Source organism: Lactuca virosa, chromosome 9 (genome assembly GCF_052849685.1).
Source record: "Lactuca virosa cultivar CGN04683 chromosome 9, Lactuca_virosa_CGN04683_v6, whole genome shotgun sequence".
Taxonomy (NCBI): domain Eukaryota; kingdom Viridiplantae; phylum Streptophyta; class Magnoliopsida; order Asterales; family Asteraceae; genus Lactuca; species Lactuca virosa.
Genome location: NC_136434.1, coordinates 131,348,416 through 131,492,594, shown reverse-complemented (window position 1 = coordinate 131,492,594; position 144,179 = coordinate 131,348,416).

Here is a 144,179-nt window from a genome sequence, read left to right as displayed (position 1 = left end):
TCGTTTATCAATAAACTTATCAATATCAACTATCATAAGTATCTTTATTACTTCGAAAAGTTTCATGTAAATTCTATTACAAAAATTCTTAGAATTCTGAACATAAAGTTTTCTAAACCAAGGTCGGCAACAGACCTTAAACTTTCTCAAATATTAGCAATATAGGTATGAAACCTAAAGCATGCTATATTTACTTATCATTTAGCACTTAATAGAATATAAGGCATATCTCCTCTTAATATTCTAGTGCTTACCCCATTAGGTATTCAATCTAAAATATACCAGATACATATTCTATCATCTTCACTTAACAATTCATGTTTAAATCTAGAAATTCTCAAAATTCCTAGTTCATATATACTAATTCTCTAAAAATTTTGAAGTAACTTAATATCTTAGAATACTAGGGTTTATCACTACCCAATACCCCACTTAAGTGTTTCCTATGGTTTGTATCCATATATTTACAATGATTCAGTTCATATATTGAACTTCCAATAGTTTAAGTCTAAATACCAATCCATGGAATTTAGTTCACTTAAACCACTGCTCTGATACCATGATTGAAAGAACCCCTTTTTATACTTTCATATTTCTGAAAGACCCAAACTTTCATACTTGACAATATAGTTATTCCAAAACATGCTACATGCATTTTTATAAAATAATATTTTTACATTGATAAAGTCATTACAAAAGATTGGATACAAACCGACTATGTTTTAATATTTTACATAACTACCCAGGATATTGTAATTTTATACAAACATAAACTGAAGTACAAAAGTACTATTACATACTATTCTAAGTCTTCCAAGTATACTGGGTGCTTATTGCCTTCATTATGTTAAAACATTGGGAGGGGTAAGCGATAACGCTTAGTGAGTTCAATAATAGATACAATATAACGTTATGCCATATATATATATATATATACGAATATGGCAGAAGCAAATAGGAACAAAGAACAACAAAGGCATAATGTGATAAGCTTTCCCTAACAATTATTGATTTGATTCAAATATATACAATCATTGAGACATAACAATTTCCGTACGTGATATATATATCAATAACGCTTTAGCCCAAATGGCACAGAAGACATACAACTTCGGACTAACCTTTTGGTAGATTTCAGGTTTTCACGCCCTGTCTAACCCTTTTTGCCAATACCATAGAATAGAAATCATTCTCTTACGGAGACATGTTCTACATGGCCAGAGGCTACATACCAGTACCAATATGAATCTAAGTCCTTTCACTGATCACATGGTCAAAGGTATTACTTTGCTATTAAACGTAGCGAATAAAAATTAACACGGGAAAATACTCAGGAATATCATTTTACCGAAGCCAAAGTGATGCCTATGTCATACACTTCATGGTCAACGGTTCATACCAATACCCAAGTGATGCCTATGTCATACACTTCAAGTCAGAGGTACAGCCTTGCTATAAAAATAGCGGAAACAACAACTCGAGATGATAACATGGAAAAGCACATAGCACATATAACACATAACATATAATTGTTCCTATATATTAAAATCACCGTGAAATAACCGGGGGTCAAAATAGTAATTTGGGCAGCACTTCGGCTCTAAATATGACTTTCGTCGTTGAAAACCGGGAATTTTCTTGAAAACCAGGCCCTGCGAGGGTTGGGCTTCGAAACCGAAAAGATAAATTTTCCGGGTCATCGGGCACCTCGGGGCGTGTTTCGGGCGTTAAAATTGATACCGGGGCTTCGGGGGAAGTCGAAATGGCTTAAAATAAAGTTTAGGGGTGAAAAAGGGGCAAAAATAAATCTTTACCCGAGAAGTCTCGTACCTCCCTTATATAGGGTGCGAGACCGAGCTTCGGATCCGAGAAGTGATGAGTCCGCGGACACGCGGCGTCAGGAGGCGAAGGCACGCGGCAGGCTGCGAGGCCTCGGTTCGGACAGATGGCGAGACAGGGGTTCGGCTCGGATAGCTGGAGGCCTCTTAGTGGACCGGACTTCGGTCCAGTGGGGAAAAAGGGTGACGACTTCGGACCAATCAGCGGTTGCCACGCGAGGCTACGGTCCAATCAAAAGATGCCACGTGGAGGCTGCATGCGAAGGGTGACGTGGCAGCACTATTCATGCGAAATTTCTCGAAAATTGTGCCAAATCTTGTAAAATCCAAAACTTTCTCATACGGGCTCCGTTTTTGACGTTCTTTATATGCACGCGTAGAGAAAATTATGCTCTACAACTTTCGTTTAGACTTCGTCGGAAATTTTTGACTTTATTTTTATATTATTATTTTTAACAGACCGGGACTGGTAAATCCGTTAAAAATTCATAACTTCTTCATCCGACGTCCGTTTTCGTCAGACTTTTTCCCGTTGTACCACTAATGATGAGACATTTGATTCTCGTTTAGGTTGTGTCGGTTAAAAATCACTCGATCTAAAATTCGATTTTTTAGCTGTCTATTGTTAAGCTGAAACTTGTAAAAATCATAACTTCCTCATACGAAGTCAGATTTTGGCGTTCTTTTTATCAAAATTCTCGGTTTAATGAATACTATGACTTCCATTTAGATCACTAAGGCTAAAAAGTAGTTTATCAAAAACTCACTTTTTACGTAATTCGGCACCGTGTCGGATTGGTCATAACTTCTTCGTTATAACTCGGATTTCGACGAGGTTTTCGCCAACATGTTTCTAACGAGATTATCTACAACTTTCAATAATAAAATTTTACTTATTTCAAATTTTATATTTTCGCTAAATTTCACTATTTAGCTTTTAATTTGAATCTCATAAGACTTCCAATAATTTATGAGTGATTCTAAACATAGTTTTACTTCATTTCAAGTAAAAACTATCTGTTAGAACTCAACACTCAATTTCACATAATATTTCATAACATTATTAACTTTTCAAATTACATAACACGATTTTAAAACCTGTATGTTACACCTCCCCCTTGACGACTAAGTGAAACCCTAACCAGTCTAGATCTGTTCTTGAGTGTTGTGATGCTAAAAGTGCTTTGTTGGTGCATTATTTGAATAGATTCGAGGAGCTAGCGGATTGGAACGAAGAGAAGCTTGTGGATCTAGTATCCACATCATCTTGGCACCATTGTGAAGGTAATAAGTCGTTACCTTGACTTCCTTCTAGCTAGATCTATCCATGCTTAAGATTAGGGCCATTTTAGCATGTTGGTGATTCATTTCGAGTATTGGGCATGATCTGAAGTTGCAACTTTAGATCTTGGCTCATCTTGGTCCTTTAGCAAGATAATGCCTTCTTCTCACCTAGAACCTCTTCTTTAGCTTGATTTTGGCCCTTAGCACCTTGCATGCACATAAAGTTTGCAACTTTACATAGGAAGTATGCCCTAGGAGCTTAGATTTGCAATATGGAGCTTTGGGTGGTTTAAAAACATCTGAATGGAGAATGGACTGAAGGGACGCGACGAGTTGCATAGCTAACTCGGTGAGTCCGATGAAGATTATCCGTTGAGGGTTTTCCGCATGAACTCAACGAATCAGCAAGACCACTCGACGAGTCAGTTAGGGTTTTCCCGACATTTGGACACGCATGAACTCAACAAGTTGCCTGGGAACTCGACGAGTCAACTAGGATCTTCACGATTTCTCGAGTTATGGAAGGACTCGATGAGTCAATGAGTTGCACTCGACGAGTTGGGTCAACATAGACTGTTGACCTTAACCGTTGACTTTGACTTTGACCAAGGGTTGACCAGTTTGACTTCTGCGGTTATTTTGGTAAAGTGGGAATTTATGGAATTGGATCATTGATTGGTGTAGGTGTTGGTGTTGGAGTTGTATTTGGAGGAGGTTGATACTATCAGCCCGAGCTACTTGAGAGGTGAGTTGTCATCACTATACTAATAGGGTCGAAGGCACCAATGTCGGCCCTTTTCAGATTTGTATCCGGGTTATTGCATGATATGCTTATTGATTTACATCCTGGTAGTTAGGATGCTGATATGCTTAGTGACATGGTTAGGTCGGTATCCTGGTATATAGGATGATGCTATGTTAGTAACCGGTTAGGTCTGTCTCCTGGTTATAGGATGTTGCTATGATTAGTGATCTGTTAGATCGGTTTGACTGTTATATATGCTAGCGTATGATATTTATGTGCACATGCTTGTTTTATTGGGGGTTGGGTTGAGGAAGACCTGCTTTGTGCTGAAGGCCAACATACCCAGGGCGGTTAGGATAAACTACAGACCCGGGAGGGTATGCTAGTCAGACCGAAGGCCCGACTAGCGGTCTGGATAGGATGTAGGCCCTGCCAGGCGGTCCAGACGTGCCGAAGGCTCGTAGAGCGGTCCAGATAGACTGAAGGCCTGTGAGGTGGTCCAGTCAGGCTGAAGGCTCATTATGCATGTTGTTTCATTATATTATATGATTATGATTGTATGGCGTTGTTATTTTGGGGAAACTCACTAAGCTTCAGGCTTACAATTATTGATATTGTTTCAGGTACTTCTGATGATCGAGGGAAGGCAAAGGCGTGATCGTGCACGTCCTTATGTTTTTACTATTGATTCTGGGAAACTCTGACATTAAAGCATTTTGAAAACATGTTTGTAATATTTATTGGTTTTTGAAATGACTTAAAAAGTTTTAAATTGGCTTGAAATTTATGGATGTTACAGTAAGATCCAATACTTATTCTTCTAATCAAGTACCTATGAAGTAGGTAGCAACTCTTGTTATTTTCATCTCCATGAAAATCAACCAATCCATTCATATTAGTCTTACCTCATAGCTGCTCCCACAACTATGAACGACTATTAACATTTAGAATAACCAAAGTTATTCAAGTGTTAGACATGCTAATATATAACACACTAATTATTTAATGAATGAATACATCCAATATATCAACTTATTTTAATATATGTTTCTTGTACTGATCCTATATCCAAATACTAAATTTCAATCAAATACATCCACTTAGGAAAAACATGGTCCTATAGCACCAACTTGACTTTCATGCTTTAGCTAATGAAGGAACTTTGTTAGGTAGATTTGACAAACCTGATTTATATAAACTTTGCGAACACATCCATATAAAGTTTTTTTTATATATAACTCATATATAGAGAAAACCATTGAGAATGTATTAGATGCTTAAATATGATTTATATACCAATACTTGTGTAATGGGATTACTCATAGTCATAATGAACTAAACATGTAAGTATCTTCATATCTGGTTCCCCGAACAACAATGTACTCTAAATTGGATGTGTAACTGTAATTAAAATCTACATGGAAGTACTATCCATGTAACTTTCTCTTGATTCATAATGAGGACATGCACGATTGTGACTGAGAATCGTCTTAATCTATTTGTGTTTAACTCGCCATGCTATAGGCATACGATTTTTATGGCCTTTATGCATAATCATGACATATATGACTAATCTAATTTGCAACAACATATTAAACACAATCATATTATCTATTTCAAAATATTATGCTAGGATTTTTAGGAATGCTCAAAATCATTCATTGCGGTATTTGAAAAGATAACTATGTTAGATTTTATAATCTTAAGCTTTTTAAGATTCTTGACAATTAATGAAAAGTTACTTAATCTTTAAAGTTTCAATGATCTATCTATATAGATCTTTATTCTCTGAATTAGTATGTCAATCAAGTACAAAACTAGCAATGTTATTGCACTCCCACTAGCTTTATAGAAACACAAGACCCATCTTGATTCATAATTAAATTACACTATGTAATTATCTTATAAGAAATTATAATCTTACTTTGAGATGTTATCTTAAATCTAAAAATATTTTTATTCATGTATGTTTTCTCCTTTGAAAACTCACTTACTCTTTATATTCTTAGTATATCGAAGAAGATTAATCAACTCCATACTTGATAATCATACACGAATGCATCTCTATATGTTCTATTAGTTTCTGATAAACTATTAAACATATTTGAGAACAGTTGAAAAAACTTGAGAGTTCCAACCTATGATGCGTTTAGTTTACGGTTCTTTAGCCCTTAAGGTTCAATATTTCTACCATTTAGAAAAATATATTTCTTAGAATATGTGTTCTAGAATGGTTAAGCTTATTGTCTAACACAAGCTTCATAACTATACCTTTTAGATAAAGATAAACGATTACATCCTTATTCTAACAAAAGTACTTAATACGCTTGTTTGGTTGGAAACATATATATTCAATATATATTTGTTGAAGTAAGCATAATTCCAAATATTTATAAAGTAAATATTTCCTTTTTGTTTAAAAAACATTATATAACATATTGCATGGTCTATGTTTTCTCCTATTCAAAAATGTGTAATATCGACATTCAACTAGTGGCCAGGTGATGCTATCCTACTAGTGAATACGAAGGATACATTGAACATCAGATGACAAATCTTAGCAACTAGGTGATCCTATGCCATAAGAATCTGTACAAATGACGAGTGAGTATTTTTATCGGAATGAGTCATGAATCGATTCCACAACTCCTAAGATGTTCCAAGAAGACTTCGTTTACGAAAATCATTTTCATCATCACAATGAAAGGTTAATGATGGTCTCATTAATTGGTATTTTAATCTTCACTATGAAACAAATTGAGCAAATCATAGTTTCAATAATGACGAATAAACGTCATCAGTGAAGTTGATTAAGCATCTATCACCAAATCTATTCATGGACTGAAAAGATTAGGTACATCACTTATGTATAATCCTTTGTCAAGCCTTTTGTTCATTAACTACAAACAGATAAAGAAGGCTGTGAATAATCTTTACATATAAATAGGATTCACATACATCAAATGAATCAAGCTCATTTTCCTTCAAAAGTTTCATCCTTTTGAAGTTTGTATATGTGTTTCATATTTATATAGTCATGATGACTATGACATAGATAAGTTTGAATTAAATATATGTCACACCCCCAAATCAGAACAGCGAAAACGTTCGGGGGCAGATGACATCATGTACAGTATCATAACAATTGCGTAATAGTACATAAAGCAAACACAAACATCATAAATATAATTTAAAAGGTTACATTGTTGCATGAGTTACATGTTTCCAAATAAATTACAATATGATGACAAAATTAGTTTTTAACTGACGCTTTAGCGTTACGTCCTCAAAATCCAGTGGTTACCTGTTTTACTGGTTCCTTGAGAATACAAGTTGTTTTGAAGAAGTGTCAACAATTAAGTTGGTGAGTTCATAAGAATTTGTATGAGTAATTGTAAACCTTTCCGTGTAAAGTAATCGTGTTTATTTCCAGAAAATCCGATATTTTCCATAAAATGAATTGTAAGTCGTTTGTTCGTGAAATGATAGTGTTTGTTCCATAAAATCCAATATTTTCTATAAAATAAATGGTAGTCTTAAATGCTCCAAGACCGATATGTATAAGTATTTTCCATACTTAAAATAGTGTATGTAGTTTTATACGTATATAAAACCATTTAAGTGTTTGTTAGCCCCGTAAACCAAAAGGTGTTGTTAATAACCAATGTGAAATTTTTATAACCATGCTAGCGACTAGTTGACCTGTAACGACGTTCTTCAGGCGTCGGGATGTTATGACATTTATCACCCCAGACTTGCCGGTCTAACTGTAGCTAACAGTTTAGGAGCGGGATTGTCAGTCCCGTATAGATCTATACACAAGTGTCACGCTCTCCCTGCAGGAGACTCTGGTTATAATACATGACTTTTGTTGGTACTTAGATAAGTACTTGAAGACGTGTCTCACAAATTTATTCATTAAAAGGTTTACGTCAAAATGAAATGAAAATCCTTTTTCTTGTAAATGTATGTATTACCTTTTCGTAGCATAAAAATAATTATATTTTTATATAATTATTTGCTTGTCCCAAAAGGGTAAAATAGCGTGAATATTCCACAAACTATACCTATTATAGTTTGTATGTTCCGTCGAAATGAAAACCTATGCGTTTTTGCAACTTTTGTGTGTAAAGGTTTATAATATTGATAGTAACATTATTTTACGCATTTAACATTTTCACGTAAAATTGTATATAAAATATAAGAATACATAAGAAATGATTTGTATATTTACACATGTATTCTTGTGTTTTACTTGTATTCCCCCCCCCCCCCTAAAACATAGAAAAATCTTGAAAAATATGGGGGCATGAACTCACCTTGACGGTGTTCTTGGTTAGATAACAAGGTGACGATGATCTTCGAGTTTAGAATACATGACGATAGTCATAATCCTAATAGTTTTAAACACGTATTAATGTGTGAGGATATGTAACTAGAAAAACAAGTGTTGCATAAACACTAGGTTTATGAAGTGTACTTACCAAAATCCTAGAGAATAACTTTTGTAGCTGAAGTTTCTTGGGGATTGTTATGAAGTTGATTTTGAAAGGAAAAATGGGTTTGAGTTTTGAGAGAGTATGAGGTGAAGTTTGTTTACTGTGAAAGGAGGGCTGAATGTTTCCTAATTCGTGACTTATATAGGAAGGAAAATATAGGATTATGAGGTGACCTTTACCTTGGTATGTGTAATCTATCACATTGGGAAGCTAACAACCAATCAAGTGGCAACACAAGTGGGCCAAATTGGGTGATTTTGGCCTAAGCATGACCGAAATCACCTTGATTTCGGTTTGTCATCACCCAAGAATGGGTGATTTCGGTCCAAGGGGTACACATTTGAGATTTCGGCTTTACCAAAACCTAAAACCTATTGAACTTTGATTCCCAAAACCGAAAACCACATGATCCTAGATTCCTAAAACTGAAAACCCTAAGGTTATAGATTCCAAATACCGAAATCTCAATTGTACTGTATTTATTTATGGTTTTAGACTTACCCTTTTGACTTATGTTGACTTATATTAACTTAAATCAACATGTGTTTCAATATACACATATTTATTAACCTCAGAAACATGCCCTCATGTCTATAGGTGATACAATGCAACAAAGTTAAGGTGTGGTTTCACTCATACATGATACATCTTTTGACTAGGTTCGACTACAAGTTTGGTTAGTTGCCACATCATCCCCCCGTTAGAGGGAATTTCTTCTCGAAATTTGAACTTTGAGTGGGACTTCAAGTGTTGGGGAAAAGATGTGGGTACTTTTGTTGCATCTGATCTTCTCATTCCTAGGTGAATTCACGTCCTCGCTTGGCGTTCCAGCGGACCATCACTATGGGTATACAGCTCTGTTTCGTTCTCTGGATGTGGGTACTTTTGTTTCTCTATTTCGTCGGACGGACATTTCTTTAGATTGGACACGTGGAAGGTAGGGTGTACGTTATTAAGTTCTTGTGGTAGCCGAAGCTTATAAGCTACCGGGCCGATTCTAGCGAGGATTTCGAAAGGTCGGATGTACCTTGGATTCAGTTTTCCACGCTTCCCAAAGCGTATCATTCCCCTCCAAGTTGAGACTTTCAACAGCACACGGTCACCCACCTGGAATTCCAAGGGTTTGCATCGCTTATCTGCGGTGCTCTTTTATCGATCTCGAGATGCTTTCAGTCTTTCCCGAATTTGGACGATCTTCTCTGTTGTCTCCCTTGTGATCTCAGGGCTGGTTAGAGTCTTGTCAGGAACTTTCCCCTTTGCTAGTTGCATGTCACCCACTTCATCCCAGCAAAGAGGTGATCTGCACTTGCGGCCATAGAGGGCTTTGAATGGAGCAACTTCGATGCTAGCATGATAGCTATTGTTGTAGGAGAACTCGATGAATGGTAAATGGGTATCCCAAGCTTTACCAAAGTCTATCACGCAAGCTCTCAACATATCCTCCAATGTTTAGATTGTTTTTTCGCTCTGCCCGTCGGTCTGTAGGTGGTAGGCCGTACTCATGTCCAACCTAGTTCCTAGGGATTTTTGTAGTGACTTCCAGAACCATGAGTTGAATCTACTATCCCAGTCGGAGATAATGGATATTGGCACTCCATGTATTCCCACGATCTCTTTAATTTAGGTTCTCGTTAGTTTCTCCATCTTGTCCGTCTCTTTATTGGTAGGAAGTGTGTGCATTTGGTTAACCTTTCAACGATCACCCATATGGTGTCAAGTCCACTCGTTGTCTTAGGTAACATGGTTATGAAGTCCATGGTTATCCGTTCCCACTTCCACTCTGGTATTTCTGGTTATTGCAGCAAACCTGAGGGCTTTTGGTATTCTACCTTGACCTTGTCACAAGTCAGGCACTTGCCCACATAGGTAGCGATTTCGGCTTTCATGTTCGGCCACCAATAAAGTTTCATGAGGTCCATGTACATCTTGTCTGAATCGGGGTGAACGGAGTATCGAGTCTTGTGAGCCTCGTTCATGACAACATCTCTGAATCCACTGAACTTCGGTGTCCAAATCCGATCCATGAGATAACGAACTCCGTCACTCTTGACTTCTAGATTTTCATCCATTCCTCTTAAGGATTCACCAGCGAGATTTTCGGGTTTCAAGGCTTCTAGCTGAGCCTCTTTGATCTGCGTGGATAGGTGTGAATGGATAGTCATGGTTAATGATTTTACTTGGCGGCCCGAGTATTCCTTTCGGCTGAGCGCATCTGCTACTACATTGGCCTTTTCGGGATGATAACAAATTTTGCATTCGTAGTCGTTTGTAGTTCTACTCATCGTCTTTGTCTCATGTCGAGCTCTTTTTGGTTGAGGATCTGCTGGAGGCTTTTATGGTCTGTGAAGATTATGCACTTCGTACCATAAAGGTAATGCCTCCATATCTTCAGGGCAAATACTACTGCTCCCAGTTCGAGGTCATGTGTTGTGTAGTTGACCTCCTGTATCTTCAGCTTCCTTGAGGCGTAGGCAATGACCTTTCCACGTTGCATAAGTACACAACCTAGCCCTTGTTTGGACACATCGTAGTAGACCACAAAATCTTCTGTTCCTTCTAGAAGAGATAGGATCGGTGCATTGCATAGGGTTTCCTTTAGCGTTTAGAAAGCATCATGTTGCTTCTCCTCCCAGTTGAAGGTTACACCTTTCTAAGTCAAGGCAGTGAGGGGTTTAGCGATCTTGGAGAAGTTTTGTATGAACCTTCTGTTGGATTAGTGTCTACGCCCGTAATTATATTTGGTATGTACTTGACCCGGTTATGCATGGTCCTTTTGGGTTGCCTTCACCAAAGCAACTTGACAAGGTAATTTGATATGAGAGAGAGGATATTATGGTTTATTAATATATTATAAGAATAATATATTAAAGGAGAAATCATATTTATTTAATTAGTATTAGTCATAAATTAATTAGGAATTAATTTGGTGACTAAAAGAGATTAATTAAATAAAGGGGCATAAACTGTCAAATGTGTGATAGTTGAGTTTTGGGCTGGGAAACCTAATGGACTAAGGGGGAACGAAATTATGATGAAGGATCATCATATTTTCGTCCAAGGGCCTTATTCCAGAAGGTTCCTTGGGCTACTTGGTGGCTAAGGTATCCATTAGGGTTTAGACTGAAACCCTAGCAGCCTGCACTATAAATAAGACCCTAAGGCTCCAATTTTCGGCCACTTGCTTTCAAGAGAAACCCTAGGGCCGAAAATTAGCATCCTCCCTCCTCTCTCAAAGTTGCCTTCTTGCTTGAGGTGTTTGTGATCCATTAGAGGAGTTACAAATGTGACTCTAAGCTCAAGAGAAGAAGAAGAAAAGAAGATCTAAGCCAATCTTTGAAGAGGTAAACATCTAGATCTGATGTATTAAGTTAATTTTCGAATTATGTATGCTAGATTAGGGTTTGCAAGTCTTGGATTCAATGCATGTACAATAGAGAAACCTAGATCCAAGCATTAGGGTTTGTATGAGCACATAGGATTGTTCTTATGCTTAAAACCCATCACCTTCGGTAGTAGCCAGCAAGGCCTAAGAATTGACGGATTTCTGTAGGTGTTCTTGGTATTGCCCAGCTTTCAGTTGCCTTGATCTTGGAGGGATCCACATGTATTCCTTCCTTACTGACCACGTGACCGAGAAAGTCCACTTTCCTTATCCAGAAATCACATTTCGAGAACTTCGCATATAACTTCTCCATCCTTAATGTCTCTAATACTTGTCGAAGGTGCTGACTATGCTCTTCTTCACTTCACGAATAGGCCAGAATGTCCTCGATGAATACAATCACGAACTTGTCTAAGTAAGGCCGACATACGCGGTTCATTAGGTCCATGAACACCACAGGTGCATTTGTTAATCCGAAGGGCATAACTACAAATTCGTAGTGTCTGTAGCGAGTCTTGAATGCAATTTTTGGAACATCTTCATCCTGGACTCGTAGTTTTAGATGGTAAGTTTACTCAGCTCCCGGTAGTCGATGCACATTCGGAATGATCCATCCTTCTTCTTTACAAACAGGATCGGTGCTCCCCACGGCGAGAAGCTTGGTATAATGAATCCTTTGGTTAGTAGTTTGTTCAGCTGGATGGACAACTCCTGCATTTCTCCTGGTGCTAGCCGGTATGAGGATTTGGCTACAGGGGTGGCTCCAGGAATTAAGTCGATTCAGAATTCGACTTGTCGCGCAAGTGGTACTCCTGGAAGGTCTTCTAGGAATACATCAGGAAAGTTACAAACTTCGGGAATATCTTTGATGTCTTTCACCTCCTGTTTCTTATCTACCACATGAGCTAGAAAGGCATGGTATTCCTTGCATAGATACTTTTGGGCTTTGACGCGTGAGATGATTTGTAGCTTTGCGCCGGGTTTGTCGCCATAAATGACGAGGGTTTCGTTACTTGGCAGATTAAGGTGAACAGCCTTTTCGTAGCACATGATATCGGCGTGGTAAAGACTTAACTAATCCATGCCAATAATGACATCAAAGCTTCTTATAGTGATCGAAATTAGATCAATTTTGAAGGAATGTTTGTTTAGTTTTAGAGTGCATCCTATGTACATATCCTTAGTGCTTTCTGTTTTACCGTTTGCCATTTCTATTGTGAACATGTCGTTGAGTGATTGTGGTTTTTGATTAGGTATGTGTTTAAATTTGTGGCTTACGAAACTCCTCTCCTCTCCACTATCAAAAAGTATACATGCATATGAGTTATTGAGGAGGAACGTACCGGTAACCACCATGGGGTCTTCAACTGCTTCTTCATGCCTTATGGCCAACACTCTTCCCACACCACCGGTATTAGTGTTTCCCGCCTTTGGGTACTCTCTTTTGAAATGCCCGGTCTCTCCACAGTCGTAGTCGGCTCGGCTTACCCGATATTGGCGGCTTGGGTAATTTGTTGGGCTTGCGCCTTTCAGAAACGGGTTGTATGCCCCTTTTGTTGCAATTATTGCAGTGCATTTCCCGACAAGCGCCTGTATATTGGAAGTTGCACTTGTTGCATTTTGTTAAGTTCCCGGCATATTGTCTCAATGACGATGGAGCGGTAGGGGTGGTGGCAGCGTGAACAACAACAATTTGTTGTTTCTTGGTGGGGTCCTGTGTTGGCTGGTTCTTCTTTTTGTTCCAGAACTTTCTTTTATTGTCGCCCCTTTTCGTTTGTTCGAGGACGGGGGCCATGATACCTTGGCGGACTCCGTGATCTATGAGTCTCTGGGCTAAGCGTTTGGCACTATCGAAAGTAATCGGGTTTAAAGCTAACACATTCCCTTGAATCTGGGGTGATAGTCCCCAGATGTATCTTTCCACCTTTTTACTCTCCGGAGTGACCATCCTGGGACACAATACGGTTAGGTCACTGAATCTGACAGTATAGGCTGCGATGTCAGAGCCTGTCATTTTGAGGTTCCACAGCTCTTGTTCCAGCTTTTTCACTTTGCCCCTTGCGCAATACTCTTCCAGCATTAAAGTCTTCAAGTTCTCCTAGCTCATCGAATTAGTCACTGGGAGGGTCAATGACTTGACATGGCCGTTCCACCATGTAAGGGCCCTGTCATAGAACGTGCAAGCTACAAATTTGACTTTGCTTGCTTCGGGGCATGCACAAATTTCAAAGACTGATTCAGTTTTCTCGAACCATTTCATTAGAGTGATGACACCTCCGCTTCCATTGAAGGATTTGGGTTTGCCATTAGTGAAGTCTTTGTAGGAACATTCCCTTGTGTGTCCCTTACTATCTCCCTGGTTAAAATTTGTAGTACCATTTCCTGCCCCACTGGTAGCATTGATGTTGATTTGTGACATGGCAGCCGCCACGACGCCCATTATAGCAGCCTGGAAAATGGCAAGGTCGAATTGTGGAGGTGGTGGCGGTGGTGGTGGTGCTGTTTGTTGGATAAGGTGTCTAAGACCATAACTATTTCTGGTATGTACTTGACCCGACCCGGCATGGTCCATTTGGGTTGCATGGCATCATGCATTTGGATAGACTAAATGAGAGAAATAACACTTGTGGTTTATTAATATATATTATAAGTTCTAATATATTAATAGTATTATTTAATTAGTATTGATCAAGAATTAATTTGGAATTAATTAAGTGATCAAAAGATTACTAATTAAATATATGGGTTGATTATGTAAATCATCCATAACTTGTATAGTGGGCTAAAAGGCTCCATGGATTAACAAGTTGGGTTAAACCCATTGGATGCTCCATGGGAGTTACAAACCCATGGGTCAAGGAAATGAAGAGTCATGTCACATTAGGGTTTACATGGTGTAACCCTAGATGTGACACACTATATAAAGAACATGTTGCTCACCAAAATTGGCAACACACTAAGAACAAGAGAGGGCAAGCCGATTTATACAAGTGTTATACATTCTCAAAGTCATTCCAAGAGCATTTGGTGTTGTGTGAAGCATTTGAGGCATCACACTTGGGGTGCTAGGCTATCAAGGTTTTCAAGGAATCATAACAACTACAAGGTATGTAATTCTAGCCATCTTTTATGATTAAAGTTCCCCATGCATGCTAGATAGGTTTATGAACCTTGGAAAAAGTATTTTGCATGTATTTTAGACAAACATAGATCCAAGGTTTTCTAGGGTTGCATGTACACTTAGGAGTGTTAGGATTGCTCAAAACCCATCCGTGGTATCAGACCCTAGGCTTGTTTGTTGATACTTGATGCAAAATAGTGAAAAAAATCGTTTTTCTTGCTGTCTGCATGATGAACTCGCCGAGTCCATGGGGGGACTCGCAGAGTTCATGACCAAACTCATCCTACTCGTCGAGTAGGTTCGTGCACTCGACGAGTAGGAGCCTCAGAATGCAGATTTTCGACTTTTGCTGCTGGAAATGGACTAGAAACGTTACCCTAAACTGTTTTGGTGTTATTAAACTTGTTTTAGATGGTGTAATGATTGTTCTAATCCATTTACAATGGCTAATATCAAAATTACATGATTATATGTGTTCATATGTTCTTGAAATTTTGATATGATTATTCATGTTCTTATGAGTTCTTGATAGCTCATAGGAATTACTTGATTAATGCTGAATTCATGATCTCTATGTGTTTTAATGGAGTCCATAACTTGTCCTCAAGTTATGGATAACCAAAAGCCTCTTTGTTTTAAAGCCATTAAAAGAACACATAAGTTACAAAAATGAAGAGTCTTCATTTTAATAACTCATAAGTTATGAATTGGAAAGGTTTTGTAAAGTTACAAAACTTGCCCTCAAGTTTTGGAACATGTAAAGTCATCTAATAAACTTTAGTTCCAACCCCTAGAATTTTAAAAGTTAAAATTCAACCCTTATACTTTATAATATTATAAGTTTAATAAATAATATATATATATATATATATATATATATATATATATATATATATATATATATATATATATATATATATATATATATATATATATATATATATGTATAAGATCAAGTCGTTTTACCGTTGGTAGACCTCATTCACGAAGCCGGTCTATAAGGGGGGTATAAGGTTTTTTCCTATAAAATGGCAGCTTAAAGGGTGTCCACTCTCACCCACCGCTTCCTTGACTGGTGGAGGGTCGTTAGCCGAACAGGTAGGACAATGACTTAAAAATTCTCATTAAAAGTATAATGATTATTATAAAGTAACTAAATGTTTTATAAATTCCCAATCTTAGTTACTTTAGGAAAATGTGAATAAGGTGCTAACCCATGAAATTACACTTTGCACTTTGATTAAGTTGTTAGTGGAGCGTGTGTGGTTAACCGGCACACTAAATTGGACTTAACAAGGTAGGCAAAGGGTGACTTAAGGTTTTTCATAGGTCGGTGAAGCGCGTGTGGTTAACCGGCATATCGATTAAGTGAAACACATTAAGGGTACCAAGTAATTTGCATGGTTACTTCACACCTTGTTTTGTGATCCTCGGTATCCCAGTCACAAAACATGAAGGGCACACTCGAGATTGAAACATGCCATTGAAAAGTTCAAAGAATCTCAAAAGAATCTAGGAGTTTCTAAAACCAAATAAAACCTAATGATTTATAAATTTCGTTTTCATGGTGGAAATTGGTGAATCGTCTTTCACCTACCTTTCAAATATGTTTTAGCTTAGATTACGGCATCCCTCTTCTAAGTTATAATATATTGTGATTGGATCCCAACCTTAATATTACATTTGGGTGTTTTATTAAGGACTATCTTTATATCTAAACTAAACTTGTCTTTTCTTCTTTTCAGATGTCTTCCAACAATGGTACTCCTGGCTCAAACCCTACTGGCTGCTTCTCTCTCATGAACCTTTGTGGGAGAGTCATCTTTGATGGATCCAACTTTACTGATTGGATCAAAAACATCAGGATGGTCACTCGATACGAGAACAAGGAATATGTTCTCGACAAGGAGCTTAAGGTACCCAAGCCAACTGCTACTCCTAAGGAGTTTGCTGAATATGAGGCACATGAAAGATATGCTACCAAAGTGGCATGCATCATGATGGCCACTATGACAGCCGAGCTCCAGAAGTCCTATGAGGACTACTATCCTTTTGAGATGCACCAGGATTTGATGGACCGCTACCATCAGAGTGCTCGTCAAGAGCGATATGAAATATATCCTCTATGATCACAACCCGAATGAAGGATGGTGAACCCATCACAAGCCACATGCAGAAAATGCAAAGGTATGTGGATCGTTTGATGAAGCTGAATGTGAACTTCCCAGAGGAGTTGGCAATAGATATCATTTTGCACTCCTTACCTTCGTGTTATGATCAATTCCGCATGACATACCACATGAAAAAGGAGGAAGTTACACTTAGCAAACTTCAAGGACTCCTAAAGACCGCTGAATCAGGTCTCAAAGGTAAGTCGGTTGTGACCACTCCTACTACTACTCCAAACTCAGCACCTGTCCTGGCAATCGGGAAAGGTAGAGGGAAGAAGAGAAAGAACCCTTCAAAGGGTACCAAGGGTAAGACCCTTGATGGCTCCTCTTCAAGCGGAACCAAGAAAGGTTTCGTTACACCTTCTTCTGATCCCAAAGAGGCTGAATGCTTCTATTGCCACGAAAAGGCGCACTGGAAGTGGAACTGCCCAAAGTACCAGCAAGATTTAAAGGATAGGAAAGTAAAACCCAACCATGCAGGTATTTACACTATATTATCTAATAACTCACCCTATTCTAACTCTTGGGTCCTTGATACCGGTTGTGGTATTCATATTTGTTCTGATTTGCAGGGACTAAGAAGAAGTGAGATTGTGGAGCATGGAAAGATAAACTTGATCATGGGGAATAGGAAAGTTTCACCTGTCACCAAGATTGGAGTTTATACTTTGTTGCTAAGTAGTGGGTTTACTTTAGATTTGAATAAATGTTGTTATTCGCCTGAAATGGCAACAAATGTTATTTCCTTTCATGCTTTGTACAAACAAGGTTTTACCTTTTCTTTTGATAATGAAGTTGGTGGAATAAATGCTTTCTTTAATAATGTGTTTTATTTTAAAGCATTACCTTGTGATGGTGTGTATGAAGCTGTGTCTGTTGTAGATAATTTAGGAAATAATGTGTTGTGTATTGATTCTACTAATGATAATAACTTGGATAAAGCATCATTATGGCATTGTCGTCTTGGACATGTAAGCAAGAAACGCATAGGCCAACTCCAAAAGGATGGAGTCTTGGAATCATTTGACCTAAAGTCAGATGATAGTTGTGAATCATGCTTACTTGGAAAAATGACAAAGTCACCCTTCACAGGTTCCTGTGCTAGGGGTGAAGGTTTGTTGGATCTAGTGCACACGGATGTGTGTGGACCCTTCAAAACTGCCACAAAGGATGCTAATCGTTATTATGTGACTTTTACAGATGATTATAGTAGATATGGATATGTCTACCTAATCAAGCATAAGTCAGAGACTTTCGAAAGGTTTAAAGAGTTTAAACAGGAATTCGAGAATCAATTGGGCTGGAACATTAAGATGTTTCGATCCGATCGTGGTGGTGAGTATCTTAGTACAGAGTTCCTCGACTATCTTAGGGAATGCGGGGTTGTCTCACAATTGACACCTCCCAGGACACCACAGTTGAATGGTGTAGATGAGAGGCGTAATCAAACCTTGTTGGACATGGTTCGTTCCATGATGAGTCGAGCTTCGCTACCAATCTCATTCTAGGGGTATGCCTTAGAGACTGCCGCCCATATCCTTAATCTGGTCCCTACAAAGAAGGTTGCCAAAACACCTCACGAGATGTGGACTGGAAAAGTTCCTAGTCTAGCCCATATCAAGATTTGGGGTTGCGAAGCTTTCGTGATACACGAGACTCACGACAAGCTCGAACCTCGAAGTGAGAGGTGTATTTCATCGGCTACCCACAAAAATCATTTGGTTACCTCTTCTACAGACCCAGTGAGAATGTGGTCTTTGTAGCAAGGAGGGGTGTCTTTCGAGAGAGAGAGAGAGAGAGAGAGTTCATAAGCCAAGGAAACAGTGGGAGGCAAATTGACCTTGAAGAAATTCAAGAGTCAAGTGATGAAGGAACCTCAAACCCTATCAGTCAACCTGAGGAGGAAACTCCTGACAAGTCTGTACCTCTAAGGCGTTCCACAAGGGTTAGGAATGCACCTGAGCACTACTATGCTTTCCATATTACTGCGGAAGGTGAGACACTTATCAGTAATGAGACACTGGTAAGTCTAGATGAACCTAACAACTATGCGGAAGCCATGGCAGGCCCCGAGTCTGCCAAATGGAAAGAGGCAATAGACAGCGAGATACAGTCCATGTATGACAATCAAGTTTGGAACTTGGTTGACAATGTACCAGGTCGTAAGACAGTTGGGTGCAAGTGGATCTTCAAGAAGAAGACCGACATGGATGGTAATATATACACTTATAACGCGCGACTGGTTGCAAAGGGCTTTTCTCAAACTCGAGGAGTTGATTATGATGAGACCTTTTCACCAGTAGCCAATATTAAGTCTATTAGGTTGTTGTTAGCCATTGCTGCATTTCATGACTATGAAATATGGCAAATGGATGTCAAAACTGCTTTCCTTAATGGAAAGTCGGCTGAGGATGTTTACATGTGTCAGCCAGATGGTTTTGTCAATACAGAATACCCTAATAGAGTCTGTAAGCTTGAGAAATCCATTTATGGATTAAAGCAAGCACCTCGCAGATGGAATCTTTGCTTTGATGAGAAAGTCAAAGAGTTTGGCTTTTCGAGGAGTGAAGATGAATCTTGTGTATATGTCAAGGCTAGTGGGAGTATAGTTAGCCTTTTGGTATTGTATGTGGATGACATACTACTCATAGGAAATGACATCCCAACCTTGAAGGAAGTGAAGTCCTGGCTTGGGAAGTGTTTTGCTATGAAAGACCTAGGAGAAGCTGCCTATATTCTAGGGATAAGGATTCTGAGAGACCAGAGTAAAAGACTAATTGGACTTAGTCAAACTACATACTTGGATAAGGTGCTGAAGAGGTTTAGCATGCATGATTCCAAGAAAGGAGAGTTACCCATCCAGAGTAACGTTAGATTGAGTAAGACTCAGAGCCCGAGCACCGAGGTTGAGATAGCAGAAATGAGTCAAGTACCTTATGCTTCTGCAGTAGGCTCGATCATGTATGTTATGTTGGGTCAAAATTATGGTTTATACTTTGCTTTTCTGAGCAATTGTCTTTTTATGTAATATTTTATGATTTTACGGTCAGGTTTACGGCCAGGTGGGTGTTTACGGCCGTAAACAGGTTTACGGCCGTAAACCCTGTTTACGACCCAATGGGTGTTTACGGCTGTAACCCCATTTACGGCCGTAAACCCATTTATGGCCCATATTCCCCAAGTATATATATATAGGTGTTAGGTGGTTGAGGAGGGAATGATGAACATAGAAAGAGTGTACGGAATAGAGAGAAAAGAGAGTGTGTGTTAGTGTTTGTGAATCTTGTATCCGGATCTTCATTTATATCAACACATACAAGATTCATATTAATTCTTCTTCTCCTTCTCTTCTATTTGATCTGACATCATCCAATTGATTGAGATTCCGCACCATCAATTGGATCTGATTGATACACAAGCATATTTTAGGGACTTACAATTGGTATCAGAGCTTGGATTGTATCAGTCAATTTCGTCAGATCTGGAGCATATTTGATCTTATTTTTGAAAGATTCTTGCGTTTTTTAGATAGATCTCTGAAATTTAGGGGGGGTTTGTTCTTCGCGTTTTTCATAAAAACGAGTTTTTGATCGAGTTTTGGAGCAAAAAGGGGAAAAAATCATTGTTTTTTGTCGTAACCAGCGAGGGGGTGGCGACGTGTACGGCCAGCAGCTAGGGTTTCCGAGGAGTTTACGGCCGGAGTCGGAGTTTACGGCCGGAAACGGTTTACGGTCCGAGGCCTCGGAGTTTACGGTCCTCGGTGGTTTACGGCTCAGCAACGTTTACGGCCTCGTCCTCGCATCGCTTCTCAGCCTCGCATAGGATCCGAAGTTCGCAGCAGCATCTTCCTTCGCATATTAAAAAAGGAGAAACGGATTTGGGAGTGTCGGGGATCGAACCTGCGACCTCTAGTTCATCACCAACACGCCTTAACCAACTCAGCTAGGCTACCTGTTGATACATCCCTTCGTTTTTTAATTCAAAAGGCGTTCCTCTCTCGGTTCCAGTTTCGCAAAATTCACACTTTTAGCCCAAAATTTAAAATCTTTTATTTTAAAATTCCATTTTCAACCAAAATTTTAGTTTTTAAATTTTGACTTTTATTTTTGATTTTTTACTTAAATTTTTTACTTTGACTTTTAAAGTTTGACCTTTGACTTTAAACTTTGACTTTCTCATTTAACTTTTAAATTTTCAAATTTAGCTTTTCGGTTTGACTTTTAAGTTTGACTTTTGAGTTTGATTTTTTTTTAAAATTTGACTTTTAAGGTTGACTTTTGAGGTTTATAGTCAAAGGACATTTTTAAATTTAAGTTTGACTTTTGAGTTTGATTTTGGCTTCTAGTTGTGCTTTTAATGGCTTTTGAGGTCTACGAAGACATGAAAGAGAGTCAGGATATGTTAAGACATAAATTCAACATGTTCGATTATATCCCTGGAGAAACCGTGGAAGCTCAGTTGCAGCGATTTACTACACTTACTACTGAGATGAGTATAGCTGGGATCTTCTTGACTAAATCTGAGATAAACAAAAAGCTACTGAATGCACTTCCAAAGTCGTGGGATATGAATGTGGCTGTCATCAAGAAGACAAAAGATCTCAATCGTCTTATTCTTGCTGATATAATTGAAGAACTTGACGCTTTGAATTGTCGAAAAACAGTGAGTTCCGCAAACCTTCCGGCCAATGAAGTTTCATGTTCTCAATCATGTGAAGTTTCATGTTCTCAATCATGTGAAGCTACGATTAAACTTCTTCGTGAACATAATGATTTGCTAAAAAGGGAAGTTGAGGACCTGAGATATGAAGGTTATCAACTCAGGAAAGGACAGAAACCCCTAAAGGCCCAGTTAGAAACAAAAATAAAGGACTTTAGGAAGCTTCAGGAAGAATTCAACAACAAGTGTGAAAATTATGACTATATTAAGAGACAACTTGATGTTGTAACCGAAGAACTTGACGCTTTGAAAATTAAGTGTGGAAAAACAGATGTTAGTTTCAAAAATTATACTGCGTCAAGTAAGACAGTCGAGTCCTTATTTAAAACCCAATTAAAATTCAAAGATAATCAAAACAAGGGTCTAGGGTATGATAGTGTTCCTCCACCTTTCAATCATAACTACACATCCATCCCTACGACACAGGAAGAAATTGACAGGGAGGCACATCTTCAATATGGAAAACCAGCTGGATTTGTGTCAGGAGGTATTCAGGTTGAAAATTCTAATGCTTCTACTTCATGTGCAGGTAAAGTAGCAGAAGATGAGAACAAGGAGAAAACCATTGAACAAACCAACATCTCCTTGAACTCTGAGTCTGTTGCTTCGAACTCAGCTGCTTCCGATCAACCTGCTGTTGAGAAATACAGGCCACCAATTCCAGTGAAACAAAGTGCCTGTTGTAATTGTGCTTGTGGGAAAAATAAGAGACAAGGCAAGGATACGCCACCAGGGGCAGGAAGAAACAATTTCCCAGTGAAGAAAAAGACTTGTTTTCACTGTGGAACACCTGGTCACATTGCCCGAAACTGTCCAAATCGCGCATACGTTCCCTACTACGCACAAGGATGGCAAAACGCGCCAAGAGGGAGATACTTCAAAAGAAACCCCTCAAGATCACGTTCAGACAATGGTGACTGGAACGTGCAGAAGGCCAAGAATCCACATCCCAAGGGCAAGAAGGGAATGTCAGCCAAGAAGCCCAATCCAAGAGATGCTCTAGTGAAACAAAGACCGGTTAGGTCAAAGTCATCTCAACGGCCGACATCAAGTTCAAAATCAAGTACCGAGCCGCCCATCAGATCGAAAAAGAAATGGGTTAAACCCAACTACAAATGGGTTCCAAAGGCTCACTCTCCTAAATCTTCTAACGATTCTAATATTTCTACATCTTCTGTTTGTGATAAGCAGGACATGTCATGGGAGAGAGTACTATGCAAGGATAACAAAGGTCAATCCAGTTTCAAAATGGACTGGGTTCCAAAGACCAACTAATCCCGCTCTGTGTCGGAGCAGCTATAGAGGCATATCATCAGACTTTGGTTTGTTGGTAGTGGCTGTTCCAGGAACATGATAGGGGACATCTCTCAACTGTACAACACTCAGAACATTATTTGAGAGTATGTGTCCTTTGCGGGAAGGGAATAAAGGAAGGGATCACTCATGGGGTTAGTGCTTAACGATGTGAAGAATTTTTGGATCTGTTCTGAGATTACGTGTGCTGTTCTCAGACCTTCTGGATGCAAATTCAATCGGTGACTTACGGTTTGAGTTTTCTTCTTTATACTCTTGAGTTTTTCTTATGCTGATTCGCTTCAAAGACAAATTTTTGTTTTAGGATAGTTTAAATTTGCGCATTTACTTTCGTTTCTCTCCTATGCACATATTTAGGGGGAGAAATAAAAACAAAACAAAAATCAGAAAAGTTTAAAATATCCAAAAACATTAGAAAATCAGAAAATCCAAAAATATGTTGGTTATGAAATGAGTTTGAGGGAGATGTTTTGGGAAGTGATATAATCATGTGATAACAGGCAATCTGAATCTGTGTAAGGGACAGAATCTGAATTGTCTAGGCTCTGTGTTCGATGCGCTGGTAGGCACGAGAGATTAAAATGGACTTGACTAGGCATTAATGAACTTAAGGAATCTAGAGACTTGAAAAATCTTGACCTAGATAGATCCATTTAGCCTGACAATACAACGCCCAGATAGGTTGAGCAGGGAGATATATATGATAATCCACCGGTCACATTAAATTAATCTGTATCTAGAACTGTGGTTTAACGCTTCCTCAATGTATGGAATTTGTCCTTAATTCTGGTATTGATGGGGCGACTGGGGAATTTCGATAAAGTAGGTCTGTAGGAAATTACTTTCTTTCTTTCTTTTTGTTAGTCATATGTTGCCTCCTCTGCGTGATTGAAATACATCCGACCTGGACTGTAACATATGCAAATCTATTTCTCTGCATCTTCTATCTATGCAATTCTTCCTGTCTGTTAGTTATATGTTGTCTCCTTTGCGTGATTGAAATACATCCGACCTGGTACACAACATATGCACCATTCTACTTCTCAATCCCTCTAAATCTGGTTAGTCATATGTTTCACCCTCTGCGAGATTGGAAGAGATCTGACCTGGGTGTATAGCATATGCATTCTAAATCTGACTTCTCTCATAATAATTGTCTGCTCACCTAAAGTAAGGAGTACTTTGGAAGTTCCTGATTATTGGGGTATGTTAGGAAGAGGGAAACATGTTCTAGTACATTTAAAATTAAACAATCACTAGGTTGTCTGTAGATCTCGCTGCTCAATTTAGGTGGACAACAATATCTTTGGTCGTCGTCAGCTGAATGGTCCTTAAGGAATATTATCTAGGAACTTAGGATCACATTGTCTTGTAACTAATAGTATGTCCTAATTTTGTCACAATCTCTTGTGTTTAAGTGGACCACAATACCGGCGATTGACCAGATCTATTCATGAAGGGAGAGGTACTGATAAACGGATAAAGGTTGTCTAAAAACTTTGATCCCAAATCACTCTTAAAGTTGGATATCATTTTTATTTTTGTTAAATTTGTTCATAGTTTTCTTCTAATTTAAATATTAGGGGATAATTAAAAATTTTCAAAACCAAACAAAAATTAAAAAAAAAATTAAAAAAAAATAATATTAATAATAATAACTAAAATTAAAAATATTTCTGTTTTATTTCTTTTTCAGAAAATATGAAAAACCCAAAAATATTGTGTGCTAAATTTTCTTTTAGTTTTGTTTTGTCTTGAAAAGTGAATTCAGGTGAAGATGAAACTCATGGAGTTTGTGTCGAAGATTTCTGAGCCAAGGCTTCATCCGTGATCATCAAATAATTCTCATTCGAAGGAGCAAGAAATGAAGATTATTCTTTTAACATTCAATCTTTCAACCCCAAAAGCAAGGTGAAGGTGAAATTGAAGATTATGTGACGGATTGCATTGAAGCCTCCTCAATCAGTCTACTGCTATCTTGAACCTGCTGAAGTGATCCAGAAGATTTGTTCTCTCTGATGTTCTCTCTGAAGATTCTCAAGCTGAAAGCTATCTTTCAAGAATCAGTACAAGAAGCCTCCTCACCCAATGTGCGTTCAATGTCAAATTTTGAAGAAAAGCCCAACTGCTCAAGATGAAGTCATTCATTGAAGATTCATCAAGTTCATCTTGAAGTTGTGAAGAATTTGAAGATTAATGCTAAAGCCAAGCTCTCGATGAAGATTGACAAGAAAAGCCAGCTACTTTTTAGGGGGAGCTTGTTGGTTCAATTAAGAAAAGAAAGCTATAAACCAAGGGGGAGATTGTTGGGTCAAAATTATGGTTTATACTTTGCTTTTCTGAGCAATTGTATTTTTATGTAATATTTTATGAGTTTACGGTCAGGTTTACGGCCAGGTGGGTGTTTACGGCCGTAAACCCTGTTTACGGCCCAATGGGTGTTTACGGCCGTAAACCCATTTACGGCCGTAAACCCATTTATGGCCCATATTCCCCAAGTATATATATAGGTGTTAGGTGGTTGAGGAGGGAATGATGAACAGAGAAATAGTGTACGGAATAGAGAGAAAAGAGAGTGTGTGTTAGTGTGTGTGAATCTTGTATCCGGATCTTCATTTATATCAATACATACAAGATTCATATTAATTCTTCTTCTCCTTCTCTTCTATTTCATCTGACATCATCCAATTGATTGGGATTCCGCACCATCAATTGGATCTGATTGATACACAAGCATATTTTAGGGACTTACACTATGACCTGCAATCGTCCTGATGTAGCCTTTGCTTTGAGCATGGTTAGCAGGTATCATGGGAACCCTGGTAAGGCTCACTGGACTACGGTAAAGAACATTCTCAAGTACCTGCGGAAGACTAAGGACTGGGTCCTTACCCTTGGTGGGAGTGATGACTTGAGAGTTATAGGGTATAGTGATGCTAGCTTCCAGAATGATAGGGATAATTTCCGCTCTCATTCGGGTTGGGTCTTTACCTTAAACGGAGGAGCAATATCTTGGAAAAGTTCCAAGCAGGATACAGTGGCTGATTCAACTTGCGAATCAGAGTATATAGCGTCAAGCGAGGCAGCAAAGGAGGCGATATGGCTAAAGAACTTCATTGGAGACCTTGGAGTTGTACTAGCTATAAAGGAGCCCATAGAGATTTTTTGTGATAGTGAAAGTGATGTTGCCTTAGCAAAGGAAACAAGGGATCACGGGAGATCCAGACACATTGACAGAAAATATAATTTCATCAGACATCGAATAGAAGAAGGACTCCTCGTGGCAAAGAGGGTATCACCGGATGAGAACCCGGCAGATCCCCTCACGAAAGGACTGGGTAGGGTTAAGCATCTCCAACATGCAAGGAGCATAGGGCTAAAGGATGATATTAGTTTTAGTAGTTAGATAACTTTGAAATTTGTAAAGTGTAATTGACATTTGATGATGAATAAAAGTTGTGTTTATTTATGAGTAAAGTGTTGCTATCTTTTGTCAATCGTTTACTATTATTTCTTTTGCATGTTTTGACTTCTAGAATATTTATGTTGTGTTTACATACTATTCAAATTATCCACAGTCGGTCATATGTTGGAAGTAGATATGAAGTAAGACTGTCATGAGTTGGTTGTAGAGGTCTAAGATGTTGGACATGGCCTCAACACTCATGGGTGCTCATAAGTTCTGAGTATTGGATTCAACCCACGCTCGCTGGTATCACTTCATGGAATTTATCTCGAGTGATCGCGAGACGGTAATATCATATAAGTCTTCAACCTAGAGATATGACTTGTTGACTATGAGTTTGTTATGCATTGATCGTTCAAAAACGCATTGGTAACTCGATGTTATAAAACGTACCATTGTGTGTGATTTAACAAGTAGTAGAACAAGCATATGAGTCGAAGTTTATCTGTTCCTTCTTGGATTAGAAGCAATATCTGGGCCCCTCGATGATTTTGTTTTGACCTAGGTATCGGGCCCGGTCAGAACTAAGTTGATGTGTTCAATTAAGTTCTATGTCAAACAAATCGGAAATCAAGAAACAAACTGCTGGACAAAAGTAAGACATTGTTCCATGTATTTTTCCGGCTGATATCTAGAACAGAGGATTATATGATCACTTATCTTAAATGGCGTATCATCATCTTCTCAGTTCCGAGAAACCTTGAAAAGAGCTACGATTGCTGATCGGTTCCTGAAGTCATACTTGCAGTTATAGTTATTAGACTTATCCAAGTGGGAGACTGTTGGATAAGGTGTCTAAGTCCATAACTATTTCTGGTATGTACTTGACCCAACCCGGCATGGTCCATTTGGGTTGCATGGCATCATGTATTTGGATAGACTAAATGAGAGAAATAACACTTGTGGTTTATTAATATATATTATAAGTTCTAATATATTAATAGTATTATTTAATTAGTATTGATCAAGAATTAATTTGGAATTAATTAAGTGATCAAAAGATTACTAATTAAATATATGGGTTGATTATGTAAATCATCCATAACTTGTATAGTGGGCTAAAAGGCTCCATGGATTAACAAGTTGGGTTAAACCCATTGGATGCTCCATGGGAGTTACAAACCCATGGGTCAAGGAAATGAAGAGTCATGTCACATTAGGGTTTACATGGTGTAACCCTAGATGTGACACACTATATAAAGAACATGTTGCTCACCAAAATTTGCAACACACTAAGAACAAGAGAGGGCAAGCCGATTTATACAAGTGTTGTACATTCTCAAAGTCATTCCAAGAGCATTTGGTGTTGTGTGAAGCATTTGAGGCATCACACTTGGGGTGCTAGGCTATCAAGGTTTTCAAGGAATCATAACAACTACAAGGTATGTAATTATAGCCATCTTTTATGATTAAAGTTCCCCATGCATGCTAGATAGGTTTATGAACCTTGGAAAAAGTATTTTGCATGTATTTTAGACAAACATAGATCCAAGGTTTTCTAGGGTTGCATGTACACTTAGGAGTGTTAGGATTGCTCAAAACCCATCACTGTTGTGGTGTTGTTTTTGTGCCTGTTTGACTTCTGTGGCGGCATACTTCTGCCACAAAGTTCAAATATGAATGATGATAAGTCTTCCATAGTGGTTACAAGTCAGATGTCTTGGAACTAGATTATATAAGTTCTATATGTATTGTGTTCAGACTTTAAAGTATTTGCAAACAATTCATAATAGAAGTCTATGTAAAATAAACTTATAAATTTTAATAGTGACTGTTCGAATGAAAATTTGTGCCTTGATCCATACCAGGTCCTTCTAAAATCACTTGGTGTATACAAATTATATATAATTAAGATTGAATAGACCGTCGAATAAGCGAGTCTACCCTAAGCCCACAACCAAACAAGGAATAGGACTTAAAGCAGACTTACCAATCCTAAGTCTATAGGATCTTAATTATATACGACTCTGACGTATACATTAAGCAATCATAGATTTACCATGAGTAAAACACTTGTACAAACAATGTTATGAAACTTGTGGTAACACTCCCAATGAAATAAAATGCATGTCAATTTCATTGATATAATTTAGTACATAGTGTTTTTGGAAAATTTGACCTGGATGCAGGTGTACATTACATCAATGCAAGGGAATTTTTTGTCAGCATCACGAACCCTCGAATAGTGTAGTCACTTAATCGTAGGGTCAAATCTAAATATAGAGAAAATAGTAGCACCAACGCCTACTCGTAAACCTAGTCTATATCAAAATGTGAGTAGTGTACACACCAATCGCGGCGGGTGTTGCTCTGGGGGCCATGAAATGAAGTCATGAAATTTTGCATTGCCCAGGACTCTGCTCTAGATTCTGCCACTTGGCGTTCTGCTTCTATCACACGTCCTTCTAATGCGGCTTGATGTTCTCAAAACTTTCTAACCTCGGATCGGGCTGCGGTCACTTCTTCCTGAAGAGCCTCGGTGTGGTTCCTGGTCTGATCATGGTCTTTGTCCAAGCGACGAAGGCGAACTGCGGTGACTTCGGTGGTGGCGCCAATTTCCATGATGTGGTTGGCGGATTCCCTTGCTTGTTCACCATGGCGAGAGATGTGACGAACTATGATAGGGAGAGCCCTGTCTGCTAAGCCCCCACTGTCGAGGTTGTAGAAACCTCATTCCATACCATAGGGTGGGCGCTCGCCTGTTGCTGGCTCCATTTTTTCAAATCTACCGCCCATCGAGGCGTCGGGCCCTGAAAGTTCTGTCTGGGGGCGGGGTTTCGGACAACCTGGGGTGGATTGTAGACCTCTGGTTCCAATTTGGTGTCATCCTGATCCTCCTCCTCGTCTTATTCCTCCGAATCATCTTCGGGGTATTCCTCCATCATTTACTCAGGATCCTCCTCGGGATCCTCTTCGATCCAACCACCATTCCCTTGGTTAGGGAAATAGGGGTCTCCTGGCATATGAAATCCTGCCATTTCGTCTGTGTGAGAATAGGGATATGAGAAATATATGAAAAACTTAAGTTGTAATATTTTTGAGGGAAAAATAAATTTTTAATAGAAATATTTCTTTTTAATAAAATTGTGGCCCATACCGGGTCCTCCTATAATTACTTAGTGTATAGATGTTGTATATAATCAAGATTCAATTGACCGTCGAATAAGTAGCTCCACTCTAAGCCCACAACCAAACAAGGAACATGATTTAAAGTGGAATCACAAATCCTAAGTCTATAGAATCTTAATTATACATAACCTTAACGTATGCACCTTGCAATTATAGACCTACCAGTAAGGGTCTTTAGTTTTTATGTGAAGGATTTGATTTATTCTGGTGAGAAGGTTACTTACGACTACTAGTTTTAATATCGTGGCCTAAACGTTATTGTTACGGTTCTTATAGTATCATAAAATACTCCTATAGTATTTTAACTTTTATGTTTGGTTCTAGGGTTTCTTGGTATGAGAGGTTGGTAATTTTTAGACTTGTCGTTCATTACGACCATTCCTCGGCATACGTTGGTCACATCCCGGATAAATATAGTTGACCAAGCTATATTCATCCCCGATCTGATTACATACCCCGAGGCCTACTCATAGTTTTCAACTCATCTCAATACTTTTTGTTTTGTTACTGTTAAGATACCGAACTAGTGAGTATGATTGTACTTATACTTTTATAAAAATATAATAATATTTTAAAGTATACTTGTACGGAAATGTTACGTCAGAGAGTTTTAGTCCCATTGTATTCATAGTTTGTATATCTTACGTGGTTTGATATACTTAGTTCACTATAAACAATGCTCTGATACCAATCTATAAAACCCCCAAACCAGAACGGCGGAAATGTTCGGGGGCAGATGACGTCATGTACAGTATCATAACAGTTGAGTAATATTAAAGAAAGCAAACACAAGCATCATAAATATAATTTAAATGGTTACATTGTTGCATGACTTACATGTTTCCAAATATATTACAATATGTTGACAAAATGAGTTTTTAACTGACGCCTTAGCATTCCGTCCTCAAAAGATGGTTGTTACATGTTTTACTGGTTCCCTGAGAATACAATTTACTTTAAAAAAGTGTCAAGAATTAAGTTGGTGAGTTCATAAGAATTTATATGAGTAATTGTAAACCTTTCCCTGTAAAGTAAACGTGTTTATTTCCAGAAAATCCGATATTTTCCATAAAATGAATTGTAAGCCGTTCATGAAATGATAGTTTTTGTTCTAGAAAATCCAATATTTTTTATAAAATGAATTGTATTCTTAAATGCTCCAACACCGATATGTATAAGTATTTTCCATACTTAAAATAGTGTATGTAGTTTTATACGTATAGAAAACCATTTAAGTGTTTGTTAGCCCCATAAACCAAAATGTGTTGTTAATAACCCATGTGAAATTTTTATAACCATGCTAGCGACTAGTTGGCCTGTGACGACGTTCTTTAGGCGTCGGGATGTTATGAAATTTATCACCCCAGACCTGCCGGTCTAACTGTATCTAACAATTTAGGTGCGGGATTGTTAGTCCCGTATAGGTCTATACACAATTGTCACACTCTCCCTCCAGGAGACTCTGGTTATAATACAAGACTTTTGTTGGTACTTACATAAGTACTTGAAGACGTGTCTCACAAATTTATTCATTAATAGGTTTACGTCAAAATGAAATGAAAATCTTTTTTCTTTTAAATGTATGTATTACCTTTTCGTAGCGTAAAAATAATTATATTTTTATATAATTATTTTTTTGTCCCAAAAGGGTGAAATAGCATGAATATTCCACAAACTATACCTATTATAGTTTGTATGTTCCGTCGAAATGAAAACCTTTGCGTTTTAGCAACTTTTGTGTGTAAAGGTTTATAATATTGATAGTAACGTTATTTTACGTATTTAACATTTTCACGTAAAAGTGTATATAAAATATAATAAAACATAAGAAATAATTTGTATATTTACACAAGTATTCTTGTGTTTTACTTGTATTCCCCCCCCCCCCCCCCCCCTAAAACATAGAAAAATATTGAAAAATATGGGGATATGAACTCACCTTGACTGTGTTCTTGGTTAGATAATGAGGTGACGGTGATCTTTGAGTTTAGAATACGTGACGGTAGTCGTAATCCTAATAGTTTTAAACACATATTAATGTGTGAGGATATGTAACTAGTAAAACAAGTGTTGCATAAACACTAGGTTTATGAAATGTACTTACCAAAATCCTAGAGAATAACTTTTGTAGCAGAAGTCTCCTGGGGATTGTTATGAACTTGAGTTGGAAAAGAAAAATGGGTTTGAGTATTGAGAGAGTATGAGGTGAAGTTTGTTTACTGTGAAAGGAGGGTTGAATGTTTCCTAATTCGTCACTTATATAGGAAGGAAAACATTGGATTATGAGGTGACATTTACCTTGGTATGTGTAATCTATCACATTGGGAAGCTAACAACCAATCAAGTGGCAACACAAGTGGGCCAAATTGGGTGATTTCGACCTAAGCATGACCGAAATCACCTTAATTTTGGTTTTTCATCACACAAGAATGGGTGATTTCTGTCCAAGGGGTACACATTTGAGATTTCGGCCTTACCAAAACTGAAAACCCCATTGAACTTTGATTCCCAAAACCAAAATCCATATGATCCTAGATTCCTAAAACCGGAAACCCTAATGTTCTAGATTCTAAATACAGAAATCTCCATTGTAGGGTATATATTTATGGTTTTAGACTTACCCTTTTGACTTATGTTGACTTATATTAACTTTAATCAACATGGGTTTCAATATAAACATATTTATTAATTTATAAAACATGACCTCATGGCTATAGGTGATACAATGCAACAAAGTTAAGGTGTGGTTTCACTCATACATGGTACATCTTTTGACTTGGTTCGACTCCAAGTTTGCAAGTTGTCACAATATCATTTGATTTTATCGGTATTATCTTTAGAAATATTAATTTAAGAAAACTTATAGATTTACATCATAAATAGCATTTTGAAAAACATATTCTTAACACATAATACATCGTTTTGAAAACATGAATGTAAACATTCATTAAACGATAAGTAAATATAGAGTTATTCATAAATTTAAACTATTACATGTTCCTATAAGAGTAGATACAAAACATCTATTGTTCAAATAAGTATAACAACACTTGTTATATCTTCAACATGAAATACCATTTGTGTATAATGAGTTGATTATTTCTTCCAAAACATTAGCATAAAATATCAATTATTAGTGTCACATGCAGTATAAAATACTCTGGTGAATGATGGAAAAATAAGTTGTTCTATCGTATAGGTATCTTAAGTCTTGGACGTGCAAGACTTCGTTAACTTGATGAGATAAGAAGACCAGTCCCTCTTTTAGTGTCCAGTTTCTTCACTATAGAAACAACACTAATCATTTTGGTCATTTCATGATTTCTGGGTTTATGTTGTATTTCCCTTAACCAAACTATATGTCTATTAGAGTACACAATCTCTTGGACTTCCTTTATTCAATGGTTGAACATGCTTGAAGCACGTTCTTCTATTCTGATTGAATATCCGCTTTACTTGATGAGACATCTGATATGTTTCATAATTATCCAAGACTTTATGCAAATCAAAGAAAATTATTCAAGTATGATGTGAGACAAATCAACATCATCACAATAATTCTTCCATCAAAGCATCATGATCAAACCGGCTTATTTGCAGAGGTTGTTCAGGTATGGGATCTTTCAATATGTATAATTTCTATTAATCCTTAAGAAAGAATCTCAATGTGCTATACCAGTTATAAAAATTATAACCATCCAATATTACTATCTCGTGAAACTCAACAAGAGAGATTTTACAGGGCGTAAAAGTATTAGCAGTTATTTACAGAATTTAACAAAATTTCATTTAGTATTTGTAATATTAAGTCTTTAAAAATTAATACATTTTTTGTTTCTAAAATATTAAGTTATTAAAGTCGAGGATCTAAGTAACGAAACAAGTAAATGGTTAGGTGACATTTATCCTATCCATTTAATCAAACTCGGTAGGTCGTCATTACCAATTGTAAAAATATGCAATTCCTAGATAATGGGATCCCAAACAACTTTTTCTTAGCTTGGCATATTTGATCTCATCTATGCCTCAAACCCCTATTGTATAGGTGACCTTTATCGTACAAGATTATGATCAAGTTTTCCTACTTGAAACAAGTTGTAGCATTGCATCTAAATAGTGAGTAGGTGAGCCTTATCTCACTAGAAAATAAAAAACCACCCCGAAGATCAGAAGTCAATCATAGTGGTTAGGTGACCCATCACCCACTAAGACCATACGACCGTTGTCCGAGTATACTTCAAAAGCATGACAATGACTTGCATTTAAAAAAAGGTTTTATACATATGTTATACAACTATAGTTATAAAAACATGGTTTCATGAATATTGCATGCATCCAACAATTCATGTACCCTTTTGTAAAAATCATATCACTTGTTATAAGGTTCTTTAGGTTCCAAATAAAACTTCATTTTATTTACCATTAGCCGCTATAAATTATAAACTAAAATCCGATATTTAAAGTTTAGTCGTAGAACGTTTTAAGAACCGGTTATCGTCTTTTATTAACATTTCATTTTATCCTAAAGATTTGTAGTTTTGGATGATTTCTAAAATCAAAATTTTAAACTTCATTTTAATAATCAAAATCTCTTGACTTTATAAATTTATAGAATAAAACTCAATCTATTTTATAAAATCAATTTTACACATCTTGTGGTAAAAGTCTAAAAGTCACATTTTGATAAACAAAAACTTGGATCATGACACTTATGCTTTAAATCTCATTGGTCATGCATAAACCAAAATACCAACATGTTGTGTTAAGCTTAAAAACTAATATCTTATATTAAGTTTCAAACTAAAAATAATCACCAGTATTATTATTTAACGTTATAATGCTATAAATTGATTTTTTTAGTATTTTAAATAAAAACTCTTACTTATTATAAAGACATGAAGTTTAGATAATGTTTAAACACATTTTAAACTATTTCAAGAATTTTAAAGTTGGTTATTTAAAAGTTTTACTACAAAACAATTCTTAACAAATACTCGATTTTACCATTGAAAATGTTTTTAGTAAATAGTCATTTATAAACATCTTATGTTACCTTTTTAGTATTTATTTATCGAAAAGAAAAAGAAACTTGCAATGTCGTCAACGAGAAGTGAAAATGTGAAATATTGAATCATTGATGGTGATTAACAAATTATATATTATATTGCTCTTGGACTTTATACTCGGTGAGTCCTTGACACCTCGATTCACTTTAGGGGCGCGACTCCTCGAATTCAAATTGATTGCCAGCTTCCCTCCTTCGATTTAGGGAATTAGGCATGTGTTCCATTTAGTCATATATCTCTTTCTTCATTCTTAACCTCTTGTGTTGAAAATAATTAACGGACTACTGATTTTGACATAAATATAGTATGCACACCTATAAGAGTTAGTAAAAAGTTGATGCCCCCTAGCCCGTATTTTCCTTAGGCAATGCCCTAGCTACCCTTGGGCCGACCCTAAATGTAAGAGACAATGTACACGCTAAACGTCAACCAAAAACACTAACATACACCTAACAACTTAACACATTAACTATCTTGGTAAGTTAACTATAGTTAAGTAACTAAACTACGATTAGGTTACTAATATGCCCCCTCAAGATGATGTTGCATATGTTTTCAAGTGACATCTTGGACATAAGTGGTAAAAACTTTCATCATGGTAGATGTTTAGTAAACAAATTAGCAAGTTGAAAATTGTTTCTGAATTTGTAGTAGTTTAATAGTACGATCGATAATTTTATCTCGAATAAAATGACAACCAAGTTCTATGTGTGTTAGTTCTCTCGTGAAAGGTGGAGTTGGAAGCAAGCTGAATGATCGAATTATTATCTAAAAAGATTATTTTTGGACCATGATCAATAACTCCAAATTCCTTGAGTAATCGTTGTTTCCACATAATTTAACATGTAACAACAAAGGTAGCTTTATATTCAACTTCAGTTCAGGATCGGGACACAACAGATTGCTTCTAGGACTTCCAAGATATAAGAGAGTCTCCGAAGAATATATAAAAACTAGTTGTAGACATGCTCGTGTCTTTACAACTTGCACAATCAGAACCACTAAAGGCCTAAAGTTGTAGAGAAGTATGGGTTGATAGAGAAAATATTCACCATGACGAGACTTTAAGTAACATAACAAATGTGTAGCAGCTTGCATATGAACATGAGGTTTCGTAACGTATTGGATAAGACGATGGACAAAATAAGTGATATCTGGTCTTGTTATTATAAACACATAGTAAATGACCGATCAACCTTCTAAATTCCAATTGATCTTCCAATAATTCTCCTTCAAAATTGGATGACTTATACTTTTGACCATTGAAAGTTTTGTTGGTTTTGCTCCAATTAAGCCCATTTCTTCTAAAACTTGCAAGTATACTATCATTGGGAAAGAAAAATTCCACTCGAAGATTTGGCTATTTTAAACCCAAAAAATGTCATAATTCTGCCAAGTCAGAAAGCTAATATTCTTGCTTAACAGTTGTCTTGAAGCACAAATGTTATCCAAAGAATCCCACCAATGATGATACTATCAACATATACAAGAAGTGCCACATATGTTGGTTTTTGTCCTTTGCAGAACAAATAATAATCAGCTTTGGACTGCTTATCACCCACATAAAGAAAGAATTCTGAAAACTTTACATATTATTATCTTGAGGCTCGATGAAGACCAAAAAGAGACTTTTGAAGATTACAAACCAACAAAGTTTTGGATGAATTCTTGATGAGTTTTGATAACAAAAATTAAAGAGTGTTTTCCATAAAACCGCAACGAAACCTTTAAAAATAACAATATAATTTTCGAGTATTTTACAAAACAAAACCACCAAGGATGAATTTATAGATGTTAGATTGTTATTAAAACCAACCATATTGTGTTTTAGAATGACAACCTTTGGATCCTTTGAACCCACTTTGTATTGGGGTTTTGATAAAGATAGAAAGATCAAAGAAGATGATATTATCTACAAGTATCCACCATTAAGAATAAGTCACTTGGAATGCAAGTTCCCATCTTGTAAATTTTGTTCTTTAAGCGCTTAATATCTTAGCAAAATAAGCATTAAAGGAAGACAAAATGTATGCACCAAAACTTGCAACAATTTTCAAAAGAAAGCAATAGGAAGAAAGGTAGAGATACCTATGATTTTGGTGAAGAAAAGAAGGAGAAGAAGAGAGTTGTCACTAGCCAAAAACAAGCTCCATGCACTCTCTTATATAGTCCATGAAAAGCAAAAGTAACCCCATATAATAATGTAAAGTATTCACTTTACTTTAAGGGCATGGGATCCAAAGGAGGAAGGTTGACAAACAAACTCCCATGCTTGTCTAATTTTCGCCAATGGTGTAGGAAAGCAGACAAAATTGTTTGTCTAGCTTCTTTAACCATAAAAAGTAACCAGCTAGTTAATGTAAGTTTAGCCAAACTGTCGAAAACTTTGTACCTGACTTATGAAATCATACCATATGATATAATAACTAGTTTGTCTTCTCTTTAATTATTATTTTTCCAAGAAAACAATAATTTTTCCAAAATTAAATACAGGATTTGATATTATTTATTAATAATCATATAAATAATAAATATACAAAATGTGTCAACTTGATAAAGGTGTGACCATATAAGATCGTATGATATTAGCAATATCACTCAATAATGATTCTTGAGCATATAGATCCAACAATTTCCCACATGCACAAGATTGATTACAAACTGGCATACACAGTAGCTGGCATCTAGCAACACACGACTGCCCCTAACAAAATATGATGGGTGTCATGCCATCAACAACTAATTCTAGGAACTTAAAGCTATAATTGTTACTAACGGTGTCGTATTAGTTATTCTTTTGTCTCAAACATCACGTTTAACATGAGATATGGATCGCAATTAGTCTCATTTAGTGTTTAAGTTTTAGTAAGTTCTTAGATGCCTAACTCTAAACGAATAAGTGGAACAAATCTCATCTTGAATAGATACTCCCATCATGTTATTCATGTCCTACCTAACGATGGCCCTTATGAATTCCTTTTATGGAAAATCTTTAAACCATGTCTAGCCATCAAAATTCCTACCCTCAAGTCTTAATAATTTATCTAATGTTGAAGAATACAAAGATACTATCTTTTATTAAACATCACTTTGGACTAAGATCCATAAAGTGATTTTGATTCGGGTAATGTCCAATCCTTATTCTCCTAATCAAGTACCTATGAATTAGGTAACAACTCTTGCTATTTTCATCTCCATGAAAATCAACCAATACATTCATATTAGTATTACCTCATAGATGTTGCCACAACTATGAACGACTATTAACATTTAGAATAACCAAAGTTATTTAAGTATTAGACATACTAATATAGAACACAAAAATTACTTAATGAAAGAATACATCCAATATATCAACTCATTTTAATATATGTTTCTTGTACTATTCCAATATCCAAAAACTAAATTTCAATCAAATACATCAAGTTAGGAAAACAATGGTCATATAGCAACAAATTGACTTTCATGATTTAGCTAATGAAGGAATTTTGTTAAGTAGATTTGACAAACCTGATTTGTATAAACTTTGCGAATACCTCCATTTTAATTTTTACATATATAACTTATATATCGAGAAAACTATTGGGAATGTATTAGATACTTAAATATGAATTAGATACCAATACTTGTGTAATAGTATTACTCATAGTCATAATGAACTAAATATGTAAATATCTTCATATGTGGTTCCCCGAACAACAATGTACTCTAAATTTGATGTGTAACTTTAATTAAATCTACATAGAACTACTATCCATGTAACTTTCTCTTCGTTCATAATGAGGACATGCATGATTGTGACTGAGAATCGTCTTAATCTATTGGTATTTAACTCACCATGCTCTCGGCATATGATTTTTCTTGCCTGAATGCATAATCGTGACATATATGATTAATCTAATTTGCAACAACATACTGAACACAATCATATTATCTATTTCAAAATATTATGCTACAATTTTTAGGAGTGCTCAAAATCGTGCAATGCGATATTTGAAAAGATAACTCTCTCAGATTCTATAATCTTAATCTCTTTAAGATTCTTCACAATTAATGAAATTTTACTTAATCTTTTAAGCTGCCATGATCTATCTATATAGATATTTATTCCTTGAATTAGTATGTCTATCACGTACAAGACTGGGAATGTTATTGCATTCCTACTAGTTTTGAGCCATCTTGATTCATAATTAAATTACACCATGTAGTTATCTTATAAGAAAGTAGAATCTTACTTTGAGATGTTATCTTAAATCTAAAAAGATTTTTATTCATGTATGTTTTCTCCTTAGAAAACTCACTTACTCTTTATATTCTTAATATATCGAAGATGATGAATCAAGCCCATATTGATAATTATACATGAAAATTATATTCTGATCAACTATTGAATAGATTTGATAACAATTGAAAGAACTTGAGAGTTCAAAACTATGATCTGTTTAGTTTACGGTTCTTTAGCTCTTAGGGTTTCATATTACTCCCACTTAGAAAAAGAATTTTCTTAGTATATGTCTTCTGGAATAGTTAAGCTTGTTGTCTAACACAAGCTACAGAACTCTATACCTTTTAGATAAAGATAAACCATTACATCCTTATTCTAATGAAAGTACTTAATATGCTTTTTTGGTTGGAAACATATCTATCTATATCTATCTATATATCTTATAAAGCTAGCATTTTTCCTTGAACCTCATGCATTTGAAACTCCCAAGACTATATAGAAGCATTTTTGCTCAAACCACATTCATTTGAAACCCCCATCTTTTAACTAATACAACACAAAAGTCTTCTTAATAATTATTTAAGACTCTAGGGTTTTATAATTTATATTATGATTAATAAGCACTTAATGAAACGTTTAATATAAAAGGATCAATCTTTTGGGTAGACGTGCATACAAATCACATACATACTTCATTAAGAAAACAAGCTTAAAGGTTTTTGTACTGGTTTGAGGTCTTATGACCACTTTTCGAGATATATTATTATTTTATAGCTTTTAATTTGTAAGTCGGTTATATAGTAATTATTTATATATTTTTGTTGGTTTTGGATTCTTTTAATACAATTGTTATATGTTGTGCTTTAATTGTTAATATATATTAGATCAGATAGATGTTATCGATCATATGTTATATACTGTGGTGTAGATAATATTTATTAGCTATGTTAAATATTATCGTTTGTTTTGTACTGCTTCAAAAAAGTAACTAAGTAAAAGTCGTGAATATTTTAAATTTTCCATGTAAATCTGAAATATATATTTTTCTTTTTACCGCATGTATTTGAAATTCCCATTACTTTTCAATTTCTTTCTAATAATGATTATACATTGGTTAATAATGTTAAATAGGTGTAAAACGCTAATTGTAATCCTAAAATTAACTAAACTTGAATATTAAATTAACATATTTTACTTATACTTAGTTTTGATATGTTATTTCTTAAATTGTCAGTTTAAAGTCACAACTTTTGAATAATTTGTATAAAATACTTAAATTGTTAATTTAAATACAGTGTTAAAGTACTAACTTAAATGAAAATTTCAATTAAACTTAAAGAAAATCCAATGACTATTTTGTAAATAGTTATAAGTTATAAATTATAGTGTTAAACGTAAAAACTAAATTGTAATCCCAAATCAATTAAAATATTTCCTAAAAATAATATTGTTACCTTTAAAAACGAATACAATGTTTGATGTTTTAAATAACTACATTAATATAAATTAAAAAGTTAATCAAATGTTGTTTTTAAAATGTATTTTTTTTAAAACTAATTAATCATAACAACAACTATAAATAACAAAAAATTATATACTTTATTTAATTTTATTTATGAGTAACATGCTGATAGAGTCCACTGAGACGATTAAGCCTATATAGTTTTAATAGGTTTAAAATGATCATATAATTCAAAATAATTAATATTTTATACTAAATTAGTATAAGAATTATTATATCAAAGTTAACTATAACATTTTTATATTTAAACAACATATATTTTAAATTTATAATTGTATTTTACGCAACGCGCGGGCATTCGCATATTATTATTATACTTATAAAGGAAGCATTTTTCCTTTCACCACATTCATTTGAAACTCCCATGACTTTTCAACTTCTTTCTAATAATGATTATAAGTTGGTTAATAAGGTTAAATAAATATCAAACTTAAAGTGTAATCATATATAAACTAAATTTCAGTATTAAAAAAAATATTTTTACTTCTACTTATAAAGTTATGTTTTTAAGTTTTAACATATTGTACTTAATTTAATAGTTTTAATATATTGTTGGATGTAAACCATTATCATTTCAACGATACAACTTTTGAACAATTTATATAAAATACTTAAATTATTAATTTAAATATAACATTACAGGGTCAACTTAAATATAAATTTTAGTTGAACTTAAACAACCCAAAGAATATTGTATAAATAGTTAAAAGTGATAAGTTATAGAGTCTTTCTAATAATGATTATAAGTTCGTTAATAAGGTTAAATAAATATCAAACCTAAAGTGTAATCATAAATAAACTAAATTTTAATATTAAAATAATATATTTACTTCTATTTATAAAGTTATGTATTTAACTTTTAACAAATTATACTTAATTTATTAGATTTAATATGTTGTTGTATGTAAAGCATTATCAGTTTAAAGCTACAACTTTTGAACAGTTGGGACAAAATACATAAATATCTAATTTAAATATGGCATTACAATTTCAAATTAAATATAAATTTCATTCCACTTAAAAAACCCAAAGAATATTTTTTGAATAGTTAAAACATAAAAGTGATAAATTGTAGTGTTAAATGCAAAAACTAAATTGTAATCTATATTTAACTAAAATATTTCCTAAACATATTTTTATAATCGTTAAAAATTTTCAAATAAGTAGCTTAAAATAACTTACAATAACAATAGTTAAAAATAACTCTATATAAATGATTATATTGTTACCTTTAAAATCAAAAAATAATGGTTGATGTTTTAAATAATTATAACGATAGAAATTAAAACATTAACCAAATAAATTTTAAAAAATTAATAAAAAATGACAACTATAAATAAAATTAAACCTATATTATATTTAATTTTATTCATGAGTAACTTGTGTGTAGAAGTCGTTCAAACAACTGAGATTATGCAGTTATAATAGATGTATATATTATCATATAATTCAAAATAATCAATATATTATATCAATTTAACATACGAATTATTATATCAAATTTAACAACAACACTATTGTTATATTTGAAAAAAACATATAATTGTAAATATTTCAACTATATAGGTGTTTTTGTGCAACGCGCGGGCATTCGTCTAGTTAAATATATATTTGCTGCAGTAAGCATAATTCCAAATATTTATAAAGTAAATATATCCTTTTTGTTTAAAAAAACATCGTATAACAGACTGCAAGGTCTATGTTTTATCCTCTTCAAAAACGTGTACCATCAACATTCAACTAGTGGCCAGGTGACGCTATCCCACTAGTGAACAGGAAGGCTACATCGAACATCATATGATAAATCTAAGCGACCAGGTAATCATATGCCACAAGAATCTGTACAATTGACGAGTGAGTATTTTTGTCGGAATGAGTCGTGAATCGATTCCACAACTTCTAAGATGCTCCAAAAAGACTTGGTTTACAAAACTCAATTTCATTATCACAACAAAGTTTAATGGTAGTCCCATTAATTTGTATTTTAATCCTAACTATGAACCAAATTGAGCAAATCAAGGTTTCAATAATGAAGAATAAAAGTCATCCGTGAAATTGATTAAACATCTATCACCAAATCTATTCATGGAGTAAAAAGATTAGATACATCACTTATGTATAATCCTTTGTCAAGCCTTTTGTTATTTCATTACTAATAGATAAAGAAACTTGTGAATAATCTTTACATTTAAATATGATTCACATACAACAAATGAATCAAGCTCATTTTCCTTCAAAATTTCCATCCTTTTGAAGTTTATATATGTGTTTCATATTTATATAGTCATGATTAAGATGACACAGATAAGTTTGAATCAAATATCATTTCATTTTATCGGTTTTATCCTTAGAAATATTAATTTAACGAATACTTATAGATTTACATCATAAATAGCATTTTGTTAAATCTTAAAAATGAAATATCATTCGTCTATAATCAGCTGATTATTTCTTTTAAAACATTAGTATAAAATATCAATTATTAGTGTCACATACAGTATAGAATAGTTAGGTGAATGATTGAAAAATAAGTAGTTCTATCATATAGATATCTTAAGTCTTGTTCATGCATGACTTCGTCAACTTGGTGAGATATGAAGGTCAGTTCCTCTTTTAGTGTCCAGTTTCTTTACTATAGAAACAACATTAATCATTTTGGTCCTTTCATGATTTCTTGGTTTATGTTGTATTTCCCTCAACTGAACTATAGGTCTATTAGAGTACATAATCTCTTGGACATCCTTTATTCAATGGTTGAACATGTTTGAAGCAAGTTCTACTATTCTGATTGAATAAATGCTTTACTTGATGAGACATCTGACATGTTTCATAATTATCCAAGACTTTATGCAAGTCAAATAAAATTATTCCAGTATGATTTGAGACAAATCAACATCATCACAATAATGCTTCCATCAAAGCATCGTGATCAGACGGACTGGTTTGAAGAGGTTGTTCAGGTATAGGATATTTCTATATAAATAATTTCTCTTTATCCTTAAGGAAGAATCTCAAGGTGTTATACCAGTTACAGAAATTATAATCATCCAATATTACCATCTCTTGAAACTTAACAAGAGAGATTTTACAGGGCGTAAGAGTATTAATAGTTATTTACAGAATGTAACAAAATTTCATTTAGTATTTGTAATATTAAGTCTTTAAAAATTATGCATTTTTTTGTTTCTAAAATATTAAGTTATTAAAGTCTAGGATCTAAGTAATGAAACAAGTAAATGGTTAGGTGACCTTTATCCTATCTACGTAATCAAACTCGGTAGGTCGTCATTACCAATTGTAAAAATATGTATTTCCTAGATAATGGGATCCCAAACAAAATTTTCTTATCTTGGCATGTTTGATAATATCAATGCCTCAAACTCCTATTGCATAGGTGACCTTTATCATACACGATTATGATCAAGTTTTCCTACTTGAAACAATTTGTAACATTGTATCTAACTAGTGAGTAGGTGACCCTTATGTCACCAAAAAATAAAAAACCACCCCAAAGATCATAAGTCAATCATAGTGGTTAGGTGACCCATCGCCCACTAAGACCATACGACCGTTGTCCGAGTGTACTTCAAAAGCATGCCAATGACTTGCATTTTTTTAAAAAGGTTTTATACATATGTTTTACAAATATAATTATAAAGACATGGTTTCATGAATATTGCGTGCATCCAACAAATCATGTACCCTTTTGTAAAAATCATTTCACTTGTTATAATGTTTTTAGGTTCCAAATAAAACTTCATTTTATTTACCATTAGCCGCTATAAATTATAAACTAAAATCCGATTTTTAAAGTTTAGTCGTAGAACGTTTTAAGAACCGGTTATTGTCTTTTATTAAAATTTCATTTTATCCTAAAGATTTGTAGTTTTGGATGAGTTCTAAAATCAAAATTTTAAATTTCATTTTAATAATCAAGATCTCTTGACTTTATAAATTTATAAAATAAAACTCAATCTATTTTATAAAATCAAATTATCACATCTTATGGTAAAAGTCATATTTTAATAAACAAAAACTTGGGTGGTGATATTATGTTTTAAATCTCATTTGTCATGCATAAATCAAAATATCAACATGTTGTGTAAACTTTAAAAAAATAATATCTTAAATTAAGTTTTGAAGTAAAAATACACTAGTATTATTATATTGCCATTATAATGCTATAAACCAATTGTTTTTAGTCTTTTTAATAAAAAAAACTCATATCTATATGTACTTATATTTATAAATGAAGCATTTTTTCTTTCACTACATTCATTTGAAACTCTCATACATTTTTCCTTTCACCACATTTATTTAAAACTCTCATGGCATTTCAGTTTCTTTCTAATAATAATTATAAGTTGTTTACTAAGGTTAAATAAATATCAAACCTAAAGTGCAATCATATATAAACTAAATTTCAATATTAAAATAATACATTTACTTCTACTTATAAAGTCCTGTTTTTTAACTTTTAACATATTATACTCAATTTATTAGTTTTAATATATTGTTGGATGTAAACCGTTATCATTTTAAAGATACAATTTTTAACTTTTAACATATTATACTCAATTTATTAGTTTTAATATATTGTTGGATGTAAACCGTAATCATTTTAAAGATACAATTTTGGAACAATTTGTATAAAATACTTAAATTATTAATTTAAATATAACATTATAGGTTCAACTTAAATACAAGTTTTAGTTTAGCTTAAACTACCCAAAAAATATTTTGTAAATAGTTAAAAGTGATAAATTGTAGTGTCGTTCTAATAATGATTATAAGTTGGTTAATAAGGTTAAATAAATATCAAACCTAAAGTGTAAACATAAATAAACTAAATTTCAATTTTTAAAATAATATCTTTACTTCTACATATAAAGTTATGTTTTTAACTTTTAAAGTATTATACTTAATTTATTAGATTTAAAATGTTATTGTATGTAATCATTATCAGTTTAAAGCTACAACTTTTGAACAGTTTGGACAAAATACTTAAATTGTTAATTTAAATATAACATTATAGTGTCAACTTAAATACAAATTTCAGTTCGACTTAAAAAACCAAAGAATATTTTGTAAATAGTTAAAAGTGATAAATTGTAGTGATAAATGCAAAAACTAAATTGTAATCTCAATTTAACTAAAATATTTCCTAAATATATTTTTATAATTGTTAAAAGTTTCCAAATAAGTAGTTAAAATAACTTAAAATAACAATAGTTAAAAATAAATCTATATAAATGATTATATTGTCACCTTTAAAATCAAAAAACAATGATTCATGTTTTAAATAATTATCATGATAGAAATTAAAACATTAAGCAAATAAATTTTAAAAAATTAATTAAAAATATCAACAACTATAAATAACATTAAACTATATATAATATTTAATTTTATTCATATGTAACTCGTAGATAGAAGTCATTCAAACGATTGAGATTATGCAGTTATAATAGATGTATATATTATCATATAATTCAAAATAACCAATATATTAAGTCAATTTAGTATACAAATTATTATATCGAATTTAACAACAACCTTATTGTTATATTTTAAAAAAACATATATTTGTAAAGACTTCAACTATATAGGTGTTTCTGCGTAACGCGTGGGTATTCGCCTAGTCTATCTATCTATATCTATATATACTTATAAAGAAAGCATTTTTTCTTTCACGACATCCATTTGAAACTCCCATGCATTTTTCCTTTCACAACATTCATTTGAAACTCCCATGACTTTTCAATTTCTTTCTAATAATAATTATAAGTTGGTTAATAAGGTTAAATAAATATCAAACCAAAAATGTAATCATATATAAACTAAATTTCAATATTAAAAAAATATATTTACTTCTACTTATAAAGTTATGTTTTCTAACTTTTAACATATTATACTTACTTTATTACTTTTAATATACTGTTGGATATAAATCATTATCATTTTAAAGCTACAACTTTTGAACAATTTGTATAAAATACTTAAATTATTAATTTAAATATAACATTACATGGTCAAATTAAATATAAATTTTAGTTTAACTTAAACAAAACCAAATAATATTTTGTAATTTGTTAAAAGTGAATAATTGTAGTGTCTTTCTAATAATGACTATAAGTTGGTTAATAAGGTTAAATAAATATCAAACCTAAAGTGTAATCTTAATAAACTAAATTTCAATTTTAAAATAATATCTCTACTTCTACTTATAAGGTTATGTGTTTAACTTTTAACATATTATACTTAATTTATTAGATTTAAAATGTTGTTGTATGTAAACCATTATCAGTTTATAGTTACAACTTTTGAAAAGTTTAGATAAAATACGTAAATTGTTAATTTAAATATAACATTACAGTGTCAACTTAAATATAAATTTCAGTTCCACTTAAAAAACCGAAAAATATTTTGTAAATAGTTAAAAGTTATAAATTGTAGTGATAAATGCAAAAATTAATCTCAGTTTAACTAAAATATTTCCTAAAGATATTTTTATAATCGTTAAAAGTTTTCAAATAAGTAGCTTATAATAACTTACAATAACAATAGTTAAAAATAACTATATATAAATTTTTATATTGTTACCTTTAAAATCAAAAAACAATGTTTGATATTTTAAATAATTATAATGATAGAAATTAAAACATTAAGCAAATAAATTTTAAAAAATTAATTAACAATAGCAATAACTATAAATAACATTAAACCATATATTATATTTAATTTTATTCATGTGTAACTCGCGGGTAGAAGTCATTGAAACACTTGAGATTATGCAGTTATAATAGATGTATATATTATTATATAATTCAAAATAATCAATATATTATATCAATTTGGTATACGAATTATTATATCGAATTTAACAACAACGTTATTGTTATATTTAAGAAAAAAAACATATGTTTGTAAAGACTTCAACTATATAGATGTTTCTGCGCAACGCGCGGGCATTGGATAGTTTTATATAAAGACATGGAGTTTTGATAATGTTTAAATAACTTTTAAACTATTTCAATTATTTTAAAGTTGGTTATTTAAAATTTTTACTATAAAACAATTTTTAACAAAAACTTGATTTTACCATTTAAAATGTTTTTAGTAAATAGTCATTTATAAACATATTATGTTGCCTTTATAATATTTATTTATCGGAAAAAAAGAAATTTGCAATGTCATCGATATTGTTCATAATTCATGGTTTAACCGAAGGAAGAAAATGAGGTGGAATGTTAAGTAGATATATAATGTAAACTTATAAAAAGTGGTAACGGATAACAAGAAAACAAGAAGAAAGTAGATGAAATGTGTTTCAAACTTTTTCTTACAGAATTATGATAGATGTAAGCAGGGCTGATCCATTGAATTTTCATGCCCTGGACGAAATACAAAATTAATGCCCTAATGATCATACCACTTTTACCTAGGTTAATTGTTGAAGATTTAATTGTTGCGTCATTGGGCTTTGTTTTTAGTCCTTTTTGTAAACGGGTTGGGCCTGTCCTCCCGTATTTAATTCTAGGGTTTGAGTATATATGGTGCATGCATGCATCTTATTTTTGTAAACTATTTGATTGATCTTGTAACCCTAACACGCTTCTACAGTTGAAATTCTTCATCGAGTTCATCTGAGGCTTGACTTTTAATCATCTAGCATTTGTTTGATCATCTTTGTGTTCTTTATTTACCCGTTTGAATCTTGTCGATCATTAAGGATATTCATCCTATCAATTGGTATCAGAGCAGGAGACTGTGTAATCTATACGCAACTCTTCTGTTAAAAGAAGCTATTAGGGTTTCTGTTAATATTAGATCCTTTAAACCGTCATCTCTGTGTTCTTGACGCTGTGATCGTGATTTAAATATTACCCTAAGTTTTTACACGTCTGATTCATAAACATGTTTCAAAGATCTTGTTAAAATGTCGCATGATGACTCTCAAATCAATTCCATTAGTAGCATTGGATCTACAACCAGGATTCCCATTCTCTTTCCTAACGACTATGAAGTCTGGGCACATCACTTTGAAGATTATGTTCTAGGTTTGGAAGATAATGGATACTTGATCTGGCAAGTTATTACTATTGGAAATTTTGTTCACTCTAGAAAAAGAAGGGAGATTAAAACTCAGACCGGCCTCAATCGACTTCTTCTTGATGTCAAGGAAGTTCCTCAAGATGAGAGAGACAAACTGTAGAGCAACATCAAAGCAATAGGAATCATTAGATTTGCATTGCAAGCTGATACGTTTTGTCTTGTTAGTACTTGTGATACTGCCAAATCCATATGGGACAGGCTTAAAGAGCTTTATTCAACAGACGCAGATCTAGAGCATTCTACTCAAACGCTCTTGTTGTCTGAATTTGGTGCGTTTGTACAAAAGGCTGATGAAAATCTGAGTCAAATGTTCAATCGCTTCAATCATCTTTTAAGCAGAATGATGAAGCATGGGATTGTACTAGAAGTCATCGAGCAGAAGGTAACATTCATGAATGGACTAAGGTCAGAGTGGATGGCAATGGTATCAATAGTGAAAGCCCACGAGCAGTTCAGAAATTATACCTTAGCAAAGCTGGTAGGTATCTTGAAGTCACACGAAAGTGAAGTTACTAAAGAAACGAAAGTTGTGTCAAGCATGGGTTCATTGGCTCTAGTTGCAAAGGGAAAGAAAGTTGATGAGCATGATGTTGAGTCTAATCTTTCTGACTGTGAACTCACAAATGAAGAGTACGCTCTAATGGTGTCAAATCGTAGGAGATTCACAAAGAAAAAGTTTCCTTCCAAAAACCGAAATTGGCAGGGAAGCTACAGTTCAGGAAAGGTGAAAGAGGATAAAGTGAATAGCTTCAATAAGGAAGAAAATAATAAATAGAAAAAGGTGGCAGGTGATTCAGGCTATGATTGCAACTACTGTCACGGTAAGAATCATTTAGCGAAGGAATGCATGCTAAGGAGAATGCACGAGAAGAAGGAGGGAGAGGGTGATGAGGCGTACCATCTTCGCAAGCTTGAGGAAATCAAGCAGAAAAAGAAAGTTGATAATGCTATGCCTGCTTTAGTTGTGCATGGAAATAATGATGAAAACGAGTTTGGTGGAGTGGAAGTGTGGTCCACTGATTCAGAAGATGAAGTCATCACAAAACCCACTCATGGAAAGAGCTTGGTGGCAAAAGAAGGGGATTCGCATGTGAGTGAAAGATGCTTTGTCGTGACTAATGGCATGTCACAAATGCGAGGGTACACAACAGATGATGGACAAAGAGATATGAATGAACGAAGGGATGACAACTGCTTCACTGTGAAGCCAGTTCTTGCCCAAATCAGCGAATGTGATCAGTTGATCAATAAGGTACATTCCATTCTTGAATCTCTTAATATTCCAGTATCTAATTATGAAACTGAATTAAACGATTTAAAATTCACCTTTCCAAGTATAAGTGAAAGTTTGAAACAGACTCGCCTATCAAATGCTAACATGACCGATCAAATGAGCAGGGTGTCATAAAAAAGTGAGGAGCGGAGAATGTGGATTGAGAAGATTGAGTCCGAGCTTTCTAGGTCTAGGGATGAGTCTATTTATTTACAACGAGACAATTTGAAGCTTTTAAAACAAGAAACATTTTCTGTTTAATTGCTAAGAGGCTTTATTTTAATATCACTCAATTGCATTTAGATTGTGAAATTCGTAAGAAAATTCATAAAATGATCTTTCCATTTTCGGAATTGAAGGAAGATGAAGTTGATGCTGATTGTTTTCAATGTGAATCTATAGTTTCATCAGATGAAACCTCAGAGGCTTATAAAATTGGACTTGAAAAAATTGAATCATACATTCAGTCCAAAGATCACAAGGACATGTTGAAACAATTACTCGATGAAAATGATAAATTAAAGATTAAAACCGAGACTGTACAGAAATCTGATTCATTGAGTTCGAAATTGAGTTCAAACAAAAAATTAAATGCTGAAAATATTTATGAATTCGATGAGGACGGTGAAATGAGTAAAATATTTGTAGAAGATGATGTTGACTGTTCGCAATTCCTTAAAAAGGAAAATGAAAAGGCGAAAGTTCTCATTTCGGAAAATTCAGTTGAATTCGCTCGTATTTCTCAAAATGAACCAAAAACATTAAAAGCAAAAGCAACTGTTTTCCCTAAGGTCCAAACTGTTCCCAATCAAGTGTTTGCCACTAGAGGACTAGACAAAAATCAAACTGTCGAACTTACGTCCCTCGTTAATGAAGACAAAAAAGATGGTTGTGATGAATTCTTTTGGTCTGCACCAATAGACAATGCAGATGAAACTAAGGGTTTATCTAAAAGAACCTCTTGGAGAGTTAAAGGTAGATATGTAGCAGAACCACTGAACAATCGTTCGGAATTGAAAAGGGTAGCCCAAGTGGTACCAAGAAAGTTCAAAGCGAAACGAAACCTCAGTCAGCAAAGGACAAAACTCATGTGAGAAAAGCGATACCTCAAGTGAATGTTTACAAGTCTGCTGAACAACTCGCTGAGCAAAAATGTTTGAGGAATCGGAGATATCAGAACAATCTCAATGAAAGGAAGAAATTTTGGCAATCCCAAAATTCCAACTACGTTCGCAGAGAAAAATCTTCAAATCAAAGTACGAAAGCTCGTCCACATACAAATCCTAGTCAGTGTTCGCATTGTCAATCCTGCAAATCAAAGACGAACTTTGTTCAGAAACCCTCTTTTCCTAAGAAGCACACTAAGAAACCAAGATCTCATTCCACAAATGCATCACCCAAAGATGTCAAGGGAAAGGGAAAGATAGTCTCGAATTCGGAAGTTCAAACTAAGAAAACGACTACTAACCCTAAGAAAGTTAAGAGAAAATTCATCAAGAATCAAACTAAAGATAAACAAAATCACTCTGATTCTGAAGAAGCGAAAATACGAAACAACAAAATAAAAGTTTCCACCATAAAAAGAAAAGACGAAATTGCATTAATTAAGCGAACGTATATGGTTGATCTTGTTGTTTCATTTCCTCTTCCTGTAAAAAGCTCACGTGGACCCAAGCAACTTTGGGTTCCTAAATCTGCTTAATTTTTGCAGGTTATTTGTGATGAACAGTTTGATACAGAATGGTATATCGATAGTGTTTGTTCGTGTCACATGACAGGGAGAAAGGAGGAGCTAAGAGAATATAGGGATCTGGAGAATGGTGGTCTTGTAAAATTCGGTAATAATGCACTTGGAGAAATCAAAGGTTATGGCATGATAACTAATGGTGAATTCTCAATTCGCAAAGTGGCATATGTAGAGGGACTACAACACAACTTGATAAGTGTTTCGCAGTTGGTTGTTGGTACAGGATTGAAGGTCTCGTTTGATGATGAAGGATCAAAATTTATCGAAAAGAAGACAAAAACAGTGCTGCTTAAATCAAAACGCAAAGGCGATATGTATCCACTAAACATCAATCCAATACGATGGAAGCCTTCTATATGTATACTTATTAAGGCTGCTATAGACGATAGTTGGTTGTGGCATAGGAGACTTTCGCACCTCAATTTCAAAGATATTAACAAGCTGGTTCTTGGTGATCATGTGCGAGGTCTTCCCCTCTTGAAATATGACAAGGATCATCTATGTGCCGCCTGCGAATTGGGAAAGCAAAGCAGGAAAAGCCATCCAACAATTGTGAACACGAAGGTTATTGAGCCACTCGAACTTCTTCACATCGACCTTTGTGGCCCATCTGCAATCGAAAGTATTGGTGGTAATAAGTATATTCTCATAATTGTAGATGATTTTTCTCGTTTCACTTGGGTGTTCTTTCTTAAGCAGAAGTCTGAAGCAACTCCTAAGCTCAAAGATTTTATCAAGCAAATTGAGTTACAACTACGAAAGGTAGTTCGCAATGTTCGAAGTGATAATGGTCTGGAGTTCAAGAATCAAGCATTTGATGAATTTCTTACAGATAAGGGATTCTCTCACAATTTGTATGCTCCCTATACTCCACAGCAAAACGGGGTTGTTGAAAGACGAAACCGTTCACTATGTGAAGCTACTAGGACCATGTTTTCGTTCGCAAACCTACCTCTTTACTTCTGGGCTGATGTTGTTGCCACTTCCTGTTTTACTCAAAATAGATCCCTTCTCAATAAAATATTCTCTGTTACTCCCTATGAAATCATCAATAAACAAAAACCTAAAGTAAAATTCTTTCATGTTTTCGATTCCAGGTGTTTTATTTTTAATTCCAAGGAGCAACGAAACAAGTTTGATGAGAAGGCTGACGAAGGGATTTTTTTTGGGATATTCGCTGACATCGAAAGCATATAGGGTTCTCAATAAAAGATCCAAAAGGATTGAAGAAACCTATTATGTCACATTTGATGATAATTACTTAAAGAAGACTGAAGCGAATGATTGTTAAGCAAAAGAGATATTTCCTCCAACGACCCAAATGTCCATTCCATTGGCTAATCGTTATGAAGAATTCATGCTTCTATTTGATGAACCTGAAAAGGCTATCTCTTCTGAAGCGAAAGCTGCTGAACAAAGTCGATGAATTGAAAAAGATAATTGATGAAGCCACGAAACTCATGGATAATCAGCCACCAACTACGAACATGCCTCAAGACACGAGCACTCCAGTCCAGGGGGAGGATTCAGACTCTAATGCACCTCCTCAGGGGGAGCAACCAACTATGGAAGAAATGAACATTCCATCGCAGGGTGAAGGAGACACATCAATTCCTAATGAAGAAGATCAATCGTCATTCAAGGGGGAGAACAAGGATGCGAATGGCAATTCGGATGTTCAATCAGAGTTCGAGGAAGTAAACGCCGAATTGGACCCATCTTATGATCCAAATTATCCTTCACTCGTCAAATGGACCAGAGATCACCCCAAAACCCAAGTCATTGGTGAATCTTCTGCAGGTGTTCTTACAACATCTCAAATAAAAGCGAAACGAACTGCATTATTCTCCAAAGTAGAATTATGTATGTTCAATTTGTTCACGTCCAAGATAGAACCTAAAACCGTCAACACTGCTCTCGATCATTCTGATTGGGTGCAAGCGATGCAAGACGAACTCAATGAGTTCGAACGAAACAAAGTTTGGAGGTTAATTCCTACTCCACCTGAAGCATCAGTTGTTGGTTTGAAATGGGTGCTTCGTAATAAATTGGACAAAGAAGGCAATGTTATAAGGAACCAGGTGAGACTTGTGGTTAAGGGATATTGCCAGGAAGAGGGTATCGACTACGAAGAAACCTTCGCTCCTGTTGCAAGGTTGGAATCAGTTCGTATATTCCTGGCATATGCAGCACATAAGAATTTCGAGGTGTTTCAGATGGACATTAAATGTGCTTTCCTAAATGAAGAATTAGAAGAGACTGTATACGTAGAGCAACCAGTTGGGTTCTTGAATGAAAAGTATCATGATCACTGTTATATTTTGGACAAGGCAGTCTATGGTCTAAAGCAAGCTCTGAGAGACTGGTATGAAACTCTTACTCTTTTCCTTAAAATGTGTAAGTTTAACAAGGTTCGGTTGACCCAAACTTCTTTCGTAAGAAAGAGGGTGACCACTTGATGATTGTCCAAATTTATGTTGATGACATCATCTTCGGATCTACTAGTCCCAGCCTCACAGCTGAATTCCGAAAGTTGATGCAAACTAAGTTTGAGATGAGCTCAATGGGTCCTATTAACTTTTTCCTTGGATTGAATATAAGACAGGGACCAGAAGGTATTTTCATTAATCGGGAAGTATATACAAAAACTTTGCTCTCTAAGTTTGGCATGATATGAGACTCTAAAGTGAAGGTTCCAATGGCATTCGAAACGAAACTCACACCATCTCTGGAAAAACCAGCTGCGGATATGACCCTTTATCGTCTGATGATTGGTTCCTTGATGTATCTAACAACTAGTAGACCATACATTATGTTTTCCGTTTGTTATTATGCAAGGTTCCAAGCAAACCCTCGCGAAACTCACATGGTGGCAGTGAAGAATATTTTCAGTTATCTAAAACGAATATCATCTTTAGGCATATGGTATCCTGCGAACTCAGGCTTCTTCGTTCAAGCTTTTTCGGATGTTGATCTTGGTGGATGTGGCTTAGATAGAAAAAGCACAACTGGTGGATGCCAATTTCTTGATGGTAAATTAGTTAGTTGGCAATCCTAGAAACAAACATGCATATCACTTTCAACAGCTGAGGCAGAATACATAGTTGCAGCTTCGTGCACATCCTAGGTCATTTGGATTCAAAGCCAGCTTCATGATTATGGCTTGAGTATGAAACGAATCCCTCTTTATTATGAGTCTGAAAGTGAAATTCGAATTTGTCACAACCCAGTGCAACACTCCAAGATGAAACATATAGCACTGAGGTATCACTTCATCAACGATCACGTGGAAGATGGCAATGTCGAGATACATTTCGTAAGATCCGCTGATCAGTTGGCTGACATATTCACAAAGGCCCTTCCTGAGACAACCTTTAATATAATCCTTCAAGGGCTAAGAATGATGGAAGCTGAATCAGTACCAAAACCACTTTCGCACTAATAAAGAAGTAACTGCGAATTGGTGCGAACACTTGCAGTATTTCGTAGACAACTTTTCATTCACAACTTTCTTTATCGATGCGAATTTGTGTGAATGCTCGTAGTAGTTCGTAGTTCTCTGTTCATTCATGGTTTGGTTTCTTATATCCTTTTGTACTTTATGTATACTTTAGCTTATCTTTAATTCATTTTTACATACCCTTTCTGTTTTTATATCTTTTTTAGAAAAACACGAAATCCAAAAATAATCTATTTGTTTCTGTTTTATTTCTTTTCAGAAAATCAAAATTATAAAAATAAGTTTCTTTATGTCTTATTTCTTGTTTCTTTTATGTCTCATTCGTTTCTTCCCAATTAGGCAGCTAAATTCACATTAGTCATGAGCTACCTTACTCTTCTCACATTTAGTTAAGAGTAATCTTCTTGGTCAAATTTGTTTAGCAGAGGTACTTTCGGTTCTTTAACCACCTTTACTCTTCTCCATTTATCTTCGCACTCATAAATGTAACCCTTGAGACTCTCAGCTATACCACTGAGGTTTATGGTTACGAAACATCTGTGTTCATGATCTTAGCTTCTTACACCACGAACTAAGTGAAACCCACAATCCAACACACTTACATGAATTGACGGTGAACAATTACAAGTTCTAGATTTTCACCGTGGAATTAACGATAGCCACGTTCGTGGCTTGTACCTAGAAATCTCATTTGTTTTGCATGATCTTATGAAGTGTTCTATTACCAATTCATTTCTTCCCAAAAGATCTAATTTTAATTTTGTTTGAGATTTCACAGTTTTATCTTGTCACCAAAATAATTCCGAACCTACTCGTTCAACTGACTACACTGGTCACACGAGTACTTCATCCGACATTCGTTCTTATATCAAGTTCGTTTTCTGGTTGGAGAGTTAGCCACCCAATGAGCCAAAATAAAAGAAGCCTTTCAGTGTTTCTTATGAAACATCTGATCGTATTTCAATAGGAAACCACACAGACACTTCTTAGTCTCTCTTGACTTCGAAGGAAGAAATCTTTTCCCGGGATTAACTGATTTATGTCTTCGTATAGACATCACAAAATTTCCCAGATATACTTGATTTATTTCTTTATCTTTGGCACTCTTGCACGAAGATCCTCGTGATCTTCCAAAAGACTTGTTCGTGGTTCTTTATGATTTATTTCAGGTTCGCAGTTTAACCTAAGTTTTCTAAAAGCAAAGGTTTGTAATAGTTGGACAAAGAATATTTAACTGCGAAAGTTGGATGATGACGAGGCAAGTTTTGATGATAAGAATTCAAAAGGGCGCGTGCAGAATTTGAAGGGCCAGCTGTTTTTCCGTCGTATGATGCACGGGTCTGACATCTACAGTTGTCAAGTCGTGCTTTTTCAGGCGACGTTTTAGTACTCGATGCATTCTCTCTCCGGATTTCCCTCACAAATCGAATACTATATAAAGGCTTTGACGGTTCATCTCTCATTATCACTTTCAAAATCTTCTCAAAAGATATCTGGCAAACAAAACGCTCTCTACTGTTCATCGTCTTCTTCAAACCTTCAACAATGGCTACTTCATCATCAGTTCACGATCAAACTGTCGAATATTCTCTTCTGGCTGTCAAACCGAATCAGAATCTTATTATAGATCTGGAGCCTTGAAAATATGAGTCTTACCTTATGTCAATGATCGAGTGTCTCAAATATTAGCCACTGGTTCATGCTCTAACTAAAATGGAGGATGTTACAATGTCCCTTCTATCCAAGGCGTATTCTTTTGCAAGCTACATCAAGGAGGAGAACAAGATTATCTTCGATATCCACGATCAAAAAACATCTATCACCAAGTCCAGATTATGTTCTCTCCTAGGGCTTCCTCAATCAGAAGACATGATCAACCCTGAGACAATCTCCAATGTTGCTCTCTTGGAGATGTTTTATCAGATGGGGTACAAGGAGACTCTGTCCACGGTCTCGAAATTTCTCAAGCCCAATCTTCCTCCACAATGGAATGCCTTATTCACTATTCTGTTCAAAGGGTTTTCTGAACGTATTACTGGGTTAGACTGTGCAAGTAAGTTGTTCATGACTCTTATGATGGGTTTTGAGCATTCTAACACTCCTAAGTGTACACGCAACCCTAAATACCTTGGATCTAGGTTTTCTCTATTATACATGCAAATATGAATATTCCAAGGTATTACCCTATCTAGCATACAATCTTTGATACTTGGGTAATAAAACAAGTTAGAAGACATACCTTTTTATGTAGCTTGATTCCTTGAAGCTTGAGAGCCTAGTTCCCTAAGTGTGACACCTCAAATGGTTCACACAACATCATGAACTCTTGGAATAACCACGAGAAGAAGACACTCCAAGCTCAAATTGACTAGCCCTCACATATGTATCACTTGTGTCAATTTCTTGAGCTAAAGGGGTTCTTATATAGTGTGCACATTAGGGTTACACCATGTAACCCATGACTTTACCCATTCCTTATGCTCCATGGGTTTTAACCTCCATGGAGTATCCATGGATCACCACATGGGTTAAACCCAACATAAGGAATCATGGATCATAAGCCCACATATATAAGAATGAATGATTTACACAATCAATCCCCATATATTTAATTAGTTTCCTTTTGATCACTAAATTAAGTCCAAATTAATTCTTGATCAATACTAATTAAATAACATGATTTCATATTAATATATTAGAACTTATAATATATTAATATGTTATAAAATGTCTTCTCCTCACAAACGGTCTATCCAAATATTCCGATGCCATGCAACCCAAATGGACCATGCCGAGTCGGGTCAAGTACATACCAATTATAGTTATGGACTTAGACACTAATCCAACATCTTATTTATGGCCTCTACACAAGAATGAATATATACTTTGGAGCCGTTCTCTGGGCTCAGGTGACTCAAATCATTATCTCAACAACTCGTCACACTGAGATTTCTTGTGCAAGATTCTGGTCCCTGATTGTTTGCAGGGCCATTGTCAAGCACAACATCCCAACGATGAAGGATGCTCTTGCTTTCTCGGTTTCCACTTTTCATACAACAGGGATAATCGTTGTTGATGCCTCAAAATTCTCTTTCATTGGTTCTATACCAGAGGTCATGTTTCAGGATGTTCCTGCATCAAGCAAAATTTTGGAAGGGTTTCGCAAGCTTACACCTTCGGGGTTTCAACCTATAACTCCAGAAATGCAAGCAGTCATTCATGTTGCTGATAAACCGAAGAAAGGAGGCAATGGATCTAAGAAAGGTGAAAAGAAGACTGCTGCCAAAGAAGGTCCATCAGGTGCTACAAAACCTTCTCCTAAAAATCGAAAGGCACTGGCAGCATCTTCTACTTCTGTTCTAAAAAGAAGAAAACAACCTGCTCGCAAAAGAAAAACTCCTACACCATCAACAAGTGAAGGGTCAGATTCTGAAACTGAATCGGACGTTCGTATTGAACAAAATCAACCAGTTCGTAATGAGGAGGAAGAGGCCATTCGTAATGAGGAGGAAGAGCCCGTTCGTAATGAGGAGGAAGAGCATGTTCGTAATGAGGAAGCGACTACGAACCAAGAGCCTCCAGTTTGCAATGAAGAGGAGACTACGAACCCAGAGGTAAACCAATCTGTTAATGACTTTGTTCCTTCTCCTCCTCCATCACCAAAAACTTCAGTCTTCACTAGCCATGTTTCTTCACCCATCTCTTCGATTCGTAATGACGATCCAGATAGGATCTTTAGAGATGATGGTGATGATGATGATCTTGGCGGATTCACCTACAGTCCATTTCAGATCAGGACTGAAAGTGAAGATGAAGCCACAGTTTCGAAAGGGCAGCTTAAAGCAATTCACAAGAAACTTGACCAACTGCTTCTTGCCTCCAAGGCTTCCTCCTCTGACGTCTATTCAAAAGCAACTGTTGAGTCCTTGTTTGAGCGCATAACGAAAGAACATGCAGAGAATGTTGCAAAGATGAACGTCGTAGTGTCAGAGTTACATAACAACCTAGAACAATAACATTGCATCTGCAAATGAAGCCCTTCAAAACTTGGGTGTCATGTTTAAAACTGTGAAGGTCAACTTAGAGAAGATTCGCACAGGCTTGCAGCAAGATCATGCATCGTTTCAAACATCCCTCACTTCGAAAATTACAAAGCTTCAGGATGATTTGGCAATGGAATGTAACATTATGGATGCTCTTGCAAGAAAGACAGAGAAGGTCAAGGTCTTAGATATCAAGCTTCAACAGTTTGAGAAACAGGTCAAGGATTTGCTATCTGAGAGGGCAGTTGTGCGAAGCTGCATTACGGATGTCACTGGTTTGCTCTTTGATATCATTGAGACCAGGGACTCAATGATTTTTACTACGGTTCGCAAACACCTGGCTGAAAAGCTGAGCCCTGTCTTCGCAATGTTGCACCATCTGTAGGGTATTTCTCCTCAATCGTCTGATCAAAAACAAGGGGGAGAAGGTGGATCTAAAGTTGAAACTCCCAAAGTCCATGCCCAGCCCATTATCAAGAAAGAACCTAAAGGCAAGGAAAAGTTGATCGAAGATGAGCCCATAATTGATGATGATGAAGACGAGGAGCCTGATGAAGCTGAACTTAAAAGGCGGAAGGCTCGTGATGCTGAATTGAATGAAACTCAACGAATCGTCAAGGAGGCCGAGGAGAGAGAAAGGGCAGATAAGGAAGCTCAGGCCACTCTCAAAATCAAAATGTTATTATTTCCTAAGTGGACCCTGAAGCGAATCCAGCATGATGTTGTAGAGCTGCCCAGTCAATATTGGTTAGATCCTGTTGCTTCTTTTGATCGTCAAAATTCTCAGGATTCGCAACCCGATCTTCCAATTACTCCAAAAGCAATCAGGTTTCGCGTGTTTGTGAAGGTTGCGAATGCTCCTTTCACAGACAGCGGAGCTGATCAACTGATGTTCTCATTCTACTTGAAGCACATGAAGCCCCAGAACGAAACTTGGAACGTGCACAAGATAGTTGTCGTGAAGGTCACTGGGCCAATTGAGACTGAAAGCTTCCCCAATGCGAAGTTTAAAGTAGCGAAAGGATCAGCTTGTCAAGCCTACGAATTCACCCTCATAGACTTGCCTTGTTTGAATCCAAATGACTGGATCGTAGTTTACAACATGTTGCTGAGAGAGAAAGAGAAGCACGGGCCTGTTATGTCCCATCTCCAACTAATGATCAAGTCTTATATTCAAGAAGTTGGATTGATGGATGTAGATATTGTCACTGTTTTGAAGAAGAAGCCGACTGCCGTTCCTAAGGAAGCTCCGAAAGACTTCGAGAAATTAAAGCCAGGGAAGATATACAAGGAAGGATGGTTCGTAGTGTATCAGTCCAGAGAACGAACAGAAGCTGACTTTCGCAAGTCTTACTTCTATCTCGAAGACAAACATCTATACAACACTGCCTGTCTGGAATTTATATTGGACCTGATTACTATGTTCAAGGGCAACCACAAGGACGACGTCAAATGCTTTTCTGATATGATACTGTGGTACATCCAAGTTCGTAAGATGCTGCTAAGCTTTATTCCGAAAATCTATGGAGTGCAGAAGCAAATCACTGGATGATGGGATACAGACTCAATTGACGCAAAGGGGGAGATTGTTGAAGATTTAATTGTTGCATCATTGGGCTTTGTTTTTAGTCCTTTATGTAAACGGGTTATGCATGTCCTCCCATATTTAATTCTAGGGTTTGAGTATATATGGTGCATGCATGCATCTTATTTTTGTTAAATGTTTGACTGATCTTGTAACCCTAACACGCCTCTACAGTTGAAATTCTTCATCGAGTTCATCTGAGGCGTGACTTTTAATCATTCAGCATTTGTTTGATCATCTTTGTGTTCGTTATTTACATGTTTGAATCTTGTCGATCATTAAGGATATTCATCCTATCATTAATTATTAAAATTTTAAACACGGACATAACTCAAACAAATCCCTTTATGTGCAAATATCTTTATATTCCATGTATAGGTACAAATGCAAAGTAAAATCTAAAGTGTAACACGCATCGTAAAAAGCAATAAGATGAGCTTCAATATTCTAGTTGAAGATCATAGGTAAAATATATATAAAATATACTCTTACTTATATCTATTTAATATACTTTAAAAATGAAGATCATTTTTGCCACATATCATCTTCTCATGTAATTGGACACTTGTTATTTTATGTTTTTTTAATCACTTAATCTCCACTTCTCAATTAAGTGTTTTTTTATTTTATTTAAACACTACCTAATAATACTAATTATATTTAAGATGTGTACATGTTTTTTCAAAGTTTAACTTCCTAAATTGAAGACCTTATTTACAACAAGTTTACAATGGTTTTTTATATACCATTTAGGTAATGAAGTTAATCGGTAAACATTTATGTAGATTTAATGTCTATTTCTTGTAATAGGGACTAATCGTATAATTTTTTTAGAACAAATACTATTTGTGTAAATTTTCTAGAAACTTAATGCAACAATGACTATTTCTATAATTTAAGTTTATCATTTGTCACTTCTGAGAAATTAATGCATCACCGTACATTAAATAAAAGCAATGTACTTCAAACATTTGGGTAAATTTGTTTATATGTAAATTTACTTTAAATGTTGGTTAAAAAAATCAATTATTTATTTATTTTAATTTTACCAATTATAAGTTATATAATTAGGTGTAACAGGTGTTATTCATGTATTTCTTTTACAAATACTTTTTAACACAAAACCGATGTATATGATACATTAACTTACTTTTTGATTTTTAATAAAACAATGATATTTTTATTTATGATTGTATTTGTTTTTTTCATCCTATTAAATTTTATATTTCATCATACAATATGATTATTTTAACATTAATCTTTTGTTAAAGAACGATTCGAATGTTTTAAAATCATTCTACATTTTAACTAAAAATAAAAATCACAAGACTTACAAACAAAACAATGGATGTTGTTTAAAAATAACTATTTGCAAATTTTTGATTGATAATTATGACTTTTATATTCTCTATGTTTTTATTATTAAAGATTAAATTACTTATTTATTCATCATTTTGGTTGTATTTATTTCGAAACTTCACTTTTAAAAAATGATTTTAGTTTACACCTTGAGCTATAACTTTTTTTTAATCAACCCGTGTAGTACATATGTCCCACAACTAGTTTATTAACAAATAAAAACATACACTAAAGTTATCAAAGAAATTCTTTCAACGATAGTCTTTATCTTGGTTATTTATCTTAACTTTTCTATGTATCATAGTCTCGAGAAGTTGTTTAGTTCATCTCTTTGATTTTTCTAATAATTACACGGGACATACACTAGAGAATGCGCATTTGATAAATTCTTTTGAGAAATTTTTAAATACTCAAATATTCGTTACTAGTGAAATAAACATGTACAGATCATTTGTTGGCACGAAAAATAAACATGTACAAAGCATACTGATGTCGTCAATAAAGTTTTATTGTATATTATATCAAGCTATAATAGAAAAAACATGACATATATTTTTTAGTTCCAATGTTTTACAAAATACACCTTATCTCCACTTGGATTTGGATATGCAGATGCATAAAACCCATCAGGTTTTACAAACCAATAACAATATGAATCATGCATGCCTTCTATATAGCAATAGTTCTGTTCAACATTTTCATTAAACAAATTTAAGGTTTGAAACCTTGAACCCCACCAAAAGGAGTAAAAAAGTGTGACGCCAACAATTCTTTCACAAAAAGACCAATGGTAATTTCCATTAAATGGAAGGGTATGATTCCCAAGATTATTGTCTCTAGATTTGATAAGAGTAACAATATCATCAGACATAGTATTTATAACATCAAGATCCCATTTCGGAGTAATACATGCATGAGCTATCGAAGCAATTCAGAATGTTGAAACGTAGAAAATGAACAACTTATGAATTATAGAAGACCTCATGTTTCTCAAGAGTTGCTCACTTTCTTTATTTTTTTTTCACACAAGTTCTCTCTATTTATATAATTACTAGTTGTGAGACTCATATACTACACATGTTAATTAAAAAAAGTTAAATATGAATATTTGAACATTAAAAACTTTTAAATAGCAGTTTGAAATAAATACGATCGAAATAATAAATAAGTATGTACTTCAATTAAGTAGAAAAGAAAATTGTTGTCATATAACATACAATTATAGGTAGATAATATAAATATATAATTCTATAACATCTACTCTATATTTGCGTTTAAATAAAACAAAATATGGTTTATGATTTACTATTAAAATTTAACATTGTAACTAGAAAGGTTTCCCATGCGGAGCATGGGTTAGGGGTTTTGATCTGTGTTGGTTAAAATTTTTTAGGTTTGTTTTAAGAAATTGTAAAGTCTGTTCTACTGCAAATAATTGTAATTACTTACATTGTTACTGATCGTTTTATAAATCCATATCTATAATACATAGACTTCATAAAATAAATTTTACACACAGGCACAAACTTTTGTTAAATAACTGATCTAACTGCAACTTGATTAATTTTTACTGGAAGCATCTTTTACCCATTTTTATTTCAAGAACTATTAAACCAAAACCAAAAACCTTGAAAAGGTTAATTATCTACAGCAATCTTAAAAAATCATCAAAACAAAACATGCGAATGAACACCTGAAATCCAAAAACATAAAAATCAAAAAAATTTCAAAATAGGGAAAACAACATTAGAATATATGACCATTTTGTCCTTTTGGATCAATGTAGTTTAATAAAATGATTTGACTTAAATCCATTAACTTTAAAATTAAAGGTACATCACATTTTCTCCATGTTTCCTCCTTTACCTGCCAACATTATATCCAAGCTTCTTAAATGCCTTCAATTTTTCTTTAATCCCTAAATGAATAAGTAAGATTATTGTACGTTTGCATATAGTCATATATCTTAATCGTCATTTATAAAAAAAGCATTAATTTTACCTGCAATGTTGGGACTTGGCTGCATCATTCTTGTAAGTAATGGCTTTACATCTGTCAACAATCAGCATCTTCCATTAACTTTTAGGGTAGTTGGTGCAAATATGGAAAAAAAAGGTCGATATTTTATATGGATTAAGATGCTACTATAAATAACAGATACTAAACAAAATATGAAGAACCAGTTATAATAAAATATATATAGTATCAGGTCAACTGGAAAGCAGATTTACCCTATGATGCATGGAAACTTCTCTAAGGTTGCCGTTCCCGTTTCCGAAACTCCATGGAAACGGATACTCCATGGAAACACCTTGGAAACGTTTCCTGGAAGTATCTGGTATCATGGAAACGTTTCTGCTAAGTTTCCTTGAAGTTTCGATGAAGTTTCCTAGCCGTTTCTATTTTATTTTAGGGTTTACACGGGCTTTTTAAGTTTAAATCCAAAAAAGGCTAATGGGTTACTGTTTTTAAGGCTTAAAACGTATTTGGTATTCCCCTAAGTCCCTAACCGATCGTCGATCAAAGTCTCTCCTGTCGTGAGTCGTCTCCTGTCTTTGATCGATCAAAGACGATTAGTCAATCACAATTCACAAAAATCGTCAATCATCATTCATCACCATTCTTGATTCTCTTAATTCCTAATCGCATCATCGATTATGGCTTCTCAAGAAAAACAAGGATCATCAACTACATCAATAGACCAACCTCCTTTGTGGGACTTTACATCAATATATATATATTTTGGAATTTCTTTAATATATATATATATATATATATATATATATATACACACACACACACATTTTTATATTGTCGTATCTTTGCCGTATCCGTATCTTGATTTTTTGGGTTTTGCCGTTTCCCGTTTCCGTTCCGTATCCGTTTCCCATTGCCGTATTCGTTTCCGTGCAACATAGGATTTACCTTATTGTTTGTGTTACAAACAATAGCTAAAGGTTTTGAGGTTGCTCTTTACTTATCATTGTCAATCGTCCTCCCCAATAGATGTAACGCTCAATTCCATAATACTTGTAGTCATGTTCTTGTTGGAATTACAAATACAACTGATGAAAATTTGACTTTCAAAAGAAACAAATAATGGTACTGGTTGACACTGTTGATTCATTCTATACTTTCTTAGATCCATCAATTGGTGCATCATAAAACTATTTGTAACCAAATAAGCAAAGTTCAAGAAACAACCAATTATTGAAATGGAATTAGAATGCTATAATAAATAATTATTGAAAGTAAGTTGCTATTTGTTGCATTTTATGCTTTTTATTATTAAAAAATGCTAACCTTTGATTTCATTTGTTTGCTTCAATTCTCTTGCAAATGTCAATAATGTGTCCAAAATGGTATGCCGCATGTAACAAAGTGACCACCTTTTAACCTTTTTACCAAATGACCACCAATAGTGATTCTAGCAAAGTTGCCTCTTCTTCCTGAAAAACAATATATAAATATAAATGGATAAAAGTTATCTATTATTTAATTATACACATAAGTTATTTCAGTCTGTTTTGACAAATATATTTATATTGTGAATAAATTCAAGTAAAAAAAGAAATACATAATCGTTATATATAATATAATTAGTAATATCTTGACTATTGTTTTATTCAAAAAGGACATTACTTTTGTACTATATTTCCTGATCTTATTTAAATATACTATTTTATAAACAATAGATAAATAAAAAGATTGTATTTTGAGTTAAATAACACCTCGCTTGATATCATCCGTTGCATATCAACTGGAAGTAGAATGAAATCAGCGCACCCGCTACCAACCATCACCGCAATGCAATTTCGCCGGAATCATCATACAAAAAAGTTGCTAGTCAATTTTCAAAGAATTTCAAACTGAAATAAAAAGTAACATTCATTTACCTGATTATGTTTTCTTGCTTCTTATACCAATTAAGTACACAGAAACTCAAAGAATCATAATTCAATCAACAGTTTCCTTTTAAAAAACCACCAATAATAATAAATAATAAAAGAAAAGTTAATTATTAACACATAATGTGATGTAACCCGATAGGTAAGATCAACCATGAACAACATAGCTAGAGGCTTTACAAGCGGCACGAATCGCCGCCATGGAACCACTGTTATCTGCAATCGCAGTAACCTATTTCAATTTCATGAATTCCTTTCCAATAATCGAAGAAATTGTTCAAAAACTTAATCGAAATTCATGTTTTTACCTGCAGAAAATGCATCGCTACCAACTACCCGGATAGGATTTTATCCATCTTAACTTCTGTTGCTCGAAAATCTTCTGGTTTTTTCTCTTTCCATTCGTACTTTGCCTTCAAATTCCATTATTTAGTGAGGAATTAATAAAAATCAGCAAATGGGTATTGTTTAATTGATTGGAAAACAAAAAGGGTGTTCTATAAAATTGATTAAAAGTAACAAAGAAGCATGTCATGCAAATATGATCATCTCCCAACAGGCTAATCTCTCTAAAGCCCAAGAACTTACTCTCAGGTCCAATTTGGAAGTGAGTCAGCACTGTATCTACAAAAAGTTACAATCACCCAATTCTCTTCTTCCCAGTCCCGCTTATGCTTCTATAAAAGAAAAAAAGTTTTTCAAAAAGTAAATTACTTCAAATGATGTCAACAAATAACGAAAATCCATAGAAAGCATGAGTTGTTACCTACCTGTGCGAGTAATCAAATGAGCATACATATTACATATTACATATTACATACCCAACATGGCATACTTCATCCCTGGACATGAGGAAAAAGATCTTGGTGATCAGTAGGTTCATTTTCTACAACTTGTATTAAGATTGGTAAAGAATTCCAACAATTTTGAAGTTGAAAAGTATTCAAGCAACCAAGGTGCTTCTTGGAACTTAACTTAAAAAGAAAACACATAAAGTTAGGTTTTCCTAATGAATAAACATTGACAAATTACAAAAGAAATTAAAGAACTCTAACTGAATCTAGACATCCAAAAGATGCATAAACTTAATATTTACAAAACGCAAATGAAAAATAAAAAACTTGCCTCTGTAAGGCTTTGTCGGCGTGAAGAATAAAAATCAAGAAATAGGACCGAAGAACGGGAAAAGGCCTATTCGCAGTAACTGCATTAAACACCAAAAATTACCTCCAAAATTGAAGCTTCTAAGCAGATGAAAATTTGTGTTGAGTTCAGCCATATCAGCAAAACATCCCCTATTCATTTCATATTTACTGCCCTAAATCACACAAATTTCAACAAAAATTCAACCACAACATACACGATACTCAACTGAAGAATCAAGTACAATTATGCAAAAACAAATTATAATACATATAGTCGAGCACCAATTGCTACTGAGCAACACCATAAATGAAGGCCACACAACACAATCACATGATTTCATAGTCAATTTGATGAATTTCTTTTCCAGCCACTCAACACTCAGACAATTAATTTGCTTGAGAGTTCACCAAAGTCGGTGGGGCATGCACCAAAAATCGCTGAGAAGAGTCGAGGACTGAGGAGTAATAACGGTAACAAACACATGTGAATTATAAATCAACATGTGTGTAGATTTAGTCATGTATCTGTAACGTAGTGGTAGTATGTATACCGAGTCTTACGGTGTTAGTTGTCAGTCCTTGTATATATATTTTCATATACTAGTTGTATTAGTTGGTGAAATAATATAGAAGAATTATTCAGTAATCTCTTTCACTTATATGGTATCAGAGCTACACCAATCATCTCCGATCCTATCCTTTCCAATGGCTCATAACAACCAGCTTTTAGGTCTCGCCACTACCACCGGTGCACTCAACTTCCAAATCCCCTCCATCTCCATCAAATTGGACCGCAACAACTACCCCCTCTGGCGCTCCACCATTCTCTCATCCCTAGCCACCTTCGACCTTGCTGAATTTGTGTTATCCTATGAACCACCGGTGGCCACTGTTGTCGTCACTGCGGATGATGGTCAAATTACTCATCACCCAAATCCGGAATTTCAATTGTGGACAAAAAGGGACAGCTTTGTCCTTCTCTGGCTCAAATCCACCGTCACCGACCCTGCCTTTGCCATTATCGCCACTACCACGACCTCTCATGAAGCTTGGTCAAAAATTGACAAAACTTTTCAGGCGCAAACCAAGGCACGACGAATGCAAATGAAAGCAGATCTCCAATCGATGACCAAGGGTTCTTCTTCAATGCTTGATTACATCGACAAAAAACGGGCGATTGCTGATTCCCTCGCTGAAACGCTCAACCCAATTTCTACTGAAGACTTAATCGGCCACATCCTTGCGGGCTTGGATTCCTCTTACGGCCCATTTGTGACGGCCTACATGATGCGCGACACCAACGATTCAATCGACGATGTTGCTGGCATGCTACTCCTTGAGGAATCTCGTCTGGAGCAAGAACTCAATAGACAGGCGGCGCTTAATCAATCTCCAAGCTTGCCCACAAATACACTTGCTCTCACTGCCAATCGTTCTTCTCCACGCTACCATTCCGGTAATGGTTCCTCCAATTCTCCTCAATCTAACAATCGATCCAGTGACAATCGCAGGAAACAGCGCCCTCTTTGTCAAATTTGTAACAAACTAGGGCATGAAGCAGTAGATTGTTGGCAGAAGGACAATCAAGCAGATTATCCGTCACGAAGGCCCAATCCAAGAGCTGGTCAGCGACAGGCTCACTATGCCAGTCATCACAGCCCCTCCACAGTTGTTGATCCTGCCTGGTACTTTGACACAGGTGCAACGGATCATGTCACCAATGATTTCAACAAGCTTAATGTTACTGATGAGTACCATGGACCAGACAAACTGCAAGTAGGCAACGGTAATAACCTTTCTTAAAGAACAAGTGTACATGCGACAGCCTCGAGGTTTTGAAGATGTCAACAACCCGAGTTATGTTTGCCGTCTTAATAAAGCCATCTATGGCTTGAAGCAGGCACCAAGGGCAAGTTCACCAAATTGAAGCATTATCTCACCACCAATGGGTTTCGGGCATGTCACTCCGACACATATTTATTCGTTCACCACTCCTCATCTGCTGTCATCTACATACTTGTGTATGTCGATGATCTTGTAATTACAGGTTCGGATGCATCTCTAATTCAACGTTTCATACACACCCTTCACAAGACCTTTGCACTTAAAGATATGGGATCTCTCACATATTTCTTGGGTATCAACATCACTCGTGACAACACAAAACTTACACTTAATCAATCGGGTTATATCGAAGACATCCTTCGTAAGACCAAGATGACAGATGCCACACCTCTTGCTACACCCGCTGATGCTAACTCTCGACTGATTCTTCATGGAGAACCATTCTCGTACCCAAAACTTTACAGACAGGTGGTCGGCTCTCTTCAATACGCCACAATAACACGACCCGACATAGCCTTTGCTGTCAATCGTGTATGTCAATATATGCACGCTCCCACAATGCAACACTGGCAGGCAGTCAAACGCATCCTCAGATATCTTAAGGGCACAATCTCTCACGGTATACATTTCCAGCCAACAGACAAGTCATCTCTTATCGCCTTCTCTGATGCCAGTTGGGTATCCGACTCGGATGACAGTCGTTCTCAATATGGATTTGCCATATATCATGGCAGCAATCTCATAAGTTGGACCTCTCGAAAGCAAAAAGTTGCTGCTAGATCGAGCACTGAAGCTGAATATAGGGCGATTGCATATACTGCAGCTGAACTACTTTGGCTTAAACACTTGATGTCTGAATTACGGGTTCAAATGACTACAGCCCCACTCATGTTATGTGATAATGTTGGTTCAATTTTTATGACTAAAAATCTGGTAATCAGAACGAGGTCAAAGCATATTGCACTCGACTTTCATTTTGTCAAAGAACAAGTAGAGGCAAATCAGCTGCAAGTTACACATATTTCGTCTACTGATCAAACAGCTGATATTTTCACGAAACCACTACACAAAGACAGATTTCTCTCATTATGTCACAAGCTTCGCGTTCAACCCACTAATCAGCTTGCGGGGGGGTAATAACGGTAACAAACACATGTGAATTATAAATCAACATGTGTGTAGATTTAGTCATGTATCTGTAACGTAGTGGTAGTATGTATACCGAGTCTTACGGTGTTAGTTGTCGGTCCTTGTATATATATTTTCATATACTCGTTGTATTAGTTGCTGAAATAATATAAAAGAATTATTCAGTAATCTCTTTCACTTATAAGGAGCAAGGGAAAACCCTAACTAACCTCAAATTAATCGGTTTTTACTAAAAAAAAGGAAGAAATCGAGAGAGAGTTGACGTTTACCTGTATAGGCGCTTGGGTATGGTACCGCTGGTCCACCGTCTTCTTCTACCACCAGTGTTAGTAACCGGAACGTCATGAGAAAGCATCGATATAGTAGAACCGTAGGCGATGGGGAAGAAAACCGATGAATTGATGAAGCAGGTGTAACAGGTATTTGATATAAGAGACGGTGAGGTCGACACAATTTTTGATGGGAACTATGTGTGGTTGCGAAGGGGCTGAAATCAATCAGACACAAGAACACCACCATATCTTCCCCTTCGTTGCTCTCTTTTTCAGGGTCCAAGTAGATCCTTCTCACTGGCGACGATGGAGGCGAGAATAGTGGTGGTTTGAGGCCGGATTTATGGATGAAGAAAGTTATTCCGGAAAACCTCGCAGAAGAAGAAAAATAGAAGGTGATGAAGAAGAACAGTTACACCCCGTTTCCGAGTTGAACTTAAGGAGAGAAAGGAAAGGAAATAGGTGGAAATGAGAAGAAAATAAAAGAAATTGGTGTTCCCGAGTTTCATTAAAGGAGGGAAGTGGAAGGAAGTGGAGAGAAATGAGAGGATCACTTTCCCTCCTAACTTTCATTCCGATTTGGGAGGATTTGAAAGAAAGAACAAAATGATTCATTTTCCTTCCACTTCTCTCCAACTCGGGAACACACAAAAAAAATTTGTTTTCATTTCCTTTCTCTTATTTTCTCTCATGAATTTCTTTTATCTTCTCTTATTTTCTTTTGTTAAACTCGGGAATGAGGCGTTATTGAAAGAGGGAAGGAGGTGGAAACAAAATAAAAACCAGAGATTGGAGTGGTGGGAAGAATCGAGAGAGATGGTCAGTGATATCTATGAAATTAATAGGTGATAAAGGTGGCTGCTAACCCTGGTAAAGGATTAAGTTAAACCCATGAACAGTACCGTGTAAGGCAAGTCTGAAGAAGCAGCAATGGAGAATTCGGAGCACCTGAGAAGCGAAGGGGTCCGACGATGGTGCATTCGTGGTCACCGTTCACGTCCAAACAGGAAATCTAAGGTATTCCTTCAACCGATTTAGGGCTGAAAATGGTGTCAGAGGTGGGTGGCTAAAGGGGGAGGAGACTTTCAATTCGCGTTTTGTGGAGCGGTGAACTGAAATCAGAGAAAGGTTCGAGAACAAACGGTAACTAACCACGGTGGAAGTACATAACCCAAAACCCAAGGAACAGTACCCTGGTCAGGTACTGTTCCTAAGGAACATAAAATTAATCTATTAGATAATTATTTATTTGGAAATCGCTTTTATCTATTGATTTTTGTTTTTAATTTTGATAATGATGTTTAATTGATATATAAATCCATGTTTGTAAGTCAATGCAATGTAATTTTTTCTATTAATTAAATAAAAAAGACTTCTTTGGAAAAAATTGAAGTATAATAAAATATTTTTTTGATAATTTTATTTAATTTGACTTGTCGTTCTATATTTACAACATTTAAATCTTTTTAACTATTTAGAAAAATAATATCTGAATATATTTTTAGAAATTAATTTAATAATATGATTTGTGTTTTGGATTTAACGTAATATTTAAAATAAAAAATAAGTATATTGTAATAATCATTTTTAAAATCTACCAATAATAATATAATATTTTATATTTGATAATATATTTTAAGTTAATATACTAATTATATTAAATTGGAAATTGATAATTATATTAAATTGGAAATTGAATATGAAAAATTTTCAATTTTGAATGAAAGCGAGTCAATTATTGCATTCCTAAAATAGAAATCAATTTATTACATCATGAAAGGAAAATCCATTTGACCTATAAATACTATTGGAGTTACGAAAATAGAAAAAAAAAACCATAAAATGACATGTGGAAAAATTTTAATTAAAATAATCACAAAATGATATGTAACAAAATCAATAAGAGTGTGACATATGGTAAAAAAAAGATTTCATTTATTAGAGTAGATATTTGTATTTGAGTACTTAATGCTTAATATTTTTTTTCCATTACTCACATGTGATTTCCTTTAGTTTTCATATTACTATAATCTTAGTTTGAACTGAGTCCTTAGCAATTAATATGAGATTATCTTGATGATCAATATCAAGTTACATTATTTTCGGATATTATAATTATAGATAATTTTAATTTTTCTTGTTTTTATTTGTAATAATTGTAATTATTATTATATTAGAGTGCGGATTTGGTTAATGCACATCTAATTTTATTAGTTTTATAATTGCACGATGGAGTGGCAGACTAAATAAATCAATATGTTCTTAATGTAAAGACAATTTTTATCATGTTTTATCCTTGATGTGTTTAAGATCTCGTCATCTGCCCCAGATGAGAAAAAATTGAACTCGAAACGCTTAATTGATTTTATTACTCGTAGAACTGAACTCAAAAAACTACTTTCGATCACAGAGTTGGAAGTCTAATTTGGAAATTACAAGTCGACGAGAAGTGAAAATGTGAAATACTGAATCATTGATGGTGATTAACAAATTATATATTTATACTGCTCTTGGCATCTATACTCGGTGAGTCCTCGACTCCTCGGTTCACTTTAGGGGCGCGACTCCTTGATTTCAAATTGACTGCCAGCTGCCCTCCTTTAATTTAGGGAATTAGGCATGTGTTCCACTTAGTCATCTGTCTCTTTATCCATTCTTAACCTCTTTGGTTAAAAATAATTAATGGACTACTGATTTTGACATAAATATAGTATCATACCCATAAGAGTTGATAAAAAGTTGATGCCCCTTAGCCTGTTTTTTCCTTAGGCAATGGCCTAGCTGCCCTGGGGCCGACCCTAAATGTAAGAGACAATGTACACGCTAAACGTCAACCAAAAACACTAACATACACCTAACAACTTAACATATTAACTATCTTGGTAAGTTAACTATAGTTTAGTAACTAAACTATGGTTAGGTTACTAATATGCCCCCTCAATATGATGTTGCATATGTTTTCAAGTGACATCTTGGACATAAGTGGTAAAAACTTTCATCATGGTAGAGGTTTAGTAAACAAATTAGCAAGTTGAAAATTGTTTCTGAATTTGTAGTAGTTTAATAGTACGATCGGCAATTTTATCTCGAATAAAATGACGACCAGGTTCTACGTGTGTTAGTTCTCTCGTGAAAGATGGAGTTTGAAGTAAGCTGAATGGTCGAATTATTATTATGTAAAAAGATTATTTTTAGACCTTGATCAACAACTCCAAATTCCTTAAGTAATTGTTGTTGCCACATAATTTAACACGTAACAACAAAGGTAGCTCTATATTCAACTTCAGTTGAGGATCGGAACATAACAGATTGCTTCTATGACTTCCTAGATATAAGAGAGTCTCCGAAGAATATATAAAAACTAGTTGTAGACATGCTCGTGTCTTTACAACTTGCACAATCTACACCACTAAAGGCCTAAATATGTAGAGAAGTATGGGTTGATAGAAAAAATATTAACCATGATGAGACTTTAAGTAACACAACAAATGTGTAGCAGGTTGCATATGAACATGAGGTTTCATAACGTATTGCATAAGACGATGGACAAAATAAGTGATATCTAGTCTTGTTATTGTAAACACGTAGTAAATGACCAATCAACCTTCTAAATTGCAATTGATCTTCCAATAATTCTCCTTCAAAATTGGATGACTTATACTTTTGACCATTGAAAGTTGTGTTGGTTTTGCTCCAAGTAAGACCATTTCTTCTAAAACTTGCAAGTATACTATCATTGGGAATGAAAAATTCCTCTTGAAGATTTGGCTATTTTAAAACCAAAAAAATGTCATAATTCTCCCAAGTCAGAAAGCTAATATTCTTACTTAACAGTTTTCTTGAAGCACAAATGTTATCCAAAGAATCCCACCAATGATGATATTGTCAACATATACAAGAAGTGCCACATGTGTAGATTTTTTTCCTTTGCGGTACAAAGAATAATCAACTTTGGACTGCTTATCACCTACAGAAAGAAAGAATTTGGAAAACTTTGCATATTATTACCTTGAGGCTCGATGAAGACCCTAAAGAGACTTTTGAAGCTTACAAACCAATAAAGTTTTGGATGAATTTCTTGGCGGGTTTTGATAACAAAAATTACAGAGTGTTTTTCATAAAACTGCAATGGAAGCTTTAAAAATAACAATATTATTTTCGAGTATTTTACAAAACAAAACCACCAAGGATCAATTTATAGATGTTAGATTGATATTAATACCAACCATAAAGTGTTTTAGAATGACAACCTTTAGATCCTTTGAACCTACTTGGTATTGGGGGTTTAATGAAGATAGAAAGATCAAGAAGATGATATTATCTACAAGTATCCACCATTAAGAATAAGTCATTTGGAATGCAAGTTCCCATCTTATAAGTTTTGTTCTTCAAGCGTTTAATTACTTAAAAAAATAAGCATTAAAGGAAGACAAAAGGTACGAACCAAAACTTGCAACAATCTTCAAAAGAAATCAATAGGAAGAGAGGAAGACATACCTATGATTTTGGTGAAGAAAAGAAGGAGAAGAAGAGAGTTTTCACTAGCCAAAAACAATCTCCATGCACTCTCTTATATAGTCCATGAAAAGAAAAAGTAACCCCATATAATAATGTAAAGTATTCACTTTACTTTAAGGGCATGAGATCTAAAGGAGGGAGGTTGACAAGAAAACTACCATGCTTGTCTAATTTTCGGCAATGGTGTAGGAAAGCAGAAAAAATTGTTTGTCTAGCTTCATTAACCATAAAAAGTAACCAGCTAGTTAATGTAAGTTTAGCCAAAGTGTCCAAAACTTTGTACCCGACTTATTAAATCATACCATATGATATAATAACTAGTTTGTCTTCTCTTTAATTATTATTTTCACAAAAAAAACAATAATATTCTGTAATTAAATAGAAGATTTGATATTATTTATTAATAATCATATAAATAATAAATATACAAAATGTGCCAATTTGATACAGGTGTGACCATATAAGATCGTATGTTTTTAGCTATATCACTCAATAATGATTCTAGAGCATATAGATCCAATAATCTCCCACATACACAAGATTGATTACAAACTGACATATGCAGTAGCCGACATCTAGCAATGATTCTAGAGCATATAGATCCAATAATCTCCCACATACACAAGATTGATTACAAACTGACATACGCAGTAGCCGACATCTAGCAATAGGCGACTGCCCCTAACATCATACGATGGGTGTCATGTCATCAACAAACAATTCCAGGAGTTCAAAGCTATAATTGTTACTAAAGGTGTGGTATCAATTATTCTTTTGTCTCACACATCATGTTTAACATGAGATATGGATCGCAATCAATCTATTTTAGTGTTTAAGTTTTACGAAGGCCTTAGATATCTAACTCTCAACGCATAAGTGGAACAATTCTCATCCTGAATAGATATATAAACTTTGTGAATACATCCATATAAAGTTTTTTTTATATATAACTCATATATAGAGAAAACCATTGAGAATGTATTAGATGCTTAAATATGATTTATATACCGATACATGTGTAATGGGATTACTCATAGTCATAATGAACTAGATATGTAAGTATCTTCATATATGGTTCCACGAACAACAATGTACTCTAAATTTGATGTGTAACTGTAATTAAAATCTACATGGAACTACAATCCATGTAACTTTCTCTTCATTCATACTGAGGACATGCACGATTGTGACTGAGAATCGTCTTAATCTACTAGTATTTAAGTCGCAAAGCTCTAGGCATACGATTTTTCTGGCCTTCATGCATAATCATGACATATATGACTAATCCAATTTGCAACAACATATGGAACACAATCATATTATCTATTTCAAAAATATTATACTAGGCTTTTTAGGAATGGTCAAAATCATGCAATACGGTATTTGAAAAGATAACTCTCTCAGATTTTATAATCTTAAGCTCTATAAGATTCTTGACAATTAATGAAATTATACTTAATATTTTAGGTTTCCATGATCTATCTATATAGATCTTTATTCCCTGAATTAGTATGTCTATCACGTACAAGACTAGGAATGTTATTTCACTCCCACTAGCTTTATAGAAACACAAGACCCATCTTGATTCATAATTAAATTACACTATGTAATTATCTTATAAGAAAGTAGAATCTTACTTTGTGATGTTATCTTAAATCTAAAAAGATTTTTATTCATGTATGTTTTCTCCTTTGAAAACTCACTTACTCTCTATATTTTTAATATATCGAAGAAGATTAATCAATTCCATACTTGATAATCATACACGAATGCATCTCTATATGTTCTGTTAGTTTCTGATCAACTATTAAATATATTTGAGAATAGTTGAAAAAACCTGAGAGTTCCAAACTATGATGCGATTAGTTTATGGTTCTTTAGCTCTGAAGGCTCAATATTGCTCCCATTTAGAAAAATATATGTCACACCCTCGAACCAGACGGCGGAAACGTCCGAGGGCTCGTGTGACTTACATAAACATCACCATGCGTTACCATATTTCAACTGACATTGTTCATATCAAGTACATTGTTTTACATTACATATTACAAAACATAAATTGTACGATGATTGACATTGCATAAAAGAAATTCCAAAATACTTTTGATGATTCTTCAGCTTAACGATTACCTGAGAATACAAGTTATTTTGAAAATGGTCAACATATATAATGTTGGTGAGTTCATAAACATGTTTGATTGAAAAATTTTGTATTGTTCGTATAACCCAGAAAATCCGATATTTTCTGTAAATTCTCTGAAAAAGATGTAATGATCGAGTATAAATGTATGTGTGATTTCCATTGTAAAATCATGTATAAATAAGCGATCCAAAATTTTCTTGTATTATATCTGTTGCAAGTAGAAGGTAATGAATAATAGTATTTCCCCAGAAAATCCAATATTTTCTGATTGATAAAAGTGTTGTAGTCCTTGCATTATCATATGAATTGTTTTGTATCAATATGAATGAAGAATTTTGATTCCCGTAATGTTATGATGGTAATGGATCTCTATGTGAGTCGTTATAACCATGCATGATAGTGACTAATTCGCCTGTCTTGGCATTTTTCCAAACGCCGGTTTTGATCATGGTTTTGTCACCCTAGACTGGCCTAGTCTAACTGTAGCGAACAACTCAGGTGTAGGGGAGTCACCCCCGTATAGATCTATACACAAACTCTCGCTCTCCCAACAAGAGACTCTGATTATAACTACAGGCTACGACCATACACTCAATGGTGTCAACCGACAAGTCTCATTAGATCACAATTATTACCACATGAATATGTATAACGTTATATGTATTTAGATTTACAAACACCAGATGATACATGAATGTGAAAGGATAAAGCCCAACAAACATGAAAAAGGACAACTGTGACCCATTAGACATGTAAGTTATTTCCAGGCTTGTTAGGTATGCAAATGGACACGTTAAAGCCCAGCATATGATGAATATTCCAGGCCAAATTAGCATGTAAATGGGCCACTAAGGCCCAATAACATGTGAAGGCTAATTTAGGCCCATTAAGCATGTGATTGGATCGCTAAGGCCCAATAGACATGTAATGAATATATTGGGCCCAATAAACATGCAAATGGATCACGAAGGCCCAATAAGCATATATAATGAGTACTAGGCCCAATGCTTTGTTATAATGATATTTTTAGTTCATTACGTCACAATTCTATAATTTGAACTCATTTTCAATAGAACTTACACTTTAGGTCCCTTAAGAACTAAATTAAACATTTAAAGACTTATTTCATATAAAATGACACTTTTGGTCTATTTTAATTAAAAATAACATTTTAGCCCATTAATTTATAAAAATTTATATTTTCGGCCCAATTGTTTAATAATTGACGGATTTGGCCCAAAAATACATATATTGACAGTTTCAGCCCATCTTTGCAGAAAATTACATTTTCAGCCCTTATTTGAATAAAATGACATTTTCGGCCCAATATTTATAAAATTAACATTTTTGGCCTAATTTTGAAATAAGTGTCATTTTCAGCCCTTAATTTCGTTTGTTTTCATTTTTGGCTCAAGTTTTGATTAAATAACATTTTAATTCCTAAAAATTTGTCATTTTTGTAATTTAGGCCCAAAAAGCCGTAAGGCCCAAATTGAGGCCCATAATGAAAATTTTTACACTTTTGGCCCTTTGGAAAGTATGATTGTTATAAAAACTCATTTTTATAAAAATGTGACCCTTTTGATCCTTATAAAACCGTAAGTGTCACATTTGTCCCAAACTTTTGTTTATTTGTCAAAAATGATCCTTATACAAGATTTTTGTTTTGTTTTTCACATCTTAGGCATGTATAACACTTTTATCTTTGTAGTATGATGACTAGAGTGTTTTAGTTTATGAATCTCACCTATTCTTGTTAAAGTTTTCAAAATCCATCAAGTTTTATCATACAATCACAACATAAACCAAGAAAATCACACATAACATGTATAAATACATAGATCTACACATAAACACTTGTATACTCCCCCCCAAAAGCATGTAAAAACCGAAAATAAGGGGGGGGGTATGAACTCACCTTTGCTTTGATGTTTCGGTTTTGAGGAAGAAATGGAGAGATCTCGGCCTTTTGCAAGCTTTCTTGAGTGGTTTTCGAAGTTAGGAGGTTCTAGGAAGCAAAATCACGAGAATAGGTGTTGATAATGAGTGATTTAGCTAAATATGAAGTAAACCAACTTAAGTTTACAAGATCTTACCACAAGAGTGTAGCATGAAGTGATTTTGGATGAAAACCCTTATTGGAAAAGCTCACAATTTTGAAAATTTTGAAAGGAATGGGGAAGATGTTCTTGAGAGTATGTTTGAAAGAGTTTGAAAGTATGTGTGTGTTTGGGTATGCTCTCGGCCGAGAGTGTTATGAAGAGAGGGGGAGGAGAAAAATTTTGCATGGAGGGTAATAATCTTTATGGTTATATATGATTTTATGGATATATGCTAAACATGTATGTGTTGTCAATAGCCTAATCCATCCTTCTTCCATTTCTTTTCTCTTTTTTTTTGTATCTTAGGCCGAGAATGGGCCAAATAGAGTGAATGAAAAAATGGCTTTGGGCTCAAATCCTTGGCTTTGATCGAATTTCATAGGCCCACTAATATTTTTTGACCCATTGGGCCTTTAGGATGACCCCACGGCCCAATAAAAGTCCATTAGGTGGTTTAAGGCCCATTAGGGTAAAGGGAATCATTTATGGCCCAACAAGGCCCATTAGAGGTAAACTAATCCATTTTAGGCCCACATGACCCAATATGTTAAGTTTTATGAAGGTGGGTCCATTTGGAGCCCATTTAAGGGTTCTAAGCTCAAGATAGTCAAATTGAGTGTTTATTGGTCCATTAGGCCCAATAAGAAAATCCTAGTCCATAATGAACTTGAACCGGGATTCTTAGGGTTTCCAACCCTTAGTTGACTATTTGAGGTGTTTTGTATAGAGTTTTGATCTTTACTTGGTGATCCTGAACTAAATTTGTTGTTATAGAATGAACATAGTGTATAATATCAAGTTAGAGTTACAAGTTTCATGATAGTTGATGTTTACAAGAGCACAGAATTTCCTTGCAAAATTGCTAGTTGTGACATCATCCCCCCGTTAGAGGGAATTTCGTCCCGAAATTCTTTTGAAAGCTAGGTTTGTGAAAACCAAAATAAGTGAGGGTACTTCTGCTTCATTTGGTCTTCGCGTTCCCATGTGAATTCCGGTCCACGCTTAGCGTTCCACCGAACCTTCACAATCGGAATGCGACTCTGCTTCGTACGCTTCACCTCCCTATCCAATATCTTGACTGGTTCTTCGACGAACAGAAGATTCTCGTTTATCTCGATCTCTTCCAAAGGAATGAGAAGAGTTTCATCTGATAGGTACTTTTTCAGATTCGAGACGTGGAACACGGGGTGTACGTTGCTGAGCTCGGCAGGTAGCTGCAGCCTATAAGCCACTGGACCAATCCAGGCAAGAATCTTGAACGGTCCAATGTATTGCGGGTTCAGTTTTCCCCGTTTCCCAAAGCGGATCATCCCTTTCCAGGAAGAGACCTTCAATAACACCCGATCCCCGACTTGAAATTCTAATGGCTTTCGCCGCTTATCAGCATAGCTCTTTTGTCGGTCTCGCTATGCTTGAAGTCGAGCTTTTATTGACTTTAAATTCTAATGGCAAGAATCTTTTCGGTCGTTTCACGGATGATTTCTGGTCCCGTGAGAGTATTGGCTGGCGATTGCCCTTTTTCTAGTTGGGTGTCACCCACCTCAGCCCAGCATAGAGGCGATCTGTATTTGCGACCATAAAGAACCTCGAAAGGAGCAACCTTGATGCTCATGTGATAACTGTTGTTATATGAAAATTAAATCAGAGGCAAGTGGGCATCCCATGACTTGCCGAAGTCAATCACACAGGCTCGGAGCATGTCCTCAAGTTTCTGGATGGTTCGTTCACTTTGACCGTCAGTTTGAGGGTGGTAAGCAGTGCTCATATCAAGTTGTGTTCCCATAGCCTTTTGAAGCGACTGCCAGAATCATGAAGTAAATCTAGTGTCTCGATCTGAGATGATAGATACTGGCACCCCATGAAGTCTCACAATCTCCTTGATGTAGATTCTGGTCAACCTTTCCATCTTGTAGGATTCCTTTATTGGCAGGAAATGAGCGGATTTAGTTAATCAATCGACAATTACCCATGTAGCATCCAACCCATCAGTTTTCTTGGGTAATTTGGTCACAAAGTCCATAGTAATCCGTTCCCATTTCCACTCGGGTATCACTGGCTGTTGTAATAGTCCCGAGGGCTTTTGGCATTCCACTTTTACTTTAGCGCAGGTGAGGCACTTGCTTACATAAGTGGCAATTTCTGCTTTCATATTTGGCCACCAATAATGTTGTTTGATATCCAGATACATCTTATCTGACCCAAGATGAATAGAGTATCGTGTCTTGTGGGCTTCATTCATGACTACTTCTCTGAATCCCCCAAGTCTAGGGACCCAGATTCTATTCATGAAATAGTATGCTCCGTCCTCTTTGGCTTCCAGACTTTTATCCATCCCATGCAACATTTCATTTTCGATGTTCTCCGACTTCAACGCATCTGTTTGGGCTTCCTTGATTTACGAGGTTGGGTGGGATTGGATTGTTATGGTTAAGGTTTTCACCCGGCGGTCTGAGTATTCATTTCTGATCAGGGCATCGACTACCATGTTAGCCTTGCCTGGATGGTACTTGATTTCATACTCATAATCGTTTAGCAGCTCAACCCATCTCTGCTGCCTCATGTTTAGTTCTTTCTGATTCAGAATGTGCTGGAGGCTTTTGTGGTCGGTGAAGATGGTGGACTTTGTACCATAAAGGTAGCGCCTCCAAATCTTCAAGGCGAAGACCACAACTCCCAGCTCGAGATCATGAGTGGTGTAATTTATTTCGTGTGATTTTAGTTGTCTGGATGCATATGCAATTACCTTTCCGCGTTGCATAAGAACACAACCTAAACCTTGATTCGAAGCATCACAGTAGACTACGAAGTCTTTAGTTCCCTCCGGTAAGGATAGCATTGGTGCACTACAAAGGGCTTGCTTCAAGGTTTGGAAGGCAATCTCTTGCTTCTCAGTCCAGTTGAAAGGTACACCTTTTGTGTTAGTGCTGTGAGAGATTTGGCTATCTTAGAGAAGTTTTGAATGAACCTACGGTAATAGCCTGCGAGACCCAAGAACTGGCGAATTTTTGTGGGTGTTTTTGGGACTGCCCAACCTTCAATAACCTTGATCTTGGAAGGATCTACATGTATCCCTTCCTTGCTGACAATATGACCCAAAAAGTTTACGTTTCGGAGCCAAAATTCACATTTGGAGAGTTTCTCATACAACTTTTCAGCTCGTAGGGTTTCCAAGATTTGACGGAGATGTTGACCATGCTCTTCTTTACTTCAAGAGTATACAAGAATATCATCGATGAAAAGTATTACGAAGTTATCAAAGAATGGGCGGCAGACTCGATTCATGAGGTCCATAAATGCGGCGGGGGCATTCGTTAGACCGAAGGGCATCACGAAAAATTCGTAATGACCGTAACGGGTTCGAAAAGCAGTCTTTCGGATGTCCTCGTCTCGGACCTTGAGCTGATGATAACCGGATCTCAGATCTATTTTTGAAAAATAACTAGCCCCTTGAAGCTGGTCAAATAGATCATCGATTCATGGAAGTGGATACCGGTTTTTGATAGTGAGCTTGTTCAGTTCCTATAGTCAATGCACATCCTGAAGGATCCGTCTTTCTTTTTAACAAAAAGAACCGGAGCTCCCCATTGAGAAAAGTTTGGTCTTATAAATCCTTTATCCAGGAGTTCACTCAGTTGGCTTGATAATTCTTGCATTTCAGCAGGAGCCAACCTATAGGGTGATTTGGCGATCAGAGTGGCTCCAGGCACGAGGTCAATTCGAAATTCGATTTGCCTTTCTGGGGGTATTCCCGGAAGATCTTCAGGAAATACGTCCGGGAAGTCGCATGCCACTGGGACATCTTGTATGTTTACTTCTTCTTTGGTCTTATATACGACGTGAGCGAGGAATGCGTAGTTCTTTTTGAGTAAACACTTATGTTCCTTGATGCACGATATAAGGCGAAGATTTTTGCCAGGTTTATCTCCATATATTATTAGGGTTTCGTGATTGGGAAGTTGAAGGCGAACGACCTTCTTGTGACACATAATATCAGCATGATGGGGGCTTAACCAATCCATGCCAATTATCACATCAAAACTCCTAGCATTCACAGGCATCAAATCTATTTGGAAAGAGTGGTTGTTTAGTGTTAACGTGCACCCTATATAGATATATTTAGTTGATTCGGTCTTCACATTAGCCATTTCCACCGTGAAGGCTTCATTGAGCTTCTGGGATCGTTGATTTAGTAAATGTTTAAACTTGTTACTAACGACACTTCTGATGGGTTTTGAGCATTCTAACACTTCCTAAGTGTACATGCAACCCTAATAACCTTGGATCTATGTTTGTCTAATAATCATGCAAAGTTGAATTCCAAGGTTATATTCCTATCTAGCATACATGGGGAACATTTTTAACTTGAATGAAAGATAGAATAACTTACCTTGTTGTTGATTATGATCCTTGAAACCTTGTGAGCCTAGCACCCCAAGTGTGATGCCTCAAATGCTTCACACAGCACCAAATGCAAAGGAGTAAACTTTGAGAGAATCTTACACTTGCAAAATCGGCTCTAGCCCTCTTGTTTCTTAGTGTAGCCAATTTTGGTGGAGAATGGGTTTCTTATATAGTGTTGACACATCTAGGGTTACACCATGTAAACCCTAATGTGTCATGACTCTTCATTTCCATGACCCATGGGTTTGTAACTCCCATGGAGCATCCATGGAGCATCCTATGGGTGGAACCCAACTTGATAATCCATGGAGCCTCTTAGCCCACTATATAAGATATGGAAGATTTACATAATCTACCCATATATTTAATTAGTTATCTTTTGATCACTTAATTAATTCTAAATTAATTCTTGATCAAACTAATTAAATAATATTATTAATATATTAGAACTTATAATATATTAATAAACCATAAGTGTTATTTCTCTCATTTTAGTTTATCCAATTGCATGGTGCCATGCAACCCAAATGGACCATGCCGGATCGGGTCAAGTACATACTAGAAATAGTTATGGACTTAGACACCTTATCCAAAAACTTCGCTCTTCCCCACTATCGAATAAGATGCATGTGTATGTGTTGTTAAGTAGGAACATACCAGTAACAACTGCGGGGTCCTGTACCGCTTCACCTTGACCCATGGTCAACACTCTTCCTGCTGCTCCTGCCCCCTGATTGTTTTCTTTGGGGCGGTTGCACCGGTAATGGACGGTTTCTCCACACCCATAGCAGGCGTAACCGGCTCCGGTGTCGTTGTTGTTACTGTTGTTGCGGTTGTTGTTGTTGTTGTTGTTGTTGTTGTTTGGCGTCTGGTACTGTTGAAGCTGAGTCCTACAATATTTTGTTGTATGACCTTTCCGATTGCACCTTGTGCAAATCATCTCTCTGCATTCCCCATGATGATGGAAGTTTCATTTGTTACATTTGGGGAGATCTCCTGAGTACTGCTTAGGAGCATTTGGCGTGGATGAGGCTGGAGCATGTGGTGTGGATGAGACTTGAGTAGTAGCAGCATGTACTGTCACGGTTTGTTGTTTCTTCGATGACTCGGAGCTTGGCTCCCCTTCCGCTTGTTGTTGTTCCCCTTCTTGTTCTCACATTCTTTCTTAACTTCCGCTTCTCCTATTTTGGCGCCCTTTTTGTTGCCATGATCGTACAATTTCTTGGCCAGTCTCTTTTCACTATCATACGTCTCAGGGTTTGCTACAATTACATTCCCTTGGATTGGTGCGGTCAATCCCCAGATAAACCTCTCGATCTTCTTCCCTTCAGATGTGATCATTCCGGGACACAAAAGAGACAGCTCACTAAACCTTGTTATGTACGCATCGATGTCAGAGTTTTGAACTGTGAGGTTCCACAGTTCTTGTTCCAGTTTCTGAATTTCTCCCTGGGGACAGTACTCAGCTAACAACATCTCCTTAAGTTCCTCCCATTGTATCGCGTTCGCCACCGGGAGCGTCATGGCCTCTATGTGACCATTCCACCAGGAGAGGGCTTGAACAACAAACGTGCAGGCCGCAAACTTGACCTTAGACTCATTCGGACATCCGCAAATTTCAAACACTGATTCCACCTTCTCAATCCATCTTTTCAGTTTTATTACGCCTCCCGTTCCATTAAAGGTTCGCGGTTTGGCGTTGGTGAAGTCTTTGTAAGTACAGGCCTTGGTAGGCCATTGATTCCCTCCTTGATTGGAACTTCCAGCTCCATTCCCATTGCCGCCACCGTTGTTTTCGTTGTGGATGTGAGTCAGAGCTGCTACAACTGCAGCTGAAACTGCTGCTTGGAAAGCAGCTGAGTTCATCTCTGGAGTAGGTGGTGGCGGTGGTGGTGGAGTAGTTGCATCGTTGTTCACTGGTGGGTTCCTTCGAGGCATATTTTGTCATAGAACAGAGAGATGATGAGCGCATAGCGTATATTAGGTTTAGAGTACTACTATCTCGGTGATTCCATTTGTGCATGTAATTAACTTCATAATTTATCGTGAAACAAAGAAATAAGTCACATAGCAGATAACAATATCACGATAAAACACGTAATATTTCTACTAATATTATCCGTTTTAGTACATGAAAATTTTGCCTTAAAGGCATACAATACATAGGAAAAAGTGTAAAATCTGACGGCATGACGACCATATGAATAGTGTAATCACTTAAACATATGGTCGGTAGTACATAAAGTAACACATAAAAAGATACATAATACTAGCAATAGATACGGTTGGTCCTACATACAGTAGTACTTATAATATTAAACAGAGGAACAAATCCTATCAGTAGTGGTGACGATAGCGCTAAATCATTGAGTTGGCGTATCAGAAGTTCGGCCAGTTCGTTCACCTCTTGGGTGATTACATCTTCCCTTTGCTCGACCTGAATGGCTCTAGCTTCGGCCGCAAAGAGTTGCCACTTGAGATTGGTTATTTCATCCTCAAGGGAGTGTATATAGTTTGTATCACTCTGCTGAATCATGGGTGGTTCTGATAGGACTTTCGATGGGTGGGGTTCACTAGGTGCTTCATTCACATCTCCATCCTCCTCTGTGACCTCATCGGATTCCTCAAACTCATAGTCCGTATCCACGTATTCTTTGGGTCTAACAGCGGGGGCTACCTCCACCACGGGGTCTTCCTCAACTTCTCCGTGGGCCACTAGGTTCTGGTAGAAAAGAATGCCCTGATGCACTCCATCCATGGTGGCTGCGCGAGAAGCTGGGGTGAGTAGTGTGTAAAGGGAGTGTGTATATAAAATTTTCAAAATGCTCCTATGGTATATTTTAATCATTTAAGTTTGATTTGATATCCTCCCTTTTTGGATATTAAAAGAGTAAGCTTTTGGTTCATTGATCATCACAATTATTCCTGGACATATGTTTGTCGTATTCTGAAGGAATGTAGTTGATCAGGCTACACTCATCTCTAATACGATTACATACAGTCTGGGTTTAATCGCAACGTTGAATTTCCCCAAAGACTTATGTTAGTTATTTTATGCTGATTTTCTAAATGCACAGATAAGTGTGTATTTTATTTATTTTGTTTAGAGTTATTTTTAGTCCCATTGTGTTTATAGTTGTGTATCATGTATGGTTAGACATGCCAGTTCACTATAAACAATGCTCTGATACCAACCTGTCACACCCTCGAACCAGATGGCGGAAACGTCCGAGGGCTCGTGTGACTTAAATTGAAATATCATCACAATGATTATACATGAAACATAACATAAACATCACCATGCGTTAACATATTACAACTGACATTGTTCACATCAAGTACATTGTTTTACATTACATATTCCAAAACATAAATTGTACGATGATTGACATTGCATAAAAGAAATTCCAAAATACTCTTGATGATTCTTCAGCTTAACGATTACCTGAGAATACAAGTTATTTTGAAAATGGTCAACATATATAATGTTGGTGAGTTAATAAGCATGTTTGATTGAAAATTTTTGTATTGTTCGTATAACCCAGAAAATCCGATATTTTCTGTAAATTCTCTGAAAAAGATGTAATGATCGAGTATAAATGTATGTGTGATTTCCATTTTAAAATCATGTATAAATAAACGATCCAAAATTTCCTTGTATTATATCTGTCGCAAGTAGAAGGTAATGAATAATAGTATTTCCCTAGAAAATCCGATATTTTCTGATTTATAAAAGTGTTGTAGTCCTTGCATTATCGTATGAATTGTTTTGTATCAATATGAATGAAGAATTTTGATTCCCGTAATGTTATGATGGTAATGGATCTCTATGTGAGTCGTTATAACCATGCATGATAGTGACTAATTCGCCTGTCTTGGCATTTTTCCAAACGCCGGTTTTGATCAAGGTTTTGTCACCCTATACTGGCCTAGTCTAACTATAGCGAACAACTCAGGTGTGGGGGAATCACCCCCGTATAGATCTATACACAAACTCTCGCTCTCCTTCAAAGAGACTCTGATTATAACTACAGGCTACGACCATACACTCAATGGTGTCAACCGACAAGTCTCACTAGATCCCAATTATTACCACATGAATATGTATAATGTTATATGTATTTAGATTTACAAACACCAGATGATACATGAATGTGAAAGGATAAAGCCCAACAAACATGAAAAAGGACAACTGTGACCCATTAGACATGTAAGTTATTTCCAGGCTTGTTAGGTATGCAAATGGACACGTTAAAGCCCATAAAGCATATGATGAATATTCCAGGCCAAATTAGCATGTAAATGGGCCACTAAGGCCCAATAACATGTGAAGGCTAATTTATGCCCATTAAGCATGTTATTGGATCGCTAAGGCCCAATAGACATGTAATGAATATATTGGGCCCAATAAACATGCAAATGGATCACGAAGGCCCAATAAGCATGTATAGTGAGTACTAGGCCTAATAGTCGTACCGTTGTTGTATTTCGTTTGTTTGTTATAGTATAGTACTTCTAGTCGAAACATTTACCCATAATGTTATAAAAAGTCCAATGCTTTGTTATAATGATATTTTTAGTTCATTACGTCACAATTCTATAATTTGAACTCATTTTCAATAAAACTTACACTTTAGGTCCCCTAAGAACTAAATTAAACATTTAAAGACTTATTTCATATAAAATGACACTTTTGGTCTATTTTAATTAAAAATAACATTTTAGCCCATTAATTTATAAAAAATTATATTTTCGGCCCAATTGTTTAATAATTGACGGATTTGGCCCAAAAATACATATATTGACATTTTCAGCCCATCGTTGCAGAAAATTACATTTTCACCCCTTATTTGAATAAAATGACATTTTCGGCCCAACTTTTATAAAATTAACATTTTTGGCCCAATTTTGAAATAAGTATCATTTTCAGCCCTGAATTTCGTTTGTTTTCATTTTTGGCTCAAGTTTTGATTAAATAACATTTTAATCCCTAAAAATTTGTCATTTTTGCAATTTTGGCCCAAAAAGCCGTAAGGCCCAAATTGAGGCCCATAATGAAAAATTTTACACTTTTGGCCCTTTGGAAAGTATGATTGTTATAAAAACTCATTTCTATACAAATGTGAGCCTTTTGATCCTTATAAAACCGTAAGTGTCACATTTGTCCCAATCTTTTGTTTATTTGTCAAAAATGATCCTTATACAAGATTTTTGTTTTGTTTTTCACGTCTTAGGCATGTATAACACTTTTATCTTTGTAGTATGATGACTAGAGTGTTTTAGTTTATGAATCTCACCTATTCTTGTTAAAGTTTTCAAGATCCATCAAGTTTTATCACACAATCACAACATAAACCAAGAAAATCACACATAACATGCATAAATACATTGATGTACACATAAACACTTGTATTCTCCCCCCCAAAAGCATGTAAAAACCGAAAACAAGGAGGTATGAACTCACCTTTGCTTTGATGTTTCGGTTTTGAGGAAGAAATGGAGAGATCTCGGCCTTTAGCAAGCTTTCTTGAGTGGTTTTCGAAGTTGGGAGGTTCTAGGAAGCAAAATCACGAGAATAGGTGTTGATAATGAGTGATTTAGCTAAATATGAAGTAAACCAACTTAAGTTTACAAGATCTTACCACAAGAGTGTAACTTGAAGTGATTTTGGATGAAAAACCTTCTTGGAAAAGCTCACAATTTCGAAATTTTTTAGAGGAATGCGGAAGATGTTCTTGAGAGTATGTTTGAAAGAGTTTGAAAGTATGTGTGTGTTTGGGTATGCTCTCGGCCGAGAGTGTTATGAAGAGAGGGGGAGGAGAAAAATTTTGCATGGAGGGTAATAATCTTTATGGATGTATGTGATTTTATGGATATATGTTAAACAATTATGAGATGTCAATAGCCTAATCCATCCTTCTTCCATTTCTTTTCTCTTTTTTTGTATATTGGGCCGAGAATGGGCCAAATGGAGTGAATGAACAAAAATGGTTTTGGGCTCAAATCCTTGGCTTTGATCGAATTTCGTAGGCCTACTAATATTTTTCGACCCATTGGGCCTTTAGGATGGCCCACGTCCCAATAAAAGTCCATTAGGTGGTTTAAGGCCCATTAGGGTAAAGGGAATCATTTATGGCCCAACAAGGCTCATTAGAGGTAAACTAATCCATTTTAGGCCCACATGGCCCAAAATGTTATGTTTTATGAATGTGGGTCCATTTAGAGCCCATTTAAGGTTTCTAAGCTCAAGATAGTCAAATTGAGTGTTTATTGGTCCATTAGGCCCAATAAGAAAATCCTAGTCCATAATGAACTTGAACCGGGATTCTTAGGGTTTCCAACCCTTAGTTGACTATTTGAGGTGTTTTGTATAGAGTTTTGATCTTTACTTGGTGATCCTGAACTGAATTTGTCGTTATAGAATGAACATAGTGTATAATATCAAGTTAGAGTTACAAGTTTCATGATAGGTGATGTTTACAAGAGAACAGAATTTCCTAGCTAAATTGCTAGTTGTGACAATATATTTCTTAGTATATGTTTTCTGGAATGGTTAAGCTTATTCTCTAACACAAGCTTCATAACGCTATACCTTTTAGATAAAGATAAACCATTACATCCTTATTCTAATAAAAGTACTTAATATTCTTGTTTGGTTGGAAACATATATATTCAATATATATTTGTTGTAGTAAGCATGACTCCAAATATTTATAAAGTAAATATTTCCTTTTTGTTTAAAAAAACATCATATAACAGATTGCATGGTCTATGTTTTCTCCTATTAAAAAACGTTTACTATCGACATTCAACTAGTGGCCAGGTGACACTATCCTACTAGAGAATACGAAGGATACATAGAACATCAGATGACAAATGTTAGCGACTAGGTGATACTATGCTACAAGAATCTATACAAATGACGAGTGAGTATATTTTTATCGGAATGAGTCGTTAAACGATTCCACAACTCCTAAGATGTTCCAAGAAGACTTGGTTTACGAAACTCATTTTCATTATCACAACAAAAGGTTAATGATGGTCTCATTAATTTGTATTTCAATCTTCACTATGAAACAAATTGAACAAATCACAGTTTCAATAATGATGAATAAACGTCATTAGTGAAATTTATTAAGCATCTATCACCAAATCTATGCATGGACTGAAAAGATTAGGTACATCAGTTATGTATAATCCTTTGTCAAGCCTTTTATTCTTTAACTACTAATAGATAAAGAAACATGCGAATAATCTTTACATATTAATAGGATTCACATACATCAAATGAATCAAGCTCATTTTCCTTAAAAAATTGCATCCTTTTGAAGTTTGTATATGTGTTTCATATTTATATAGTCATGATGACTATGACATATATAAGTTTGAATTAAATATCATTTGATTTTATCGGTGTTATCTTTAGAAATATTAATTTAAAGAAAACTTATAGATTTACCTCATAAATAGCATTTTGAAAAACATATTCTTAACACATACTACATCGTTTCAAAACATGAATGTAAACATTCATTAAACGATAAGTAAATATAGATTTATTCATAAATTTAAACTATTACATGTTCCTATAAGAATAGATACAAAACATCTATTGTTCAAATAAGTATAACAACACTTGTTATATCTTGAACATGAAATACCATTTGTGTATAATCAGTTGATTATTTCTACCAAAACATTAGCATAAAATATCAATTATTAATGTCACATGCAATATAAAATACTCTGGTGAATGATGGAAAAATAAGTTGTTCTATCATATAGATATCTTAAGTCTTGGTCGTGCAAGACTTCATCAACTTGGTGAGATAAGAAGGTTAGTCCCTCTTTTAGTGTCCAATTTCTTCACTATAGAAACAACATAACTCATTTTGGTCCTTTCATGATTTTTGGGTTTATGTTGTATTTCCCTCAACCAAACTATATGTCTATTATAGTATACAATCTCTTGGACTTCCTTTATTCAATGGTTGAACATGTTTGAAGCACATTCTACTATTCTGATTGAATATCTGCTTTACTTGATGAGACATCTGATTTGTTTCATAATTATCTAAGACATTATGCAACTCAAAGAAAATTATTCCAGTATGATGTGAGACAAATCAACATCATCACAATAATGCTTCCATCAAAGAATCATGATCAAACGGGCTTATTTGTAGAGGTTGTTCAGGTATGGGATCTTTCAATATGTATAATTTCTATTAATCCTTAAGGAAGAATCTCAATGTGTTATACCAGTTATATAAATTATAACCATCCAATATTACTATTTCGTGAAACTCAACAAGAGAGATTTTACAGAGCGTAAAAGTATTAGTAGTTATTTACAGAATTTAACAAAGTTTCATTTAGTATTTGTAATGTTAAGTCTTTAAAAATTAATACATTTTTTTGTTTCTAAAATATTAAGTTATTAAAGTCTAGGATCTAAGTAACGAAACAAGTAAATGGTTAGGTGACCTTTATCCTATCCACTTAATCAAACTCGGTAGGTCGTGATTACCAATTGTAAAAATACGTAATTCCTAAATAATGGGATCCCAACCAACTTTTTCTTATCTTGGTATGTTTGATCACATCAATGCCTCAAACCCCAATTGTATAGGTGACCTTTATCGTACAGGATTATGATCAAGTTTTCCTACTTGAAACAACATATAACATTGCATCTAAATAGTAAGTAGGTGAGCCTTATGTCACTAGAAAATAAAAAACTACCCCAAAGATCATAAGTCAATCATAGTGGTTAGGTGAACCATCGCCCACTAAGACCATACGACCCTTGTCCGAGTGTACTTCAAAAGCATGACAATGACTTGCATTTAAAAAAAAGGTTTTATACATATGTTATACAAATATAGTTATAAAAACATGGTTTCATGAATATTGCATGCATCCAACAATTCATGTACCATTTTGTAAAAGTCATATCACTTGTTATAAGGTTCTTTAGGTTCCAAATAAAATGTCATTTTATTTACCATTAGCCGCTATAAATTATAAACTAAAATATGATATTTAAAGGTTAGTCGTACAACGTTTTAAGAACCGGTTATCGTTTTTTATTAAAATTTCATTTTAACCTAAAGATTTGTAGTTTTGGATGAGTTCTAAAATCAAATTTTTAAATTTTATTTTAATAATCAAAATCTCTTTACTTTATAAATTTATAGAATAAAACTCAATCTATTCTATGCAATCAATTTTACACATCTTGTGGTAAAAGACTAAAAGTACATTTTGATAATCAAAAACTTAGGTCATGACACTTATGTTTTAAATCTCATTGGTCATGCATAAACCAAAATATCAACATGTTGTGTTAAGCTTAAAAAACTAATATTTTATATTAAGTTTCAAAGTAAAAATAATCACCATTATTATTATTTCACGTTATACTGCTATAAACCGATTTTTTTAGTCTTTTAAATAAAAACTCTTATTTATTATAAAGACATGGGGTTTAGATAATGTTTAAACACCTTTTAAACTATTTCAAGTATTTTAAAGTTGGTAATTTAAAAGTCTTCCTATAAAACAATTTTTAACAAAAACTCGATTTTACCATTTAAAATGTTTTTAGTAAATAGTCAAATTGATATATAACGTAAACTAATCAAAAGTGGTAACGAATAATAAGAAGAAAGTAGATGAAATTTGTTTCAAATTTTCTCTTACAGAATTATGATAGATATAAGCAGGGCCGATCCATTGATTTTTCATGCCCTTGACGAAATACAATATTAATGCCCTAATGATCATACCACTTTTACTTAGGTTAATTATTAAACTTTTATACACGAACATAACTCAAACTAATCCTTTTGTGTGCAAATGTCTTTATATTTCCATGTATAGCTACAAATACAAAGTAAAATCTAAAGTGTAACATGCACCGTAAAAAGTAATAAGACGAGCTTCAATATTCTACTTGATATATAAATAAATCTCACACACATATATTTTGAAGTTGAGTATTATTGTGAGACTTCATGCCAAATTCTTTTTATATTATTATAATCTTTATAATATTCTTCTTCTTTTAAATAATCAAAATTAACATATGATGGTATTTTAGAAATATCTATATTAATATTCATTTTAACAAGTTGATTGATTTAATCTAAAAGATATATTTTTAATAATACTAAGTTGAGCACTAATAACAATAGTTTTATTTTTAATCATTTTTGATAAGCAATATATTATTTCCTTTTGAATATTATAATTATATGTGTCCTTTTCAGTATTAATTAATTTAATTTCTTCGTCTTTTTTAAGTTGTTTAATTCTATTTATTTCTTTAGAAATGCTTGCAATAATTTTCCATCTGGTCTTTAATAAATTATTCCAAAATTTATTATTATTACTACAACTAATCTGTCTTTTAGAACTCATTAACACGTATATTTAGATAAATTTCTTAAATAATTATCAAGATGTATATTAAAGGTTTTTAATACTGCTTTTATGTTATTAATTTCTTGTTCTAATTCCAATAGTTCTTTATCATTATTTATATTTTTTAATTCTAATATCTTTTCTTGCAAGAGTTTTTTAAATATTTTTATTGAATTTCTTAATCTCTTAATAGCAGTAACTCTATTTCTATTTAAAGAATTGCAATTTATTTGAACTTTATTAGTCATAATTGTTGTCTATAATTTTGAAGTTCATTAATAAAATATGGATAGGGTTTGTTCAGTCATTTTAATTGAGTAACTTTGAAAATAATCAAAAGTCCCTATTCTATAAATTGTGTTTATATTTGTTTTAGGTATAGTCCAATCATTTAAATTTTGTTCTATATTATCAATAGTTTCGTCAATAGAGTTTATATGATTATCATCATAATCTTGTTCTTTATTCATAATATTTTTACCAGTATCATATTTTTTAGATAATATGCGTGAAAATCTACTCATATTTGATTAATTTTTAGTTTAAAGATTTTATAAGAAAACTTACTTGTTTTATCTAGGATGAACAGAGAGGGCATCGGCCCAACGATGATTGTGGTCCGGCTCCGTGACTTACCATACTTGCACGTCTTACGCTAATCCAACCAATCACTGGTCTGGTCTCTGTATCATTCTTAACAAAACTCATAATTTTCTTATAAATTCTTCAAACAAAAATTAACCAAATAACAAACAGAGTTATCATACATACTAATCTCTGGTCTAAAACGTAGCTCTGATACCATTTGCTAACTAGTAGTTTCATTTGCTAACTAGTAGTTTCAGATATTTTTTGATGATAAAAATCATACATTATTTTATAAAACTGTTTTCTATCTTTGCTTCTAAACTCATGATTATGGATTAGAACTTGTAAAGCTTTTAATTGATTACAATAATAATGACGATTAGCTTGTATCTTTGAATCAGACATAATATTTCAAGCATGAATTTGATTATTATTAAATGCAAGTATTATTTTAACAAAAATTTCAAATCTTGTAGAATTAATAGTTAGAATAACTCGAAAAGAGACTGTCATAGCGATAACAGAGTTAAGACAATAATTGAATAAAATTCTTTATATATTACCTTCTTTTAAATTACAATCAGAGCATCCGTCTGGAGCAAGTATGATTTGAAAATCTAAAGATTTTGAACATCTAGAAGTAGATAGGAGAACTCTTTTCTTAGACATGAACTAAACATTTGACAGAAGTTTTATAAGAGAGATTTTTAGAGAACTTTGAGATCGTCTTCATTAAAACATGTCCCTTCAATATATAGGAGTCTTGGAGTCTTGAAACATCTTGAGACGGGAAACCGAAGGATTACCGGATCATCTTGAGAATTATTGAATCAACTTGCATTTGTCAGAGTGTAGATGTGGCAGACAAAACTTTAAAGCTTTTGACAAATTGGCATCATATTTTGTCATTTTTTGATAATGGAAATCTTCTTTGGCGATAATGGAGCATCTTCTTTCATCTTTATAAAAGTTGTTTGTTTTCATGCAATAATTTAGCATCATCTCACTGCAGAAGACATGATAATATTTTTGATAATTGATGTACTCACACAGTGTATAATTGATAATAGTTGAACACACACAGTGTATAATTGATAATAGTTGAACAATTTGATAACACACGTTTGATAACACACGTACTACCCCCCTTTGAATAACAAACACATATAAAAGAATACCTTACATTGAAGGTATAACACCAAAATTAAAAACTTAATTAATCTGCAAATGGATCATCAAAAGGATCTTGAGCATCTTGAAAATTATTTTTGACAGATGTGGGAGAATGTTCTGAATTAGTTGGAGAATTGCGAATTTCTTGAAGTAATTGTTGTAGATCTTCAGGGGAAGAGTTTGCAGCGGCACGAATTTTGCTAATAAGATTAGCATCTGGAGAAGATAGACTCTTGATAAGATTTGCTTCAATTTCTGGCTTTTGATTATACATTGATTGATAATGATTGAAAACAGCTTGCTCGTTTGCTTGAGAAATTGTGACTTTATCCCACCATTTTAGACGAAATTGTCTATTGAGCCAAGGGGGATTGAAGTCTGTTGCTTCTTGATAAGAGAATGTCCAGGACATAATCCATGGAACTTTAAATAACATGGTGAATTGTAACAAATATTCAAATTCTGGGATTTGTTGAATAAATAGCTCTTTGAATTTAGAAAAGCCTTTGAGAATTTCAGTGGGTAAACAACTAGGAACAAGTCCCATATAGCGATACCAATTGACAAACCATCTGGGATATTCACAGGTAAAATTTTTATCAAAGAAAATGAACCATGAATGAGAATAGTTTCGAAGAAAAAATGCTTTAGTCCAAGCTTCTTGGTAATCATAATATGAATATCTTGGATAAGCAGGGAATTGATAAAGGGGTTTTTCGAAAGAAAGATTGGATGACCAATTTTCTGGAGAAATGATTTTAAGAATTCGGGCTTTGCTAAAATCAATAGATCCTTCTTTATTATTAGAACGGTGATCAATCTGAACAGATCCAGATTCTTGTAGAATGGTTTGATAATATTCTCGAGATTTGTAAGAGTTTTCATGAAAGGTTTTTCCTCGGCCAAAGAGGTGTTCAGTAAGAACATGAAAACCTTGATTGAGCTTAAGAATTTGAGAATCTTCAAGTATTTGGATTTTCAAAAGATTTGAATTGAGAACATAAGGGGCTTTATTTGTAGGTTTAGAAGTTGTTGAAAGTTGTGTTTCAGAAGGAATAGGTTTTGAAAAAGGGCTAATTGATTGAACTGGAGAAATGTTTGGATTGACTAGTTTTGATTGAAGCATATTTGAATAAAGTTGAGAATTTTTTGCAATTGGAGTTAATGGAGAAAAACGATTCTGACTTGAGAAAGGAACAAGCTTTTGATTAATTGGTTTCTTGTCTTCAATCTTAGAGGAAGACGATGAACTCATTTTCCCTGCAAAAATTCACGAGAAAGAAAATCTGGTAATGAATTGCTTTCTCCTTTTATAAATTCAATATCAAAATCAAAATTGCCCAACAATGCTTGCCATCTAGCAAAGATTTGTTTAGAAATTATATTTTTAACATCTTTTTCTAAAATTGATTTTGCAGATTGACAATCAATTCTTAATAAAAAAGTTTTCATAAATAAATCATCTTCAAATTTAGTAATACATAAAACAATACTTAAAATCTCCTTTTTAACAGTTGAATAATTCTTTTGAGTATTATTCCAAGCACCTGAATAAAAACGAACCAATTGTTCTTCAGAAGAATTTGATAATTTTTGTTTTAAAATACCTCCAAATCCAATATCACTAGCATCAGTTTCGACTATGATATTAGCATAAGGATGTGGTAAATTTAAACAAGGTAAAGAAGGAATTTTTTGTTTTATAAGTTTAACAATATTAGTATGTTCTTGAGTCCAAGGTTGTGGATTATTTTTTAATCTATTATAAAGAGGTTTGCAAAGAGTTCCTAAATCTTTGAAAAAATCATGAATATAATTTAGACATCCTAGAAATCGTTGAAGTTGTTTTTTATCTATAATTTCGTCAGGAAATTTATTAGAAAATTCTAAACTTCTTATAATAGGTTTAATAGTATTATTAACAATGTTATGTCCTAAAAATCTAATTTCATTTTGAAATAAATGCATTTTCTTAGCTGAAACAGCTAAGCCATTTTTATAAATTAAATCATAAAACTGATTTAAATGTTTGAAATGTTGATCAATAGATTTTGAAAAAATAAGAACATCATCAATATAAACAATTGAAAAACTGTTTATAGGAATGATAATATCATTCATAATGTTTTGAAATTCAGAAGGAGCATTTTTTAAACCAAAGGGCATAACGTTCCACTCATAATGTCCAAAAGGAACATTAAAACCTGTTTTGTATTTATCTTCTTCATGAATTTGAATTTGCCAAAAACCAGATTTCATATCAAATTTTGAAAATATTTTTGAATCATAAAGTTTTTTCAATAAATCTCTTTTATTAGGAATAGGATATCTAATCCAATCTAAAACTTTATTTAAAGGTTTATAATTGATAACTAATCTTGGTGATCCTCTTTCTAATTCAGCAGCATTCATAACATAGAAAGCTGAACAAGACCAAGGAGATTTAGAAGGTCTAATTAATTTTTTGTCTAATAAATCTTGAATTTCTTTTTTACAATGAGCTTCTAATTCATTATTCATATGAATAGCTCTTGATTTTGAAGGAATATCCTTTTCATTGAAAGTTTTAATATAAGGTAATTTGACAATATGTTGTTTTCTGTTCCAAAAGGCGTTTGGAATATTTGAGCAAACATTATTTTCAAACTTTTGTTTTAAAGCTATAATTTTGTCTTGAATATACTTATCTTGTAATTGATTATGTATACGAAAATCATTAATTTCATTGATAAGGTAATTTGCTTGTTTTGTTTTATAATTAAGAATGTTAATAGTTGAATAAGACGGAGGTTCACAAAATTTAAACATAATTTCTTTTCCAAAAACTTTAGTAATAATTCCATCATCTTGAACCATAAAAGGATATAATTTAGTAATAAAAGGTGTTCCTAAAATTAAAGGAGAAGTAAGATTTTTTACTAAAATTAAATGAGTTTTATAACAATAATCTTGATTGTTGCAAATATGAACATCGGAAATTTTATAATTTATTTTTAAACTGGTTCCTTCAGCTCCAGTAAGCCTAGAAGAAGTTTTTTCATAAAATTGAGTGGGAAATAAACCTTCTTGTATACAGTTCATATCAGCACCACTATCAATTAGAGCAGTAATATCCATTTTAAAATTATTTTTTACTAGAGTTATTTGAGTATTCCATTTTTGAGAAATTTGATCATTTATAATTCTTTCGATAACCTTTTCATCTTTATTATCATTATTTTGTGAATTAATAATATTTTTTCCCTTTTCAAGAGTTATAATTTTGCCTTTAATTTCTTTTATGTCTTGTTTAACTAATTTTAATTCTTCTTGAAGTTCTTGTATGGAAATGGGTTTTGTTTCAGAAAATCTTTCATATATGTCTTTTAAATTAAAAATTTTTGTATTATTTGAAATAGAATTTTCATTCTTATTAAGCATTTGTTTTATCAACAGTTCTTGGATATTTTTATCTTTAATTGAATCCAAATTTTTTAAAAGATCTTTGTCATTGTTTGTAAGGACATTAATTGAATAATTACAATTACATTTTCCAACACATTTGCATGTATCAGAATCTTCCGAACTTGAAGTATTTTGTTCTAAGATGTTTAAATCATTTTCTTGAAAATCGGTAAAACTAGAATCAGAATCGGAATCAGAATTTAACATAATTTTTCTAATTTGTTCTTTTAATTCTTCTGAAATATTTAATTCATTAATTTTTGTTTTTGCATAACAATTATTAGCATTATGACCATTACGACCACATTTATGGCAAATAATAATGTCTTTTGATTTTCTTTTAGAATTTTTATTAAATCGTTTATAAGGGTTTTTTGATGTTAAAAATTTATTTTTCTTATAATTCTTATATTTTTCTGATTTATTATATTTCTTTTTCTTGAAATATTTTGAAGATTTTTTATTATATTTTTTGGTTTTTGAAGTAGACGGACCTGTTAATGGTTGATAACCATATTGTTGACAAAAATTTCCTAATTCATTCTTACTATTAATTCTATCTTTTTTAAGTTTTTCTTTAAATCTAAGGTCAGCACAAATAGCTAATCCTTCTTTATTAATATAATTAATTAAGTCTCCATAAGTTAAGTTTTGATAAGGAATTGTATTATTAAAATTTTCTCTTAATTTTTGTCTAATTCTTTCGGCAAAAAGTTTTGGAAGTCCAGCAATAAAACGTTCTTTCCAATAAGATTCTTTACAATCTGGTCTTGAAAAAACTTTAACGAGATAATTATCTTTGTACCATCTGAAATCAGTTAATTTTCTACAATGTAAGTTCATTAGAATTTCAGAAGTTCTTTCTTGAAAAGTAGTAGGATCTCCTACAAAGTTTTTGATTATAGCAAAAATTAAAGTATTAACCATATCATCCTCTTGAGTTTGAATTGGTAAATTATTTTCTTGTTTTATAACGGTTTTCTTGGCATTCATAATAAAATTCTTTTCGTCTGGTGTAATATAGAAATCCCACCAACCTTTAAGAGTACCAGTAAACCCAGAAATAATAATATTAACAATTTGAAGTTGAGTATTATTGTGAGACTTGTAAGCATTAGCTGCCATGGTCATTTCTTGAACAATATTAAGAATTTGATGTTCAGAGTTACCATCGATATTCCATTCGTAAACAGAAGTACCATCATAAGCTGAACGATCATATTGAAAAGCTCTTTCTTCAATTTGAATATCAGGAAGAGAAGGTCTATTCCAATAATTTTTAATAGTTGGTTTTGGATTATTACCAAAATAATTAATCTTATTTAATCTTGAAAAATCATTTGTAAGCTGATTTATATCATCATTGTCATTTATGAATTGTTGAGTAAGATTGTCTAAATTTAATTCACTTTCATTATTACTTTCATCAGATTCGTCAAAAGAGTCATTATTTGTTCTTAACATATTTATAGATACATTTTTTGAAATACGAAAATTAGTAAGTCTTTTTTCTAATTCATCAATTAAATCTTTATTTCCAAGATTAAAATTTCCATTTATTTGATGAGGAATAAAGCTGACATTACTAGAACTTGCTATATTATTATAAAAATTTTTTGTTTTAATTTTATTTTCTTTTGATAATTGTAAATTTATAGTATTTTCTTCAATCCTATTTAGTTGATCTGAAATAGTTAAAAGAGTTTCATTTGAGTAATTATTTTGATAAATAATGTTTTGAAAACATTTTTCATTTGTTATCTGACTCGGAACTTTAACTAAAGGAGTTGCAATAAAATTATTATCAATAATGATTTCCTTTTTTGGCGGATACTCAGAAATAATTTCTTGATTAGTAATAACATCCTTGTATGTTTTTGAAGAAACAGGAAAAATAGTTTGCATTTTAAAAGGATAATCTATATTATGTTTAGGAGCATAAATTAATTCGAACCATTGAAAAAACGGAGAGTGAATTTGATTTGATAAAACATAATCTTCCCAAAGTCCAAAATGTAAAAATCTTATATAATATGAAAAGTTTTCTTCATGCCAAATTCTTTTTATATTATTATAATCTTTATAATATTCTTCTTCTTTTAAATAATCAAAATTAACATATGATGGTATTTTAGAAATATCTATATTAATATTCATTTTAACAAGTTGATTGATTTAATCTAAAAGATATATTTTTAATAATACTAAGTTGAGCACTAATAACAATAGTTTTATTTTTAATCATTTTTGATAAGCAATATATTATTTCCTTTTGAATATTATAATTATATGTGTCCTTTTCAGTATTAATTAATTTAATTTCTTCGTCTTTTTTAAGTTGTTTAATTCTATTTATTTCTTTAGAAATGCTTGCAATAATTTTCCATCTGGTCTTTAATAAATTATTCCAAAATTTATTATTATTACTACAACTAATCTGTCTTTTAGAACTCATTAACACGTATATTTAGATAAATTTCTTAAATAATTATCAAGATGTATATTAAAGGTTTTTAATACTGCTTTTATGTTATTAATTTCTTGTTCTAATTCCAATAGTTCTTTATCATTATTTATATTTTTTAATTCTAATATCTTTTCTTGCAAGAGTTTTTTAAATATTTTTATTGAATTTCTTAATCTCTTAATAGCAGTAACTCTATTTCTATTTAAAGAATTGCAATTTATTTGAACTTTATTAGTCATAATTGTTGTCTATAATTTTGAAGTTCATTAATAAAATCAGATTTAGTAGGACTTGGTAAACTTGTATCACTAGTTTGGTCTTCTTGATAAAGAGGTTTAGGAATAGGACTAGAATAGTCAACAGTTTTTAAATTTAAAGACTTTGATTTTGAAAGCGAAAATTTAGAAGTACCAATTTCAGGAATAGAACTAGTAGAAAATCTAGATGAAGAAAAATTTGTAGAAGAAAAGTTTATATCAACTGAGCCATCATTATGCTCAATTATATTTGAAATTTGTTTTGAAGAATCTAAAGATTTTGGTTCAATAACATTTTGTAAATTCCAATTACATGATTGAGTAATTTCTGACCATTTAAGTCGTTTAGGCATATGAACTTTTGTATGATTAGTATTTGCTTCGTAAATAATTGTTTCATTTCTTGGATTTGACAAACGGGTCTTTGGTTCTAAGGTAGTTGTCATGGTTTTATAACAAACACGATAAATAATTGCTAAAGGTTTAGAGTTATTTTTAAATTCTAAATTCTTTGTTTCAACAGTTAAAACCAAAGTGTCTAAAATATTTTTGTCAAATAATCCTACGGAAAAATTCGGATAACAATTAAAATAAATTGGTCCATTTGCGATATTTGTTTCTGCCATAGCTAAAATAGAATTTTGAAAATCTGTATGTCTTTTATCTCTTAATATTAAGAGAACAGGAGCATCAACACCAATTCTAAAAAGAGGTTTGATAGCAATTTGAACAAGACCTAAATGAAGAAATTTATATTTTTGTCTATGTTCGAAAATAGATCTTGATGATAACAAATTTATATTTTGTTGGTTTTGACCAATGGATAGGGTTTGTTCAGTCATTTTAATTGAGTAACTTTGAAAATAATCAAAAGTCCCTATTCTATAAATTGTGTTTATATTTGTTTTAGGTATAGTCCAATCATTTAAATTTTGTTCTATATTATCAATAGTTTCTTCAATAGAGTTTATATGATTATCATCATAATCTTGTTCTTTATTCATAATATTTTTACCAGTATCATATTTTTTAGATAATATGCGTGAAAATCTACTCATATTTGATTAATTTTTAGTTTAAAGATTTTATAAGAAAACTTACTTGTTTTATCTAGGATGAACAGAGAGGGCATCGGCCCAACGATGATTGTGGTCCGGCTCCGTGACTTACCATACTTGCACGTCTTACGCTAATCCAACCAATCACTGGTCTGGTCTCTGTATCATTCTTAACAAAACTCATAATTTTCTTATAAATTCTTCAAACAAAAATTAACCAAATAACAAACAGAGTTATCATACATACTAATCTCTGGTCTAAAACGTAGCTCTGATACCATTTGCTAACTAGTAGTTTCAGATATTTTCAAAAGATATATTTTTAATAATACTAAGTTGTTTAATCAAACGTGTGTTATCAAATTGTTCAACTATTATCAATTATACACTGTGTGTGTTCAACTATTAACATTCTTAATTATAAAACAAAACAAGCAAATTACCTTATCAATGAAATTAATGATTTTCGTATACATAATCAATTACAAGATAAGTATATTCAAGACAAAATTATAGCTTTAAAACAAAAGTTTGAAAATAATGTTTGCTCAAATATTCCAAACGCCTTTTGGAACAGAAAACAACATATTGTCAAATTACCTTATATTAAAACTTTCAATGAAAAGGATATTCCTTCAAAATCAAGAGCTATTCATATGAATAATGAATTAGAAGCTCATTGTAAAAAAGAAATTCAAGATTTATTAGACAAAAAATTAATTAGACCTTCTAAATCTCCTTGGTCTTGTTCAGCTTTCTAGTAGTTATCATACAATTTCGTCTGGTGTAATATAGAAATCCCACCAACCTTTAAGAGTACCAGTAAACCCAGAAATAATAATATTAACAATTTGAAGTTGAGTATTATTGTGAGACTTGTAAGCATTAGCTGCCATGGTCATTTCTTGAACAATATTAAGAATTTGATGTTCAGAGTTACCATCGATATTCCATTCGTAAACAGAAGTACCATCATAAGCTGAACGATCATATTGAAAAGCTCTTTCTTCAATTTGAATATCAGGAAGAGAAGGTCTATTCCAATAATTTTTAATAGTTGGTTTTGGATTATTACCAAAATAATTAATCTTATTTAATCTTGAAAAATCATTTGTAAGCTGATTTATATCATCATTGTCATTTATGAATTGTTGAGTAAGATTGTCTAAATTTAATTCACTTTCATTATTACTTTCATCAGATTCGTCAAAAGAGTCATTATTTGTTCTTAACATATTTATAGATACATTTTTTGAAATACGAAAATTAGTAAGTCTTTTTTCTAATTCATCAATTAAATCTTTATTTCCAAGATTAAAATTTCCATTTATTTGATGAGGAATAAAGCTGACATTACTAGAACTTGCTATATTATTATAAAAATTTTTTGTTTTAATTTTATTTTCTTTTGATAATTGTAAATTTATAGTATTTTCTTCAATCCTATTTAGTTGATCTGAAATAGTTAAAAGAGTTTCATTTGAGTAATTATTTTGATAAATAATGTTTTGAAAACATTTTTCATTTGTTATCTGACTCGGAACTTTAACTAAAGGAGTTGCAATAAAATTATTATCAATAATGATTTCCTTTTTTGGCGGATACTCAGAAATAATTTCTTGATTAGTAATAACATCCTTGTATGTTTTTGAAGAAACAGGAAAAATAGTTTGCATTTTAAAAGGATAATCTATATTATGTTTAGGAGCATAAATTCATTCGAACCATTGAAAAAACGGAGAGTGAATTTGATTTGATAAAACATAATCTTCCCAAAGTCCAAAATGTAAAAATCTTATATAATATGAAAAGTTTTCTTCATGCCAAATTCTTTTTATATTATTATAATCTTTATAATATTCTTCTTCTTTTAAATAATCAAAATTAACATATGATGGTATTTTAGAAATATCTATCAATTATACACTGTGTGTGTTCAACTATTATCAATTATACACTGTGTGAGTACATCAATTATCAAAAATATTATCATGTCTTCTGCAGTGAGATGATGCTAAATTATTGCATGAAAACAAACAACTTTTATAAAGATGAAAGAAGATGCTCCATTATCGCCAAAGAAGATTTCCATTATCAAAAAATGACAAAATATGATGCCAATTTGTCAAAAGCTTTAAAGTTTTGTCTGCCACATCTACACTCTGACAAATGCAAGTTGATTCAATAATTCTCAAGATGATCCGGTAATCCTTCGGTTTCCCGTCTCAAGATGTTTCAAGACTCCAAGACTCCTATATATTGAAGGGACATGTTTTAATGAAGACGATCTCAAAGTTCTCTAAAAATCTCTCTTATAAAACTTCTGTCAAATGTTTAGTTCATGTCTAAGAAAAGAGTTCTCCTATCTACTTCTAGATGTTCAAAATCTTTAGATTTTCAAATCATACTTGCTCCAGACGGATGCTCTGATTGTAATTTAAAAGAAGGTAATATATAAAGAATTTTATTCAATTATTGTCTTAACTCTGTTATCGCTATGACAGTCTCTTTTCGAGTTATTCTAACTATTAATTCTACAAGATTTGAAATTTTTGTTAAAATAATACTTGCATTTAATAATAATCAAATTCATGCTTGAAATATTATGTCTGATTCAAAGATACAAGCTAATCGTCATTATTATTGTAATCAATTAAAAGCTTTACAAGTTCTAATCCATAATCATGAGTTTAGAAGCAAAGATAGAAAACAGTTTTATAAAATAATGTATGATTTTTATCATCAAAAAATATCTGAAACTACTAGTTAGCAAATGAAACTACTAGTTAGCAAATGGTATCAGAGCTACGTTTTAGACCAGAGATTAGTATGTATGATAACTCTGTTTGTTATTTGGTTAATTTTTGTTTGAAGAATTTATAAGAAAATTATGAGTTTTGTTAAGAATGATACAGAGACCAGACCAGTGATTGGTTGGATTAGCGTAAGACGTGCAAGTATGGTAAGTCACGGAGCCGGACCACAATCATCGTTGGGCCGATGCCCTCTCTGTTCATCCTAGATAAAACAAGTAAGTTTTCTTATAAAATCTTTAAACTAAAAATTAATCAAATATGAGTAGATTTTCACGCATATTATCTAAAAAATATGATACTGGTAAAAATATTATGAATAAAGAACAAGATTATGATGATAATCATATAAACTCTATTGAAGAAACTATTGATAATATAGAACAAAATTTAAATGATTGGACTATACCTAAAACAAATATAAACACAATTTATAGAATAGGGACTTTTGATTATTTTCAAAGTTACTCAATTAAAATGACTGAACAAACCCTATCCATTGGTCAAAACCAACAAAATATAAATTTGTTATCATCAAGATCTATTTTCGAACATAGACAAAAATATAAATTTCTTCATTTAGGTCTTGTTCAAATTGCTATCAAACCTCTTTTTAGAATTGGTGTTGATGCTCCTGTTCTCTTAATATTAAGAGATAAAAGACATACAGATTTTCAAAATTCTATTTTAGCTATGGCAGAAACAAATATCGCAAATGGACCAATTTATTTTAATTGTTATCCGAATTTTTCCGTAGGATTATTTGACAAAAATATTTTAGACACTTTGGTTTTAACTGTTGAAACAAAGAATTTAGAATTTAAAAATAACTCTAAACCTTTAGCAATTATTTATCGTGTTTGTTATAAAACCATGACAACTACCTTAGAACCAAAGACCCGTTTGTCAAATCCAAGAAATGAAACAATTATTTACGAAGCAAATACTAATCATACAAAAGTTCATATGCCTAAACGACTTAAATGGTCAGAAATTACTCAATCATGTAATTGGAATTTACAAAATGTTATTGAACCAAAATCTTTAGATTCTTCAAAACAAATTTCAAATATAATTGAGCATAATGATGGCTCAGTTGATATAAACTTTTCTTCTACAAATTTTTCTTCATCTAGATTTTCTACTAGTTCTATTCCTGAAATTGGTACTTCTAAATTTTCGCTTTCAAAATCAAAGTCTTTAAATTTAAAAACTGTTGACTATTCTAGTCCTATTCCTAAACCTCTTTATCAAGAAGACCAAACTAGTGATACAAGTTTACCAAGTCCTACTAAATCTGATTTTATTAATGAACTTCAAAATTATAGACAACAATTATGACTAATAAAGTTCAAATAAATTGCAATTCTTTAAATAGAAATAGAGTTACTGCTATTAAGAGATTAAGAAATTCAATAAAAATATTTAAAAAACTCTTGCAAGAAAAGATATTAGAATTAAAAAATATAAATAATGATAAAGAACTATTGGAATTAGAACAAGAAATTAATAACATAAAAGCAGTATTAAAAACCTTTAATATACATCTTGATAATTATTTAAGAAATTTATCTAAATATACGTGTTAATGAGTTCTAAAAGACAGATTAGTTGTAGTAATAATAATAAATTTTGGAATAATTTATTAAAGACCAGATGGAAAATTATTGCAAGCATTTCTAAAGAAATAAATAGAATTAAACAACTTAAAAAAGACGAAGAAATTAAATTAATTAATACTGAAAAGGACACATATAATTATAATATTCAAAAGGAAATAATATATTGCTTATCAAAAATGATTAAAAATAAAACTATTGTTATTAGTGCTCAACTTAGTATTATTAAAAATATATCTTTTAGATTAAATCAATCAACTTGTTAAAATGAATATTAATATAGATATTTCTAAAATACCATCATATGTTAATTTTGATTATTTAAAAGAAGAAGAATATTATAAAGATTATAATAATATAAAAAGAATTTGGCATGAAGAAAACTTTTCATATTATATAAGATTTTTACATTTTGGACTTTGGGAAGATTATGTTTTATCAAATCAAATTCACTCTCCGTTTTTTCAATGGTTCGAATTAATTTATGCTCCTAAACATAATATAGATTATCCTTTTAAAATGCAAACTATTTTTCCTGTTTCTTCAAAAACATACAAGGATGTTATTACTAATCAAGAAATTATTTCTGAGTATCCGCCAAAAAAGGAAATCATTATTGATAATAATTTTATTGCAACTCCTTTAGTTAAAGTTCCGAGTCAGATAACAAATGAAAAATGTTTTCAAAACATTATTTATCAAAATAATTACTCAAATGAAACTCTTTTAACTATTTCAGATCAACTAAATAGGATTGAAGAAAATACTATAAATTTACAATTATCAAAAGAAAATAAAATTAAAACAAAAAATTTTTATAATAATATAGCAAGTTCTAGTAATGTCAGCTTTATTCCTCATCAAATAAATGGAAATTTTAATCTTGGAAATAAAGATTTAATTGATGAATTAGAAAAAAGACTTACTAATTTTCGTATTTCAAAAAATGTATCTATAAATATGTTAAGAACAAATAATGACTCTTTTGACGAATCTGATGAAAGTAATAATGAAAGTGAATTAAATTTAGACAATCTTACTCAACAATTCATAAATGACAATGATGATATAAATCAGCTTACAAATGATTTTTCAAGATTAAATAAGATTAATTATTTTGGTAATAATCCAAAACCAACTATTAAAAATTATTGGAATAGACCTTCTCTTCCTGATATTCAAATTGAAGAAAGAGCTTTTCAATATGATCGTTCAGCTTATGATGGTACTTCTGTTTACGAATGGAATATCGATGGTAACTCTGAACATCAAATTCTTAATATTGTTCAAGAAATGACCATGGCAGCTAATGCTTACAAGTCTCACAATAATACTCAACTTCAAATTGTTAATATTATTATTTCTGGGTTTACTGGTACTCTTAAAGGTTGGTGGGATTTCTATATTACACCAGACGAAAAGAATTTTATTATGAATGCCAAGAAAACCGTTATAAAACAAGAAAATAATTTACCAATTCAAACTCAAGAGGATGATATGGTTAATACTTTAATTTTTGCTATAATCAAAAACTTTGTAGGAGATCCTACTACTTTTCAAGAAAGAACTTCTGAAATTCTAATGAACTTACATTGTAGAAAATTAACTGATTTCAGATGGTACAAAGATAATTATCTCGTTAAAGTTTTTTCAAGACCAGATTGTAAAGAATCTTATTGGAAAGAACGTTTTATTGCTGGACTTCCAAAACTTTTTGCCGAAAGAATTAGACAAAAATTAAGAGAAAATTTTAATAATACAATTCCTTATCAAAACTTAACTTATGGAGACTTAATTAATTATATTAATAAAGAAGGATTAGCTATTTGTGCTGACCTTAGATTTAAAGAAAAACTTAAAAAAGATAGAATTAATAGTAAGAATGAATTAGGAAATTTTTGTCAACAATATGGTTATCAACCATTAACAGGTCCGTCTACTTCAAAAACCAAAAAATATAATAAAAAATCTTCAAAATATTTCAAGAAAAAGAAATATAATAAATCAGAAAAATATAAGAATTATAAGAAAAATAAATTTTTAACATCAAAAAACCCTTATAAACGATCTAATAAAAATTCTAAAAGAAAATCAAAAGACATTATTATTTGCCATAAATGTGGTCGTAATGGTCATAATGCTAATAATTGTTATGCAAAAACAAAAATTAATGAATTAAATATTTCAGAAGAATTAAAAGAACAAATTAGAAAAATTATGTTAAATTCTGATTCCGATTCTGATTCTAGTTTTACCGATTTTCAAGAAAATGATTTAAACATCTTAGAACAAAATACTTCAAGTTCGGAAGATTCTGATACATGCAAATGTGTTGGAAAATGTAATTGTAATTATTCAATTAATGTCCTTACAAACAATGACAAAGATCTTTTAAAAAATTTGGATTCAATTAAAGATAAAAATATCCAAGAACTGTTGATAAAACAAATGCTTAATAAGAATGAAAATTCTATTTCAAATAATACAAAAATTTTTAATTTAAAAGACATATATGAAAGATTTTCTGAAACAAAACCCATTTCCATACAAGAACTTCAAGAAGAATTAAAATTAGTTAAACAAGACATAAAAGAAATTAAAGGCAAAATTATAACTCTTGAAAAGGGAAAAAATATTATTAATTCACAAAATAATGATAATAAAGATGAAAAGGTTATCGAAAGAATTATAAATGATCAAATTTCTCAAAAATGGAATACTCAAATAACTCTAGTAAAAAATAATTTTAAAATGGATATTACTGCTCTAATTGATAGTGGTGCTGATATGAACTGTATACAAGAAGGTTTATTTCCCACTCAATTTTATGAAAAAACTTCTTCTAGGCTTACTGGAGCTGAAGGAACCAGTTTAAAAATAAATTATAAAATTTCCGATGTTCATATTTGCAACAATCAAGATTATTGTTATAAAACTCATTTAATTTTAGTAAAAAATCTTACTTCTCCTTTAATTTTAGGAACACCTTTTATTACTAAATTATATCCTTTTATGGTTCAAGATGATGGAATTATTACTAAAGTTTTTGGAAAAGAAATTATGTTTAAATTTTGTGAACCTCCGTCTTATTCAACTATTAACATTCTTAATTATAAAACAAAACAAGCAAATTACCTTATCAATGAAATTAATGATTTTCGTATACATAATCAATTACAAGATAAGTATATTCAAGACAAAATTATAGCTTTAAAACAAAAGTTTGAAAATAATGTTTGCTCAAATATTCCAAACGCCTTTTGGAACAGAAAACAACATATTGTCAAATTACCTTATATTAAAACTTTCAATGAAAAGGATATTCCTTCAAAATCAAGAGCTATTCATATGAATAATGAATTAGAAGCTCATTGTAAAAAAGAAATTCAAGATTTATTAGACAAAAAATTAATTAGACCTTCTAAATCTCCTTGGTCTTGTTCAGCTTTCTATGTTATGAATGCTGCTGAATTAGAAAGAGGATCACCAAGATTAGTTATCAATTATAAACCTTTAAATAAAGTTTTAGATTGGATTAGATATCCTATTCCTAATAAAAGAGATTTATTGAAAAAACTTTATGATTCAAAAATATTTTCAAAATTTGATATGAAATCTGGTTTTTGGCAAATTCAAATTCATGAAGAAGATAAATACAAAACAGGTTTTAATGTTCCTTTTGGACATTATGAGTGGAACGTTATGCCCTTTGGTTTAAAAAATGCTCCTTCTGAATTTCAAAACATTATGAATGATATTATCATTCCTATAAACAGTTTTTCAATTGTTTATATTGATGATGTTCTTATTTTTTCAAAATCTATTGATCAACATTTCAAACATTTAAATCAGTTTTATGATTTAATTTATAAAAATGGCTTAGCTGTTTCAGCTAAGAAAATGCATTTATTTCAAAATGAAATTAGATTTTTAGGACATAACATTGTTAATAATACTATTAAACCTATTATAAGAAGTTTAGAATTTTCTAATAAATTTCCTGACGAAATTATAGATAAAAAACAACTTCAACGATTTCTAGGATGTCTAAATTATATTCATGATTTTTTCAAAGATTTAGGAACTCTTTGCAAACCTCTTTATAATAGATTAAAAAATAATCCACAACCTTGGACTCAAGAACATACTAATATTGTTAAACTTATAAAACAAAAAATTCCTTCTTTACCTTGTTTAAATTTACCACATCCTTATGCTAATATCATAGTCGAAACTGATGCTAGTGATATTGGATTTGGAGGTATTTTAAAACAAAAATTATCAAATTCTTCTGAAGAACAATTGGTTCGTTTTTATTCAGGTGCTTGGAATAATACTCAAAAGAATTATTCAACTGTTAAAAAGGAGATTTTAAGTATTGTTTTATGTATTACTAAATTTGAAGATGATTTATTTATGAAAACTTTTTTATTAAGAATTGATTGTCAATCTGCAAAATCAATTTTAGAAAAAGATGTTAAAAATATAATTTCTAAACAAATCTTTGCTAGATGGCAAGCATTGTTGGGCAATTTTGATTTTGATATTGAATTTATAAAAGGAGAAAGCAATTCATTACCAGATTTTCTTTCTCGTGAATTTTTGCAGGGAAAATGAGTTCATCGTCTTCCTCTAAGATTGAAGACAAGAAACCAATTAATCAAAAGCTTGTTCCTTTCTCAAGTCAGAATCGTTTTTCTCCATTAACTCCAATTGCAAAAAATTCTCAACTTTATTCAAATATGCTTCAATCAAAACTAGTCAATCCAAACATTTCTCCAGTTCAATCAATTAGCCCTTTTTCAAAACCTATTCCTTCTGAAACACAACTTTCAACAACTTCTAAACCTACAAATAAAGCCCCTTATGTTCTCAATTCAAATCTTTTGAAAATCCAAATACTTGAAGATTCTCAAATTCTTAAGCTCAATCAAGGTTTTCATGTTCTTACTGAACACCTCTTTGGCCGAGGAAAAACCTTTCATGAAAACTCTTACAAATCTCGAGAATATTATCAAACCATTCTACAAGAATCTGGATCTGTTCAGATTGATCACCGTTCTAATAATAAAGAAGGATCTATTGATTTTAGCAAAGCCCGAATTCTTAAAATCATTTCTCCAGAAAATTGGTCATCCAATCTTTCTTTCGAAAAACCCCTTTATCAATTCCCTGCTTATCCAAGATATTCATATTATGATTACCAAGAAGCTTGGACTAAAGCATTTTTTCTTCGAAACTATTCTCATTCATGGTTCATTTTCTTTGATAAAAATTTTACCTGTGAATATCCCAGATGGTTTGTCAATTGGTATCGCTATATGGGACTTGTTCCTAGTTGTTTACCCACTGAAATTCTCAAAGGCTTTTCTAAATTCAAAGAGCTATTTATTCAACAAATCCCAGAATTTGAATATTTGTTACAATTCACCATGTTATTTAAAGTTCCATGGATTATGTCCTGGACATTCTCTTATCAAGAAGCAACAGACTTCAATCCCCCTTGGCTCAATAGACAATTTCGTCTAAAATGGTGGGATAAAGTCACAATTTCTCAAGCAAACGAGCAAGCTGTTTTCAATCATTATCAATCAATGTATAATCAAAAGCCAGAAATTGAAGCAAATCTTATCAAGAGTCTATCTTCTCCAGATGCTAATCTTATTTGGTTAATTCGTGCCGCTGCAAACTCTTCCCCTGAAGATCTACAACAATTACTTCAAGAAATTCGCAATTCTCCAACTAATTCAGAACATTCTCCCACATCTGTCAAAAATAATTTTCAAGATGCTCAAGATCCTTTTGATGATCCATTTGCAGATTAATTAAGTTTTTAATTTTGGTGTTATACCTTCAATGTAAGGTATTCTTTTATATGTGTTTGTTATTCAAAGGGGGGTAGTACGTGTGTTATCAAACGTGTGTTATCAAATTGTTCAACTATTATCAATTATACACTGTGTGTGTTCAACTATTATCAATTATACACTGTGTGAGTACATCAATTATCAAAAATATTATCATGTCTTCTGCAGTGAGATGATGCTAAATTATTGCATGAAAACAAACAACTTTTATAAAGATGAAAGAAGATGCTCCATTATCGCCAAAGAAGATTTCCATTATCAAAAAATGACAAAATATGATGCCAATTTGTCAAAAGCTTTAAAGTTTTGTCTGCCACATCTACACTCTGACAAATGCAAGTTGATTCAATAATTCTCAAGATGATCCGGTAATCCTTCGGTTTCCCGTCTCAAGATGTTTCAAGACTCCAAGACTCCTATATATTGAAGGGACATGTTTTAATGAAGACCATCTCAAAGTTCTCTAAAAATCTCTCTTATAAAACTTCTGTCAAATGTTTAGTTCATGTCTAAGAAAAGAGTTCTCCTATCTACTTCTAGATGTTCAAAATCTTTAGATTTTCAAATCATACTTGCTCCAGACGGATGCTCTGATTGTAATTTAAAAGAAGGTAATATATAAAGAATTTTATTCAATTATTGTCTTAACTCTGTTATCGCTATGACAGTCTCTTTTCGAGTTATTCTAACTATTAATTCTACAAGATTTGAAATTTTTGTTAAAATAATACTTGCATTTAATAATAATCAAATTCATGCTTGAAATATTATGTCTGATTCAAAGATACAAGCTAATCGTCATTATTATTGTAATCAATTAAAAGCTTTACAAGTTCTAATCCATAATCATGAGTTTAGAAGCAAAGATAGAAAACAGTTTTATAAAATAATGTATGATTTTTATCAAAAAATATCTGAAACTACTAGCCATCAAAAAATATCTGAAACTACTAGTTAGCAAATGAAACTACTAGTTAGCAAATGGTATCAGAGCTACGTTTTAGACCAGAGATTAGTATGTATGATAACTCTGTTTGTTATTTGGTTAATTTTTGTTTGAAGAATTTATAAGAAAATTATGAGTTTTGTTAAGAATGATACAGAGACCAGACCAGTGATTGGTTGGATTAGCGTAAGACGTGCAAGTATGGTAAGTCACGGAGCCGGACCACAATCATCGTTGGGCCGATGCCCTCTCTGTTCATCCTAGATAAAACAAGTAAGTTTTCTTATAAAATCTTTAAACTAAAAATTAATCAAATATGAGTAGATTTTCACGCATATTATCTAAAAAATATGATACTGGTAAAAATATTATGAATAAAGAACAAGATTATGATGATAATCATATAAACTCTATTGAAGAAACTATTGATAATATAGAACAAAATTTAAATGATTGGACTATACCTAAAACAAATATAAACACAATTTATAGAATAGGGACTTTTGATTATTTTCAAAGTTACTCAATTAAAATGACTGAACAAACCCTATCCATTGGTCAAAACCAACAAAATATAAATTTGTTATCATCAAGATCTATTTTCGAACATAGACAAAAATATAAATTTCTTCATTTAGGTCTTGTTCAAATTGCTATCAAACCTCTTTTTAGAATTGGTGTTGATGCTCCTGTTCTCTTAATATTAAGAGATAAAAGACATACAGATTTTCAAAATTCTATTTTAGCTATGGCAGAAACAAATATCGCAAATGGACCAATTTATTTTAATTGTTATCCGAATTTTTCCGTAGGATTATTTGACAAAAATATTTTAGACACTTTGGTTTTAACTGTTGAAACAAAGAATTTAGAATTTAAAAATAACTCTAAACCTTTAGCAATTATTTATCGTGTTTGTTATAAAACCATGACAACTACCTTAGAACCAAAGACCCGTTTGTCAAATCCAAGAAATGAAACAATTATTTACGAAGCAAATACTAATCATACAAAAGTTCATATGCCTAAACGACTTAAATGGTCAGAAATTACTCAATCATGTAATTGGAATTTACAAAATGTTATTGAACCAAAATCTTTAGATTCTTCAAAACAAATTTCAAATATAATTGAGCATAATGATGGCTCAGTTGATATAAACTTTTCTTCTACAAATTTTTCTTCATCTAGATTTTCTACTAGTTCTATTCCTGAAATTGGTACTTCTAAATTTTCGCTTTCAAAATCAAAGTCTTTAAATTTAAAAACTGTTGACTATTCTAGTCCTATTCCTAAACCTCTTTATCAAGAAGACCAAACTAGTGATACAAGTTTACCAAGTCCTACTAAATCTGATTTTATTAATGAACTTCAAAATTATAGACAACAATTATGACTAATAAAGTTCAAATAAATTGCAATTCTTTAAATAGAAATAGAGTTACTGCTATTAAGAGATTAAGAAATTCAATAAAAATATTTAAAAAACTCTTGCAAGAAAAGATATTAGAATTAAAAAATATAAATAATGATAAAGAACTATTGGAATTAGAACAAGAAATTAATAACATAAAAGCAGTATTAAAAACCTTTAATATACATCTTGATAATTATTTAAGAAATTTATCTAAATATACGTGTTAATGAGTTCTAAAAGACAGATTAGTTGTAGTAATAATAATAAATTTTGGAATAATTTATTAAAGACCAGATGGAAAATTATTGCAAGCATTTCTAAAGAAATAAATAGAATTAAACAACTTAAAAAAGACGAAGAAATTAAATTAATTAATACTGAAAAGGACACATATAATTATAATATTCAAAAGGAAATAATATATTGCTTATCAAAAATGATTAAAAATAAAACTATTGTTATTAGTGCTCAACTTAGTATTATTAAAAATATATCTTTTAGATTAAATCAATCAACTTGTTAAAATGAATATTAATATAGATATTTCTAAAATACCATCATATGTTAATTTTGATTATTTAAAAGAAGAAGAATATTATAAAGATTATAATAATATAAAAAGAATTTGGCATGAAGAAAACTTTTCATATTATATAAGATTTTTACATTTTGGACTTTGGGAAGATTATGTTTTATCAAATCAAATTCACTCTCCGTTTTTTCAATGGTTCGAATTAATTTATGCTCCTAAACATAATATAGATTATCCTTTTAAAATGCAAACTATTTTTCCTGTTTCTTCAAAAACATACAAGGATGTTATTACTAATCAAGAAATTATTTCTGAGTATCCGCCAAAAAAGGAAATCATTATTGATAATAATTTTATTGCAACTCCTTTAGTTAAAGTTCCGAGTCAGATAACAAATGAAAAATGTTTTCAAAACATTATTTATCAAAATAATTACTCAAATGAAACTCTTTTAACTATTTCAGATCAACTAAATAGGATTGAAGAAAATACTATAAATTTACAATTATCAAAAGAAAATAAAATTAAAACAAAAAATTTTTAATTTAAAAGACATATATGAAAGATTTTCTGAAACAAAACCCATTTCCATACAAGAACTTCAAGAAGAATTAAAATTAGTTAAACAAGACATAAAAGAAATTAAAGGCAAAATTATAACTCTTGAAAAGGGAAAAAATATTATTAATTCAGTATTAATTAATTTAATTTCTTCGTCTTTTTTAAGTTGTTTAATTCTATTTATTTCTTTAGAAATGCTTGCAATAATTTTCCATCTGGTCTTTAATAAATTATTCCAAAATTTATTATTATTACTACAACTAATCTGTCTTTTAGAACTCATTAACACGTATATTTAGATAAATTTCTTAAATAATTATCAAGATGTATATTAAAGGTTTTTAATACTGCTTTTATGTTATTAATTTCTTGTTCTAATTCCAATAGTTCTTTATCATTATTTATATTTTTTAATTCTAATATCTTTTCTTGCAAGAGTTTTTTAAATATTTTTATTGAATTTCTTAATCTCTTAATAGCAGTAACTCTATTTCTATTTAAAGAATTGCAATTTATTTGAACTTTATTAGTCATAATTGTTGTCTATAATTTTGAAGTTCATTAATAAAATCAGATTTAGTAGGACTTGGTAAACTTGTATCACTAGTTTGGTCTTCTTGATAAAGAGGTTTAGGAATAGGACTAGAATAGTCAACAGTTTTTAAATTTAAAGACTTTGATTTTGAAAGCGAAAATTTAGAAGTACCAATTTCAGGAATAGAACTAGTAGAAAATCTAGATGAAGAAAAATTTGTAGAAGAAAAGTTTATATCAACTGAGCCATCATTATGCTCAATTATATTTGAAATTTGTTTTGAAGAATCTAAAGATTTTGGTTCAATAACATTTTGTAAATTCCAATTACATGATTGAGTAATTTCTGACCATTTAAGTCGTTTAGGCATATGAACTTTTGTATGATTAGTATTTGCTTCGTAAATAATTGTTTCATTTCTTGGATTTGACAAACGGGTCTTTGGTTCTAAGGTAGTTGTCATGGTTTTATAACAAACACGATAAATAATTGCTAAAGGTTTAGAGTTATTTTTAAATTCTAAATTCTTTGTTTCAACAGTTAAAACCAAAGTGTCTAAAATATTTTTGTCAAATAATCCTACGGAAAAATTCGGATAACAATTAAAATAAATTGGTCCATTTGCGATATTTGTTTCTGCCATAGCTAAAATAGAATTTTGAAAATCTGTATGTCTTTTATCTCTTAATATTAAGAGAACAGGAGCATCAACACCAATTCTAAAAAGAGGTTTGATAGCAATTTGAACAAGACCTAAATGAAGAAATTTATATTTTTGTCTATGTTCGAAAATAGATCTTGATGATAACAAATTTATATTTTGTTGGTTTTGACCAATGGATAGGGTTTGTTCAGTCATTTTAATTGAGTAACTTTGAAAATAATCAAAAGTCCCTATTCTATAAATTGTGTTTATATTTGTTTTAGGTATAGTCCAATCATTTAAATTTTGTTCTATATTATCAATAGTTTCTTCAATAGAGTTTATATGATTATCATCATAATCTTGTTCTTTATTCATAATATTTTTACCAGTATCATATTTTTTAGATAATATGCGTGAAAATCTACTCATATTTGATTAATTTTTAGTTTAAAGATTTTATAAGAAAACTTACTTGTTTTATCTAGGATGAACAGAGAGGGCATCGGCCCAACGATGATTGTGGTCCGGCTCCGTGACTTACCATACTTGCACGTCTTACGCTAATCCAACCAATCACTGGTCTGGTCTCTGTATCATTCTTAACAAAACTCATAATTTTCTTATAAATTCTTCAAACAAAAATTAACCAAATAACAAACAGAGTTATCATACATACTAATCTCTGGTCTAAAACCTGGCTCTGATACCATTTGCTAACTAGTAGTTTCAGATATTTTTTGATGATAAAAATCATACATTATTTTATAAAACTGTTTTCTATCTTTGCTTCTAAACTCATGATTATGGATTAGAACTTGTAAAGCTTTTAATTGATTACAATAATAATGACGATTAGCTTGTATCTTCATTTAATTTTAGTAAAAAATCTTACTTCTCCTTTAATTTTAGGAACACCTTTTATTACTAAATTATATCCTTTTATGGTTCAAGATGATGGAATTATTACTAAAAATGAATTAGGAAATTTTTGTCAACAATATGGTTATCAACCATTAACAGGTCCGTCTACTTCAAAAACCAAAAAATATAATAAAAAATCTTCAAAATATTTCAAGAAAAAGAAATATAATAAATCAGAAAAATATAAGAATTATAAGAAAAATAAATTTTTAACATCAAAAAACCCTTATAAACGATCTAATAAAAATTCTAAAAGAAAATCAAAAGACATTATTATTTGCCATAAATGTGGTCGTAATGGTCATAATGCTAATAATTGTTATGCAAAAACAAAAATTAATGAATTAAATATTTCAGAAGAATTAAAAGAACAAATTAGAAAAATTATGTTAAATTCTGATTCCGATTCTGATTCTAGTTTTACCGATTTTCAAGAAAATGATTTAAACATCTTAGAACAAAATACTTCAAGTTCGGAAGATTCTGATACATGCAAATGTGTTGGAAAATGTAATTGTAATTATTCAATTAATGTCCTTACAAACAATGACAAAGATCTTTTAAAAAATTTGGATTCAATTAAAGATAAAAATATCCAAGAACTGTTGATAAAACAAATGCTTAATAAGAATGAAAATTCTATTTCAAATAATACAAAAATTTTTAATTTAAAAGACATATATGAAAGATTTTCTGAAACAAAACCCATTTCCATACAAGAACTTCAAGAAGAATTAAAATTAGTTAAACAAGACATAAAAGAAATTAAAGGCAAAATTATAACTCTTGAAAAGGGAAAAAATATTATTAATTCACAAAATAATGATAATAAAGATGAAAAGGTTATCGAAAGAATTATAAATGATCAAATTTCTCAAAAATGGAATACTCAAATAACTCTAGTAAAAAATAATTTTAAAATGGATATTACTGCTCTAATTGATAGTGGTGCTGATATGAACTGTATACAAGAAGGTTTATTTCCCACTCAATTTTATGAAAAAACTTCTTCTAGGCTTACTGGAGCTGAAGGAACCAGTTTAAAAATAAATTATAAAATTTCCGATGTTCATATTTGCAACAATCAAGATTATTGTTATAAAACTCATTTAATTTTAGTAAAAAATCTTACTTCTCCTTTAATTTTAGGAACACCTTTTATTACTAAATTATATCCTTTTATGGTTCAAGATGATGGAATTATTACTAAAGTTTTTGGAAAAGAAATTATGTTTAAATTTTGTGAACCTCCGTCTTATTCAACTATTAACATTCTTAATTATAAAACAAAACAAGCAAATTACCTTATCAATGAAATTAATGATTTTCGTATACATAATCAATTACAAGATAAGTATATTCAAGACAAAATTATAGCTTTAAAACAAAAGTTTGAAAATAATGTTTGCTCAAATATTCCAAACGCCTTTTGGAACAGAAAACAACATATTGTCAAATTACCTTATATTAAAACTTTCAATGAAAAGGATATTCCTTCAAAATCAAGAGCTATTCATATGAATAATGAATTAGAAGCTCATTGTAAAAAAGAAATTCAAGATTTATTAGACAAAAAATTAATTAGACCTTCTAAATCTCCTTGGTCTTGTTCAGCTTTCTATGTTATGAATGCTGCTGAATTAGAAAGAGGATCACCAAGATTAGTTATCAATTATAAACCTTTAAATAAAGTTTTAGATTGGATTAGATATCCTATTCCTAATAAAAGAGATTTATTGAAAAAACTTTATGATTCAAAAATATTTTCAAAATTTGATATGAAATCTGGTTTTTGGCAAATTCAAATTCATGAAGAAGATAAATACAAAACAGGTTTTAATGTTCCTTTTGGACATTATGAGTGGAACGTTATGCCCTTTGGTTTAAAAAATGCTCCTTCTGAATTTCAAAACATTATGAATGATATTATCATTCCTATAAACAGTTTTTCAATTGTTTATATTGATGATGTTCTTATTTTTTCAAAATCTATTGATCAACATTTCAAACATTTAAATCAGTTTTATGATTTAATTTATAAAAATGGCTTAGCTGTTTCAGCTAAGAAAATGCATTTATTTCAAAATGAAATTAGATTTTTAGGACATAACATTGTTAATAATACTATTAAACCTATTATAAGAAGTTTAGAATTTTCTAATAAATTTCCTGACGAAATTATAGATAAAAAACAACTTCAACGATTTCTAGGATGTCTAAATTATATTCATGATTTTTTCAAAGATTTAGGAACTCTTTGCAAACCTCTTTATAATAGATTAAAAAATAATCCACAACCTTGGACTCAAGAACATACTAATATTGTTAAACTTATAAAACAAAAAATTCCTTCTTTACCTTGTTTAAATTTACCACATCCTTATGCTAATATCATAGTCGAAACTGATGCTAGTGATATTGGATTTGGAGGTATTTTAAAACAAAAATTATCAAATTCTTCTGAAGAACAATTGGTTCGTTTTTATTCAGGTGCTTGGAATAATACTCAAAAGAATTATTCAACTGTTAAAAAGGAGATTTTAAGTATTGTTTTATGTATTACTAAATTTGAAGATGATTTATTTATGAAAACTTTTTTATTAAGAATTGATTGTCAATCTGCAAAATCAATTTTAGAAAAAGATGTTAAAAATATAATTTCTAAACAAATCTTTGCTAGATGGCAAGCATTGTTGGGCAATTTTGATTTTGATATTGAATTTATAAAAGGAGAAAGCAATTCATTACCAGATTTTCTTTCTCGTGAATTTTTGCAGGGAAAATGAGTTCATCGTCTTCCTCTAAGATTGAAGACAAGAAACCAATTAATCAAAAGCTTGTTCCTTTCTCAAGTCAGAATCGTTTTTCTCCATTAACTCCAATTGCAAAAAATTCTCAACTTTATTCAAATATGCTTCAATCAAAACTAGTCAATCCAAACATTTCTCCAGTTCAATCAATTAGCCCTTTTTCAAAACCTATTCCTTCTGAAACACAACTTTCAACAACTTCTAAACCTACAAATAAAGCCCCTTATGTTCTCAATTCAAATCTTTTGAAAATCCAAATACTTGAAGATTCTCAAATTCTTAAGCTCAATCAAGGTTTTCATGTTCTTACTGAACACCTCTTTGGCCGAGGAAAAACCTTTCATGAAAACTCTTACAAATCTCGAGAATATTATCAAACCATTCTACAAGAATCTGGATCTGTTCAGATTGATCACCGTTCTAATAATAAAGAAGGATCTATTGATTTTAGCAAAGCCCGAATTCTTAAAATCATTTCTCCAGAAAATTGGTCATCCAATCTTTCTTTCGAAAAACCCCTTTATCAATTCCCTGCTTATCCAAGATATTCATATTATGATTACCAAGAAGCTTGGACTAAAGCATTTTTTCTTCGAAACTATTCTCATTCATGGTTCATTTTCTTTGATAAAAATTTTACCTGTGAATATCCCAGATGGTTTGTCAATTGGTATCGCTATATGGGACTTGTTCCTAGTTGTTTACCCACTGAAATTCTCAAAGGCTTTTCTAAATTCAAAGAGCTATTTATTCAACAAATCCCAGAATTTGAATATTTGTTACAATTCACCATGTTATTTAAAGTTCCATGGATTATGTCCTGGACATTCTCTTATCAAGAAGCAACAGACTTCAATCCCCCTTGGCTCAATAGACAATTTCGTCTAAAATGGTGGGATAAAGTCACAATTTCTCAAGCAAACGAGCAAGCTGTTTTCAATCATTATCAATCAATGTATAATCAAAAGCCAGAAATTGAAGCAAATCTTATCAAGAGTCTATCTTCTCCAGATGCTAATCTTATTAGCAAAATTCGTGCCGCTGCAAACTCTTCCCCTGAAGATCTACAACAATTACTTCAAGAAATTCGCAATTCTCCAACTAATTCAGAACATTCTCCCACATCTGTCAAAAATAATTTTCAAGATGCTCAAGATCCTTTTGATGATCCATTTGCAGATTAATTAAGTTTTTAATTTTGGTGTTATACCTTCAATGTAAGGTATTCTTTTATATGTGTTTGTTATTCAAAGGGGGGTAGTACGTGTGTTATCAAACGTGTGTTATCAAATTGTTCAACTATTATCAATTATACACTGTGTGTGTTCAACTATTATCAATTATACACTGTGTGAGTACATCAATTATCAAAAATATTATCATGTCTTCTGCAGTGAGATGATGCTAAATTATTGCATGAAAACAAACAACTTTTATAAAGATGAAAGAAGATGCTCCATTATCGCCAAAGAAGATTTCCATTATCAAAAAATGACAAAATATGATGCCAATTTGTCAAAAGCTTTAAAGTTTTGTCTGCCACATCTACACTCTGACAAATGCAAGTTGATTCAATAATTCTCAAGATGATCCGGTAATCCTTCGGTTTCCCGTCTCAAGATGTTTCAAGACTCCAAGACTCCTATATATTGAAGGGACATGTTTTAATGAAGACCATCTCAAAGTTCTCTAAAAATCTCTCTTATAAAACTTCTGTCAAATGTTTAGTTCATGTCTAAGAAAAGAGTTCTCCTATCTACTTCTAGATGTTCAAAATCTTTAGATTTTCAAATCATACTTGCTCCAGACGGATGCTCTGATTGTAATTTAAAAGAAGGTAATATATAAAGAATTTTATTCAATTATTGTCTTAACTCTGTTATCGCTATGACAGTCTCTTTTCGAGTTATTCTAACTATTAATTCTACAAGATTTGAAATTTTTGTTAAAATAATACTTGCATTTAATAATAATCAAATTCATGCTTGAAATATTATGTCTGATTCAAAGATACAAGCTAATCGTCATTATTATTGTAATCAATTAAAAGCTTTACAAGTTCTAATCCATAATCATGAGTTTAGAAGCAAAGATAGAAAACAGTTTTATAAAATAATGTATGATTTTTATCATCAAAAAATATCTGAAACTACTAGTTAGCAAATGGTATCAGAGCTACGTTTTAGACCAGAGATTAGTATGTATGATAACTCTGTTTGTTATTTGGTTAATTTTTGTTTGAAGAATTTATAAGAAAATTATGAGTTTTGTTAAGAATGATACAGAGACCAGACCAGTGATTGGTTGGATTAGCGTAAGACGTGCAAGTATGGTAAGTCACGGAGCCGGACCACAATCATCGTTGGGCCGATGCCCTCTCTGTTCATCCTAGATAAAACAAGTAAGTTTTCTTATAAAATCTTTAAACTAAAAATTAATCAAATATGAGTAGATTTTCACGCATATTATCTAAAAAATATGATACTGGTAAAAATATTATGAATAAAGAACAAGATTATGATGATAATCATATAAACTCTATTGAAGAAACTATTGATAATATAGAACAAAATTTAAATGATTGGACTATACCTAAAACAAATATAAACACAATTTATAGAATAGGGACTTTTGATTATTTTCAAAGTTACTCAATTAAAATGACTGAACAAACCCTATCCATTGGTCAAAACCAACAAAATATAAATTTGTTATCATCAAGATCTATTTTCGAACATAGACAAAAATATAAATTTCTTCATTTAGGTCTTGTTCAAATTGCTATCAAACCTCTTTTTAGAATTGGTGTTGATGCTCCTGTTCTCTTAATATTAAGAGATAAAAGACATACAGATTTTCAAAATTCTATTTTAGCTATGGCAGAAACAAATATCGCAAATGGACCAATTTATTTTAATTGTTATCCGAATTTTTCCGTAGGATTATTTGACAAAAATATTTTAGACACTTTGGTTTTAACTGTTGAAACAAAGAATTTAGAATTTAAAAATAACTCTAAACCTTTAGCAATTATTTATCGTGTTTGTTATAAAACCATGACAACTACCTTAGAACCAAAGACCCGTTTGTCAAATCCAAGAAATGAAACAATTATTTACGAAGCAAATACTAATCATACAAAAGTTCATATGCCTAAACGACTTAAATGGTCAGAAATTACTCAATCATGTAATTGGAATTTACAAAATGTTATTGAACCAAAATCTTTAGATTCTTCAAAACAAATTTCAAATATAATTGAGCATAATGATGGCTCAGTTGATATAAACTTTTCTTCTACAAATTTTTCTTCATCTAGATTTTCTACTAGTTCTATTCCTGAAATTGGTACTTCTAAATTTTCGCTTTCAAAATCAAAGTCTTTAAATTTAAAAACTGTTGACTATTCTAATCCTATTCCTAAACCTCTTTATCAAGAAGACCAAACTAGTGATACAAGTTTACCAAGTCCTACTAAATCTGATTTTATTAATGAACTTCAAAATTATAGACAACAATTATGACTAATAAAGTTCAAATAAATTGCAATTCTTTAAATAGAAATAGAGTTACTGCTATTAAGAGATTAAGAAATTCAATAAAAATATTTAAAAAACTCTTGCAAGAAAAGATATTAGAATTAAAAAATATAAATAATGATAAAGAACTATTGGAATTAGAACAAGAAATTAATAACATAAAAGCAGTATTAAAAACCTTTAATATACATCTTGATAATTATTTAAGAAATTTATCTAAATATACGTGTTAATGAGTTCTAAAAGACAGATTAGTTGTAGTAATAATAATAAATTTTGGAATAATTTATTAAAGACCAGATGGAAAATTATTGCAAGCATTTCTAAAGAAATAAATAGAATTAAACAACTTAAAAAAGACGAAGAAATTAAATTAATTAATACTGAAAAGGACACATATAATTATAATATTCAAAAGGAAATAATATATTGCTTATCAAAAATGATTAAAAATAAAACTATTGTTATTAGTGCTCAACTTAGTATTATTAAAAATATATCTTTTAGATTAAATCAATCAACTTGTTAAAATGAATATTAATATAGATATTTCTAAAATACCATCATATGTTAATTTTGATTATTTAAAAGAAGAAGAATATTATAAAGATTATAATAATATAAAAAGAATTTGGCATGAAGAAAACTTTTCATATTATATAAGATTTTTACATTTTGGACTTTGGGAAGATTATGTTTTATCAAATCAAATTCACTCTCCGTTTTTTCAATGGTTCGAATTAAGAATTTGATGTTCAGAGTTACCATAAAACGTAGTTACCATAAACTTGTATCACTAGTTTGGTCTTCTTGATAAAGAGGTTTAGGAATAGGACTAGAATAGTCAACAGTTTTTAAATTTAAAGACTTTGATTTTGAAAGCGAAAATTTAGAAGTACCAATTTCAGGAATAGAACTAGTAGAAAATCTAGATGAAGAAAAATTTGTAGAAGAAAAGTTTATATCAACTGAGCCATCATTATGCTCAATTATATTTGAAATTTGTTTTGAAGAATCTAAAGATTTTGGTTCAATAACATTTTGTAAATTCCAATTACATGATTGAGTAATTTCTGACCATTTAAGTCGTTTAGGCATATGAACTTTTGTATGATTAGTATTTGCTTCGTAAATAATTGTTTCATTTCTTGGATTTGACAAACGGGTCTTTGGTTCTAAGGTAGTTGTCATGGTTTTATAACAAACACGATAAATAATTGCTAAAGGTTTAGAGTTATTTTTAAATTCTAAATTCTTTGTTTCAACAGTTAAAACCAAAGTGTCTAAAATATTTTTGTCAAATAATCCTACGGAAAAATTCGGATAACAATTAAAATAAATTGGTCCATTTGCGATATTTGTTTCTGCCATAGCTAAAATAGAATTTTGAAAATCTGTATGTCTTTTATCTCTTAATATTAAGAGAACAGGAGCATCAACACCAATTCTAAAAAGAGGTTTGATAGCAATTTGAACAAGACCTAAATGAAGAAATTTATATTTTTGTCTATGTTCGAAAATAGATCTTGATGATAACAAATTTATATTTTGTTGGTTTTGACCAATGGATAGGGTTTGTTCAGTCATTTTAATTGAGTAACTTTGAAAATAATCAAAAGTCCCTATTCTATAAATTGTGTTTATATTTGTTTTAGGTATAGTCCAATCATTTAAATTTTGTTCTATATTATCAATAGTTTCTTCAATAGAGTTTATATGATTATCATCATAATCTTGTTCTTTATTCATAATATTTTTACCAGTATCATATTTTTTAGATAATATGCGTGAAAATCTACTCATATTTGATTAATTTTTAGTTTAAAGATTTTATAAGAAAACTTACTTGTTTTATCTAGGATGAACAGAGAGGGCATCGGCCCAACGATGATTGTGGTCCGGCTCCGTGACTTACCATACTTGCACGTCTTACGCTAATCCAACCAATCACTGGTCTGGTCTCTGTATCATTCTTAACAAAACTCATAATTTTCTTATAAATTCTTCAAACAAAAATTAACCAAATAACAAACAGAGTTATCATACATACTAATCTCTGGTCTAAAACCTGGCTCTGATACCATTTGCTAACTAGTAGTTTCATTTGCTAACTAGTAGTTTCAGATATTTTTTGATGATAAAAATCATACATTATTTTATAAAACTGTTTTCTATCTTTGCTTCTAAACTCATGATTATGGATTAGAACTTGTAAAGCTTTTAATTGATTACAATAATAATGACGATTAGCTTGTATCTTTGAATCAGACATAATATTTCAAGCATGAATTTGATTATTATTAAATGCAAGTATTATTTTAACAAAAATTTCAAATCTTGTAGAATTAATAGTTAGAATAACTCGAAAAGAGACTGTCATAGCGATAACAGAGTTAAGACAATAATTGAATAAAATTCTTTATATATTACCTTCTTTTAAATTACAATCAGAGCATCCGTCTGGAGCAAGTATGATTTGAAAATCTAAAGATTTTGAACATCTAGAAGTAGATAGGAGAACTCTTTTCTTAGACATGAACTAAACATTTGACAGAAGTTTTATAAGAGAGATTTTTAGAGAACTTTGAGATGGTCTTCATTAAAACATGTCCCTTCAATATATAGGAGTCTTGGAGTCTTGAAACATCTTGAGACGGGAAACCGAAGGATTACCGGATCATCTTGAGAATTATTGAATCAACTTGCATTTGTCAGAGTGTAGATGTGGCAGACAAAACTTTAAAGCTTTTGACAAATTGGCATCATATTTTGTCATTTTTTGATAATGGAAATCTTCTTTGGCGATAATGGAGCATCTTCTTTCATCTTTATAAAAGTTGTTTGTTTTCATGCAATAATTTAGCATCATCTCACTGCAGAAGACATGATAATATTTTTGATAATTGATGTACTCACACAGTGTATAATTGATAATAGTTGAACACACACAGTGTATAATTGATAATAGTTGAACAATTTGATAACACACGTTTGATAACACACGTACTACCCCCCTTTGAATAACAAACACATATAAAAGAATACCTTACATTGAAGGTATAACACCAAAATTAAAAACTTAATTAATCTGCAAATGGATCATCAAAAGGATCTTGAGCATCTTGAAAATTATTTTTGACAGATGTGGGAGAATGTTCTGAATTAGTTGGAGAATTGCGAATTTCTTGAAGTAATTGTTGTAGATCTTCAGGGGAAGAGTTTGCAGCGGCACGAATTTTGCTAATAAGATTAGCATCTGGAGAAGATAGACTCTTGATAAGATTTGCTTCAATTTCTGGCTTTTGATTATACATTGATTGATAATGATTGAAAACAGCTTGCTCGTTTGCTTGAGAAATTGTGACTTTATCCCACCATTTTAGACGAAATTGTCTATTGAGCCAAGGGGGATTGAAGTCTGTTGCTTCTTGATAAGAGAATGTCCAGGACATAATCCATGGAACTTTAAATAACATGGTGAATTGTAACAAATATTCAAATTCTGGGATTTGTTGAATAAATAGCTCTTTGAATTTAGAAAAGCCTTTGAGAATTTCAGTGGGTAAACAACTAGGAACAAGTCCCATATAGCGATACCAATTGACAAACCATCTGGGATATTCACAGGTAAAATTTTTATCAAAGAAAATGAACCATGAATGAGAATAGTTTCGAAGAAAAAATGCTTTAGTCCAAGCTTCTTGGTAATCATAATATGAATATCTTGGATAAGCAGGGAATTGATAAAGGGGTTTTTCGAAAGAAAGATTGGATGACCAATTTTCTGGAGAAATGATTTTAAGAATTCGGGCTTTGCTAAAATCAATAGATCCTTCTTTATTATTAGAACGGTGATCAATCTGAACAGATCCAGATTCTTGTAGAATGGTTTGATAATATTCTCGAGATTTGTAAGAGTTTTCATGAAAGGTTTTTCCTCGGCCAAAGAGGTGTTCAGTAAGAACATGAAAACCTTGATTGAGCTTAAGAATTTGAGAATCTTCAAGTATTTGGATTTTCAAAAGATTTGAATTGAGAACATAAGGGGCTTTATTTGTAGGTTTAGAAGTTGTTGAAAGTTGTGTTTCAGAAGGAATAGGTTTTGAAAAAGGGCTAATTGATTGAACTGGAGAAATGTTTGGATTGACTAGTTTTGATTGAAGCATATTTGAATAAAGTTGAGAATTTTTTGCAATTGGAGTTAATGGAGAAAAACGATTCTGACTTGAGAAAGGAACAAGCTTTTGATTAATTGGTTTCTTGTCTTCAATCTTAGAGGAAGACGATGAACTCATTTTCCCTGCAAAAATTCACGAGAAAGAAAATCTGGTAATGAATTGCTTTCTCCTTTTATAAATTCAATATCAAAATCAAAATTGCCCAACAATGCTTGCCATCTAGCAAAGATTTGTTTAGAAATTATATTTTTAACATCTTTTTCTAAAATTGATTTTGCAGATTGACAATCAATTCTTAATAAAAAAGTTTTCATAAATAAATCATCTTCAAATTTAGTAATACATAAAACAATACTTAAAATCTCCTTTTTAACAGTTGAATAATTCTTTTGAGTATTATTCCAAGCACCTGAATAAAAACGAACCAATTGTTCTTCAGAAGAATTTGATAATTTTTGTTTTAAAATACCTCCAAATCCAATATCACTAGCATCAGTTTCGACTATGATATTAGCATAAGGATGTGGTAAATTTAAACAAGGTAAAGAAGGAATTTTTTGTTTTATAAGTTTAACAATATTAGTATGTTCTTGAGTCCAAGGTTGTGGATTATTTTTTAATCTATTATAAAGAGGTTTGCAAAGAGTTCCTAAATCTTTGAAAAAATCATGAATATAATTTAGACATCCTAGAAATCGTTGAAGTTGTTTTTTATCTATAATTTCGTCAGGAAATTTATTAGAAAATTCTAAACTTCTTATAATAGGTTTAATAGTATTATTAACAATGTTATGTCCTAAAAATCTAATTTCATTTTGAAATAAATGCATTTTCTTAGCTGAAACAGCTAAGCCATTTTTATAAATTAAATCATAAAACTGATTTAAATGTTTGAAATGTTGATCAATAGATTTTGAAAAAATAAGAACATCATCAATATAAACAATTGAAAAACTGTTTATAGGAATGATAATATCATTCATAATGTTTTGAAATTCAGAAGGAGCATTTTTTAAACCAAAGGGCATAACGTTCCACTCATAATGTCCAAAAGGAACATTAAAACCTGTTTTGTATTTATCTTCTTCATGAATTTGAATTTGCCAAAAACCAGATTTCATATCAAATTTTGAAAATATTTTTGAATCATAAAGTTTTTTCAATAAATCTCTTTTATTAGGAATAGGATATCTAATCCAATCTAAAACTTTATTTAAAGGTTTATAATTGATAACTAATCTTGGTGATCCTCTTTCTAATTCAGCAGCATTCATAACATAGAAAGCTGAACAAGACCAAGGAGATTTAGAAGGTCTAATTAATTTTTTGTCTAATAAATCTTGAATTTCTTTTTTACAATGAGCTTCTAATTCATTATTCATATGAATAGCTCTTGATTTTGAAGGAATATCCTTTTCATTGAAAGTTTTAATATAAGGTAATTTGACAATATGTTGTTTTCTGTTCCAAAAGGCGTTTGGAATATTTGAGCAAACATTATTTTCAAACTTTTGTTTTAAAGCTATAATTTTGTCTTGAATATACTTATCTTGTAATTGATTATGTATACGAAAATCATTAATTTCATTGATAAGGTAATTTGCTTGTTTTGTTTTATAATTAAGAATGTTAATAGTTGAATAAGACGGAGGTTCACAAAATTTAAACATAATTTCTTTTCCAAAAACTTTAGTAATAATTCCATCATCTTGAACCATAAAAGGATATAATTTAGTAATAAAAGGTGTTCCTAAAATTAAAGGAGAAGTAAGATTTTTTACTAAAATTAAATGAGTTTTATAACAATAATCTTGATTGTTGCAAATATGAACATCGGAAATTTTATAATTTATTTTTAAACTGGTTCCTTCAGCTCCAGTAAGCCTAGAAGAAGTTTTTTCATAAAATTGAGTGGGAAATAAACTTTCTTGTATACAGTTCATATCAGCACCACTATCAATTAGAGCAGTAATATCCATTTTAAAATTATTTTTTACTAGAGTTATTTGAGTATTCCATTTTTGAGAAATTTGATCATTTATAATTCTTTCGATAACCTTTTCATCTTTATTATCATTATTTTGTGAATTAATAATATTTTTTCCCTTTTCAAGAGTTATAATTTTGCCTTTAATTTCTTTTATGTCTTGTTTAACTAATTTTAATTCTTCTTGAAGTTCTTGTATGGAAATGGGTTTTGTTTCAGAAAATCTTTCATATATGTCTTTTAAATTAAAAATTTTTGTATTATTTGAAATAGAATTTTCATTCTTATTAAGCATTTGTTTTATCAACAGTTCTTGGATATTTTTATCTTTAATTGAATCCAAATTTTTTAAAAGATCTTTGTCATTGTTTGTAAGGACATTAATTGAATAATTACAATTACATTTTCCAACACATTTGCATGTATCAGAATCTTCCGAACTTGAAGTATTTTGTTCTAAGATGTTTAAATCATTTTCTTGAAAATCGGTAAAACTAGAATCAGAATCGGAATCAGAATTTAACATAATTTTTCTAATTTGTTCTTTTAATTCTTCTGAAATATTTAATTCATTAATTTTTGTTTTTGCATAACAATTATTAGCATTATGACCATTACGACCACATTTATGGCAAATAATAATGTCTTTTGATTTTCTTTTAGAATTTTTATTAGATCGTTTATAAGGGTTTTTTGATGTTAAAAATTTATTTTTCTTATAATTCTTATATTTTTCTGATTTATTATATTTCTTTTTCTTGAAATATTTTGAAGATTTTTTATTATATTTTTTGGTTTTTGAAGTAGACGGACCTGTTAATGGTTGATAACCATATTGTTGACAAAAATTTCCTAATTCATTCTTACTATTAATTCTATCTTTTTTAAGTTTTTCTTTAAATCTAAGGTCAGCACAAATAGCTAATCCTTCTTTATTAATATAATTAATTAAGTCTCCATAAGTTAAGTTTTGATAAGGAATTGTATTATTAAAATTTTCTCTTAATTTTTGTCTAATTCTTTCGGCAAAAAGTTTTGGAAGTCCAGCAATAAAACGTTCTTTCCAATAAGATTCTTTACAATCTGGTCTTGAAAAAACTTTAACGAGATAATTATCTTTGTACCATCTGAAATCAGTTAATTTTCTACAATGTAAGTTCATTAGAATTTCAGAAGTTCTTTCTTGAAAAGTAGTAGGATCTCCTACAAAGTTTTTGTTATCTAGGATGAACAGAGAGGGCATCGGCCCAACGATGATTGTGGTCCGGCTCCGTGACTTACCATACTTGCACGTCTTACGCTAATCCAACCAATCACTGGTCTGGTCTCTGTATCATTCTTAACAAAACTCATAATTTTCTTATAAATTCTTCAAACAAAAATTAACCAAATAACAAACAGAGTTATCATACATACTAATCTCTGGTCTAAAACGTAGCTCTGATACCATTTGCTAACTAGTAGTTTCAGATATTTTTTGATGATAAAAATCATACATTATTTTATAAAACTGTTTTCTATCTTTGCTTCTAAACTCATGATTATGGATTAGAACTTGTAAAGCTTTTAATTGATTACAATAATAATGACGATTAGCTTGTATCTTTGAATCAGACATAATATTTCAAGCATGAATTTGATTATTATTAAATGCAAGTATTATTTTAACAAAAATTTCAAATCTTGTAGAATTAATAGTTAGAATAACTCGAAAAGAGACTGTCATAGCGATAACAGAGTTAAGACAATAATTGAATAAAATTCTTTATATATTACCTTCTTTTAAATTACAATCAGAGCATCCGTCTGGAGCAAGTATGATTTGAAAATCTAAAGATTTTGAACATCTAGAAGTAGATAGGAGAACTCTTTTCTTAGACATGAACTAAACATTTGACAGAAGTTTTATAAGAGAGATTTTTAGAGAACTTTGAGATGGTCTTCATTAAAACATGTCCCTTCAATATATAGGAGTCTTGGAGTCTTGAAACATCTTGAGACGGGAAACCGAAGGATTACCGGATCATCTTGAGAATTATTGAATCAACTTGCATTTGTCAGAGTGTAGATGTGGCAGACAAAACTTTAAAGCTTTTGACAAATTGGCATCATATTTTGTCATTTTTTGATAATGGAAATCTTCTTTGGCGATAATGGAGCATCTTCTTTCATCTTTATAAAAGTTGTTTGTTTTCATGCAATAATTTAGCATCATCTCACTGCAGAAGACATGATAATATTTTTGATAATTGATGTACTCACACAGTGTATAATTGATAATAGTTGAACACACACAGTGTATAATTGATAATAGTTGAACAATTTGATAACACACGTTTGATAACACACGTACTACCCCCCTTTGAATAACAAACACATATAAAAGAATACCTTACATTGAAGGTATAACACCAAAATTAAAAACTTAATTAATCTGCAAATGGATCATCAAAAGGATCTTGAGCATCTTGAAAATTATTTTTGACAGATGTGGGAGAATGTTCTGAATTAGTTGGAGAATTGCGAATTTCTTGAAGTAATTGTTGTAGATCTTCAGGGGAAGAGTTTGCAGCGGCACGAATTTTGCTAATAAGATTAGCATCTGGAGAAGATAGACTCTTGATAAGATTTGCTTCAATTTCTGGCTTTTGATTATACATTGATTGATAATGATTGAAAACAGCTTGCTCGTTTGCTTGAGAAATTGTGACTTTATCCCACCATTTTAGACGAAATTGTCTATTGAGCCAAGGGGGATTGAAGTCTGTTGCTTCTTGATAAGAGAATGTCCAGGACATAATCCATGGAACTTTAAATAACATGGTGAATTGTAACAAATATTCAAATTCTGGGATTTGTTGAATAAATAGCTCTTTGAATTTAGAAAAGCCTTTGAGAATTTCAGTGGGTAAACAACTAGGAACAAGTCCCATATAGCGATACCAATTGACAAACCATCTGGGATATTCACAGGTAAAATTTTTATCAAAGAAAATGAACCATGAATGAGAATAGTTTCGAAGAAAAAATGCTTTAGTCCAAGCTTCTTGGTAATCATAATATGAATATCTTGGATAAGCAGGGAATTGATAAAGGGGTTTTTCGAAAGAAAGATTGGATGACCAATTTTCTGGAGAAATGATTTTAAGAATTCGGGCTTTGCTAAAATCAATAGATCCTTCTTTATTATTAGAACGGTGATCAATCTGAACAGATCCAGATTCTTGTAGAATGGTTTGATAATATTCTCGAGATTTGTAAGAGTTTTCATGAAAGGTTTTTCCTCGGCCAAAGAGGTGTTCAGTAAGAACATGAAAACCTTGATTGAGCTTAAGAATTTGAGAATCTTCAAGTATTTGGATTTTCAAAAGATTTGAATTGAGAACATAAGGGGCTTTATTTGTAGGTTTAGAAGTTGTTGAAAGTTGTGTTTCAGAAGGAATAGGTTTTGAAAAAGGGCTAATTGATTGAACTGGAGAAATGTTTGGATTGACTAGTTTTGATTGAAGCATATTTGAATAAAGTTGAGAATTTTTTGCAATTGGAGTTAATGGAGAAAAACGATTCTGACTTGAGAAAGGAACAAGCTTTTGATTAATTGGTTTCTTGTCTTCAATCTTAGAGGAAGACGATGAACTCATTTTCCCTACAAAAATTCACGAGAAAGAAAATCTGGTAATGAATTGCTTTCTCCTTTTATAAATTCAATATCAAAATCAAAATTGCCCAACAATGCTTGCCATCTAGCAAAGATTTGTTTAGAAATTATATTTTTAACATCTTTTTCTAAAATTGATTTTGCAGATTGACAATCAATTCTTAATAAAAAAGTTTTCATAAATAAATCATCTTCAAATTTAGTAATACATAAAACAATACTTAAAATCTCCTTTTTAACAGTTGAATAATTCTTTTGAGTATTATTCCAAGCACCTGAATAAAAACGAACCAATTGTTCTTCAGAAGAATTTGATAATTTTTGTTTTAAAATACCTCCAAATCCAATATCACTAGCATCAGTTTCGACTATGATATTAGCATAAGGATGTGGTAAATTTAAACAAGGTAAAGAAGGAATTTTTTGTTTTATAAGTTTAACAATATTAGTATGTTCTTGAGTCCAAGGTTGTGGATTATTTTTTAATCTATTATAAAGAGGTTTGCAAAGAGTTCCTAAATCTTTGAAAAAATCATGAATATAATTTAGACATCCTAGAAATCGTTGAAGTTGTTTTTTATCTATAATTTCGTCAGGAAATTTATTAGAAAATTCTAAACTTCTTATAATAGGTTTAATAGTATTATTAACAATGTTATGTCCTAAAAATCTAATTTCATTTTGAAATAAATGCATTTTCTTAGCTGAAACAGCTAAGCCATTTTTATAAATTAAATCATAAAACTGATTTAAATGTTTGAAATGTTGATCAATAGATTTTGAAAAAATAAGAACATCATCAATATAAACAATTGAAAAACTGTTTATAGGAATGATAATATCATTCATAATGTTTTGAAATTCAGAAGGAGCATTTTTTAAACCAAAGGGCATAACGTTCCACTCATAATGTCCAAAAGGAACATTAAAACCTGTTTTGTATTTATCTTCTTCATGAATTTGAATTTGCCAAAAACCAGATTTCATATCAAATTTTGAAAATATTTTTGAATCATAAAGTTTTTTCAATAAATCTCTTTTATTAGGAATAGGATATCTAATCCAATCTAAAACTTTATTTAAAGGTTTATAATTGATAACTAATCTTGGTGATCCTCTTTCTAATTCAGCAGCATTCATAACATAGAAAGCTGAACAAGACCAAGGAGATTTAGAAGGTCTAATTAATTTTTTGTCTAATAAATCTTGAATTTCTTTTTTACAATGAGCTTCTAATTCATTATTCATATGAATAGCTCTTGATTTTGAAGGAATATCCTTTTCATTGAAAGTTTTAATATAAGGTAATTTGACAATATGTTGTTTTCTGTTCCAAAAGGCGTTTGGAATATTTGAGCAAACATTATTTTCAAACTTTTGTTTTAAAGCTATAATTTTGTCTTGAATATACTTATCTTGTAATTGATTATGTATACGAAAATCATTAATTTCATTGATAAGGTAATTTGCTTGTTTTGTTTTATAATTAAGAATGTTAATAGTTGAATAAGACGGAGGTTCACAAAATTTAAACATAATTTCTTTTCCAAAAACTTTAGTAATAATTCCATCATCTTGAACCATAAAAGGATATAATTTAGTAATAAAAGGTGTTCCTAAAATTAAAGGAGAAGTAAGATTTTTTACTAAAATTAAATGAGTTTTATAACAATAATCTTGATTGTTGCAAATATGAACATCGGAAATTTTATAATTTATTTTTAAACTGGTTCCTTCAGCTCCAGTAAGCCTAGAAGAAGTTTTTTCATAAAATTGAGTGGGAAATAAACCTTCTTGTATACAGTTCATATCAGCACCACTATCAATTAGATCAGTAATATCCATTTTAAAATTATTTTTTACTAGAGTTATTTGAGTATTCCATTTTTGAGAAATTTGATCATTTATAATTCTTTCGATAACCTTTTCATCTTTATTATCATTATTTTGTGAATTAATAATATTTTTTCCCTTTTCAAGAGTTATAATTTTGCCTTTAATTTCTTTTATGTCTTGTTTAACTAATTTTAATTCTTCTTGAAGTTCTTGTATGGAAATGGGTTTTGTTTCAGAAAATCTTTCATATATGTCTTTTAAATTAAAAATTTTTGTATTATTTGAAATAGAATTTTCATTCTTATTAAGCATTTGTTTTATCAACAGTTCTTGGATATTTTTATCTTTAATTGAATCCAAATTTTTTAAAAGATCTTTGTCATTGTTTGTAAGGACATTAATTGAATAATTACAATTACATTTTCCAACACATTTGCATGTATCAGAATCTTCCGAACTTGAAGTATTTTGTTCTAAGATGTTTAAATCATTTTCTTGAAAATCGGTAAAACTAGAATCAGAATCGGAATCAGAATTTAACATAATTTTTCTAATTTGTTCTTTTAATTCTTCTGAAATATTTAATTCATTAATTTTTGTTTTTGCATAACAATTATTAGCATTATGACCATTACGACCACATTTATGGCAAATAATAATGTCTTTTGATTTTCTTTTAGAATTTTTATTAGATCGTTTATAAGGGTTTTTTGATGTTAAAAATTTATTTTTCTTATAATTCTTATATTTTTCTGATTTATTATATTTCTTTTTCTTGAAATATTTTGAAGATTTTTTATTATATTTTTTGGTTTTTGAAGTAGACGGACCTGTTAATGGTTGATAACCATATTGTTGACAAAAATTTCCTAATTCATTCTTACTATTAATTCTATCTTTTTTAAGTTTTTCTTTAAATCTAAGGTCAGCACAAATAGCTAATCCTTCTTTATTAATATAATTAATTAAGTCTCCATAAGTTAAGTTTTGATAAGGAATTGTATTATTAAAATTTTCTCTTAATTTTTGTCTAATTCTTTCGGCAAAAAGTTTTGGAAGTCCAGCAATAAAACGTTCTTTCCAATAAGATTCTTTACAATCTGGTCTTGAAAAAACTTTAACGAGATAATTATCTTTGTACCATCTGAAATCAGTTAATTTTCTACAATGTAAGTTCATTAGAATTTCAGAAGTTCTTTCTTGAAAAGTAGTAGGATCTCCTACAAAGTTTTTGATTATAGCAAAAATTAAAGTATTAACCATATCATCCTCTTGAGTTTGAATTGGTAAATTATTTTCTTGTTTTATAACGGTTTTCTTGGCATTCATAATAAAATTCTTTTCGTCTGGTGTAATATAGAAATCCCACCAACCTTTAAGAGTACCAGTAAACCCAGAAATAATAATATTAACAATTTGAAGTTGAGTATTATTGTGAGACTTGTAAGCATTAGCTGCCATGGTTATTTCTTGAACAATATTAAGAATTTGATGTTCAGAGTTACCATCGATATTCCATTCGTAAACAGAAGTACCATCATAAGCTGAACGATCATATTGAAAAGCTCTTTCTTCAATTTGAATATCAGGAAGAGAAGGTCTATTCCAATAATTTTTAATAGTTGGTTTTGGATTATTACCAAAATAATTAATCTTATTTAATCTTGAAAAATCATTTGTAAGCTGATTTATATCATCATTGTCATTTATGAATTGTTGAGTAAGATTGTCTAAATTTAATTCACTTTCATTATTACTTTCATCAGATTCGTCAAAAGAGTCATTATTTGTTCTTAACATATTTATAGATACATTTTTTGAAATACGAAAATTAGTAAGTCTTTTTTCTAATTCATCAATTAAATCTTTATTTCCAAGATTAAAATTTCCATTTATTTGATGAGGAATAAAGCTGACATTACTAGAACTTGCTATATTATTATAAAAATTTTTTGTTTTAATTTTATTTTCTTTTGATAATTGTAAATTTATAGTATTTTCTTCAATCCTATTTAGTTGATCTGAAATAGTTAAAAGAGTTTCATTTGAGTAATTATTTTGATAAATAATGTTTTGAAAATATTTTTCATTTGTTATCTGACTCGGAACTTTAACTAAAGGAGTTGCAATAAAATTATTATCAATAATGATTTCCTTTTTTGGCGGATACTCAGAAATAATTTCTTGATTAGTAATAACATCCTTGTATGTTTTTGAAGAAACAGGAAAAATAGTTTGCATTTTAAAAGGATAATCTATATTATGTTTAGGAGCATAAATTAATTCGAACCATTGAAAAAACGGAGAGTGAATTTGATTTGATAAAACATAATCTTCCCAAAGTCCAAAATGTAAAAATCTTATATAATATGAAAAGTTTTCTTCATGCCAAATTCTTTTTATATTATTATAATCTTTATAATATTCTTCTTCTTTTAAATAATCAAAATTAACATATGATGGTATTTTAGAAATATCTATATTAATATTCATTTTAACAAGTTGATTGATTTAATCTAAAAGATATATTTTTAATAATACTAAGTTGAGCACTAATAACAATAGTTTTATTTTTAATCATTTTTGATAAGCAATATATTATTTCCTTTTGAATATTATAATTATATGTGTCCTTTTCAGTATTAATTAATTTAATTTCTTCGTCTTTTTTAAGTTGTTTAATTCTATTTATTTCTTTAGAAATGCTTGCAATAATTTTCCATCTGGTCTTTAATAAATTATTCCAAAATTTATTATTATTACTACAACTAATCTGTCTTTTAGAACTCATTAACACGTATATTTAGATAAATTTCTTAAATAATTATCAAGATGTATATTAAAGGTTTTTAATACTGCTTTTATGTTATTAATTTCTTGTTCTAATTCCAATAGTTCTTTATCATTATTTATATTTTTTAATTCTAATATCTTTTCTTGCAAGAGTTTTTTAAATATTTTTATTGAATTTCTTAATCTCTTAATAGCAGTAACTCTATTTCTATTTAAAGAATTGCAATTTATTTGAACTTTATTAGTCATAATTGTTGTCTATAATTTTGAAGTTCATTAATAAAATCAGATTTAGTAGGACTTGGTAAACTTGTATCACTAGTTTGGTCTTCTTGATAAAGAGGTTTAGGAATAGGACTAGAATAGTCAACAGTTTTTAAATTTAAAGACTTTGATTTTGAAAGCGAAAATTTAGAAGTACCAATTTCAGGAATAGAACTAGTAGAAAATCTAGATGAAGAAAAATTTGTAGAAGAAAAGTTTATATCAACTGAGCCATCATTATGCTCAATTATATTTGAAATTTGTTTTGAAGAATCTAAAGATTTTGGTTCAATAACATTTTGTAAATTCCAATTACATGATTGAGTAATTTCTGACCATTTAAGTCGTTTAGGCATATGAACTTTTGTATGATTAGTATTTGCTTCGTAAATAATTGTTTCATTTCTTGGATTTGACAAACGGGTCTTTGGTTCTAAGGTAGTTGTCATGGTTTTATAACAAACACGATAAATAATTGCTAAAGGTTTAGAGTTATTTTTAAATTCTAAATTCTTTGTTTCAACAGTTAAAACCAAAGTGTCTAAAATATTTTTGTCAAATAATCCTACGGAAAAATTCGGATAACAATTAAAATAAATTGGTCCATTTGCGATATTTGTTTCTGCCATAGCTAAAATAGAATTTTGAAAATCTGTATGTCTTTTATCTCTTAATATTAAGAGAACAGGAGCATCAACACCAATTCTAAAAAGAGGTTTGATAGCAATTTGAACAAGACCTAAATGAAGAAATTTATATTTTTGTCTATGTTCGAAAATAGATCTTGATGATAACAAATTTATATTTTGTTGGTTTTGACCAATGGATAGGGTTTGTTCAGTCATTTTAATTGAGTAACTTTGAAAATAATCAAAAGTCCCTATTCTATAAATTGTGTTTATATTTGTTTTAGGTATAGTCCAATCATTTAAATTTTGTTCTATATTATCAATAGTTTCTTCAATAGAGTTTATATGATTATCATCATAATCTTGTTCTTTATTCATAATATTTTTACCAGTATCATATTTTTTAGATAATATGCGTGAAAATCTACTCATATTTGATTAATTTTTAGTTTAAAGATTTTATAAGAAAACTTACTTGTTTTATCTAGGATGAACAGAGAGGGCATCGGCCCAACGATGATTGTGGTCCGGCTCCGTGACTTACCATACTTGCACGTCTTACGCTAATCCAACCAATCACTGGTCTGGTCTCTGTATCATTCTTAACAAAACTCATAATTTTCTTATAAATTCTTCAAACAAAAATTAACCAAATAACAAACAGAGTTATCATACATACTAATCTCTGGTCTAAAACGTGGCTCTGATACCATTTGCTAACTAGTAGTTTCAGATATTTTTTGATGATAAAAATCATACATTATTTTATAAAACTGTTTTCTATCTTTGCTTCTAAACTCATGATTATGGATTAGAACTTGTAAAGCTTTTAATTGATTACAATAATAATGACGATTAGCTTGTATCTTTGAATCAGACATAATATTTCAAGCATGAATTTGATTATTATTAAATGCAAGTATTATTTTAACAAAAATTTCAAATCTTGTAGAATTAATAGTTAGAATAACTCGAAAAGAGACTGTCATAGCGATAACAGAGTTAAGACAATAATTGAATAAAATTCTTTATATATTACCTTCTTTTAAATTACAATCAGAGCATCCGTCTGGAGCAAGTATGATTTGAAAATCTAAAGATTTTGAACATCTAGAAGTAGATAGGAGAACTCTTTTCTTAGACATGAACTAAACATTTGACAGAAGTTTTATAAGAGAGATTTTTAGAGAACTTTGAGATGGTCTTCATTAAAACATGTCCCTTCAATATATAGGAGTCTTGGAGTCTTGAAACATCTTGAGACGGGAAACCGAAGGATTACCGGATCATCTTGAGAATTATTGAATCAACTTGCATTTGTCAGAGTGTAGATGTGGCAGACAAAACTTTAAAGCTTTTGACAAATTGGCATCATATTTTGTCATTTTTTGATAATGGAAATCTTCTTTGGCGATAATGGAGCATCTTCTTTCATCTTTATAAAAGTTGTTTGTTTTCATGCAATAATTTAGCATCATCTCACTGCAGAAGACATGATAATATTTTTGATAATTGATGTACTCACACAGTGTATAATTGATAATAGTTGAACACACACAGTGTATAATTGATAATAGTTGAACAATTTGATAACACACGTTTGATAACACACGTACTACCCCCCTTTGAATAACAAACACATATAAAAGAATACCTTACATTGAAGGTATAACACCAAAATTAAAAACTTAATTAATCTGCAAATGGATCATCAAAAGGATCTTGAGCATCTTGAAAATTATTTTTGACAGATGTGGGAGAATGTTCTGAATTAGTTGGAGAATTGCGAATTTCTTGAAGTAATTGTTGTAGATCTTCAGGGGAAGAGTTTGCAGCGGCACGAATTTTGCTAATAAGATTAGCATCTGGAGAAGATAGACTCTTGATAAGATTTGCTTCAATTTCTGGCTTTTGATTATACATTGATTGATAATGATTGAAAACAGCTTGCTCGTTTGCTTGAGAAATTGTGACTTTATCCCACCATTTTAGACGAAATTGTCTATTGAGCCAAGGGGGATTGAAGTCTGTTGCTTCTTGATAAGAGAATGTCCAGGACATAATCCATGGAACTTTAAATAACATGGTGAATTGTAACAAATATTCAAATTCTGGGATTTGTTGAATAAATAGCTCTTTGAATTTAGAAAAGCCTTTGAGAATTTCAGTGGGTAAACAACTAGGAACAAGTCCCATATAGCGATACCAATTGACAAACCATCTGGGATATTCACAGGTAAAATTTTTATCAAAGAAAATGAACCATGAATGAGAATAGTTTCGAAGAAAAAATGCTTTAGTCCAAGCTTCTTGGTAATCATAATATGAATATCTTGGATAAGCAGGGAATTGATAAAGGGGTTTTTCGAAAGAAAGATTGGATGACCAATTTTCTGGAGAAATGATTTTAAGAATTCGGGCTTTGCTAAAATCAATAGATCCTTCTTTATTATTAGAACGGTGATCAATCTGAACAGATCCAGATTCTTGTAGAATGGTTTGATAATATTCTCGAGATTTGTAAGAGTTTTCATGAAAGGTTTTTCCTCGGCCAAAGAGGTGTTCAGTAAGAACATGAAAACCTTGATTGAGCTTAAGAATTTGAGAATCTTCAAGTATTTGGATTTTCAAAAGATTTGAATTGAGAACATAAGGGGCTTTATTTGTAGGTTTAGAAGTTGTTGAAAGTTGTGTTTCAGAAGGAATAGGTTTTGAAAAAGGGCTAATTGATTGAACTGGAGAAATGTTTGGATTGACTAGTTTTGATTGAAGCATATTTGAATAAAGTTGAGAATTTTTTGCAATTGGAGTTAATGGAGAAAAACGATTCTGACTTGAGAAAGGAACAAGCTTTTGATTAATTGGTTTCTTGTCTTCAATCTTAGAGGAAGACGATGAACTCATTTTCCCTGCAAAAATTCACGAGAAAGAAAATCTGGTAATGAATTGCTTTCTCCTTTTATAAATTCAATATCAAAATCAAAATTGCCCAACAATGCTTGCCATCTAGCAAAGATTTGTTTAGAAATTATATTTTTAACATCTTTTTCTAAAATTGATTTTGCAGATTGACAATCAATTCTTAATAAAAAAGTTTTCATAAATAAATCATCTTCAAATTTAGTAATACATAAAACAATACTTAAAATCTCCTTTTTAACAGTTGAATAATTCTTTTGAGTATTATTCCAAGCACCTGAATAAAAACGAACCAATTGTTCTTCAGAAGAATTTGATAATTTTTGTTTTAAAATACCTCCAAATCCAATATCACTAGCATCAGTTTCGACTATGATATTAGCATAAGGATGTGGTAAATTTAAACAAGGTAAAGAAGGAATTTTTTGTTTTATAAGTTTAACAATATTAGTATGTTCTTGAGTCCAAGGTTGTGGATTATTTTTTAATCTATTATAAAGAGGTTTGCAAAGAGTTCCTAAATCTTTGAAAAAATCATGAATATAATTTAGACATCCTAGAAATCGTTGAAGTTGTTTTTTATCTATAATTTCGTCAGGAAATTTATTAGAAAATTCTAAACTTCTTATAATAGGTTTAATAGTATTATTAACAATGTTATGTCCTAAAAATCTAATTTCATTTTGAAATAAATGCATTTTCTTAGCTGAAACAGCTAAGCCATTTTTATAAATTAAATCATAAAACT